We start from the raw sequence: 144,179 nt of genomic DNA, 5'->3' as shown, positions 1-144,179 counted from the left end.
GTGCTCACACCCCACATGGACTCTTCCATTTTGCAGACCAGAGCATGTATGCTCTCTGGAAGCTCCATCACATCCCCCAGCACCCATTGGACACATAGCATTTGTTGCCGGATGGACAACGGCAGAAGCTTATCATCTGCCAGGTGCTAAGCATTTTCCTGGTCTCCAACATTCCCCTGACTGTCAAGAGTCCTGGGAACTCTCAGCGTCTGACAACTGCTCAGGCGATTGCAATGAGAAACATAAAGGGGGACTGTAAAAACTTCTTTAGGGTATGAGAAAGGTGGGTTCATTACAGGTGGAGGCAGGCGATCAGAGAACAGACTCACATAATCAAACACGGAACACTTAAACACCACAGTTACTTATGGCTTACTTATGGTTCAAGAAAGCAACGCACTACTTTCTTCTTCAGGGTTATTAGGGATAGGAAATAAATGCTGGCCTAGACAGCAACAGCCACATCTCATGAATGATTAAAAGAAAAACTCAAATATTTTGTTAACCATGATGGCTCTTAAATCTAAATTGCCTGCCCTCCTTCCACATAATAAATCGAGAACACTGTAAAGTTGGGAGGAAAAGGCAGTTTGTTAGAAAAATAAGAAATTCTGTGTTTGTTTTCTTAAGAAAAGTTGTCTGACTCTCATATGACCACATCGTAAACTCACCAAACAATATATTTGCTTCATCCGAGCAATTCCATAGTGCCATTTGTTTGTTGGGAAGACACTAAATCCGAGACGTGGGAGAAGATGAGAAGGAGGAAGCAAAAGAAGACAAGATGAGGTAGGAACTGAGCGACACCACGATGGGCAACAATGAAATCATTAACTTTAATTGTAACGCTGTCTGATACTTCGGCAGTGTCAGTGACCTTGGGAAATGACTAACTATACCCGGGGGGCAGATTTTGGTAGGGCATCATTAATTTCCTCCATTCTGTTACCAAGGTACTATTCTTTTCCATGATTGCGAAAATCAAACTTAAGCGATGCCATCTGTCTGACTTCCCCAAGGGAAATGCAATGGCTAATCTGGCACAAACCCTGCGGTTATATTAAATAAAGATACTGTACCATATTTTGATGGTACAGTACCTCAATTTAATATAACCACAGGGTGCATGCCAGGCAATGCAGTGCATTCCTACTTTGTTCATGCCAATCCTCTTTCAAAGACACCACTTCTTTCATGCTGAAGTCTTGGATTGCAGTCTCAACCTCCTCCCAAAGCTTCAAAGAGTGATCATTGAATCTGGATTACTTGGGTTCTGCAAGCCAGAAGCAACAAAATGGGACATTTTCCTCCTCTGGAGGCATATCGAGATTGCATTGATTACATCAAAAAGGGCCACTGATGTGTTTTAGTACTTTTAAACAGAGGTCAGCAGCAACAAGATATAGCAAAGCGTCATGCAACACTGCAACCACAGTAAAATACAACATTAACAGGACAGGGCAGTGTGATACAAAATTACACAGCACACAATACTGGTGTATAGTGCTGTGCAGCACTGCAGTTGTTTTTGTCTGATTGCACGACTATTTAATTGAGACATTTTGCTCTGTTAAAAAGGCCACATTGTCATTATTGTTGCTGAACTGCTGGTTTTTATAATAAGGTTGCTGAGTTAGATTTTTATTCTGTGTGATGCTGTGTCAGAACAAATTGGCCAGCATGTTTTATATCTCTCCCGATTTCAACTTCAACAGAGATAAAAATCGGGGGAGTTGTAAAACAGACTGTTAAGTTTGTTACTGAGCTCTTTTACACTATTACACAAGGGCAAAATTGAACTCCACTCTGCTATTAATGCAATGAGGTATCAATCTGATTCTATCATTATGGACCTCCTCAGTAGAGTCATAGATACATTATGGCAGAGAGGAAACCACTCAGCCCATTGAGTTAATGCCAGCTCTCTGGAGAGCAATCCAATCAGATTTGATTTGATTTGATTTGATTTTGATTTGATATATTATTGTCACATGTATTTGTATGCAGTGAAAAGTATTGTTTCTAGCGTGCTATACAGACAAAGCATACCATTATAGAGAAGGAAAGAAGAGAGTGCAGAATGTTGTGTTACAATTATAGCTAAGAACATAGAACATAGAACATAGAAAGCCACAGCACAAACAGGCCCTTCGGCCCACAAGTTGCGCCGATCACATCCCCACCTCTAGGCCTATCTATAGCCCTCAATCCCATTAAATCCCATGTACTCATCCAGAAGTCTCTTAAAAGACCCCAACGAGTTTGCCTCCACCACCACCGACGTCAGCCGATTCCACTCACCCACCACCCTCTGAGTGAAAAACTTACCCCTGACATCTCCTCTGTACCTACCCCCCAGCACCTTAAACCTGTGTCCTCTCGTAGCAACCATTTCAGCCCTTGGAAATAGCCTCTGAGAGTCTACCCTATCCAGACCTCTCAACATCTTGTAAACCTCTATCAGGTCACCTCTCATCCTTCGTCTCTCCAGGGAGAAGAGACCAAGCTCTCTCAACCTATCCTCATAAGGCATGCCCCCCAATCCAGGCAACATCCTTGTAAATCTCCTCTGCACCCTTTCAATGGCTTCAACATCTTTCCTGTAATGAGGTGACCAGAACTGCGCGCAGTACTCCAAGTGGGGTCTAACCAGGGTCCTATAAAGCTGCAGCATTATCTCCCGACTCCTAAACTCAATCCCTCGATTAATGAAGGCCAGTACGCCGTACGCCTTCTTGACCGCATCCTCCACCTGCGAGGCCGATTTAAGAGTCCTATGGACCCGGACCCCAAGGTCCTTCTGATCCTCTACACTGCTAAGAATGGTACCCTTCATATTATACTGCTGCTTCATCCCATTGGATCTGCCAAAATGGATCACCACACACTTATCCGGGTTGAAGTCCATCTGCCACTTCTCCGCCCAGTCTTGCATTCTATCTATGTCTCGCTGCAACTTCTGACATCCCTCCAAACTATCCACAACACCACCTACCTTGGTGTCGTCAGCAAACTTACCAACCCATCCCTCCACTTCCTCATCCAGGTCATTTATGAAAATGACAAACAGCAAGGGTCCCAGAACAGATCCCTGGGGCACTCCACTGGTCACTGACCTCCATGCAGAGAAAGACCCCTCCACAGCCACTCTCTGCCTTCTGCAGGCAAGCCAGTTCTGGATCCACAAGGCAACAGCCCCTTGGATCCCATGCCCTCTCACTTTCTCAAGAAGTCTTGCATGGGGGACCTTATCGAACGCCTTGCTGAAGTCCATATAGACCACATCCACCGCTCTTCCTTCGTCAATGTGTTTGGTCACATTTTCAAAGAACTCAACCAGGCTCGTAAGGCACGACCTGCCCTTGACAAAGCCGTGCTGACTACTTTTGATCGTACTAAACTTCTCTAGATGATCATAAATCCTGTCTCTCAGGATCCTCTCCATCAACTTACCAACCACTGAGGTTAGACTCACCGGTCGGTAATTTCCCGGGCTGTCCCTGTTCCCTTTCTTGAATATAGGGACCACATCTGCAATCCTCCAATCCTCCGGAACCTCTCCCGTCTCCATCGACGATGCAAAGATCATCACCAAAGGCTCCGCAATCTCCTCCCTCGCCTCCCACAGTAACCTGGGGTACATCCCATCCGGTCCCGGCGACTTACCAACCTTGATGCCATTCAATAGTTCCAACACATCCTCTTTCTTTATGTCCACATGCTCGATCCTTTCTGTCCACCGCAAACCAGCAGTACAACCACCCAGATCCCTTTCCACCGTGAATACCGAGGTAAAGTATTCATTAAGCAGCTCCGCCATTTCTAACGGTTCCGCACAAACTTTTCTCCCTTCACCTTTTAAGGGTCCTATGCCTTCACATCTCATCCTTTTACTCTTGACATATTTGTAGAAAGCCTTGGGATTCTCCTTAATCTTACCCGCCAAGGCCTTCTCATGACCCCTTCTCGCTCTCCTAATTTCCTTCTTAAGCTCCTTCCTACATCCCGTATACTCCTCTAAATCCTTAACACCTCCTAGCTCTCTGAACCTTCTGTACGCCTCTCTTTTCTTATTCACCAGGTTCATCACAACCTTCGTGCACCACGGTTCCCGTACCCTACCAACACCCCCCTGTCTCATCGGAACGTTGTCATGCAGAGCTCCAGACAAACATTCCTTGAAAATCCTCCACTTTCCTTCGGTACTTTTCCCCAAGAATGCCTCCTTCCAATTTACCCGTCTAATTTCCTCCCTGATGACACTGTATTTCCCTTTACTCCAGAGAAACACTTTCCTAGCCTGCCTGATCCTATCTCTTTCCAATGCTATCGTGAAGGAGATAGAATTATGATCGCTATCCCCAAGATGCTCACCCACCGAGAGATCCTCCACCTGTCCAGGTTCATTAGCCAGCACCAGATCAAGTACAGCCTCTCCTCTAGTAGGCTTATCCACATACTGTGTCAGGAAACTCTCCTGGACACACCTAACAAACTCCTCTCCATCCAAACCCCTAGCCCTAGGGATATTCCAATCTATGTTTGGGAAATTAAAATCTCCCATCATGACAACTCTGTTATTCCTACATCTCTCCAGGATCTGTTTCCCCATCTGCTCCTCAACATCTCTGTTACTATTGGGCGGCCTATAGAAAACACCCAGCAACGTTACCGACCCCTTCCTGTTCCTAATCTCCACCCACAGAGACTCCGTAGTCAATCCCTCCACGGCGTCCACCTTCTCTACAGCCGTGACACTATCTCTGATCAACAGTGCCACTCCCCCCCCTCTCTTGCCTCCCTCCCTGTCCTTCCTGAAACATCTAAAACCTGGCACCTGAAGCACCCAGTCCTGTCCCTGAGACATCCAAGTCTCCGTAATGGCCACCACATCACAATTCGAAGCAGCAATCCACGCTCTAAGCTCATCCACTTTATTCACTACACTCCTGGCATTAAAATAGACACATCTCAGACCTTCAGCCTGAGCACTTCCCTTCTCCATCACTCGTCTAACCTCCCTCTTACCCTGTTTACATTCCTTATCTATTTGCGAGCTAACCTCCTCGCTCTCAGTCCCCTCATTTCGATTCCCTCCCCCCAACCTTTCTAGTTTAAAGTCTCTCCAGTAGCCTTAGCCAACCTTCCCGCCAGGATATTGGTCCCCCTGGGATTCAAGTGCCACCCGTCTTTTTTAAACAGGTCACACCTGCCCCTAAAGAGGTCCCAATGATCCAAGTACCCAAATCCTTGTCCCTTGCTCCAGTCCCTCAGCCACGCATTCATTCTCCACCGATTCCTGTTCTCACTCTCCCGCGGCACAGGCAGCAATCCCGAGATTACTACCTTTGCATTCCTCTTTCTCAGCTGTCTACCTAACTCCCTATATTCTCTTTTCATGACCCCTTCCCTCTTCCTACCTATGTCAGCAGTACCTATATGCATCACGACCTTCGGCTCCTCTCCCTCCCCCTTCAGGATTTCTGGGACTCGACCAGAGACATCCCGGACCCCTGCACCAGGGAGACAAACCACCATCCGAGAGTCCCGTCTGTGTCCGCAAAAACGCCTATCTGACCCCCTCACCGTAGAGTCCCCAATTAGCACTACCCTCCTTTCCTTACCCTTTTGCACTACTGGGCCAGGCTCAGCTCCAGAGACACTGCCACCGCTGCTTCCCCCAGGTGGGCTGTCCACCCCAGTAGTACTCAGACAGGAGTACTTATTATTAAGGGGCACATCCACCGGGGTGCTCACCATCAACTGAGCTTTCTCCTTCCTCACTGTTACCCAGTTACCCTCCTCCCGTGGTCCCGGTGTGACCACCTGCTGATAGCTCCTGTCAATGACCTCCTCACTATCCCTAACCCGGCGAAGGTCCTCGAGCTGCAATTCCAGTTCCCTAACATGGTCCCTTAGGAACCGCAGCTCAACACACCCAGCACAGATATGGTCGTCCGGGAGGCTAGGAGCCTCCAGGACCTCCCACATCCTACATTGGGAACAACATACTGGCCTCACACTCATAATTGCCCCTTTAAACACACAGGGAAAAAAAAAAAAGTGAATGAAAATTTTAAACTTACCTTTCCTCCTCCTGTTTTCTCCAAAGCCCTGCTCTCACTGGGTCTTTTTTTTTTAGGTTAGAGGAGGAGGGAGGGTGGGATACTCTACAAGTGTAGAGTATCGGGATTCCTCTCTGTTCCAATTTATTGGGGAAAAAAAAATCTCTCTCTCCCAGACCTCCCTGCGCGACCACTTCCGGGTTTAGATATTTTTAAAGAAAAAACCCGCGAAAAAGTAAGTTAAAAATAACAGCGCTTACCCGCAGCACTCCTCTCGCGAATCTCTCCCTCTCTGCTGCACTTCCAAGACGCAATGAGGCCGATTCACTGAGGTGAGTAACTTTTAAAAAAAAAAATCTCTCTCTCCCAGACCTCCCTGCGCGACCACTTCCGGGTTTAGATATTTTTAAAGAAAAAACCCGCGAAAAAGTAAGTTAAAAATAACAGCGCTTACCCGCAGCACTCCTCTCGCGAATCTCTCCCTCTCTGCTGCACTTCCAAGACGCAAAAGGTAGAGAGAAAGATCAACTTAATGTGAGGTAGGTCCATTCAAAAGTCTGACAGCAGCAGGGACGAAGCTGTTCTTGAGACGGTTGGTACGTGACCTCAGACTTTTGTATCTTTTTCCCAACGGAAGAAGGTGGAAGATCGAATGTCTGGGGTGCATGGGTCCTTGATTATGCTGGCTGCTTTGCCGAGGCAGCGGGAAGTGTAGACAGAATCAATGGATGGGAGGTTGGTTTGCGTGATGGATTGGGCTACATTCACAACATTTTGTAGTTTCTAGCGGTCTTGGGCAGAGCAGGAGCCATACCAAGCTGTGATACAACCAAAAAGAATGCTTTCTATGGTGCATCTGTGAAGGCTGGTGAGAGTCGTAGCTAACATGTCAAATTTCCTTAGTCTTTTAAGAAAGTAGAGGCGTAGGTGGGCTTTCTTAACTATGGTGTCAGCATGGGGGCATCAAATCAAATCATGCTCACAACCTCCTTGCATCTCTTGCCCAAACCTTTGAACCTACATTCTTTAGACATTGTTATTGGGAACAGCTTTTCTTTGTCTATCCTACCTGAATCAGCCAGAATCTTGTATACATCCATCAAATCTCTCCTCAATTTCCTTTGCTGCAAGGAGAACAGCCCCAGTCTCTCCAATCTAACCTGGGAGCTAGCATCCCTCATCCTAGGAACCATTCTGGTAAATCTCCTTCAAAGGCTCTCAAGGACCTTCATATCCTTCTTAAAGTGTACTGAATAAAAGTTCAAAAGCAATATTCTAGTTTTTTTTGTTAATTTATGGGACACGGGTGTCACTGGTTGGCCAGCATATATTGCCCATCCCTATGTGCCCAAGGACAGTTGCGAGGCAACCACATTTTGTGGCTCTGGAGTTACATGTAGGCCAGACCGGGTAAGGACGGCAGATTTCCTTCCTTAAAGGACATGAGTGAACCAGATGGATTTTTCCGACAATCAACAATGGTTTCATGGTCCTCAATAGATTCTTAATTCCAGGTATTTTTCATTGAATTTAATTTCCATCTGCCATGGTGGGATTCGAACCCGGGTCCCAGAACATGAGTTGAGTTTCTAGATTAATGTCTGTGTGGAGTTTGCATATTCTCCTCGTGTCTGCGTGGGTTTCCTCTGGGTGCTCCGGTTTCCTCCCATAGTCCAAAGATGTGCGGATTAGGTTGATTGGCCATGCTAAAATTGCCCCTTAGTGTCCGTAAATTAGAGGGATTAATGGGTGGGATATGGGGTAGGGCCTGGGTGGGATTGTGGTCGGTGCAGACTTGATGGGCCAAATGGCCTCTTTCTGCACTGTAGGGTTTCTATTTCTTCTATTTCGTTAATAGTCTAGTGATAATACCACTAGGCCATCACTTCTCCTCTTTTGGCCTGACCAAAGCTTTATGCAGATTTAGCATAACTTTCCTCTATTTATGAAGCCTAAGATCCCTTTTGTTTTTCAAATTTCTCTCTCAATATGTCCAGCCAACTTGACATAGCTATGCACATGAACTCCCAGGTCCCTCTGCCCTGTACATGGAACTGGTAAGGCTGCAAAACTATCTACAAACTGCATTTCTAACAGCAAATTGCATTTTATTTCTTATGATTATTTGTTGTCGTGATCCCTGTGATGACCATTCCGTTTTAAAAAGAAATTTGAATTTCCAGTTAATCGCTGAAGAAAATGACCTGAGAAGATATCCCAACATTTACTGTAACAAAAGACTAAAAGCTCTATTTAGTAAATACTGGGCAAGATTCTCCGGCCTTCCAGCCGTGTGTTTCCCGCTGGTGGGAGGTGGCGCGTTGTTTGCTAGTGGCTGGATTCTCTGATCCCGCTTCTGTCAGTGGGAATTCCCATTGACGTCACTCCATGCTGTTCTGGGACCCGGGTTCGAATCCCGCCACGGTAGTTCGTGGATTTTGAATTCAATGAAAAAAATCAGAAATTAAGAATCCATTGATGACCATGAAACCATTGTTGCTTGTCAGAAAAACCCACCTGGTTCGCTAATGTCCTTTGGGGAAGGAAATCTGCTGTCCTTACCTGGTCTGGCCTACAGGTGACTCCAGATCCATAGCAATGTGGTTGACTCACAGCTGTCCTTGGGCAACTAGGGATGGGTACGAAATACTGGCCAGGGCAGGAGTGCGCTGCTGCGGGACCAGAGAATCCCGCTGATGTGAACAGCCGGGGAATTCTGGCCACTATCTTCGTCGTCAACTCATACTTCAAAGCACAGAACAAAATACCTCTCTTTAATTTTAGCACAACTGGAAAAACACATTTCACTGGTATTTGTTAAACTGTCCTTTAATTAGACATCTACTTCTTCCAGAATCAGTTCAGAATGATTCTTAGCTGCTGAGGGTTTATTTCTGTTTTTTTCCTTTCTCAGTCTGATAACTTCTAATCCCAGAATTGTCCTTCATGGTGAGAGTATTACTGAAGATCTTCCCTCGAGCCCAGTTTAGACAAATCTTTCAGTTTTGTTTTTAACTCATCATGAATTTGATCTTTTCAGTCCATCATTTTAAAAAAAATTATTATTGGGATGTGGGTATCGCTGGCTGGGACTGCAGTTATTGCCCATCCCGAATTACCCTTGAACTGAGTGGCTTGCTGGGCCATTTCAAAGGGCATTTAAGAGTAAACCACATTGCTGTGAATCTGGGGTCACATGTAGGCCAGACCAGGTAAGGACGGCAGATTTCCTTCCCTAAAGGCCATTGGTGAACCAGATGGGTTTTTACAACAATCGATAATGGTTTCATCGTCATCAGTAGACTTTTAATTCCACATTATCATTGAGTTCAAATTGCACCATCTGTCATGGTGGGGTTTGAACCCTGGTCCCGAGAGCACTACCCTGGCTCTCTGAATATGTAATCCAATGATGTTCTGATGTGATGAACCAAAGAGACTTGCGGCCTCTAGCTGCTCTCTCCCCTAGACCCTGACAGATTAACCTCTCTATTATATTCACTGATGTATAGGAAAGCCTTTAATTGGCTATCACAATGGCTTCCTCAGGGACCTTCCCACCACAACATGACAAAGGGAAACACATGGGCCATGTATCCAAGTAGAGATGCTGATTAGCCATCCTTGAGACCCCCAACCTTCTTTATCTTGCAAGTAAATGGATGGTTTAAAGCACAACTGTTTACAACCAACATTTGCAACAGTGTTTTAGGACTTTGGAGACACCTAAGTCCTAAACTTAGCCTATCCACTGTCAGCACATGGGCTGATGCAATTGTCTCCAAGCGTAATCACCTTGCGCAATCTTACCAGTAAACCAACCAGGCTGCTGTCAGGCAGACTTCGGAACAGGTCACCTTTATTTTACCTTAAAGACTGAAACATAACAAACTTATAAAATTCATAATTGTAACAATGTGCAATATTATTTTGTATAGTTTTAAACGGGCATGGTGAAGGAACAATTTCTCTGCATATACTCCCTCTCTCTGACCTAGCTCTGAGCTAAGTAGTTGGACTTTGAAACTAAAAAGAATGCATTAAGTGCTTGATATGGTTTCCCCATTGAGGGAGAAGTTAACTTCAGGCTAAGTAACTTGAAGAATAATTACTTAACCTTAAAGTCTACAGTTTTCTCCTTTGGAATATTTTTTTAAATCCCCAGTTTCTATCCTTGACCATCGCTTGTCAATCAAACCTAGATTTCTTCCTGTCAGAAATGTGCCCAAATTCTACCAGGATAAAATAACCAATTGGCAGCTACTCATTTTCACATTTCCCAAGCTGATAATGAAGTCATTCATCACCAGTTTGTTTGAACAAGAGTCAGAGCCACTGTTCAATAAGAAATAAAATTACAGCTTACAATGTTATTCCTGACAAGGTGCATGGGGAACTGAATAAATTCTTCAGGTCCAGAGGGCAGCCCACTAATTAAATTTAGGTTCAAGCTGTACAAATGTTGATCAAGTAGCATTTTAAAAAGTTTATTTATTAATGTCACAGGTAGACTTACATTAACACTGCAGTGAAGTTACAGTGAGAATCCCCTAGTTGCCACACTTCGGCACCTGTTCAGATACACTGAGGGAGAACTTAGCATGGCCAATGCACCTAACCAGCACTTCTTTCAGACTGTGGGAGGAAACCGGAGTACCCGGAGGAAACCCATGCAGACATGTGGAGAACGTGCAAACTCCACACAGACACTGACCCAAGCTGGGAATCGAACCCGGGTCGCTGGCACTGAGAGGCAGCAGTGCTAACCACTGTACCACCGTGCCATTCCCTCAAAACCTCAAGGACCACATAAGAACATCTTCCATCATTCGCAGGAACTAGTCTTCAATCCAACATTTTCCTTCAAACAATGAACCATGGAGACTCCCTGGACAACATCAATTGACAAGGGCCAGTTTCAGATGGTGATCACCAAGGAGTGGATGCCTTTCATAGTCATATGGCCCTTCATTATGAAGAATGACTGAGTCATTGAAATCTGGGGATTAGAATCTACCTCCACTCCTGAAGCTCACGGTGTAAACTGAACACACGAGTTCTATGTTTTCCAGCAAAGGACTTCAGTCAGGTCACAAGTACAGCAACTTCTGTTAATAGTGGATTCGGTCAAAGCATCAATGATATTGAATTTCAATGTCGGGGCTCACTTCTGAGTTCTGTCAAGACACTGTTGCTGATGTGCAGGCAACACCCAGTGGGAGATTCAATGCCAGCTGCTTTGCCCAGTTGGAGCTGTGCCAGGCACTGTGTCTTGATGAGCATTGGTAGAGTTTCAGGCTGAGATAACCAGTGAGTGCAGAGTTGATCCTCTTTTCCCTGTTGAGCTCCCCCTTGCCAATCTTGACTTTCTGTTCTCCTGCTGTATCTTTACTCATTATTCTTCCTCTTCTCTGTTATCAGAAGGTGCCACTGGAAACAAAAGTGTCAGAATTTGACCCGTAAACTTCTCATTTTGAGCTGACATACATTGTTACTTGCAATCGTGTGAATGCCATGCAGTTGGTACATGCATCAAATCTGGTTGTGCTGCTCAAACCATTGCTTCCTAGGCATTTAGCAAGCTTCCGCAAATGCCAATAAGATAATGAGCAGATAATGGCTTGGAATTTTTAGGGAAGCAGTGGCATAGTAGTTTTGTCTCTGGACTAGTAATCCAGAGACCCAGAGCCTTTCAGGGGACCCAGGTTCAAATCCCATTATGGCAGGTGGTGACATTTAAGGGGCAGCATGGTGGCACAGTGGTTAGCACTGCTCCTCACAGCGCCAGGGAACTGGGTTCAATTCCGGCCTCGAGTCACTGTCTGTGTGGAGTTTGCACGTTCTCCCCATGTCTGCTTGGGTTTCTTCCAGGTACTCTGGTTTCCTCCCGCATTCCAAAGATGTACGGGTTAGGTTGATTGGCCATGCTAAATTAACCCTAATGTCAGGGGGATTAGCAGGGAAATATGAGGAGTTACGGGAATAGGGTCTGGGTTGGATTGTGGTTGGTGCAGGTTTGATGGGCCGAATGGCCTCCTTTTGCTATGTAGATTCTATGAAAAGATAATCTCATCCAAACACATGATTGACAACTGTGGAGTTGAGATATGTTGAAGGATCGAATTACCCAATAACATTGGAGCCAATAACATTGCCCTCCCTCAGCCATGCTGTGCCTGTACACCTGGGTGGCATGAGGTCACCAAGTTTCTAGTGCTCCTCCATCGCTAATGATCATTGAGCATGCAATCCAGGCAGGAGCAGCAAGTGAAGGGCTACTGTGTGCTGGACGCCTGTCCAGGGATGGAGGCACCGACAATACTACAAGCACTGTGATGGAAGAGACTCCAGGGAACAAAGGATATTCAATTATTTGTTCCTTGTGACTGAGTTTCAGCCTCAGCATCTGGCATTGTGAGCTTGCCATTTCCATTCCAGGCAAACCTTAAAGACAGCTGAGCACTTTGCACACTTCAGCAAGATGTCCAACATCGTAAATACTTTATAAAAAGCTGCAGCTCCCAAGAGCCAGCTGAGATTTGAGTGCTGACTGACAGTGAAGGTTAACAAATAAGTACAGAGATAAAAACAGAAAACACTGGAAACACTCAACAAATCAGGAGAAGCAGGATTCCAATCCTGATGTTGAAGCCTGGGTGAGAGTGTGCGAACATTTGTATTCTGTCCGACCTGATTAATAAGACTCTGGTAGGTGGTGGGGAAGTCCACTGAGGTGATGTGATTGCTGAGAAGCCACATTGCATGCAGGGATGGCACCATATTTATAAGGCAGCCAGCAGTTGGTTAAATGGCAGATGTACAGGCACAGCATAGCTGGTGCTGCCAACACTGAAGGAGGGCAATGTTATTGGCTCGAATGTTGTTGGGTAATTCGATGCTTCAACACACCTCAACTCTGCAGCTGTCAATCAATCTGGCCATTTCCAATGAGCTTTCAATTTAAGTGGAATCAGAACCAACATGTTCAATGTGCAAAATATGACTTTGCAGCCCAAATAATGAGAAGCGCACTTGGATTGCGAATGAAGTATCCACATTCTCCAAACATGTCTTTGGATGAGAGGATCCATTCTATGCTAAATGCCTAGGAAGCAATGACGAGAGAAACAGATTTAAGGGCAGATTTTTCTTGGAATTCCCCAGGCCCCACCATCAGGATTGGATTCCAATCCTGATGTTGGGGTCTGGGTGAGAGTGTGTGAATGTTTTGTATTCTGTCCGACCTGACTAATAAGACTCTGGCAGATGGAGGGGAAGTCCGCTGAGTTTGTGTGGGTACTGAGAAGCCACATTACACGCAGGGCTGACATCATTATTATAGGGCAACCAGCAGTTGGTTAAATGGCAGCATTCCTGATGATAACAAAGAGAAAGCCCAGGAAGCTGAGGCAAGCACTCAACATCTCAATTGGAAAGTCTATCCAGGGTGGGCCCTGGGTTTGCTGATGCTTCCCTGCTGGTTCTGCTCCAAACTGTTCTGGCATGGATGGACATCCTACTCCCTCATGGCAGGAGGAAGACACTGGCCTGACAGACTGGATGGAGATGATGAAGGAGGTCATCAGCCAGGGCATTGTCCCATCACATGGTTACAGTGCCATAAGTGGTCAAATGCCTCATATAGTTCCAGAAATGTCAATGTTAATGTCTTATATCCGGGTGACCGCTCGGCAACACCGTTGTAGTTTGGGGTCACTGTTTAAATATGATTGTAGCAGAAGTAAAGTTTATTAAATAATAAGTTAGGAAAGGCTTTTTGAAAACTTTCTCACAATCAAGTCTGCATTTTAATATTCTATCCCTGTACCCTCCTCCAGTCCTACAACAGCACGGTGGCACAGTGGTTAGCACAGCTGCCTCACAGAGCCAGGGACCTGGGTTTGATTCTCGGCTTGGGTCACTGTCTGTGTGGAGTTTGCACATTCTCCCCGTGTCTGCGTGGGTTTCCTCTGGGTGCTCCGGTTCCTTCCCACAGTCCAAAAGGTGCTCTGGTTAGGTGCATTGGCCATGCTAAATTCTCCCTCAGTGTACCCAAACAGGTGCCGGAGTGTGGCGGGATTTTCACAGTAACTTCATTGCAATGTTAATGTAAGCTGACTTGTGACACTAATAAATGAACTTTAAAAAAATCCTCTAAGATCTTTGCACTCCTCCACTTCTGGCCTTATACCCACCTCTGATTTTAATCACCATTGGTGGTTGTGTCTTCAGTTGCTTCGCTCCCAATATCCCCCCCACTAAATTTCTCTGCAGCTTGATCTCTCCCTCCTTCTTTAAGATGGTCTTTAAATCCTATCTTTCTGATGATAATTTTGGCCATTCATCCTCATGCCCCTTGTTGTTTGATGTCTAAGTTTGCTTGATAATATTCCTGTTGAAGTGACTTTGCACATTTTACCACGTTAAATAGTAAACAAAACAAAGCAGATTAACGCTTTTGAGTGCCCAATATCTGGAACTTGCACACTTGTTAACTTCTGTATAAATGCAAAATAATTGTTCTTACTGAATACCTCAGCAAAGAATGGGAAGCAGGCTTGGAGGAAAAGTGAAGATGTTCTGTTCTGGGGTAAAGTTGTAAGATCAGAGAGTGAATGTGTACAGTGTTGTGTGTAATTTCTCTATCACATATTTTAATAGCTTGCTGACTGCTCTCCTTTGAATGGATTAATGCTACTATTAAAAAACTGTAGAATGAGCTTCACGCAAATATATTAAAGGCTTGGACACGAGTCTCGCAATGTGCAGTTTCACCTCACTAGTAATTAAACAGCATGGACAAGCCCACATATGGTGTAAATAATACATGCTATGATCATTATTAATAAAAGCAATAAATACACTGATGTATGATTTTAATTTCACTTTTGATTCACCACAAAATCATTGTTAACCTTATAAATAGCTGGTAGCTCTAAGAAGGTGGTGGTCTTGGTGAATTTCAGCACACACACAAAAGAAGAGGAACACACAATTCTAGTGCTAAAGTGGACCTGATTTAACTGGAGTCCTCTCTCTCAGCACATAAAAGGGATATGCGTTCAACCTGCTGCCTGGGTGTGACACTGGTAGGTCAATAAACAAGCAGTAACAAAATTGCCTGGGGTTCAGTGAATCCAATGAAAATGAAATTGTGGCTATTTTCAAGAATACTACCCAGAGTCATAGGGCGGAATTTTACCGGCACGTCCGCCCGAAGTTCGTACAATCCCGCCCAAGGCCAACGGAGAATGTCGTTCTCTGAGCCTCACCCGCCCCCGGAATCGGGGCGGGCGTGTCGGTAAAATTCCAGCCATAGGGTCATAGAGGTTTACAGCATGGAAACAGGCCCTGAGGCCCAACGTATCCATGCCGCCCTTTTTTTAAAATCCCCAAGCTAGTCCCAGTTGCCCGCATTTGGCCCATATCCCTCTATATCCATCTTACCCGTGTAACTGTCTAAATGCTTTTTAAAAGACAAAATTGTACCCACTTCTATTACTAGCTCATTCCAGACACTCACCACTCTGTCTATGAAAAAATTGCCCCTCTGGACCCTTTTGTATCTCTCCCCTCTCACCTTGAATCTATGCCACCTGGTTTTAGACTCCCCTATCTTTGGGAAAAGATGATGCCCATCTCGCTGATTTATGCCCCTCATTATTTTATTGACCTCTATCAGATTACCCTTTGATCAACCTATAGAACCATAAAAAGTTACAGTGCATTAAGAGGCCATTCAGCCAATCATAAAGTCATAAAATCATAGAATCATGCAGCACGGAGGAGGCCCTTTGACCCATCGACACATTAGAAACACTTGAACTCCCACCTAATCCCATCTGTCAGCACTTGGCCCATAGCCCTGAGACTATCAAGGCTACGCCAGCCACAAAAGAGGAAAAAAAACTAGCCGCTCATTTTAATCCCACTTTCCTACACCTGGTCCGTAGCCTTCCAAGTTACAGAACTTCAGAGACAGATCCAGGTACTTTTTAAATGAGTTGAGTGTTTCAGTCTGAACCACAAACTTAGGCAGATTCCAGATTCCTACCACCCTCTGGATAAAGAGATTTTTCTTCATGTCCCCTCTAATCCTTCTACCAATCACCTTAAGTCTATGCCCCCTGGTAATTGACCCCTCAGCTAGGGGAATCAAGACTTTACTGTTTATCCTATCTAGCCCCCTCATAATTTTGTACACCTTATTTAGGTCACCCCTGAGCCTCTACTGTTCCAAGAAAAACAACCCTAGTCTCCCCAATCTCTCCTCACAACTGCAATTTGCATTCCCTGGCTACATTCTTGTAAATCTCCTCTGCACTCTCTCCAGAGTATGTCCTTTCTGGAATGTGGTGACCAGAACTGTACACATAATTCCTAACCAGTGTTTTATACAGTTCCATCATTATATCTCTTCTTTTGTATTCAATACCTCATTGAATAAGGGAAAACATTCCATATGCTTTCTTGACCACCTCATCCATCTGTCCTGCTACATTCAAGGACTTGTAAACATGCACTCCAAGGCCTCTTACTTTCTCAACCTCTCTCAATATCTTCCCGTTTATTGTGTAGGTACACACCAGATACAACATTTTTAAAAAGGGAGTGGAGTGGATTTTAAGTGTCTGCGTATTTCCGTTGGGAAAACTTTGGTTTCGGTTAAATTCCCATGAGGTAAAAAGCGATCATGACTTCAAACATCAGGTTTCCATGTAATAGCCTGGAAACAGCAGGAAGCAGCAGCTGGCCTGCAGAATTCTGAGCTATTGGACACATCCTAGTACTCAGGTAAGTGTGGGGACTGGGAGGCTCGATAGTGGGGTGGGGCGGAGATAGTCTCATGATATATAATGGGGGACCGGGGAGTCCAGACCAACTCAGGTCTAAATTTTCCCCCTGGAACTACAGGATTCTGCTGCTCCCCTTAACCACACATAGGCAAACAAAGCAACCTACTTGAATGGTCTTCTGTTTCCAATTCATTTCTTGTTGACCTCCACTTGACATTAACACTGGTGGGAAAGGCATGTTTCCCTGCCCAGGCCAGAGTCAAAATTGAGATTTGGTCCCAAAACTGGACCACTCTCTGTGAATCAAACGATGGACCTCATCGGCTTCAAGTGGGTGCCTTCATTTCCTGCTTGGAACAGTTTAAAATTGAAGACATTGGGAAGCAGAGATTCTGGATTAATAGTCCAATGATGATACCATTAGGCCATCGCCTCCCTATGTTTATATGTATGTGCCTATATAGCTGGGCAGCTATGTTATTGGTCAATTTCTGGTGGTGGGCAGCACGGTGGCACAGTGGTTAGCACGGCTGCCTCACAGCACCAGAGACCCGGGTTCGATTCCTGGCTTGGGTCACTGTCTCTATGGAGTTTGCACATTCTCCCTGTGTCTGCGTGGGTTTCCTCCGGGTGCTCCGGTTTCCTCCCACAGTCTGAAAGACATGCTTTGACCCGAACAGATGCTGGAGTGTGGCGACTAGGGGAATTTCACAGTAACTTCATTGCAGTGTTAATGTAAGTCTAACTCGTGATTAATAAATAAACTTTAACTTCGTGAGTGATGTATGGCCTAAACATTTAAACATCTTATGCTGGAATCTTTTATATCACTCCCAGGATGTGATCTAACCACCTGTTCATGTCCCGCTGCTGCCGCAAGAGAGGATGGAGAATTTGGCGCTCAGCCAAACCTCCGTTCACTGCGGCGGGACCAGAAAATCCCATTGGCGTAAACGGCCAGAAGATGCCGGATTCCACCTGCAATCTATATATGAGATAACAGATGATATGAATTACTGCCAATGTTGTATCAGAAAATCCGTGGCATTTTGATGCTGATTCAAGTAACAAACAAAAGGGTAAAATTTCAGGGTTATTAAGGTCGCATCGAAATATAGCTCGAGGAAGTTTTTTTGTTTTCTGAAGAACATGTGCTGTCTCGGTGGAAAGTTTTCACACAACATACCTTGGAGCTATTGCTAGGTTAAATACAATAAAGCAATATCTCATTATTGCAAACTCCATTATTGCAGATAATATGACAAATCTTCTGCCCTGATCTCAGAAGGGTCTCAAACTGTGATTTTAAAGAACCTGCACAATGTTACCATCCAAACTGTAACATGGAACATTGTCTGAGAATGATTGCCCTTGACATAAAGGTAGTGTTTAACCCAATGCAGTATTTACAGCCCTGCCAAAAACTAAGTAAGAGAGCAAATGCTCCAGAAGTTGTTTTGAAAGTTGGTGCCCAGATAGGTAGGTAGCCAATTTCCATGAAGGACCATAAGCATCTCTCGCCATTAGAGGGAGATAACTGGCTGATAGCTTGAGGAGCACCACTGCACACCAAGCATGGGGCAAGCCCCCATGAACTTCCATTGCCGCAACAGGGATTGAACCCATACTTTTGGCATAATTCTTCACCATACTCTAGCTATCTAGCCAACTGATTTCACCAGCTCCCCACACAGTGCCAAGAGAATCATAGAACCACACAGTGCAGAAGAGGCCCTTCAGTCCATCGAGTCCACACCGTCACATTAGAAACACCAGAACTCCCACCTAATCCCATTTGCCAGCACTTGGCCCATAGCCCTGACGGCTGTAATGACTGTAAGCCGATATCTCAGTGCCATGGTATTGCTGCAACTGCAGAAGTTCCTTTGGCTTGTGTACTAGATCTGACCCGGCTGCTTTTTCAATGACCTTCCCTCTTCATCTGCAGGATGCACTGCAGCAACTCACCAAGGCTTCTTTGGCAGGATACCATAGATTACATCCTGACACGCATAGGTACAAGCACAGCCAGTGAATGAGGAGAACCAAAATTTTTAATTTCATATTTTGCCAAGACGAAGGTGAACATGCCTGGCCACATGTCCAAACTGTAGCTCGTAGACATTTGAATTGTATGCCATTAAAGCAAATTAAGCATTTCTTAATTGGTCAGCCTGTTGATTTGTTAAATGATGGTACAATATTGATGCCCTACAGTTAGAAGTCAATAACATAATATTTAGTAAACACTATCAAAAAGGGGCTGAGTGTCTCATTACTACAATTACTTCTTCAGTTAGACTTCTAGGCTGTAAAGATCTAATCGTGCCTGTCAAAATTAACAGCAGTCACAATGTCATACACTATGACTTACGATGATACATTTCAAATGTTGTCAGCCGGGTTGACCACTTTTCTTTCACTATGCGGATGTTCTCCTCAACGCAGCAGTGTCAACCGCAGCCTTGTTATGGAGCAGTGGTTGGTAATCGAGCTAACAAACTAAAACGTGCCAGACAATTTTTAAAAGCAAATGAAAAATGTTAGAAATCTGATATCCAAACAGAAAATGTTGGAAATGCAAAGCGAGTCCTCCAACTACCGAATTCTACTGAGGGACACAAACCTACTGTTTCCCTCATCCGATGCTGGCAAGACTAGTGTTCAAATTCAACAGCTGGCCTTGCGTGTACTGGCTCTAAGTCAGAGCTATACACTTTAATCCTCCACCTTTCATCACCCTCTTTAATACTTTCCTTCAACTGTATCCTTTTTTAATGTAACAATTAGATTAGTTTAATAGCCGCTTTGAAACATTTGGTCTTTGTGTGAAAGGCATTAATTGTGTCGGCTCTTGTGCTGAATTTATGGCGCGGGATTGGGGATGCGGTGGGGGGGGGGTGGGGGGAGGGGACGGTTTTCATGCTCCTAGCACTCCATTTGCATTTAACAACCTGGCAGTGTTGGCAGTGAGGGGATTGGAAGTGCTGCCCTGTCACTCTGTTCCCCGCGGATTTTCTCGCCCTCCAGATAAGATGGCTGCCTGTAGTGAACCCGTTTAATGTTGCCAGCTCACTGAACTAATTTAAATTATAGTCAACTGTGAAAATGGCACAGATCCATAAGACTACAAGGCATAGGAGCAGAAGTAGGCCATTCAGCCCATCGAGTCTACTCCACCATTCAATGGATCATGGCTAATCTGATGTGATAATCCTCAACTAAACTTTCCCACCTTATCCCCATAAGCCTTGATTCCCTTCCTGATTAATAATCTGTCTATTTCAGCTTTGAACACAGCCTTCTGCAGTAAAGAATTCCATTGATTCACTACCCTCTGAGAGAACCAATTCATCATCATCTCCATTTTAAATGGGTGAGTGCTTACTCTGAGATTATGCCCTTTGTTTCTAGACTCTCATAAATTCAAAAGTTCATAAGATATAGGAGAAGAATTAGGCCATTCGGCCCATTGAGTCTGCTCCACCATTCGATCATAGCTGATATGCTCCTCATCCCCATTTTCCTGCCTTCTCCCCATGACCCTTCAACCCATTACCAATTAAAATTCTGTCTAACTCCTCTTTAAATTTACTCACTGTCCCCGCATCCACCGTACTTTGGAATAGCGAATTCCACAGATTCACAACGCTTTGGGAGGAGTAGTTTCTCCTCAACTCTGTTTTCAATTTGCTGCCCCTGATCCTAAGACCTCGCCCGAGAATGCCCCACAAGAGGAAGCATCCACTCCACGTCTACTTTATCCGTAAATTTTATCATCTTGTATACCTCAATTTGATCTCCCCTCATTCTTCAAAATTCCAGAGAGTATAGGCCTAAACTGTTCAATCTCTCTTCATGCGACAAACCCCTCACATCTCTGGAATCAATCTAGTGAACCTCCTCTGAACTGCCTGAACTCTCCCACAAGGAGAAACAACCTCTCAGCATCTACCCTGTCCAGCTCCCTGAGAATCCTACATTTCTCAATAAGGTTACCTTTCTGTCTTCCAAACTCCCATGAGGACAGGCCCAACCTACTCAACTTCTCCTCATGAGAAAATCCCTCCATTCCTGGGATCAACCAAGTGACCCTTCTCCGGGCTGCCGCCAATATATCTTTCCTTAGATAAGGGAAACAAAACTGTTCGCAGATCCTAAGTTGACTCCTTTGATTCGATGTGCCAACACCCCATTTACACGAGATGTGCTTCATTCCATAGTCATCTCCTTTCTGTCCATGTTACCAATCCATTGGGTGGCTGAAAGAATTTTTCATGATTCAATTCTTCACTACGAATGCGCCTAAACCTTTCATTTCACTCAAAGTGGAAACTGTTTCAGCTTTAATAAGACATCATCCTCAAAAGCAGATTGGTTCAATGGCTGATGTTGTTCATTTGCTACAGTTCTGTTTAAATCATTTTCACATGGATCATTTTTGATTTGGTTTCATTTGTCTTAAATGATAGTTAACAATTGTTGGATTTAAGTAAAAAAAACAGCAAAAATTAAATATGAACCTAATCTGTAAACATCTAAGGAACTGTCATTAATTTAGTGCTCTGGATGTCCAAAGGTGCTTTACAATGAAATAAATACTTTTGAAGTATTGTAGTGTAAGGAAATAATGCAGTGAATTCATGCACAGAAATCTTCCTCAAACATCAATGAGATAAATGACCTCATAATCTGTTTTAGAGATGTTGATAGAGGATAAATACTGGCCAGGACACCAGACAGATCTCTGGGGTGGCATGATGGCACAGTGGTTAGCACTGCTGCCTTATAGCGCCAGGGACCTGGGTTCGATTCCTAGCTTGGGTCACTATCTGTGTGGAGTCTGCATGTTCTCCCTGTGCCTGTGTGGGTTTCCTCCGGGTGCTCCGATTTCCTCCCACAGTCCAAAAGACATGCTGGTTAGGTGCATTGGCCATGCTAAATTCTCCCTCAGTGTATCCGAACAGGTACTGGAATGTGGCAACTAGGGGATGTTGCAGTGTTAATGTAAGCCTTACTTGTGACGAATAAATAAACTTTACTTTACAGCTCATTGAACAAAGAACAGTACAGCACAGGAACAGACCCATCGGCCCACCAAGCCTGCGCTGATCACATTGTCCTATCTAGACCAACCACCAGTATCCCTCTATTCCCCACCTGTCCATAAGATAAGTCTTAAATGTCGCTAAAGTATCTGCCTCAAACACTTCACTTGGCAGTGCATTCAAGGCCACCACCACCCTTTGTGTAAAAAAGCGCCCCCGTACATCTCTTCTGAAGCTTTTCCCCCTTACCTTGAACTTGTGCCTGCTTGTGATTGTCATTTCTGCCCTGGGAAAAAGCTTCCAACTGTTCACCTTATCTCTGCCCCTCATAATTTTATAAACTTCTATCAGATCACCCCTCAGCCTCCATCTTTCCAGGGAGAACAATCTCAGTTTGTTCAATCTCTCATAGACTCAGAGGTTTACAGCATGGAAACAGGCCCTTCAGCCCAACTTGTCCCTGCCGCCCTTTTTTTTAAACCCCTAAGCTAATCCCAATTGCCCACATTTGGCCCATATCCCTCTATACCCATCGTACCCATGTAACTATCTAAATGCTTTTTAAAAGGCAAAATTGTACCTGCCTCTCCTACTACCTCTGGCAGCTTGTTCCAGAAACTCACCACCCTCTGTATGAAAACATTGCTCCACTGGACACTTTTATATCTCTCCCCTCTCACCTTAAACCTATGCCCTCTAGTTTTAGACTCCCCTACCTTTGGGAAAAGATATTGACTATCTAGCTGATCTGTGCCCATCATTATTTTATAAACCTCTATAAGATCACCCCTCAGGTTCCAACGCTCCTCATAGCTAATACCATCCATACCAGGCAACATCCTGGTAAACCTTTTCTGTACTCTCTCCAAAGCCTCCATGTCCTTCTGGTAGTGTGGTGACCAGAATTGGACACAGTGGGGGCGATTCTCCCAAAAAAGTTCGAAGTGCTGAATTCGCAGGAAAACTGGCGTAAATCACGATTGTTCTTTCAATGGGAGTTCAAACTCAAATCTCCCACACTCTGTGCAATGCAGAGGTCACAATTGTGAATATCATTAAAAGCTCATGGTGGGGGGCCTATTCACACCGGACTCTGACAGTTCTGGGCCTCTGCGCATGCGCAGTGGCCCCAAACTATCAGCTTGCATTTTGCTGGCCAGCTTGATCTGAAAGACGGCACCTCCAACAGTGCTGCACGGCACTGGAGCGTCAGCCTAGATTAGATGCACAAGCTGCTGAAGGGGAACTTGAAGCCATGGCCTTCAGAGGAAAAGTGCTATCACGGAGCCAAAGCAGATACTTAACAGGGAAACAATAGGTTCACGTTTTGGATGGAGATACATCTGCAGGACTCAGATGCCACCACACTTACTTCCCATTTCCAGCATTTCCTGTTTCTATATCAGATTCCCAGCATTGCAGCTTTTAATATAAACCTATGGCCTCGTGATATTCTCACTAGACTATTAATCCAGAAACTCAACTAATGTTCTGGGGACCTGGGTTCAAATCCCACCACAGCAGTTGGTGGAATTTGAATTCAATGAAAAAAATTTGGAATTAAAAATCCACTGATGACCATGAAACCATTGTCGATTGTCAGAAAAACCAATCTGGTGCCCTTTAGGGAAGGAAGTCTGCTGTCTTTATCTGGTCTGGCCGACATGTGACTCCAGAGCCACAGCAATATGGTTGACTCTCAACTGCTCTTGGGCAACTAGAGATGGGCAATAAATACTGGCCAGCCAACATTGCCCATGTCCCATGAATGAATCAAAAAAATGGCATGTTTAAGTACTATAGTTGGCTTGGCCTTTGATCTGCAAAGGTTCTATTCCACTTGAATGTTCAAGAAATGTCCTTGTAATAAATAACAAATGTGGGTACAGTGCCGGATGGTATGCAATCTAATTGTTTTAAGGAGTATCGGAAATTATTAGGAATAATTTCCTTTTATTAAACATCTCAAGTATAATGACTGAAATTAGGTTTCCTACTGAATACAAATTAGTGTACCATACGGCACTTTAAGACGTTGAATTCATAAAATGTTACTACTCCTGTAGGACTGGTAATTACTGTTATGTTTCCATAATGTGATTAGTGGAAATGAGATTTTTTTTTAACAACTTTATTCCCTTGGTTTCACTCCTGAAATACAAATATTTGGGGGTTTTGTTTTGGGGGATTTTTTTGTTATGCTTCTCGTTGAGAATTTCAAAACTCAGAAGCAACCGTGAGAATGTTGGAAATTATTCCAATGAAATGTTGGAATCTGCCCCGTTCCTTTATTTTCAGCACTTGAGATGCTTGTTCAATAGTGTGGCACTTAAAGTGCCTCTTATAAATGGAAGAGCAAGGTTTACGATGAATCCAGGCCGTAAAGTGTCTGTATGGTAGCCTTCCTTTACTTCAAAGAACATCTGTTCATTGTAGTGTTGTTGTCAAAACATGCCAGGACCATAATAGTCCAATTGAGATCTAAGCCACAGTTGGCTGGATGGGTTACAAAAAAAATTGCATCTGATTGATAATAAATGCTTAACTCTCTTAGCAGCTGTCACATCTATAATACTGCATAATGTAATTTTATCGACTGATAATTATAATTTAATTTCAATTTATTGCAGTTTACTCCATTACTGTATAGATTTGTTCCCAGTTGCAAATCAAATTTCATTATCTTGATCTGGGAAGTGGGGTTATCTTGAAGAAGCAGGGGAGAAATAGAATGCACAACCGAATATTTAAAGGACCGCCCTCCTTGGATGAAAAGCCATTTCCCCTGAAGTGGAATGGATGTTAGAATAAAACTCCTCACTGTGCAAATGCAGTGACAAACTGAAAAATGCTAATCCGCTACTGAAAATGTCTTGGTATTTGTTCAATGCAATATGGATTCACAGAGCTACAAAGAGGCCACTAACTGGAATGTAATCAAACACGTTTATAATAGACATTCAGATAAAATAATGCGTGCGCAGTAAGGTAATTTATATATCTGTATGTATTTATCGAATGCTGGTAGTGAGGATATATATAGAATTTAATAGAAGGCTAATGGGACCTGGGTTTGATTCCCGGCTTGGGTCACTGTGCGGAGTCTGCATGTTCTCCCCGAGTCTGCGTGGGTTTCCTCTGGGTGCTCTGGTTTCCTCCCAAAGTCCAAAATAGATGCTGGTTAGGTGCATTGGCCATGCTAAATTCTCCCTCGGTATCCGAACAGGCGCCGGAGTGGGGCGAGTAGGGGATTTTCACAGTAACTTCATTGCAGTGTTAATGTAAGCCTACTTGTGACATTAATAATAAATAAACTTAAACTTAAACTTGTCTTACCACCAGGACTAACAAAGGCATTGCAAGCCCATGGGGAAAGACAGGAGAACGCTGGGCAGCATTTTATCAGCAGCTACCAATAGGAACATAGGAATTAGGAGCAGAAGTAGGCCAATTCAGCCCTTCGAACCTGCTCTGCCAACCAATCAGATCATGGCTGATCTCTCCCTGGTCTCAAATTCACCTCCCCACCTGTTCCCATATCCCCTTAGCCCTTTTTTTACTAGAAGTATGTCTATCTCCTTCTTGAGACCATTCAATGAATCAAACTCCACCACGCTATGGGGCAGCAAGTTCCACAAATTCACCACCCCTCTGCGAGAAGAAGTTCCTCCTGATTTATTTATTTATTTATTTATATTTATTAGTCACAAGTAAACTTACATTAACACTGCAATGAAGTTACTGTGAAAATCCCTTAGTCACCACACTCTGGCGCCTGATCGGGTACACTGAGGGAGAATTTAGCATGGCCAATGCACCTAACCAGCACGTCTTTCGAACTATGGAAGGAAACCGGAGCACCCGGAGGAAACCCACGCAGACACGGGGAGAACGTGCAAACTACTCACAGACAGTGACCCAAGCTGGGAATTGAACCCAGGTCCCTGGCGCTGTGAGGCAGCAGTGCTAACCACTGTGCCACCATGCCGCCCGCTCCTCAGTTTTAAATCTATCGCTCTCAACCTACACCTGTGACCTCTTGTTCTGGATTGCCCCACAAGAGGAAACATTTGGTCCACATCTACTTTATCAATCCTTTTTACAATTTTATCTACTTCGATTAGATCCCCTCTCATCCTTCTCAACTCTATCAGGAGGCTGCCACAGTGACCGCCACTCAATAGCGACCCACCTCCCAGAGCTGATGGTCCAATCAGAGGCTAAGGCTGCAGGAAGAAGATGGTGTCTCCATGTTGAGGCACTCTTGAAGGCCATGTGAGTCTTTTAAATTTGATGTACCAGAGCCAGGAAGGCCATTTGGAGGGGCGAACCTTCCAGTGGTGCCAATGGAGCTGCAGGTGTGACCATTGCCATCAGAAGGCCTCGCTGTGGGACATGGAGCTGTGATAAAGGAACCCATTGGGATACATACCACCACAATCTGCCTGGCAGTCTCCCCACACTGAGGCAGTCATTTCCTAAAGCTGGCAAAATGCTGACGGGGGCACAAAGCAGCAGATAATTGGCCAATTAATTGGTTTAATTGGCTGCCCGCCCGCCCGCCTCCAGGCAGCAGATGGCAACCTTTCGTTAGGCCTCCCGCCTCTCTGTCCATCTCCAGAGGGGCTGAGGGAATCCAGCCCAAGGTATGCATTGATGGAGGGCCAGCAGTGAGACAATATATACTTTAACAGAAGGTTTATAACAAGCTTGTGAAATACAAAGCTATAATTCAATCAAGTGATTCTAATTACCTCACAAACCACAAGAATAATGCTTGAGAAGTTTATAATCTCCTGCAGAACTGCCAGATTGAATTCCTACTTTAAACCCCATATGGCATCTATGTGTTATTGTTGATAATGTATGAGGTGATATTATATCTGTGTAAAATTAGTTGCTATTTAGTTTTCTTATGATTTTTCAGTGATCCCTTTTATAAAGTAAACAGGGAAAACTATGTGCGTTGGTTAGCTTCCAAATTTTAATAATGCATTCCTGGTGAAAAGTAATGGTTAGTTGGATCGAGTCTTCACAGATGACTGTAATATAATTGCAGCAAAAGTGGATGCACTTCACTGCCAATATCTTCAGGAATCCACATGGAATATTAACTCTAAATGACTTTTCTAGACCGAGTGGTCACATGACTACTTACAGGATCATGTGACAGAAGCACAGGAGTTCTCACTGGAGCGCGAGCAGAGTAGAAGCATGTAAGAAGCGCTCAGAGTACTGAACAGATTATTGTTGCTATAAGTCCTTGGTTACCAGTGGCTGAAACCCAGCATCATTACATGGCGGCAGGAGTTGGCAGTACGGCACAAGGACTTCACTGCATCAACCTGCCCATGTTCAATGAAAGCATTGCGGACATCTGGGCCAAGTTTGAAGAGAAGTGGTGCACCTGTTGTGGTGTCAGATTATCAGACAAATCAAAAAAATACAATCTTACACCTTATTAAATATAATGGGGTCCGAAGCCATCGAGAAGTTTGAATCATTTGTCTTTCGAATGGAACAGGAGAAAGAGGAACCTGAAGTAACTCTAAAAAAGTTTGAGAACATTTGCCTGCCAGTGAAGAACATAATACTCAACAGGCAAGTGTTCAACTCAACAAATCAAAGATCTGATGAATTGATATTATTAAACTAGAAAGAGTGCAGAAAAGATTTATGAGGATGCTACCAGGACTTGATGGTTTGAGTTATAAGGAGAGGTTAGATAGACTAGGACTTTTTTCTCTGGAGCGTAGAAGGCTGAGGGGTGATCTTATAGAGGTCTGTAAAATAATGAGGGGCATAGATCAGCTCGATAGTCAATATCTTTTCCCAAAGGTAGGGGAGTCTAAAACCAGAGGGCATAGGTTTAAGGTGAGAGGGGAGAGGGTCTAGAGGGGCATTTTTTCACACAGAGAGTGGTGAGTGTCTGGAACAAGCTGCCAGAGATAGTAACAGAGGCAGGTACAATTTTGTCTTTTAAAAAACATTTAGACTGTTACATGGATAAGGTGGGTATTGAGGGATGTGGGCCAAATGCGGGCAATTGGGACTAGCTTAGGGGTTTAAAAAAAAGGGGCAGCATGGACAAGTTGAGCCAAAGGGCCTGTTTCCATGCTGTAAACCTCTATGACTCTATGACAATCATAAAAAGCAAACTTGAAAATCTTAGCTAAGAAATGTGCGTTCGGTGCCCTTATTGATGAGTTGTTCATGGATCGAATAGTTTGTGGGGTCCACAATGATCTAGATGGCAAATGTTTGCTATCTAGAAAGATTTAACATTGCAAACAGCCAATGGCATCTGCACGTTCAATGAACAGTCTGAAAAAAGCAGCAAGGAGTTCAGGCAGGAAACAGAACTCTTCACATTATAGGACATGCCCTGCCCCAACTTCGGTGGCCATCACCTCCAGAACAGAACTGCATGTTTGGCATTTGGTAAATGCTGCAACAAATGTGGAAAGTTGAACCATTTTGCAACGTGCTGCAGATCAAAACCACAGCAGTTCTCTTTCGATACCTGCCAAGTTGCAGCTGGTCAGTCCTCCAAGGCTAGGAGCATCAGTAAGGTGAACTGGAACTTAGCCAGAGAAGCCCCACTGAGCCCCCAATATTCTATCCTCACATTCTATTGTGAGAATGTCGACACCATCACAGTAAAGGTTAGATCTTCACCATCCTGAACATGAAGGTTAAGATCGACACTGGAGAAAAGTGTAACGGCACGGTGGCACAGTGATTAGCACCACTGCCTCACAGCGCCAGGGACCCAGGTTCAATTCCAACCTCAGGTGACTGTTTGTGCGGATGATGTGGAGTTGCCGGCGTTGGACTGGGGTGGTGGGCGCAGTAAGTAGTCTCACAACACCAGGTTAAAATCCAACAGGTTTATTTGGTGGCACGAGCTTTCGGAATGCTGCTCCTTCATCAGGTGAAGGATGAAGGAGCGGGGACAGGGTCTGCGTGGGATTGTTGTCAGTGCAGACTTGATGGGCCAAATGGCCTCCTTCCATACTGTAGGGAAGCTATGATTGCCCAGAGAGGTGCTATGGGAACTAGACCTATATGCAGCACCGGGCCCCAATACCAACGTGGACCTTGTGGCCTATAGCGGACCATCCATCCGCTTTGAAGATTGGCCACTCTTCATTGCACATAGAGTGACTTCAGGTTTCACATAGTGGATGAGAACTTCAGGCCACTGTGAGGTCTTCAGGCCAGCATCACACTGAGACTCATTCAACTTGGTCCAGCGATACATGCTCTGTGAACACCAGACGCCAGAAATGAGAGAGTAAAATACCTCTGCAATTACGGTGTCATTGGTAAACTACCAGCATTATTCCACATGAGACTAGATGACTCGGTGCCATTAACAGCTGGTGCTCCGAGAAGAATAGAAATAGCTATGAAGCAGAAAATAGTCAATGAGCTGCATCAGATGACAGCACTAGGTATCATAAGTACTACTGACGAGACCACAGAATGGGTTTCAGCTATGATGGCAGCAGTAAGGATGTGCATTGACCCAGTGCACTTGAATAAGGCACTGTTCAGACCTGATCATCTTTATAGAACAGGGGACCAGGTGTTGGTAGGCATGTCCAATGCTAAGCTTTCCAGCATTCCCAATGTGAAATGCTGGTTCTGCCAGATCCCACTAGATGAAGAATCCTCAAAACTAACCACATTCATGTCTCCAATAGCCAGATATCATCTTTTCATATTTCCTATGGGATCTCCACTGCCCCCACCATTGAGAATGGGGGCATCTGTGAAGCCTCCTCCTCCAGTGACTTATTTTTTTGCTTAGTTCTGTCTATTACTTGATGCTTATGCTGTTTGGCATGTAAGCAGTCCTGTGTTGTAGCTTCACTAGATTGACACCTCATTTTTTAGGTCTGCCTGGTGTTGCTGCTGGCACGTACTCCTGCACTCTTCAATGAGTCAGGGTTGATCCTCTGGCTTGATGGTAGTGGTAGAGTGGAGGATAGGCTGGGCCATGAGGTTACAGATTGTGGTTGAATACAGTTCTGCTGCTGCTGATGCCTCATGGATGCCCAGTCTGTTTGAGGTTTATCTCATTCAGCACGGTGGTAGTGCCTCATAACACAATGGAGAAGATGGGACTTTGTCTGATACTGTCATGGACAGATGCGTCTGTGGCAAGCAGGTTGGTGAGGATGAAGTCAAGTATGTTTTCCCCTCTTTTTGGTTCCCTCACCACCTACCACAGTCCCAGTCGAGAAGCTGTGTCCTTTAGGACCCGACCAATTTGGCCTGTGGTGGTACTACCGGTCCGCTCTAGGCGATGGACATTGAAGCCCCCACACCCAGAGTATATTTTGCATCTTTGCTCCTCTCAGTGCTCCCTCCAAGTGGTGTTCAACATACCGTAGCGTTGGTTCATCAGCTGGGTAGGAGGGTGGGGGGTGCGATATGGTAATCATCAGTTTTCCTTGCCCATGTTTGACCTGCTGCCATTGGACTTCATGGGGTCTAGAGTCACTGTTCAGAACTCCCAAGAGAACACCCTCCTGACTGTAAACCAGGGTGATGCCACCTCTTGTGGTGATACCAGACATACCCAGGAATGGTGATGATGGTGTCTGGGATGTAATATGTAAGGTATGATTCCATGAGTATGATTATGTTGGTTGACCAGTCTGTGAGGCAATTCTCTCAGTTTTGGCACAAACCTCCAGATGTTAGTAAAGGAGGACTTTGCAGGGTCAATGGAGCTGGGTCTTCTTTTCCAGTGCCTAGATTGATGCCAGTTGGTCCATCCATTTTCATTTCTTTTTTTCATCGCGATTGAATACAACTCAGTGACTTGCTGGGTCATTTCAGATGGCATTTAAGAGTCAACCACATTGCTGCAGGTTTGGAATCACGTGTAGGCCAGACCAAGTAAGGATGACGGATTTCCTTTGCTAAAGGGCATTGGTGAACCAGATGGGTTTTTCCGACAATCGGCAATGGTTTCATGTTCAACATCAGACTTTTAATTCCAAATGTTTTCGCTGTTTTCATTTGCCTTGGTGGGATTTGAACCTGGGTCTCAGACTATTACCCTGGGTCTTTGCTTTATTAGTGCAGTGACAATATCACTGTGCCACCACCTCCCCACTGATATTTTTTAAACAGCTTATATTAAGCTGTTAAAGTAAATGGTTTAAGATTCCACAAACGTAACTGAGGAAATCATTTCAGATGAAGGATTAGTGTGTTAGAAAGCCATTGCATTGCATGGCTCCAAGCATTCAGAAAATACTATTTTTATTTGTAATTGTTATCCCCAGTATGCTGCATATAGGGGGCCTTTATACAGGCAAGCATATTGGAAATAAAAACAAATTGTGCATGTTAAAAATATCAAAGGATACGGGGATAGTGCCAGCTGAAGAAGGTCAGTTATGATTTAGTTGATTTGATTTGATTTTGATTTGATTTATTATTGTCACATGTATTAGTATACAGTGAAAAGTATTGTTTCTAGCGTGCTATACAGACAAAGCATACCGTTCATAGAGAAGGTATATAAGATGATAAAATGTATGGATAAGGTAGACATGGAGTGGATGCTTCCTCTCATGGGGCATTCGAGGATGAGAGGTCATAGTCTTGGGTAGCAAATTTAAAACAGAGTTGAGGGGAAACTACTTCTCCCAAAGGGTTGTGAATCTGTGGAATTTGCTATCCCAAAGTATGGTGGATGTTGGGACAGTGAGTAAATTTAAGGAGGAGTTAGACAGATTTTTAATTGGTAATGGGTTGAAAGGTTATGGGGAGAAGGCAGAAAAATGGGGATGAGGAGCATATCAGCCAGGAGCGAATGGCGGAGCAGACTCGATGGGCTGAATGGCCTAAATCTGCTCCTATATCTTATGAACTTATGAAGGAAAGGAGAGGGTGCAGAATTTAGTGTTACTTTCATAGCTAGGATATAGAGAAAGATCAACTGAATATATGGTAGGTCCATTCAAAAGTCTGACAGCAGCAGGGAAGAAGCTGTTCTTGAATCAGTTGGTACATGGCCTCAGACTTTTGTATCGTTTTCCCGACGGAAGAAGGTGGAAGAGACTATGTCTGGGGTGCATGGGGTCCTTGATTATGCTGGCTGCTTTTCCGAGTCAGCCGGAAGTGTAGACAGAGTTGTTGGATGGGACGCTGGTTTACGTGATGGATTGGGCTTTGTTCACAACCCTTTGTAGTTTCTTGCGGTCTTGGACAGAGCAGGAGCCATACCAAGCTGTGATACAACCGGAAAGAATGCTTTCTATGGTGCATCTATAAAAGTTGGCGAGAGTTGTAGCGGACATGCCAAATTTCCTTAGCCTCCTGAGAAATTAGAGGGCGTTGGTGGACTTTCTTAATTGTAACTTTGTTGTGGAGGGACTAGGACATGTTGTTGGTGATCTGGACACCTAAAAACTTGGTGTTCTCGACCATTTCCACTTCATCCCTAGTGATATAGACAGGGGCATGTTCTCCACTGCGCTTCCTGAAGTCGATGACTATTTCCTTCGTTTTGCTGATGTTGAGGGAGAGATTATTGTTGTCGCACCAGTTCACCGGATTCTCTATCTCGTTCCTATACTCTGTGTCATCATTGTTTGAGATCCAACCCACTACAATGGTGTCTTCAGCAAACTTGAAAATCGAGTTGGAGGGGAATTTGGCCAGACAATCATAGGTGAATAAGGAATATAATAAGGGACACAGCCTTGGGGGGATCACCGGTGTTGAGGATAATCATGGAGAAGGTGTTGTTGCCTATCCTTACTGATTGCAGTCTGTGGGTTAGGAATTCTAGGATCCAGTCGCAGAGGGAGGAGCCAAGCCCTCGGCCATGGAGTTTGGAGATGAGTTTCTTAGGAATAATGGTGCAGAAGGCTGAGCTGCAGTGTCTTTGTTATCTAGATGTCTTTGTTATCTAGATGTTCCAGGGTTGAGTGTAGGGCCAGGGAGATGACATCTGCTGTGGACCTGTTGCAGCGATAGGCAAACTGTAGTGAGTCCAGGCAACCTGGGAGGCCAGAATTGATCCGTGCCATGATGAACCTTCCGAAGCACTTCATGATGTTGGATGTCAGAGCCACCAGGCGATAGTCATTAAGGCACGCCACCTGGCTTTTTTTTGTTTCAGGTATAATGGTCATCTTCTTGAAGTAGGTAGGGTCCTCAGATCCGTATAAGGAGAGTTTAAAAATGTCTGCAAATATCCCCACCAGCTGGTCCATGCAAGATCTGAGTGCTCATCTGGGTACCCCATCTGGGCCAGTTGCTTTCTTAGAATCTTAGAATCTTAGAAACCCTACAGCACAGAAAGAGGCCATTCGGCCCATCGAGTCTGCACCGACCACAATCCCACCCAGGCCCTACCCCCATATCCCTACATATTTTACCCACTAATCCCTCTAACCTACGCATCCCAGGACACTAAGGGCAATTTTAGCATGGCCAATCAACCTAACCCGCACATCTTTGGACTGTGGGAGGAAACCGGAGCACCCGGAGGAAACCCACGCAGACACGAGGAGAATGTGCAAACTCCACACAGACAGTGACCCAAGCCGGGAATCGAACCCAGGTCCCTGAGAAGGCTGCCCTGATGTCAGCAGTGGTGGCCTCAGATATAGATTTGGCCAAGGTTTCCGGGTCTCACTGACCTTTTGTTCAAAACAGGCATAGAATGCATTGAACTCATCGGGGACGGGTGTATTGGTGCCAGTGATTCTACATGTCTTCATCTTGTAGCCTGTTATGACTTACAGGCCTTGACATAGTCAATGGAAGTCCGTGTGGCTAGCATGGGACTCGAGCTTGGTTCATTACTATCTCTTGGCATCTTTGATGGTTCTCCAGGTAGATCATGTTCTGGATTTCTTGTGTAGGTCAGGGTCGCCTGACTTGAACACCTCAGAACTGGACTTCAGCAAGCAGTGGATTGTTAGAATGTAACCAGTGACAACTTTGTATTGGATGTAATGTAACCAATGGGAACAAGATGTAAGGGTCAGCTGAAACAGTAAACCATGGAACCAATTACAGAATGATGTAATAGTCAGCTGACCAGCTGATTCACTATAAATAAAGAACTATGTAGAATTGTGGGGAGCTGAATGGACAACTGCTGCTCCTACTTCTGATGTTCCAATATTCTATCTAACTGTCTGCTCAACATGAAACACACATGAGTTCAGATATGGTAATTTCAACTTAACTCTCTGGACTGAAAGTCCACAGGATTGGGTATACATGATTCCAAATATTACTCTCAACCGACTTTGATGGAGAGTAACATTGACAAGAGTGTAGAACTAATATTGTACCTGATCCTGACAGTTCCCTGATGTATGGGTTATGTTACAATTGGCCCACCGAGGCTTAATTAATATCCTACACACCATTTGATCCCCATCTTGGACCCATGCAACTTAATTGACATGTTAAAAATACACTTAGAGAAAGGAATTTCACATAATCATGTGAGCCAAAGCCACATTAGTTAAATTAAAGAAAAAATCTAATCTCCACAATATGGGTGGCACGGTGGCACAGTGGTTAGCACTGCTACCTCACAGTGCCAGGCAGCCAGGTTCAGCTGGCCTCGAATCACTGTCTGTGTGGAGTTTGCATGTTCTCGCCGTGTCTGCGTGGGTTTCCTCCGGGTGCTCTGGTTTCCTCCCACAGTGTAATGATGTGTGGGTTAGGTTGATTGGCCATGATAAATTGATCGTAGCATTAGGGGGATTAGCAGGGTAAATCTCTGGGGTTACAGGAATAAGACCAGGGTGGGATTGTGGTTGGTGCAGACTCAACGGGCCAAATGGCCTCCTTTTGCACTGTCGGGATTCTATGATTCAATGATATTTTAATTCTTTTGTGAACTAACAGGTGGAACAAGCTGGAGTTGCATAAATTCCTCTTGTATAAAGAGCCACTGAAACACTTCCCTTCATTTTCATGTCATTATACACTAATGCTGAGGAACTGTTCATATCTACCAGGAATAAACACTTACCCTTGTGTATGTGCCAAGGCAGCAGTGACGACTGGGAGTATGAATTAATATGGAAGTTTCAAGGAATCCAGAGACATTAGACATTTACTGATCAGTACATTTATTTTCTAATGCTGTGCAGTTTTTAAGAGACTGGCCACAGCGAAGCAACTGTTATAAAAGTGACAGTCAACAATAAATTTATTGGTTTCAAAGGGAGCACGCACAATAATACTGTCTTATATAGGTGAACTGTTGATAGAAAACCTGTATTAAAGAGGGACTGGTTAATATGCATAGCTGTTGTAAAGTCTGCTGTTATAATGGTTCTGTCCAATGGTTCTATCCATTATGTTTCCTTCAATCATATATAGCAAATAAAGGGTGGGATAAAGAACTTTGGTGGCAATGTAAGCTTGTCAGATTTCCCAATCAACAGTGTTTATTTGTTTATTCATTCATGGGATATGGGCATTGCTGGCTGGCCAGCATTTATTGCCAATCCCTAGTTGCCCTTGGGCTGTTCAGAGTCAACCGCATTGCTGTGGCTCTGGAGTCACATGTAGGCCAGACCAGGTAAGGATGGCAGATTTCCTTCCCTAAAGGACATCAGTGAACCAGATGGATTTTTCCGACAATCGACAATGGTTTCATGGTCATCAGTAGATTCTTAATTCCAGATATAGTAATAATAAGAATATGTGGTTGGAAAATAACATATGAATTAAGGCCTAACCAAGAAACTGATACATTTGTCATTTCATGTGCATGTTGTGTGGCTTACTTATCATCCCAGGCAACTGAATCATAATCATAGAATCCCCACAGTGCTGAAGGAGGCCACTTGGCCCATCGGTTCTGCACTGACAACAATCCCACCCAGGCCACATCCGCGTAACCCCACATATTTACCCTGCTAGTCCCCCTGACATTAAGGAACAATTTAACATGGTCAATCAACCTAACCCAAACATCTGTGGACTGTGGGAGGAAACTGGAGCACCTGGAAGAAACTCACGTGGACACGGGGAGAACATGCAAACTCCGCACACAGAGAGACCCAAGGCCAGAATTGAACCCAGGTCCCTGGCGCTATGAGGCAGCAGTGCTAACCATTATGTCACTGTGTCTTAGATTACTATGATGTGGAGATGCCGGCGTTGGACTGGGGTAAACACAGTAAGAAGTTTAACAACACCAGGTTAAAGTCCAACAGGTTTATTTGGTAGCAAAAGCCACACAAGCTTTCGGAGCTCTAAGCCCCTTCTTCAGGTGAGTAGGAATTCTGTTCACAAACAGAGCAAACAGAGCATGCTCTGTTTGTGAACAGAATTCCTACTCACCTGAAGAAGGGGCTTAGAGCTCCGAAAGCTTGTGTGGCTTTTGCTACCAAATAAACCTGTTGGACTTTAACCTGGTGTTGTTAAACTTCTTAGATTACTATAGCAAGCCTAAAACCAGTTGTGGATAAACAGTATTTCAGTTGTGAATTAATATGAGCATGACTATGCATTTTCATCTTCTCAAAGAAGACATTAAAACTCTCCTGTTTGTTCAATTGGTAAAAATAGCACCAAGTGTGGATTTGAGGCAGACTGAGCAGGGAAGTGTTATATTAACTGATTCACTGTGAGTATGGCAATGACTTCTACCAATCCTGAGTTAGAAAGGGAAATAATATCTGTCAAGGCTCCTGCTGCTGATCCATAGCCAGTAACCCTGCTGGGAGCATAAAGATACCAAGTGAGGACAACATCACAGTCAACTATGAGATCCAATCTGTTGAATATTCTGCCAACATTCTTTGCCTAAGTTTACACTTATAGAATGGTCACAGAGATGAGGTGCCAGTGTGTGCTTAATCTAATTGGAATGACATGACAGCCCTGCACAGTTGAAGGTCAGAGGTCATTCTTGCCTCTGTGCCATGCAGTTGTGGGTTCAAGTCCCAGGTGAGAGTGCAAAATCTAGATTGACACTGTTGTACTACTGAGAGTGTGCTGCACTGTCAGATGGGTTGCCTTTAGGATGAGATATTAAAATGTGGTCTAGTTTGCACTCTCAGGTGGATGAAAAAAAGCCTGTGGCACTAATCTGAAGAAAATGGGAGTTCTGCCTGCTGTCCTTCCCAATATTTACCCCTCATCCAATAATACAGTAACAAGTCATTGACATTCTTTCAACGTAGCCATCTGTATTGGTTGCTCATGGCTTCTCCACTGGGGAGACCAAAGGCATTTTAATTATTGTTTCACAGAATACCCCTGATCAGTCCACAATTTACAATTCCAAGCTCTCTGTCATCTCTCATTTTATTTCTCTGCCCACTCTCAATCTGACCTCTATCCGCAATCTCATGGACTGTGTTAATGAAGTTCAATTTAAGCTCAAGGAACACCACAGCATCATTCAAGTCTCCATTAGCAGGGGAGACTAGGACGCGGGGGCACAGCCTTAGAATAAAAGGGAGTCACTTTAGAACAGAGATGAGGAGAAATTTCTTCAGCCAGAGAGTGGTAGGTCTGTGGAATTCATTGCCACAGAGGGCTGTGGAGGCCGAGACGTTGAGCGTCTTCAAGACAGAAATTGATAAATTCTTGATTTCTCGAGGAATTAAGGGCTATGGGGAGAGAGCGGGTAAATGGAGTTGAAATCAACCATGATTGAATGGTGGAGTGGACTCGATGGGCCGAATGGCCTTACTTCCGCTCCTATGTCTTATGGTCTTAAGTCAGCCTTTTACAGCCTTTCAGAATCAGCATTGAGTCAACCATTTGTAACATGCCCCTATATTCCTCCACCCACCTCCTATGTCCCTTCATGCCCTCATGCCCAGCTCTGCCCTCCCACCTACCTTCTGTGTCTCCTCATAGCTGACAGCCCTGTCAGCTATTAGAATATTGGAACAGTTGCTCCCCATTTGAAATGTAGTTTGATTGACAGCTCAGACTCTGATCCCTGCAGTCAATTTCACAATGTTTGTTGACACAAGTTAAGTGGTTCCCCCTACTCGCCCATATCTCCATCACCACGGGTGATGCTTAACCTACTGAATATGTACAGCATTTTCTGTTATTTCATGATCACATTGCTGTTTGTAGGACCTTTCTGTGGGTAATTTGGCTACTTCCCCTCCTGCATTATAGCTGTGCCAAATATCCAACGTGCCTCATTGACTGCAATGCGCTTTGAGATGTCCCGAGGTTGTAAAATACACTTGATAAATGCAAGGGGCGGCACAGTGGCACAGTGATTAGCACTGCAGTCCCACAGCACCAGGAACTCGAGTTCAATTCCGGTCTTGGGTCACTGTCTGTGTGGAGTCTGCACGTTTCCCCTTGTCTGCTGGGTTTCCTCTGGGTGCTCCAGTTTCCTCCCACAGTCCAAAGATGTGCAGGTTAGGTGGATTGGCCATGCTAAATTGCTTAGTGTCCCAAGGTGTGCAGGTTAGGGGGATTAGCGGACAAATATGTGGGGTTACGGGGATAGGGCCTGGGTGGGATACTCTGTCGGGCAGTCAGTGCAGATTTGATAGGCCTGTTGAGCCTGTATATCGTTTGCTTCATTTATGCAAAGACTTCATTTGAAGATATTTCTGCCTATGCAATTACATTTAAATGCTAAGCTTGAAAAGTTAACTAACTCAACTTTAACTTGACCACATTTTAACACTCAGAAGGCATGCTGGGTTAGTTAGGAAAATTTGACTGCGTTTTTGAAAGTACAATGCAAGCAAAAACAAGCTTTCTCATGAGCCAAACAAAGTTTTTCATGAACAACATCTGGAAGTTTCTCCAAGTTAGAGACAGCATGTGCCTAACAATTTCAATAACACAGTTAGCAAATCACATATATTGTAGTTTTAGCCCGATGTTTTCAGTTTGGGTCAAGTATGTTTTCAAGACCTGTTCAGTCTGTTTTGAGTTCTGCTTTGAGCAGTACAGGACTGGCAGAAAAAGCCAGTATCTCTCTCGCTCTCTCTCTCTCCAGTTTTTCACTTTCTACAATGATTTAATTTTAAGTTCTGTTCAATCAAAGAAATTCAACTACACACCATCGCTGCCTTCATCTAGTCAAAGGAATGAATGGACCCAACAGGCCGAATGGCCTCATTCTCCACTGTAGGGATTCTACAAAGTCCTTCTTTCTTTTGGAAAAGGAGTAAAACTGAGGGAGAAGGAAACATTCACAAGTTTACTACAAATTAGTGTTGCAAGCTAAATTTCTTCAGCCTTGTTTAAGGGCAACATTTTGCCAATGGAAAATCACAACTTTTTGCTTGTTTCGGAGGCCCTATAGTCTTTGTGCCTGGCATTTGCAAAGTAGTCAATTATACTATGAACTCTTTAAGGAGCACTGCCCCAAAGCAGCTGCAAAGACAGATCAGCGAAGCTAAGGTATTATTTGATTAGTTCACAGATGAAATGAATTCTCCAGCAGAGTTCTGGCGAACAGTGCATCAAGGCTCCACATCAATATTATCCAACATATTGCTGCAGGTTAAGTGAACCATATTATTAATGTTGCTCAAGACACACGGCCACAGTGCTAAGCTGACCCGATCCTCATTTTTCCCATACTTAATCCTCATATCATGTGTTTGAATTCCTCAGCATTTTGTTTTGCAGCTGGCTATGAAGCTATATTTACAGTGTTTTATATGAAGGATTACCTGTCACTGATACGCCTGTAGCTTTTCTTTCCATTTTGAAAGAACCTTCATTGCCCGTATAATATCCAAGCACATGGAGTATGCCAACATGATGGGTTGCAAGTGTATCCAATGATAGATGGAGCAATAGTTTGAGAGAGTCGTTCACTGAGAAATCACCCTTTAACAGATTTTTCTATTTACCTTCTCCGTAAGGATTGGTAAGTAATTTTCGATAATGAGAAAAAGTTTGCTCTTTGATTTGAATTAGAAGTTATATTATGTACGTGGGAGAGGGGGTTGGTGCCGTTTGCTGTGCAATGGACGGGAAGACAGTAGGTTTGTAGCTTTGATGAATGTCATTTAGTCGTTCCTCAATCCTTGCCATATGATTAGGAAGGTACAGAAAGGCTGTGGCTCTTCCTCTGCACTTTCAATCAACCCACCGGTAAAATGACTTCTCCAGGAGTGTCCTGCCGAACAGCGCATCGATACGGTTCATCATGGGCAATATAATTGAAAGTGAATTACCTTACCACATTACTACCTGAGGGATACAAACAGGCCACGGGCTTGGGAACACATCAACTATCTCCTCTTCTGTCCAAAATGAGTGTCATAAATGCTGACAGCCAGATGTCCTCCCTCCCCCTCCTATCAACAGAGATGGATCTATTTCTAATTTAAAAAAAGGATATAGGGAACAGGTGGGGAGGTGGATTTGAGACCAGGGAGAGATCAGCGATGATCTGATTGAATGGCGGAGCAGGCTCAAAGGGCTGAATTTGCCTATTTCTGCTCCTAATTCTTATGTTCCAATGTAACATGACTCAGATTAAGGAACCCAGCCTTATTTGCTCTGTACTGATGGAAGCTTCAGTTCTGAACTGCTTTGCCGATGGGATTGGAAGTCGGAGTGATTTCCGCAGGACAGCTGGACAGGTGCAATCTGGTTCAGCTCAGCACCTGTGTGTAGGACGTGGGTGAAATTTCAAATCTATTTTACAAGTTTCCGAGGTCACGGGAGAACAGAGTGATGCCCAGCTTCTGATACGCATGTTTAGTGCCAGGGCTCTGCATATCAGCAAAGTTTGCTGCATGCAAAGGTGACGTCCCAGGTGGAGAAGGTGGTGAAGAAGGCATATGGCATGCTTGCCTTTATAGGACGGGGCATAGAGTATAAGAGTTGGGGTCTGATGTTGCAGATGTATAGAACGTTGGTTCGGCCGCATTTGGAATACTGCGTCCAGTTCTGGTCGCCACACTACCAGAAGGACGTGGAGGCTTTGGAGAGAGTACAGAGGAGGTTTACCAGGATGTTGCCTGGTATGGAGGGGCTTAGTTATGAGGAGAGATTGGGGAAACTGGGGTTGTTCTCCTTGGAAAGACGGAGGATGAGGGGAGACTTAATAGAGGTGTATAAAATTATGAAAGGCATAGATAGGGTGAACGGTGGGAAGCTTTTCCCCGGGTCGGTGGTGACGTTCACGAGGGGTCATAGGTTCAAGGTGAAGGGAGGGAGGTTTAACACAGATATCAGAAGGACATATTTCACACAGAGGGTCGTGGGGGCCTAGAATGTGTTGCCGGGCAAGGTGGTGGAGGCGGACACACTGGGAACGTTTAAGACTTATCTAGACAGCTATATGAACGGAGTGGGAATGGAGGGATACAAAAGAGTGGTCTAGTTTGGACCAGGGAGCGGCGCGGGCTAATTGTTCCTTGTTTCTCGTTTCAAGGCTTCATTCTATGATCATCTTGCTGGTGCCAGTACAGAGCGAGACTGCGGATAGTTGGGAACCTGTCTCGGGGGCAGGGAATTCAGATGGTGTTCGTGGAAGTGGAAATGACTAGGGTTGGGAAGCATTTTCCGATCAGTGCCATTGTGATCTCCTGGACTCGTTTCGATCGCCTCAGGGGGTCGGAGAGGAATTTCCCAGATTTTTTTCCCCCATATTGGCCCTGGGGTTTTTCACTCTGGGTTTTTGCCTCTCCCTGGAGATCACATGGTCTGGAATGGGGGGGGTGGGGGTGAGTTAATAGGTTGTAATGAACAAAGCATCGTAGCTGTGAGGGACAGCTCGGTGGATAGGATATTGGTATGTAGATAGGCTGGAAAATTGGGCGGGGATCCTGGATTCAGGATTCAATCCTGGACCGGTGAGTGGCGCGGGCTTGGAGGGCCGAAGGGCCTGTTCCTGTGCTATATTGTTCTTTGTTCTTTGTTTGTTCTTTGTTCAAACCACAAGCAGGGTAGATGTTAATTAGTGCAATTTAATTCAAAAATTAATCAAAGTAGATTAGAGCGAAGTATAATGTCTGTAATCCAAAAGAGGCTGGGCCTTCCGGTCAGCAGAGGATAGACAATGTGTTGGGAACAAAGTCGCTGCTTTTTGAGATTCACCACAGAGAGGAGAACATGGCAAAGCATGATTGCCACCCAGTTGCCTTGTGATTATTAGTGTGTCCCTTTATTCGGCCTATTATGTTAACCTTGAACTCCACCCACCTGGAACGATCTCTTCCTCCTTCTCAACCACTAACTAACTGCGTGTTCAATGTCAGATTAACAAAATAGTGCGTGCTACTTTTCAAACTCGCTCTAGAACTTTCTGCCCTCCCCCAATTACTACACAAACTTTCCCCTTGACCCATCTACTATCTCCATTCCTTTTCCCTGTGTCACCTTGTAACTCTCCCTCCCCCACCCCCACCCCACCGTTACCCTGGACCCTATTATCATCCACCTTCACATGGCCTCCCTCAACTCAGACGACACCTGTTACCATCCCCATGCTCACCCTGAGCCTGCCTCCTTCTGTTATCCAGGCTTCCTTTGTCGTCTGGCTCCGTGACCCTCGCCTCTCACAACCCCCCCACCCATGAAACTTTAACACATCGGACTATCACCCTGGACCTGATAACCTACCACACCCCACTCACGCCTCTGACGGTGACTAGTTTTACCTCTGCCCAGCACCCTCAATTCACAGTGTGTGGCACAGTGGTTGGCACAGCTGCCTCACAGCGCCAGGGACCCGGTTTGATTCTCGGCTCGGGTCACTGTCTGTGTGTAGTTTGCATGTTCTCCCCATGTCTGCGCGGGTTTCCTCCGGGTGCTCTGGTTTCCTCCCACAGTCTGAAAGACGTGCTGGTTAGGTGCATTGACCCGAACAGGCGCCGGAGTGTGGCGACTCGGGGAATTTTACAGTAACTTGATAGCAGCGTTAATGTAAGCCTTACTTGTGACTAATAAACCAACTTTTCAACCTCCAGCTCCACACTATTGACAGCACCGATCCCGCCATATAGGACCTGCTCTCTTCAGCCATCCGTGCCTGTAAACCCCACTCACCCAGTCAGCCACAGACCCAACAAGAAATGTCTTTCCTTCCATCCAACATCACTGCACCCTCGGATTCCATCGCTGCCTCTCCCTCTTCGCTGGAGACTGCCCCTCCGTCTCCCCCTCTCTGCCCACCCGCCCCACCCCACACTTCCCGACAGTCTCACCTCCCTGTTCCCTGAATACTGCCCAGCTTCCCTGAGCAGTCTCCACCCCCCCCCCCCCCCACCGCCACCACCCCCACAGTCCCCCTCAGACAGTTTCACCACCCCATCCCCCAGATACTCCCCAATTTCAACTTCCCTGAACTGTCTCTCCCCCGCCACTTACCTGGACACTTTGCCCCCATCTCCCACTCCACTCTGCCCTCTTTTTCTGTCAGGCCCACTCCCCTTCTCCGGGCTGTTTCCTCCCACTCCACCCTTTGCCTGCTTCCCATGTCCAGCCTCCACTCCACCCTTCCCCCTACTTCCACACTTGGCCTGCCTCCCGCTCCACTTTTGCTGTCCCACCCGTATCGAATCCAGTTGCGAGTGGTCCCCGAGGAGGCAAAGGCAGCATTGACTGACATCAACACTTTGGAAGAAGGGAAGCTCACCAAGTGCAAGCCACTTATGTGAAGCTGTAAGAGTGAACGTTCTAAGTTTTAACTGATGGAGAACTTAATTTGATGGGTGGGAGGAAACATACTTTTGACAAGGTAGTCTTTTAAGTAGAGTAAGAAGTCTCACAACACCAGGTTAAAGTCCAACAGGTTTATTTGGAATCACGAGCTTTTGGAGCACTGCCCCTTCATCAGGTGAGTGAAACTGATGAAGGAGCAGCGCTCCAAAAGCTCGTGATTCCAAATAAACCTGTTGGACTTTAAACTTGATGTGGAGATGCTGGCGTTGGACTGGAGTGGGCATTGTAAGAAGTCTCACGATACCAGGTTAAAGTCCAACAGGTTTATTTGGAATCACCGAACTTTCCGAGAGCTGCATCTTCCTCAGGTGAGTCACACCTTAAGCTGGTGTTGTGAGACTTCTTACTGTGCCCACCCAAGTCCAACACCGGCATCGCCACCTCATGTCTTTTAAGTAGTGCTCATGACATGCTAAAGCATGCAAAAAGGGATGCCAACATTGTCCATCGGGAATCCCGAGCCACCCTTAAAGTCCTGAGAACAGAATTCCTACAGTCTATCCCGATGTCGGGATTCTGCCTGCCATGCTGCTCTCTGCTGAATGATTCTGTCTTACATTCCCGTTGTTTCTCAGGCGATATAAAATGGATTGGCACACCGGCTTTACATCCGCAGAAAGAAATGCCTCACATGTGCAACTCAAGTTGTGCAAATGTTAACCGCAAACAAGCTGGTGTCGTATTTTGTTGCACGTGAGTTATGTTGCGTTTTGCCCCTTTGTATCTCATTCCTCTGCTCTGCTCACCGTTTTGATGCGTGGGAACTGTCTGCTGTTCATTTCCTGTCCGGTTGCTGGAGGAGTGGGGGAAAGGATTGGGGGTGGGGTCGGGGGGGGGGGGGGGGTGGAATCTTCAGAAGCCTGTGGCTGAGTTTGCAGCTGCATACCTTGAACTGTGTGTGACATGAGCTTTGAACAGGATTGAAATCCAGAAGACTCTTTCCTTTTCTCACAGACTGGTACATATGACACTCCCAGCAAAAAACAGTTGAGGCTGGGTGGATTAGTTCCTTCAACAAAGCAGCTGGATAAAGATCTGGTTGGAAATGAAATTGATGGTTATAACGAGAGGCATAAATTGAGTTGTCAATTATTGCGTGAGGCACAGTGCTTCCTGTACTCTGAGCGGAGCAAGAATGTTGCAAAGAAATGAGAAAATCAGGGTCGGAAGGTGGAAAACTGAGGATAGATGAAAACTCTGGAGGTTTTCCTCATTGGGAAGTCCATCCCTGAATCCCTAAAATCAGATTTCTCTTCCTGTCATGGTTCTGATCAGAGTCACAAATTGCACCCCATGCGACTGTGTGGTGGCACAGTGGTTAGCACTGCTGCCTCACAGGGACCCGGGTTCAATTCTGGCTTCCGGTGACTGTCCATGTGGAGTTTGCACACTCTTCCCATGGCTGCCTTGGTTTCTGATCTTCGGGTAAGCGTTCTCCAAGGCGGCCTTCACGACACACGACAACGCAGAGTCGCTGAGCAGAGACTGATAGCCAAGTTCCGCACACATGAGGACGGCCTCAACCGGGATCTTGGATTCATGTCACACTATCTGTAACCCTCACGAATTGCCTGGGCTTGCAAAATCTCACAAACTGTCCTGGCTGGAGACAATCCACATCTCTTTAAACTGTGCATAACCCTCTCTCCACTCACATTGTCTGTACCTTTGAGACTTGATTACCTGTAAAGACTCGCATTCCAACCATTATTTTGTAAATTGAGTCTGTGTCTTTATATGCCCTGTTTGTGAACAGAACTCCCACTCACCTGATGAAGGGGCAGCGCTCCGAAAGCTAATGGCTTGTGCTACCAAATAAACCTGTTGGACTTTAACCTGGTGTTGTGAGACTTCTTACTGTGTTTACCCCAGTCCAATGCCGGCATCCCCACATCACATCTGATCATAGCCAGAATGTCAGTCACAACAGTTTCTCATCCTGCCCTTGCATTGTTATCTCTGGTGTCTCTGAAGGTTCTATCCTCCACCCCCCACCTCTGTTTCTCATCTGGATGCTTCGCTCATGACATTATCAGAAGACACCCCATTTTCCACATGTGCTCTGATGAAACCCAGCTCAACCTCACGACCACCTCTCTCAACTCCTCCACTGCTTCTCACTTGCCAGGCTGCTTGTTCAATATTGCAGTATCTTGGAAAGCGTGGCGATCAACAAATGGAGTGACTGAAGAACTATTTATTAACAGGAATAACTATATACAGAGAGTGAGAAAGCTGTGACCAATTACTTCGACTCCAGTCTTCAGACAGCCAGGGATTCTTGCATTTTGGCCTAACTGGCCAAACAGGTCACATGATCCTCTGAAAACTCACCCCCTTAAAGGGGCTCGCTGCTAGATATCCTCCTTTATACTGCCTCTGCTCATTCTTCCAATTACACTGTGATTTCTCTGCATTGAATTTCAACATGCCTCCCATATCACTAGCCTGCCTCTATATCCTCTTGAAATCTATCACTATCCATCTCATGTTAACTATCCATCCAATGTTTATATTATCTGCAAATTTTGTAATTGTGTCCTCTGGACACCCAAGTCAAAGTCATCAATAAATATCCAGAAAAGCAGTGGTCCTGGAACCAAACCCTGGAGAACACCAATATACCTTTGATTTGGTTTGATTTGATTTAATTTAGTATTGTCACATGCATTGGTGAAAAATATTGTTTCTTGCACGCCAATCAGACAAAGCATACCGTACATAGGGAAGGAAAGGAGAGGGTGCAAAATGTAGTGTTACAGTCATAGCTAGGGTGTAGAGAAAGATCAACTTAATGTGAGGTAGGTCCATTCAAAAGTCTGATGGCAGCATGCTTGAACACCTTACTCTACGCTGAAAAATAAATATTCACCACTGCTCCACTTCCTGTCACTTAGTCAAATTTATATCCGTGCTGTCAATGTCCCATTTATTTCAGGGGTTTCAACTATGCTGGCAAGACTATTATCTAGTACTTTTTCAAACACCTCTTAGAGGTCCACATACACCACATTAACCACAGCGCCCTCATCAACCCTTTATTTTACCTTATCAAAGACCGCAAACAAGTTTGTTAAACGCAATTTGCCTTTAACGATATCATGCTTTCTTTCTTTCCTTAACTAATCCAAGGGACTTTTTAATTTTGCCCTGGATTATCATTTTAAAAGTTTTCCCACTGCTGCAGTTGACCTGACGAGCCTACCCTGAGCTTATCCTGACACCCGTTTTTGAACAAGGGTGTAAGGTTGGTAATTCTCCTATCCTCTGGTTTCACCTCCATATCTAGGGAGGATTGGAAGATTCTGGCCAAAGCCCCTGCAATTTCCACCCATACTTCCCTCGGCAACCTGGGGCACACCCCATCTAGTCCTTGGGACTTATCAACTTTAAGTACAGCCATCAGTTTTAGGACATCCACTCTATTAATTTTTAGCCCATTTTGTCTCTCAGATAGCTTCTCTTTCACCATGACCTAATCAGCAGCACCCTTCTTAGTAAAAGCAGGCATAAAGAATGCATTTAGTACAGATATACGGACACACATATAAATATATGAATTAGGAGTAGGAGTAGGCCCCTCAAGCCTGCCCCTCCATTTAATAAGAACATGCTTGGTCTGATTGTAACCTTAACCTTACATTCCTGCCTACTCCCGATAACTTTTCACACCCCTTGTTATTCAAGATTCAATCTAGCTCTGCCTTAAAGATATTCAAAGACTCTGTTTCCACTGCCTTTTGAGGAAAAGAGCTCCAAAGATTCACAAACCTTTGAGAGAAAAAAATTCTCCTCGTCTTAAACGAGAGAACACTTATTTTTAAACAGTGACTGCTGGTTCTGGATTCTCCCACAAGAGGAAACATCCTCTCCACATCCATCTTATCAAGAGCTCTCAAGATCTGAAATAGTTCGATCAATCATCTCTTACTCATCTAAACTTTAGTGAATACAAACCTAACGTTTCCTCATAAGACAACCTGTCCCTTCCAGTTATTGGTAAATCTTCTCTCAACTGCTTCTAATGTACTGACATAGAAACATAGAATCATACAGTGCAGAAGGAGGCCACTTGACCCATCAAATCCCACCTGGCCCTATCCCCATAACCCCATGCATTTACCCTAGCTAGTCCGCCTGACACCAAGTGGCAATTTAGCATGGCCAATCCACCTAACCCGCACATCTTTGGAGTGTGGGAGGAAACCAGAGCACCCGGAGGAAACCCAGGCAGACATGGAGAGAATGTGCAAACTCCACTTAGGCAGTGACCCAAGGCCAGAATTGAACCCGGGTCCCTTGCACTTTACATCTTTCCTTAAAGAGGGAGACCAATACTGTACTGTACCTCAGTCATGACCTCTTCCCCCATGAGTTAATCTCAATTTCGGTCCTTAACTGGTCCCACACTCTTGTCATATTACTTTCTCACTATTAATATGCCTATATAAGATCTTTGAATTCCATTTTTTGTCAGCTGTTAGTCTCTTTTCATACTCGCTTAGCCTCTCATTTCCTTTTGTACATCCCCTCTGAACTCTCGATATTCAGCCTGGTTCTCACTTGTATTATCACTGTGAAATCTGCCATTTGTTCCCCTTTTCTGCTTCATCCTAATCTTTCTTTTTCATAATCCTGGGACCTCTGTCTTTGTTCTTACTATCTTTCCCTCTCTTGGGAATCTACCTCAACTGTACCCTATGCATTTCATTGTTCAATTATAGTTTTGCTTACCCATGAATGGTTCCAATTTACCTGGGGCACATCTATTTTTAACCCACTGAAATCGTCCCTCCTCCAGGTAAGTATTGTTACTCATTATTTCTTCAGGTCGTACAGAGGAGGTTTACTAGGTTGATCTTGAGTATGGAGTGACTGCCATATGGAGGAAGTTTGAACAAGTTGGACCTTGCAGTTCAGAAGATTGAGAGGTAATACGATTGAAATATATAAGATTCCTAGGAGTTAGACGGTAAATTTTGGGAGGGTGTTTCCACTCATGGGAGAGTATAGAACCAGAGGGCACAGTCACAGAACAAAGGGTTGCTCAATTAAGACAAATTTAAGGAAGAATTTCTTCTCTCAAAGCGTGGCGAATCTTTGGAATTCTTTACCCCAGGAAGCTGTGGAGTTGAGTCATTGAACATATTCAAGGCTGAGATTGGTAGGTTTTTAATCAGTCGGGGAATTAAGGGTTATGGAGCGAAGGCAGGAAAGTGGACTTTGTGAATGTTAGATCAGCCATGATCTTATTAATGGTGTGAAGGGATGAACGGCCTATTCCTGTTACCATTTCTTATGGTTTTATGTTATTTTGCATAGCTAATCTAAATCTTATGATACAATGATCACTCTTTCCTAAATCTTCCACTACGAACATTGATCCACTACACCTACTTTGTCATTTGTTCATAGGATGTCAGCATCACTGGCAGGGCCAGTATCCATTTCATATCCTGAACTGTCCTTGGGAAAACAACCACACTTATATTTACATTGCATCTTTGATATAATGAAACACCCCAAAGCACTTCACAGCGGTATTATAAAACAAAGCAGGGCAACATGTCAAGTAAGGTGATATTTGGTCAGATGACCAAAAGGTTGGTTAAGAGGATAGGTTTTAAGGGGTGCCTTAAAGGAAGAAAGCAAGGTAGAGAGGCAGAGTGGCACAGGGAGGGAATTCCAGAGTTTAGGACCCAGGCTACTGAAGGCACAGTCACTGATGTTGGAGGGCTAATAATTTGGAATGCACAAGAGGCCAGAATTAGAGGAGTGCAGATATCTCAAATGGCTGTGGAGCTGGAGGAGAGCAGTAGTGAGGAACAAGGTCATGAAGGGAATTGAATACTAGGATGAGAATTTTAAAGTTGGGAACTGATGTAAGTTGACAAGCACAGGGATAAAAGGGGAACGCGACTTGCTGTGAGTTAAATGACTGGCGTACTGTCTCAGATTACCTCATACAAACGTAATCTTTTCATGTTCACAGATGGCACAAATGGGAATGTGTATTTTGAGGGAGATGTAAAGTAGCTTCAAGAGGATTTGGACAGACTTAGTGAGTGGGTATGAACAGACGGAACATAATGTGGCAAAATGTGAGGTTATCCTGCCTTCTGGTACAAAACATCCAAGTAACTTTCACCCTCTCTGATTGTGTTGCCTTGTCTGCAACTTGACCTCCAGGTCAATGATTCTGTGTCAAATCTCCCAAACCCACGAACATTTATTGCAGACCCGTTGGACTGGGGTGGGCACAGTAAGAAGTCTCACAACATCAGGTTAAAGTCCAACAGTTTTATTTGGAATCATGAGCTTTCAGAGCGCTGCTCCTTCATAGCAGTTGGATTTTAACCTGGCGTCGTGAAACTTCTTACTATGCTGCAACCGTGACATATCATTTGTCGTACCATCCTTAACATGTTTTGGTTAAATGCTTAATTATATTATTCAATTATTTATTTTCCATCTTTTTATATATTTTATTAAACTTAGCACAAGTTCCTGTACTATGTTAAACCATAGGAATAGAATTGACCTCAAGGTTATAGAGGGTAGAGTGAGGCTGGAGTGCTGGAGAAAGTGGTAGTGAGTATCTTCTTGCATCACTGCAGTTCCAAGATTTTTTTTATTTGCTCATATGATGTGGACTTCACTGGCTAGGCCAGCATTTATTGTCCATCCCTCATTGCAGTTGAGAAGATAGTGGTGAGCTGCCTCCTTGAACTACTGAAGTCTAGTTGTTGTCCACTCGTGTGCTGATAGGGAGGGAGTTCCATGATTTTGATTCAGCAACAGAGAAGATATAGTTCAAAGTCAGGATGGTGTGTGACTAGGAGGAGAATTTGCAGATGGAGGCATTCCCATGCGTTTGCTGCCCTTGTCAAAGAACAAAGAAACTTACAGCACAGGAACAGGCCCTTCAGCCCTCCAAGCCTGCACCGACCATGCTGCCTGTATGAACTAAAACCCCCTACCCTTCCGGGGACCATATCGCTCGATTCCCATCCTATTCATGTATTTGTCCCTTAAAAGTCACTATTGTATCTGCTTCCACCACCTCCCCAGCAGCGAATTCCAGGCACCCACCACCCTCTGCCTTGTACATCTCCTTTAAATCTGGCCCCTCGCACCTTAAACCTTTTCCCCCTCATAATTGACTCTTCCAAGGACTCTGTCCTTTTAGAAAGCAGTGGTCCTGAGTTTGGGAATCGCATGTGTGAATTTTGAATCTATGACAGTAACCTAATTCCCCATAATCAGATACATAAGAACATAAGAAATAGGAGCAGGAGTAGGCCATCTGGCCCTTCGAGCCTGCCCCGCCATTCAACAAGATCATGGCTGATCTGAAGCGAATCAGTTCCACTTACCCGCCTGCTCCCCATAACCCCTAATTCCCTTATCGATCAGAAAACTATCTACCCGTGATTTAAACATATTCAACGAGGAAGCCTCCACCACTTCAATGGGCAGAGAATTCCAGAGATTCACTACCCTCTGAGAGAAGAAGTTCCCCCTCAACTCTGTTCTGAACCGGCCCCCCCTTATTTTGAGGCTGTGCCCTCTAGTTCTGGTTTCCCTTCTAAGTGGAAAGAATCTCTCCACCTCTACCCTATCCAGCCCCTTCATTATCTTATATGTCTCTATAAGATCACCCCTCATCCTTCTAAACTCCAACGAGTACAGACCCAATCTGTTTAATCTCTCCTCATAAGCCACACCCCTCATCTCCGGTATCAACCTGGTGAACCTTCTCTGCACTCCCTCCAAGGCCAATATATCCTTTCGCAAATAAGGGGACCAAAGCTGCACACAGTACTCCAGTTGCGGCCTCACCAGTGCCTTGTACAGTTGCAGCAAGACCTCCCTGCTTTTATATTCTATCCCCCTCGCGATAAAGGCCAACATTCCATTCGCCTTCTTGATCACCTGCTGCACCTGCAGACTGAGTTTTTTTACAGCAATCTCTTTCCTCATTGGACTAGAAACATACTGACCAAGAAAATTATCCTGAACACACTTCAGAAACACTTTCCTTTTCTGCCCTTTACACTATCCCAGTCCATATTAGATTAATTGAAGTTGTGAAGATTAATTGAAGCAATGTGAAGTTTATAAGTTTATTTATTAGTGTCACAAGTCAGCTACATTAACACCGCAACGAAGTTACTGTGAAAATCCCCTGGCTGCCACACTCCGGCGCCTGTTTGGGTACAGTGAGGGAAAATTTAGCATGGCCAATGCATCTAACCAGCACGTCTTTCGGATTGTGGGAGGAAACCGGAGCACCTGGAGGAAACCCATGTAGACACAGGGAGAGCATGCAGACTCCACACAGACAAGTGACCCAACCAGGAATAGAACCCAGGTGCCTGGCACTGTGAGGCAGCAGTGCTAACCACTGTGTTATCGTGCTGCCTGTGTGCTGGATGAAGAGTTGTTACATGGGGGCTGTTGAGAATGTGGACCTCAGTGCCACATGGCAGTTTTGATAAATATATGAGGAGGTTTCGTGCACACCGAAGGGAGCAAGAAATAGAGGAAAATGAAGGGAAGTTACAAAGGTGCACCATAGAAAGCATTCTTTCTGGTTGCATCACAGCTTGGTATGGCTCCTGCTCTGCCCAAGACTGCAAGGAACTCCAAAAGGTTGTGAACGTAGCCCAGTCCATCACGCAAACCAGCCTCCCATCCATTGACTCTGTTTACACTTCCCGCTGCCTCGGCAAAGCAGCCAGTATAATTAAGGGCCCCATACACCCCGGACATTCTCTCTTCCACCTTCTTCCATCGGGAGAAAGATACAAAAATCTGAGGTCACGCGCCAGCCGACTCAAGAACAGCTTCTTCCCTGCTGCTGTCAGACTTTTGAATGAACTTGCCTTGCATTAAGTTGATCTTTCTCTCCACCTTAGCTATGACTGTAACACTACATTCTGCACTCTCTCGTTTCCTTCTCTATGAACAGTATGCTTTGTCTGTGGCACGCAAGAAACAATACTTTTGACTGTATGTTAATACATGTGACAATAATAAATCAAATCAAATCAAAGTGATCATTAGAGTGGGAGAAGGCTGGTATGAAATATCAACATTGCCATAGACCTGTTGGACAAAATAACCTGTCTCTGAGCTGGTGGATCTGTGGAGGAGTGAGAGCAAAATTCCACTCGTTTACGACCAGTGCAGTTGTGCAGAATGTCAATATTCACCATGAGGTACAAACATGAGGAGAGGGCAGCCAGCACTCATGGACCGCACACCCCGACATAAGTGACCATTTTCAGGAATGGGAGCGGATAAAATTAAAGGAGCCCCAATAATGGATCTAAGGAAATAATAGGCACATCAAACAATGTCACGAAGATCTAAACTATGATGGGGATTTTTTTTTTTTAGCCACACACTCGAAAATAAAGGGGAAAATGTGAGAATTCAAACTGATCATTAATGTTGGATCCCGGTAATAATATGTACAGTGTGAAAAATGAATCTGCTTTTGTCTCTAGATTAAAGAAAATGAAATAGTTTGAAATAAAAGATAACTAGAAATGAACAGAGGCGGGCTTTTTTTTTGTAGTTTTCCACATAAAAGGAAGACGTCACACTGTTTTTCGAAGGGCTTTTTAAAGTACTGGTAGCAGTTTGAAATTTGTACTTTTAAATAACATGTACACTCCATCTGCACTTTAACAAATCTAAATTATATATGTTAAAAGTGTAATGATTTTCAGTTTAAAAAAAAATTACTGCAAAGAAATATTTTCATTGATGAGTAATGGGGGATGTATAATGACATCTGAAACCTACAAAGTCGGCTAGTAAAATTTTCATAAGGGAAAGTGTCTTGAGTTTTTAATCTTTCAGTGGAAACATATTTGCTCAAAGATGAAAATGTTCCTTTGTTGCTTACATCAAAAGACTGTCTGATGTCATCAAAGATATCAAGCCACAGAACATGCCAGTGCAGAGATCTGCTGCTCTTGCATGATTTACCCTTTTAATCGCTTTGTACGGTATGGCCTCAAATACTTCTTCGATTCACTTTATCTGCATAGAGTGGAGAAATTGTTTTGAGGCATGCAGCACTACAAGAATGGCAAGCTGGCATATGTGTTTCCTGCACACACACACACACACGCACAGAAGCTGGTACACACACAGCAGCAGCATAGAATCTCCATCAAACAGAAATGTTAAAAGACCAGACTGAGATTGATTTTTCTTCCTAAGGCAGGCCAAAAATATAATCAGATAGGAAAATGTTGATTTGTTTACTTATTTATTGAAGAGATAAAAGTTACCAAGTAGGCACAATATCAGATAGCGCACTATGAAAGGTAAAGTGGATATAACAAGAGCTCCACACACTGCAGGAGATATATAGGGGTGGATTTTACCATCTCGCCCACCATGGGAATCGGAGCGGTGGACCATGGGAAGGTCTGTTGACCTCGGGTGGGATTTTCCATTTCAGGGCAACCGAGACCAGAAAGTCCCGCCCATAGACGGACTGAGTAAAAATGGACAGATGTGGTACAAAGTGTATGGTGAAGAACAAATGGTACAATTGCATTGCAGCATGCCCATAACCAGCGTCCAAGTATTGCTAAGGCAGTCTTCTCCCCCCTTAAGCACTTGCTCATATTGCCCCCACTCCCAATCCAGATTCCAAGATTGAAGATGTAACACAGTGCTCATACACACTCTGATCTGTGTCATTGCCAAGCATCTGTCTCCAATTTGGGTGGCACAGTGGCTAGCTCACTGCGTCAAAGTGTCAGGGTCCTAGGTTCAATTCCAACCGTCTATGTGGTGTTTGCACATTCTCCCCGTGTCTGTGTGGGTTTCTTCCTGGTCCTTCAGTTTCTTTCCACAGTGTGCAGGTTAGATGGATTGGCCAGGGTAAATGTGCGGAGTTATGGGGGTAGGGCAGGGGGATGGGCCTGGGTAAGATGCTCTTTTAGAGAGTCAGTGCAGACTCGATGGGTCGAATGGCCTTCTTCTGCACTGTAGGGATTCTATGGATTCCTTGCCCATCTCTGAGCTTCACCTCCATTCTATATCAGCTTGATGCTGCAGTTTGACAATGCTTTCTCTCCCTTTTGCTTTCTGGTGATCAAAGGGGAATGTGGAGTCAACTTCATCAAGTCAGTGCAGGTTGAAAGCATTTGTTGGAATTCTCCTAATAGTTAACAGAGCCCTTTGACTTGCAACATGGAAATTAGATTAACTGATCTTGTTCTCTAGCATAAGTTCTTAAGATATAGAGGCCCATCGAGTCCGCTCCGCCATTCGATCATGGCTGATATGCTCCTCATTCCCATTTTCCTGCCTTCTCCCTATAACTCTTCAACACATCACTAATTAAAAATCTGTCTAACTCCTCCTTAAATTTATTCACTGTCCCAACATCCACTGCACTTTTGGGGTCGTAAATTCCACAGATTCACAACCCTTTGGGAGAAGTAGTTTCTCCTCAACTCTGTTTTAAATTTGCTGCCTCTTATCCTAAGACTATGACCTCTCGTCCTCGAATGCCCCACCAGCGGAAGCATCCGCTCCACGTCTACTTTATCCATAACTTTTATCATCTTCTACACCTCAATTTGGTCTCCCTCATTCTTTTAAATTCTAGAGAGTATAGGCCTAAACTGTTCAATCTCTCTTCATACGACAACCCCTTATCTCTGGAATCAATCTCGTGAACTGCCTCCAATGCCACTACGCCTTTCCTCAAATAAGGGGACCAAAACTGTGCAAAATACTCCAGGTGCAGTCTCACCAATGCCTTGTGTAGTTGCAACAATACTTCCTTACCTTTATATTCTATTCCTTTAGCTATAAATACCAACATTCAATTTACACTGAAAGTGTTAATGTAAGCTTATTTGTGACACTAATAAAGAAACTTTAAAACTACCCTTTGCTTCTTTGCGATGAACCAATTTCGGGTCCAACTTTTCTGACCAGTTTGCCATGTGGAACATTCCCAAAAACCTTCCTACAGTCAATGTAGACCTGCATTAAACATATCCCCATCATTGATCCCTCCTTGTTACTGCCTCAGAAAATATAATCAAATTAGTTAGGCATAGCACCTGATGATGGAGCAGTCCTCCGAAAGCTCATGATTCCAAATAAACCTGTTGGACTTTAACCTGGTGTTGTGAGACTTCTTACTTACCTCTTCATGACAAATTAGCTTTCTACTGTGGATTTGGGAGGAGATGGCCTCGTGGTATTATCACTAAACTACGAATCCAGAAACTCAGATAATGTTCTGGGGAACCGGGTTCGAATCCCGCCATGGCAGATGGTGGAATTTGAATTCAATAAATAATCTGGAATTAAGAATCTACTGATGATCATGAAACCATTGTCAATTGTTGGAAAAAAACCCTGGTTCACTAAAATCCTTTAGGGAAGGAAATCTGCTGTCCTTACACAGTCTGACCTACATGTGACTCCGGATAAACAGCAATGTAGTTGACTCTCAGCTGCCCTCCAAGGGCAACTAGGGATGGGTAATAAATGCTAGCCAGCCAGAGATGCCCATTGTCCTATGAATGAATTGAAAAAAAATCTACCCTGGTGCACTCATTTCGCTTCAACAGCCAACAGGGATAGCAGGCTTCCAAACTGTCAGTCTGGGATGGAGTAAAACCTAAGTCCTGCTGATAAAATGATAACTTTTCACATCACTGTGCCAATTAGCCCCAGGCATCACATTGCCATAAATAAATTTGAGTAAATAAAATAAGTTTCCAGAATTAGTGTTCCTAAGGGATCTCAAGTTGTTCTTGCTGTTAGATATCAGCAATTACATGACCAGTGTAAATGAAATATGCCTATTCTATCACAAAAATCTATTTTTAAAGATCAAAGTAAATATATTCCATTCTTCATATATGAAAAGCTTCCTTATATTTGAATGATATTGCTCTCTCGATCTTTCATTTCAACCTTGTAGCTCTTGGATATGATACTGATGGATTTTTCATGTTTTCCTTGTGTCCATTTGAGAGAGCCCGTTCAGTGAGCTGATAGCTTTCTGTCAGTGACTGACAATGTATAGGTGGAGGTCAGTCTGGACAAATATTCTCCCACACCCACACCTTTATTTCTAAAGGCTTCTGGTTTGGGAAATGAGATTCTGGGTGGGATCTTCCAGCCCGTGCTCGCCCCGAGACTGGAAAATCCCGCCCAAGGTCAATGGACCTTTGCATGATCATTGTCCCGCCTCCTATGCTTCCTGTGGTGGGTGGGACAGGAAAATTCCGCCACCGATGTAAATATAATGTGTTGCTGACCATGACAACTGTCATTCATCGTGGTTTAACACTCAATGCCCTAATTCACTAGAATCCTAGAATCCTAGAATCCCTGCAGTGCAGAAGGAGGCAATTCGGCCCATCGAGCCTGCACCGACAACAATCCCACCCAGGTTCTATCCCTGTAACCCCCCGTATTTACCTTGCTAAGCCCCCTGATACTAAGGAGCAATTTAGCATGGCCAATAAACCTAATCCACACATCTTTGGAGTGTGGGAGGAAACCGGAGCAACCGGCGGAAACCCACACGGACACGGGGAGAACGTCCAAACTCCACACAGACAGCAACCTGAGGCCGGAATTGAACATGGGTCCCTGGCGCTGAGAGGCAGCAGTGCTAACCACTGTGCCATCATGCTGCCCGCTAAAGAACTAATCTGCCATCCTTGCTCAGTCTGGCATACGTGTGGCTTCTGACCCATAGCAACATGGTTGAGTCTTAACTACCCTCTGAAGTGGCCAGTTGAAGGGTAACCAGGAGTGGGCAACCAATGCTGGCCTCGCCACCGCTGCCCACATCCCATGAGAGAATGACGAAAAGAAATGTTCCACAAGTTTAAGATCCTGGGATAGAACATGTATTGAATCAGCAACAGGTGATATTTGCTCAACGTCACCCATTCAAAGACAAGTGCTTTTATTCTTTCCAAAATATGTAATCTGATGCATTGAGATATTACTGAGCTCCAGAGTGTTTGAGAAGATTAAAATGAGTAGAATACATCCCATTCCTATTGCATGTGCTTACTAAACCCATTTTATTGATGTGCGCCGCTTGCTTCCTCCTGCGTTGCCTGATGAAATGGCCAAAGAAAATTGACCCACCGCGTGTCACTTCTGTCAAATTAAAATGGAAATTACACTCAAAAAATCTGTGCTATTGTTAAACAGTTAAAAATGACATGGTGTTGACTGCTTAAACCTTCTACTTTAAATTTAATTTCACCTCTGATCTCTCAAACGACCTTGGTGCTTTCAGTCATAGTTTATGTGTGGATCTGTCGCATGTTGCGTAGCTGGATACATATGGTAAATAACAGTAACGTTGTTCGGACAACGAATTGAGTCTTTCATCCACAGGATTGTCATGGCAGATATATCTAAATCTGTGCCCTTCCACACATTTTGGAAAGGAAAGCAAAAGTCACACAGCTGCGGCGAGCTTGACAAAGTTTGCCTGCATTTCCCCGTTTTGATTTTGTAACATAAAACTCTTCACAACTGGCAAGGATCTGAAGGCAAACGATTGCATTTATCCAGTCACACAAACGGATTTACCTTTGATGACATTAGTCACGATGAACTTAGAAAAATTCCCACTTCTTAACAGCTGCAGTGTGTAATGTGCTTTGTTCATCATTAAACAAGCTAAATGGAGTTGACTTACTTTAACTACATGAATCAATAGTTGGAGTAGATACACTAAGTCAAGGTCATGAGCATCAACTACAAAGAGTGATCTTACGCTACATTAAAAACAAAATTCTCTGTGTTATGAAAGGAAGGTTCAAATCCTGAAAATATCACTGTATCCCATGTCTCATTGTCAGGAAAATATCACGAGTGAAACAAAATGAAGGCCTGAATCTATACAGCACCTTTGACAACCTCCATAAGATTTCACAAACAGCCATGAGGTAATATTCAGATTGTCTCTTTTGATATTGGCACTGGAAGGAGAAATATTGGTCAAGAAAACCTGCTCCTTTTTTGAATTAGTGCCATAGAACGTATTTACGGAATTTTACTGCCTTGGCCACCCGAGGCCTGTAAGATCCCACTCGAGGCCAATGGAGAATGCCGTTCTGCGAGCCTCGCCCGCCCCGATTACGGGTCAGGTGTGCCAGTAAAATTCCAAAGATTGTGCGAGATTCTCTGACCTCCCAGCCATCTGTTTCCCACTGGCAGGAGGTGCTGCGTTGTTTGCTGTGGCAGGATTCTTTGGTCCCCCTGCTGTCAATGGGAATTCCCATTGACGTCACTTGACGCCGGCGGGAAACCCGCAGGCAGGGATGGGCTGCCAACGGGACCGGCTGGAGAATTCCAGCCATTATGTCCACCTGAGAGGGAAGGAAGAGGCTCAGCATGGCATCTCAATGGAAAGACATCCCTGACAGTGCATTTTGTACTGGGCTGAAGTGTCAGACTAAACTTTGCATTCAACTTTCTGAATGGGGATTTGAACCTGCAATCTTCTGGTTCACATGCAAAAGTGCCACCTTCAAGCCACCTTACATACCTCTGCACCAACCTTTTCTGGATATACTCCTTTCTTCAATTTATTGATACAATCAACATCCACTGTCTCCCTTGGCAAGTCATTCTTTATATCACTGCTCTCTATGTGTAGGAGGGAGATCATGAGTATGGCTTATTAAGCTTTCTTTATAAGGGTTAAATGTCTCATCAAAAGTGATTAGAGCATCTGTGTAACTCACTAGAGGGAGTTTTATGGGATTTGTTAGAAAGGTTAGGTAAAATCCCACAATCATGGTATAAGAACATATTGATGTGACAAGGACTGCTTATGTGGCTAAGCAGCCAATTAGAATCAGTAGCTTGAATGCCTGATGACCTCTGTACTGCCTCAAAGCTGGCAGTGGAAGGCAAGGCCAAGTTTGGTAGCAACAAGAGGTTAGGAAGACAGATAATTCTTGGAGCAATAGACACCCTGTCTTATGGTGTTGGTAAATTGTTTAATGTGAATCTAAAACAGGCACTGTTGGAATTTAAAACAAAATGCTTCTTGCGTGATTTTCACTGTATAAATGTCTAATAGTTATTCAGTGGAATAGAGTCTGCTTCAGAGGCCTTTCTCTGAGGTGGTGTTCTCCCAACACGTTGGCTGATAGATAATCATTCTGTACCTCAATGTCCTGAGATGCAATAATCTGCTCCACAACACTATGTAAACTAGGTAAGCCGAAACAGTATTTTCAACTTTTCCCCTTCTTTATAATGTCCATGGATTTTGTGATTGATAGGCTTAGAATTTCCTGAATATTTGCACCCTGAGATACAGGTAGTCATGCATAAATCAAATACTGGGAGTATGAAATCAAGGAAACATATGTGTAACAGTGCTGTACATGCAATACTCTTTGCCCTAAGTTCATTATTTCTTTCTGCCCATTTATTGATTCAGAAATACATCTGGACTTGTTAAAGTAGCTCCACCTCCATACTAAAGTGACAATTTCCTGCAAATTTGCTGGTTTGAGCGAAGTGTAAAATTAAAGCATGAATATCAGGTGCAGCACAAAAAAGCCTCTGGTGTCACAGTGATTTTTGTTTTGAGTGATTTCTATTTATTTATCCTTATGAGTACCTGCCCTGTATTTCCTCTTTTATTGAGTGTATTTTGATAAGTCCCATTAAACTGTGAAAAGCATCCACAATTGCATGTTCTTAACCATGCTGTGCCTAATGTGCATGAATGATGGGTAGATGGCTTGAAACATTAATTTTCAGAAGTAAAGAGTGAATATATGCTGGGAGTTTAGTGAGTTGGTAGACATTTACTTACGTTGATCTCAACTTGTTTCCACCCATTTTTATCTCCCAGCATATTGTAAGAGATAGTTGTCTTGAATACAGTATATTATAGACTCCCAAGACTAAAATCTTGCAATATGTTGATGAGAAAGGCATAAATTTACCCGGCTGATTCCGGCAATGGCGGGACTGATGTATGAGGAGAGACTAACTAGGTTAGGATTATTTTCACTGGAGTTCAGACGAATGAGGGGGGTCTCATAGAGATTTATAAAATTCTAACAGGACTGGACAGGGTAGATGCAGGGAGGATATTCCTGATGGTGGGGGAGTCCAGAACCAGGGGTCACAGTCTGAGGATTCGGGGTAGACCATTTAGGATGGAGATGAGGAGACATTTCTTCACCCAAAGAGTGGTGAGTCTGTGGAATTCATTACCGCAACAAGTAGTTGATGCCAAATCATTGAATGTATTCAAGAGGCAGCTAGATGTAGCACTTGGGGTGAATGGAATCAAAAGTTATAGGGAGAAAGCAGGATTAGGCTATTGAGTTGGATGATCAGCCATGATTGTGATGGATGGCGGAGCAGGCTTGAAGGGCAAATGGCCTCCTACTGCTCCTATCTTCTATAATGAATGCAATATTGGCTGTGAATGTTGGTTGCTCTCAATTTCCTGAGAATTTGCAGCCAAAGACTGCGCAGTGCATACAAACAACCTCCACTGTAAAAGATCAAGGATATTTGGGCCTTCTCATGTTGTTGCAGTACACTTGAGTTTCCTCGATGTCTTTACACTTGTTCATTAGCGATCTGCACTCAGATAGACATTCATAATTTTGTCACATTTTCAATCCTAAATAATGAATGAACTTCCTTCCCAAAACTTCCCCTTCTACTTAAGGCCTGAACTGAGCTTAGATTCTGGAAATGTCCCGGTGGATTGAAATAAGGCAAAATATAAAACTTCTATTCAAGAAAGGAGGGAGCCAGAAAGTGAGAAACAATAGGCCATTTGGCCTAATAGGTTTTTGGGAAAATGCTGGAATCCACCATTAAGGAAGTCATAGCAGGACATTTGGAAAATCATAATATAATCAAGCAAAGTCAACATGGACTTATGAAAGGGATATTGTGTTTGACAAATTTCATAGAGACTTTTGAGAATGTAACAAACAGGGTGAATCAAGGGGAACCAGTGGATGTAGTGTATTTGGATTAGCAAAAGACATTCAATATGGAGCCAAATAAAGTATGAAATATGAACTCATTGTGCTGGGGATAATATATTAGCATGGATAGAGAATTTTTTTAAATTCCTGCGGATGCTGGAATCTGAAACCAAAAGAGAAATTGCTGGAAAATCTCAGCAGGTCTGGCAGCATCTGTAAGGAGAGAAAAGAGCTGATGTTTTGAGTCCAGATGACCCTTTGTCAAGGTGGATAGAGGATTGGCTAACTAACAGGAAACAGGGATTTGGGACAAATGGGTCATTTTTAGGTTGGCAAACTGTTATAGAGTGGTGTCACTGGGATCAGTACTGGGATACAAAGAATACAAAGGATGGAATTCTACAACCCTTTCCAATGGCAAGATCTTCAGGTCCTGAAGTCAGCCCCCACGGTGGGTTCCCAGATGGCGACGTGGGCAAGGAATGTCAAATACCATCAACTTCGGCAGGACCAGAAGATCCATGGGAAAGGCTGAGGGAGCTCGGTCTTTTCTCCTTGGAGAGACGAAGGATGAGAGGAGACCTGATAGAGGTATATAAGATGTTGAGAGGCATAGATCGGGTGGACTCTCAGAGGCTTTTTCCCAGGGTGGAAATGTCTGCTACGAGAGGACACAGGTTTAAGGTGCTGGGGGGTAGGTACAGGGGAGATGTTAGGGGTAAGTTTTTCATACAGAGGGTGGTGGGCGAGTGGAATCGGCTGCCGTCAGTGGTGGTGGAGGCGAACTCAATAGGGTCTTTTAAGAGACTCCTGGATGAGTACATGGAGCTTAATAGGATGGAGGGTTATAGGTAGGTCTAGAAGGTAGGGATGTGTTCGGCACAACTTGTGGGCCGAAGTGCCTGTTTGTGCTGTAGTTTTTCTATGTTTCTTTGTTTCTAAAACCTGGAAAGGGGGTGCTGGTGAATTCCTCCCAAAGAGTCTGCAAAGAGACACAGATAGGTTAAATGAATGTGCAAAAGAAAATGGCAGATGGAGTATCATGTGGAAAAGGCTGAGATTGTCTACGTTGTGGGAAGTATAGAAAAGCAATACAGAGGGGTCCTTGGGACAGGTGTAGGTTTATAAGGAGGTTTGTTGTATTGGAACAGTGCATTTAGTATTAAGGTTTATACAATATCATGGTTGTGTTTCTTTTCTTGTTTGGAATTGGTAAAAGCTATTGTTAGTTTTCTTTCTATGTGTTAACTGTATCCTTAAATAAACTTCATTTGATAAAAGCTCCCTCGTGGGTCATTTGAGTCACATCTGAAGATAGATATCTCATGCTTGCCACAGCCAAATTCAAAGTGCAAAACTTATGGTCCAGGTTGACTTCATGAAATACCTTGGAGTTTCTGACCTGGATTATAGCATTGCAGAGTAGACCATAGAAACCCTACAGTGCAGAAGGAGGCCATTCGGCCCAACAACAATCCCACCCAGGCCTTGTCCCTGTAACCCTACATATTTACCCCACTAATCCCTCTAACCTACACATCCCAAGACACTAAGGGACAATTTAGCATGGCCAATGCACCTAACCCGCACATCTTTGGAGTGTGGGAGGAAACCGGAGCACCCGGATGAAACCCAAGCAGATGCAGAGAGAACGTGCAAACTCCACACAGCAGTGACCCAGACCGGGAATCGAACCCGGGTCCCTGGGTTGTAAGGCAGCAGTGCTAACCACTGTGCCACCATGCCAGCTAAGAACACAAGAACTAGGAGCAGGAGTAGGCCATCTTGCCCCTCAAGCCTGCTCCGCCATTCAATAAAATCATGGCTGATCTTTTTGTAGACTCAGCTCCATTTACCCGCCCGCTCACCATAGCCCTTAATTCCTTTACTGTTCAAAAATTTATCTATTCTTGCCTTAAAAACATTCAATGAGGTAGCCTCAACTGCTTCACTGGGCAGGGAATTCCACAGATTCACAACCCTTTGTGTGAAGAAGTTCCTCCTCAACTCAGTCCTAAAGTCCAAAGATGTGCGGGTTAGGTTGATTGGCCAGGTTAAAAATTGCCCCTTAGAGTCCTGAGATGCATAGATTAGCGGGTAAATATGTGGGGGTAGGGCCTGGGTGGGATTGTGGTCGGTGCAGACTCGATGGGCTGAATGGCCTCCTTCTGCACTGTAGGGTTTCTATGTTTCTATGATTCTATGATAAATCTGCTTCCCCTTATTTTGAGGCTATGCCCCCTAGTTCTAGTTTCACCCGCCAGTTGAAACAACTTCCCTGCTTCTATCTTATCTATTCCCTAAGTAGTAGATCACTAGCATACAGTTTTGGACCTGCTGAGATTTTCCAGAATGTTCTGTTTTTGTTTCAGATTCCAGTTTCTGCTGTATTTTAACAACTGTGTTGTACCCATCACGGTTGAAAAGCCATCATCCAGGGACAGTGATGAAGTAGGGCTTCTTGGGTAAAAGGATCAGAAATCCCAACTCACATTCCTGCCATATTTAACATGTTTAATGGTGAGGCGAGATGAGAACTTGAAGGTTGGTGGGAAAAGGATAATGAAAAAGAATTCTCTTTTTCCTATAGGTGATAGAAGATGATGATACAGCTGTCAACATGAGAAATTGAAAAAAATCAACAGAAATCCACGATAAATTGAAAACAGTTCTCAAGAGTATCAGGTCAAGAGCATTTCTGTCTTTATTATACTGTCACATATAATTTTCCAAACTTCGCTTTCCAACAATATAAGAACAATATTGTCTAAAGACAGCTGCTAGCACCAGCAAGCAGCTCAAATGAGCATTAGTTCAAAAGGTCTTCCATAAATTGAACATGTAGCAACTCAAATGAAAACAGAAAGTGTGAGTTGCCTGATAGTTTTGCTGACTAGCTGAATCATTGTGCTGGGAATCATAGTGTTGTGTTACACCAATTTCCACCATTAAATTGGGAGGAGGATTAGGTTGAAGCTGGCTCTCTGGTAGTTCTTCAAAAGAAAGACCCTAAAAGTTTTCTTGGCCTTCTTGCAGAAGGTCAGGTCATGAGGAGGTATGTGCATTCCATTTGTGGCCTCGTGTACAGCATACATTGTGAGTTGAATTCTATGTTCACGCACCTCAGGACCAGATTTTCAGCATCAAATTCTTTCAACTGAAAACTGCCCTGAAGAGCGTTTCTGACTTCAGGGTAACACAGTTGGGGGAGTTGGATTTGTCCTCTGTGTGATGCTCTGCCATTAATAATTAATCTGCGCTAAAAGTGAATAAAAATTTAAAGATTAAAAAAGTGATGACTCTTTCATGACAGTGTAATTCTATTTATTAATGTTATTCCGCCATCTCATTAGATCTTCTGAGAATTCCTTACTTGTCCACTGTAATTTGCACTTAAATGTCTCACACAAATATTTGAAAGGAGGAAAAAAGGAGGTTTGGAATGTATCTGCATTTCATTTAAGTAGCTAAAATGTGTTAACAATTGCATTTTGTATTTTCCTTTGTACAATAATAAATTAGAAGCCTTGTAACAACTTGGGTCTGAAAATCCACAATGGGCACAAGATAGAGGAAATTGTCCCAGAAACCTCTTAAATTTAGAGGCAGAACCTCAAAATGCTTGTCTTCCACCCAAAATCTTTGTGGCATCCAATGTGCATGCTGGCTAAGACATCTGGAACTCCCAACCCAAATCTGTCCCCTAACGTCAGAGGGAGTGGGACAAAGAATAGGCATTTCTTCCTTTCCTTGCCCTAAAATTGGTATGTCTCCTGCTCTGATCAAGACTGCTGGGAACCAGAAAGGGCTGTGAATGTAGCCCAGTCCAACACGCAAAACAGTATCCCATCCATCAACTCCGTCTACGCTTCCCGCTGCCTTGGAAAAGCAGCCAGCATAATCAAGCACCCCATGCACCCCGGACATTCTCTCTTCCACCTTCTTCGATCGAGAAAAAGATACAAAAATCTGAGAACACGTATCAACCTGCTCCATCAGATTTTTGAATGGAACTACCTTATATTATGTTGATCTTTCTCTACATCCTAGTTATGACTGTAACACTACATTCTGCACCCTCTCCTTCTCCCCTTTGTACTCTATGACCGGTATGCTTTGTCGGTATAGTGCACAAGAAACAGTACTTTTCACTGTATACTAATATATGTAACAATAATAAATCAAATCAAATCAAGTTCCTTGTCCCCAACTTCCATTCTTCCTAATAGTCTGCACATGTGTGCGGCATTGAAGAACATTGCCTAAGGTTTGGAAAGAATAGAGGAGAAGATCAATCAAACAGGAAGAATCAGTGAATCTGGTTCAGTGTGGCTAAACAAGAGTTATCTCTGCATTAATTTATCTGACAGTTTTATGAATCCTACCTTTTGCGAGCACTGTTGATCAATATAGAACCACTTTTTAACTCATAGCTCGCAATTAATTATCAACAAATATTTGGATTACTGTCAATAACTGCTCATTTTCTTCACAAGATGTCATTAACCTAGTTACTGCCCATCAATTATGAGGGATTAAGGTTTCTCTTATCAATTAGTGAAAATAATGTTAAATACAATAATGTACTGATTAATCATTCTATGAAACACATTCCAGAGTGGTCGCAGTTATTAACTCAATTTGCAAAGCTGAAATAAAATCTTTATGTGACTCTAATGATATTTCACTTTATAATACTGTAGCTTAAACACTAACTCAACTTTTAATGAACTCACACTGCAGACTAGAGCTTGAATGTGCCAATTCTATGTGGCTTACTCACTTTACATATTCACCTTAATGAAGGAAGTATTAACTTTTGCCACTATTTGTAAAATATCACTAAGTTTCAAGTTTATTTATTAGTGTCACAAGTAGGCTTACATTAATACTGCAACGAAGTTATTATGAAAATCCCCTAGTCACCACACTCCCGCACCTGTTCGGGCACACTGAGGGAGAATTTAGCATGGCCAATGCACCTAACAGCACGTCTTTCGGACTGTGGGAGGAAACCGAAGCACCCGGAGGAAACCCACGCAGACACAGAGAGAACGCAACAAACCCGCACAGACAGTGACCCAAGCCTGGAATTGAACCTGGCTCCCTGGCACTGTGAGGCAGCAGTGCTAACCACTGTGCCACCATGCTGCCACTATTATGGCAGGTTGCCATTATATTACTGTGCTGCAGCATATTCTGTCAAAGCATCAGCTTTGTATTGAGAATGATTATAGACTCGGGATCAAGAGGACTTCTGATATATACTACATCCCTATTGAGATGCCAGGCTTTTCCATACAATATATTTAAATTGAAATGATGCTGAAGTTGGAAATATTTTATTTTTGATTCCTGGGAAATCATGGGGCCTGTTTTTGAATCATAGGGTTTGAGAAGAAACTAATCCTATTAAATTTCATGACTCCTTTCCAGTTATTGATTGCCTATGCTTTATATGTGTGCTGCACACATATTACAGCCAGTATTAAAGTTTGAAGGGCTGAGGTAGATATATAAATCAGATTAAGTTTATTTATTAGGCTTACATTAACACTGCAGTGAAGTTACTGTGAAAATCCCCTCCTTGCCACACTCTGTGTGCCTGTTCGGGTACACTGAATGAGCATTTAGCATGGCCAATCACCTAACCAGCACTTCTTTTGATCTGTGGGAGAAAACCGGAGCATGCAGAGGAAACCCACGCAGACATGGGGAGAACGTGCAGACTCCGCACAGACATTGACCCAAGCTGGGAATTGAACCTAGGGCCCTGGCTGTGAGGCAGCAGTGCTAACCACTGTGCCACCGTGGCACTGGCCCTTTTCTCTCCTTTGTCCGAATTCACCAATGAGGGAGTAGTTTTTTTATACAATTTTCCTGGCCTGTGAAGGTGAGGAAAATAGTGGGAGAGCCTCGCACTTATTTGATGACTTTCATGACCTTAAGATTCTTCAAAGTATTTGACAGACAATGAAGTGTCTTGAAGTGAACTGAATGTCGTCATTGTCAGAGAATTTGACGGCCAATTTGTAAGTAGCCAAGTCCCACGAACAGTCATGAGGTAAATGACTAATGTATTTTTTTTGGCGTTATTGTAAATGGATAAATATTGGCTAGGCCACAAGATATAACTCCTCTGCTTGTTTTCAAAATAGTAAAATCCTTAATATCCACCTAAGAGGGCAAGTAGTGCCTTAATTTAATTTCTTGGGCTAAATGACTGAAATTCTGACTTCCAGCACTCCACAGTAAGGCACAGTAAGCAATAAAATAGATTTTGTGTGTGAGCATGTCTGGAGTGGGGCTTGTACCCACATTCTTCTTGGAGCAAGGGCTGATTCATGCTTGAAGAATCACATTTATGTGCACAAATCGGCCGAATGGCCTCCTTCGGCACTGTTTTATCGTTCCATGAAGTGCGGACATCAAATGTAACTGGGGTGGAGGCTTCAAGCGATGTGGAATGAGGACTCTGCGAGTTGTGCCTTGGAGGTGATCTGAGAAAGGGTGACACTCAATGCATACTGTCAAAGCCGAGACACTCAGCTGAAGGATTTGGTGACAAAACCATTTTAGTAGTTTTGCACAGGAAATGTTCTGCATCCTTTATTCATTGAAGTTGCTTCATTGACATGAAATTAATATTTAACAGGAAGATTCTTGGGGACATCAGTTGTAAAGTGACAGTGTGGAGGTATTAAACACTGTTTCATCTGTAAGTGGGAGAGTGCTGGTTTGCTGCACCCATAATATCCAGAAAAGACCAATCAGGCTTTGCTTCCAGTCAGATACAACCCACCCTCCAAAGAAAGAAATGATTTAATTGGTGTTTTGGTCAATGTGCAGAATCTCAGCAGCTGACTTCAGAGCATGTAGAACATTCAGAGTAGCTGTAATTATTGTAAGTGTTCCTTTGCCGTCAGTGTTAACCTACTGCAATCTGATAAACATATGGCAGCATTGCCACACACAGGACAATCCAAGCAAGGGACGGCTGCATTGGGAAAATATGTCCCTCGCATCAAATTCACATAGATCATAGAATCATAGAATCTACCGTGCAGAAGGAAGCCATTTGGCCCATCCAGCCAAAATCCCACCCAGCCCCTATCCCCATAACCCCACGTATTTACCCTGCTAATCCCCCTGACACTAAGGGGAAATTTAGCATAGATAATCCACCTAACCCATACATCTTTGGACTGTGGGAAGAAACCGGAGCATCCGGAGGAAACCCACGCAGACACGGGGAGAACATGCAAACTCCACACAGACAGTGACCCAAGCCAGAAATCAAATCTGGGTCTCTGATGCTGTGAGGCAGAAGTGCTAACCACTGTGCCACTGTGTCACCCATCTTTAGATGAAAGCACCCTGTGAAAAATGTTTGATCAGTGAGTGGGAAAATACAATACTAATATCCCATTAACTTAATTTGTGATTAATTTTTGGATGTATGTAACATGGTGTGGCACAGTGGCACAGTGGTTAGCACTGCTGCCTCACAGCGCCAGGGACCCAGGTTCATATTCCTGGCTTGGGTCACTGTCTGTGCAGAGTCTGCACAGTGTCTGCGTGGATGTCCTCTGGGTGTTCCAGTTTCCTCGCACAGTCTGAAAGATGTGCTGGTTAGATGCACTGGCCATGCTAAATTCTCCCTCAGTGTACCCGAACAGGGGCCGGAGTGTGGCGACTCGGGGATTTTTACAGTAAACTTCATAGCAGTGTTAATGTCAGCCTACTTGTGACACTAATAAATAATACTTAAATGGATAGCTGAACATAGTGGAACTGACTAAATAACAAACACTTTAATTCCTCACTGGAGCACAACCACAATTATGATTTGGCTATTGTGTTACTTTTAAAAAAATTTATTTTGCAGAAAATGTTAACAAGCGGAATTGAATTTTGAGAAATTTGATGCTTCCTATTTGGGCCCAGCATCAACTCTCCCTGCCAGGAAATCTCAGCTCGATTACAATTGCATACTGCACTGAAATTGAAAAAGACACGATGGCATGTGAATCATTAGATAGGTTATCATTGTATGATTGAAATAATGATTGAATTCAATTTCACATTGTACATGGATTACAAATAGGCTTGATGTTCATGATAGCCTGGGAATAAAAATAAAACCCAGCTCATCTGTGCAGGACACCCATTTATTGTATTGCTGACAAGAAATTATCTCCCATCTCATAAGACCATAAATCCAAGCAGCAGAACTAGGCCATTCAGCCCCTTGAGTCTGTTCTATTATTCAGTGAGATTATGATTGATCCGAGGGGCGGGATTTTCCAGTCTTGCATGCCCCAAAACTGGAAAATCCCGCCCGAGGTCAGTGGACGTTTCCATGGTCCACCCCTCACCCGCTCCGATTCCCGTGGCGGGCAAGACGGTAAGATTCACCCCGATATGTGAATCCTCAAATCCATTTCCCTGTCTTGTGCCCTTGGTTCATCACTGATTAAAAATCATAGAAAGAATCATAGAATCCCTACAGTGGAGAAGGAGGCCATTCGGCCCATCAAGCCTGTACTGGTAACAATCCCACCCAGGCCTTATCCCCGTCATCCCATGTATTTACCCCACTATTCTCCCTGACACTAATGGTCAATTTAGCATGGCCAATCAACCTAACCAGCACACCTTTGGACAGTGGGAAGAAACTGGAGCACCCGGAGGAAACCCACGCAGACACGGGGAGAATGTGCAAATTCCACACAGACAGTGACCTGAGGCCGGAATTGAACCTGGGTCCCCGGCGCTGTGAGGTAGCAGCGCTAACCATATCCCATCTGCCAAGTTTTGACCCACTCACTAAACCTGTCTATACCCCTATACACCACTTGCCTTCCCGCTTATTTTTGTGTCATCTGCAAACTTGGCATAGTCACAGTCACTTACCTCATCCAAGTCAGGAATATATATTGTAAATAGTTGTGGCCCCAGCACTGAATCTGTGGCACTCCATTAGTTAGAGGTTGCCCAACCTGAAAGTGTCGCTCTTATCCCAACTCTCTGTCTTCCATCAGTTAGAAGTTTAACAACACCAGGTTAAAGTCCAACAGGTTTATTTGGTAGCAAAAGCCACACAAGCTTTCGAAGCTCTAAGCCCCTTCTTCAGGTGAGTGGGAATTCTGTTCACAAACAGAGCTTATACACATCTTTTTAGCCTGTCTTGATGCTCTCTCCACTCCCATTGTTTTGTTTCTTAAAGACCTGATTAGTTGTAAGTATTCGCAGTCCAACCATTATTCATGTAAATTGAGTCTGTGTCTTTATAAGCTCTGTTTGTGAACAGAATTCCCACTCACCTGAAGAAGGGGCTTAGAGCTTCGAAAGCTTGTGTGGCTTTTGCTACCAAATAAACCTGTTGGACTTTAACCTGGTGTTGTTAAACTTCTTACTGTGTTTACCCCAGTCCAACGCCGGCATCTCCACATCATGACTTCCATCAGTTAGCCAACCCTCTATTCATGCTAATATACCACCCCCAAAACCAGGGGCTCTTATCTTATTAAGTAGCCTTTTATGCGGTACCTTATTGAATGCTTTTTCAAAAGCCAAGTACATCTGCCGGTTCCCCTTTATTTATATTGCTTATTACCACCTCAAAGAATCCCAGCTAAACACCCCAGTCTACAGCTTTCATGTAGACACCTCAAGTTTAGCATGAGTCAGTCCTTGAGAAGCCAACACGCTTCTGATTGCAGCATTCTAGTCTGATGCTCTTTTCAATTCAGCTTCACTGTGAGAGTTGGCACATCCTTTTGGAGAACAATGTCAATTTTTTTTGGAGAGAGTCAGTTATCTCACAAAAGTAACTTGTTTCCAGTGAGAGAGAAAAGGCTATCCACAGTGTGATGCAATTAGATTAATTGCTGCCATTCCGTGTTGGATAATAAAGGCAAAATAATTTGCATTTACATCTTTCATCTCCAAAGGACGTCATAAATTGCTTCAAGATCAGTTTGTTTGAAGTGTGGTCACTGCTGTTCTGTGGCAGCAAATTTATGTCTCTCTGGCAGTGAAATGATTAACCAATTCATCTAATTGCCAATGTTGGTGTTTGGATAAATGTTGATCGAGGTACTTGCGGAAAATACAAAATTATTGGGCAAGCCAAACCTATGATGGCCCATAATATCTGTCCCACACCATGAGGCCCTGCTGGCACAACTGTATATCTCTCATTCTCCCCCCTCCCCCAGTAGCTGTATAACATGAGATGGGAGGCAAACTAAAGAGAAAAATCTCGGTATCAATTAAAAAGATGCTGAAAATTGATCTCCGACAGCCTCAGATAATTAAAACCAGTCTAGGAGACCACATGGGTAATTATTATTTTTAAGGATACGTTTCCTCTCTGAGGCCTGGGAATTTAAAGTTGGCAATCGGGGCCTTGCCCATTGTTTGGGGAGCTGGTGGGCAAGCTTGAGTCTGAAGTTCCACGTCACTTTTTCCTGCGAGGTCCAATGCTCTCCCTGGGCATCATCAGGCCTCCAGTCGGATTAACGCCCCAGTAGGCTGGATCTCCCAACCCAAAGCTCTACAGGCCAAATAGAGGCCAGCAGCTCTCCAGTGCCTGCACCAGGAGTGGTGGCCACTGTCGATACTACAGTGGGGCCGACCATGAGTTTTGCCAGTGGACTTCCAGATGGAGGTGAGTGGAGGGTGTGAGGGGGATCATGGGCAGGGGGTTGCCAGGGCAGATGGTTGGAAGTAAGGGCAGGAAGGTGGTTTCCAGTGGGGCAAACCCCCTTGACGCAGGGCCTCCTCAATCAGGCACAGAGTGCCAGTGAATGACAATGCTTCCTGAGGTCAGCCTCTGGCAAACATAATGGTGCTTGATGGGTGGCCTCCCCAGATGATGAAAATCTGTGTGCCAACGGCAGAAGAGTGTGGCCCTTAAATGGACACCTGTTTTACTCAATTGGCCTCCAGTCAGGAGAGCATCCCACAAGCCTTCCCGCTCTGCACTTGGAAGGTGAAAGGGCAGTTCTAATCCACACCCACCCACTCAGTTATACTCCCACCCCACCTCTGATGGTTGGGGGGCAATAAACTTGCCCATGATCTCTGTCCCAGTGCTAGTTTTTAAATGGAATGTCATTCGACCTTTTATACCCTCTTGAACAGCAAGACAGGATAATCAGTTTTGAGATGCCAATGCTTGGTGGACACATCTCAGAGGTTTGATTCTGTGGCAGTTGATCGTATGACACTGGCCTGCAGTTTGCAAATATTCACGAAAAAGTTTGGGTCCCCTATAGTTAAATGTTTTTGCATCGAAAGTCATTGCGTTTCTGGCAGCCATCGCGTGAAAGGTTCTGAGAACTACTAGTGTGTCCATGTGCAGGTACAAGTGCAGTCCAATGGTATGAAATTCCAATGCTTTGAGCTGTTGGGAAAAAAATTGAGAGTGTGGAAGATTCAGAGACCAGTCTTGTTTAAAGCACAGGCAAAATGCAAACAGTGGGAAGAGATTTATAGGTATCTGGCAATCAGAAAGAACAAGAAAGTTGATGTGACAATGACATTGCATCATAGAATCCCTACAGTGCAGAAGAGACCATTCAGCCCATTGAGTCTACACCGACTCTCTGACAGAGTATCTTGCCCAGGCCCACTCCCTCGCCCTATAATCCCACACATTTCCCATGGAAAATCCACCTAACCGGCACATCCTTGAGTTATGGGAGGAAACCGGAGCACCCAGAGGTCACCCACGCAGACATGGGGAGAACATACAAACTCCACACAGACAGTCACCCAAGGCCAGAATTGAACCCAGGTCCCTGGCGCTGTGAGGCAGCAGTGCTAACCGCTGTGCCACCATGACGGCAGTAATATCATCAAAAAAAATAGGAAAAGCTGTAATGGAGTGACTTGGAGTGGGAGATTCTGGTCAGGCCTTCACCTGTATCCCATTAGCTGGGTGCAAATCAATTTATCTCTGGCCCCTGATTCGCCAAGGTAGCACCAGCAGAAAATCCAGTGGGAATTCACTCTGGTGTAAAAATAATTTTTGGATTCCCACCAAATTCTCCCAACCTCCCCACTCCCACCGCCCTGCATTGAACCTGCAATTGAGATCATGGGAGTCTTCCACCCTCAGGCTTTCATTGTAGCTCATAAATCCACATCTTTCCAGCTTAATAACCAGTATGCTGGGGGAGGTGATGGCCTAGTGGTATTATCACTGGGGTATTAATCCATTAATCTGGGGACCTGGGTTCAAATCCCGCCACAGCAGATGGTGGAATTTGAATTCAATTTTTTAAAATTTGGAATTAAAAATCTACTGATACCCATGAAACCATTGTCGGTTGTCAGATAAACCCATCTGGTTCACTTAATGCCCTTTAGGGAAAGAAAGCTGTCGACCTTAACTGGTCTAGCCTACATATGACTCCAGAGCCACAACAATGTGGTTGACTCTCAACTGCCCTCAGGCAACTAGGGACGGGCAATAAATATTGGCCAACCAGCGACGCCCGTGTCACATGACTGAATTTTTAAAAATGCGACCAAGCTGACATGTACACTTAGGCCCAAGTTTTTGCAGAGCCAAAGTAACACTGGAGCCCTGAATCCGGACGTCACATCCTCGAAATCCAGCACCCATCGTCTGTTGCCATGGTGAGGTATGGGTACAGGACTTATTCCACACATGTGCGCTTCGCAGAGTCAACGGCATATTTCAAAGTGGAGCTGCCCTCCCTCAGCAATGATTTCCCTCCATTTTCATCATCTCAGGTTTCTGAAACACAACTCATGGGCTTTACGAATTTGAGGAAAAGGCCTGAACATTCCAGAGTTTTCTGGAGAGATCAGATACCCTTTTGCAGAGGAATAAAAGCTTTCACCAAGTGCCACAGAACTTTTACAAATGTAATCCTTGGTGTGTGCCTGGCAGCTAAGGGAGTGAGTGGGGCCTGTGACCTTGGAAGGGCAGACATCTTCTGCCTTGAGTGACTTGGCCACCCAGATGGGAAGAAGGGGAGAGTGCGCATTGTGGCAAAGAAGCTGGCAAACAGGGATTGGACCTTCATACATTCACGCACATGAGTGGGAGCAACATGAGGCAGAGGGAGAGGACAAGGCCAAAAGTTGGAAGCAGTGCGGAACACCCTAAGCAGAAGGAGAAGAAGGACAACTAGATTTTACCCCACGTTAAGGACATGCTGATTTCATGTTAATCCATCAGAAGGAACTCTTCAGTTGTCAGCAATAAACTAAAACAAGACTTACTCCAAATTATAAATCAAAGAAAAAGGTTTAATAAAGAAACTTCATTGCTCCAACACTTGAGGCCTCACCCTGGGCCATTCCAAACTCCCACAAACCCCAGCAGCTTCTTATTTATACTGAGTCAGCTGACCACCATGTCATTTTGTCATTGGTTACAGTTTACTGGGTCAGCTGACCCTTACAGCATGTTACCATTGGTCACACTACAACAGATCCAATGTTATCATTGGTTACATTCTAACATTGCAGAGGTCATATCTGGATATTACAAAGAACTGATGCAGGAGAAGGCTCAGATTAATCTGGGAATTGGTCACTGACATGTGCCACGGCCCACCAAGATCTGGCACCACAGTCTGCTGTGAATTTTTATGCTCTTGACTCATTTCCAAGGGTGGGCCGTAGACTTCGACAGGATCTCACAGTCAGCTGCAGATAGCTGCATCAAGGCAGTCAATGATGCACTCCTTGCTAGGTGGGAAAGGACATTAACATCCAAATGGATGTAACATCTCTGACGCAGAGGAACTTGTCGAATTAGCAAAGTTCCCTCATGTACAGAGGACTATTGACTGCATCCATATGACCAGAAGGGCATAAGGTCATCAACCTGACACCTTGGTGAAGAGGAAATCCTTCTCCTCCCTGAACATGCAGGAGTTGTACCACATCACGGTTTTCCTGGATGGTTGTGCGTGGTACCCTGAAAGCTGCTGTGACTCATTTATCCTGAGGAATTCACACCAGCCGAAGCTTTTTCAAACACACAAGCCTCCATGCAATAGGAGATGACTGTGCCAAGTCTGTCACCTTTACTGCAACATCAAATGTGAACCATCACTTGGAGCTCTGTGTGCAGGGGTCAAATTAGCTTAAAATTCTTCCAGGTACTGTCATATGGAAACTCCCTTCCCAGCTCCACTCCGAGACACTTAGAAACATAGAAACCCTACAGTGCAGAAGGAGGCCATTCGGCCCATCGAGTCTGCACCGACCACAATCCCACCCAGGCCCTACCCCCACATATTTACCCGCTAATCCCTCTAACCTTCGCATCTCAGGACTCTAAGGGGCAATTTTTAACCTGGCCAATCAACCTAACCTGCACATCTTTGGACTGTGGGAGGAAACCGGAGCACCCAGAGGAAACCCACGCAGACACGAGGAGAATGTGCAAACTCCACACAGACAGTGACCCGAGCCGGGAATCGAACCCAGGACCCTGGAGCTGTGAAGCAGCAGTGCTAACCACTGTGCTACCGTGCCGCCCCTTACTTCATGGATCCCTCTAAAATAAAACTTTAAGGTTGCAATAAAAGCCTGAACTATCCTGATAGAAACTCCCAAATTAGCCCATACAACTGATATCGCTGCTCTCCCAGTTCTCATCCTGTCGAGGGATGAATTTCTAAAATACTAAATACAGTTTATGAACTGAATTTACCCTATAAAATCAAAACAGAAACATAGAAACTAGAAGCAGGAGTAGGCCATTCGGCCCTTCGAGCCTGCTCCGGCATTCATTGTGATCATGGCTGATCATCGAATTCAATATCCTGATCCCCCTTCCTCCCATATCCCTCGATTCCTTAAGCCCCAAGAGCTATATCTAATTTCTTCCTGAAATCAGACAACGTTTTGGCCTCAACTACATTTTTGTGGTAGTGAATTCCACACATTCACCACCCTCTGGGTGATGAGATTTCTCCTCACCTCAGATCTAAAAGATCTTATCCGCAAACTATGACCCCTAGTTCTGGACTCCCCCACCATCGGGAACATTCTTTCTGAATCTACTCTGTCTAACCCAAATACAATCTAGTCGTTTTAAATCCTTATAATGCAACAACATCCAAACTAATTTCCCATTTTAAAATTTGGAAATACAAATTATGACATGGAATATTCTTTTCCCATTCATCAAATTTTCAATACAATTGAATTTTTACTTTAAATTCCATTAATTTATTACTAACCATCTGGTTAAACAATATGAACTATTTTTAGTCTCTGCTCTTGTTTATCTCCCTCGCTTTCAGATATTTCTCTGAATTATTTAAGTTTTAATTCGAGCTACAGCTGTCTTATTTCTTTCAGCTCCGATTACTCATTTCTGGACCTCAAAGGTTTCAGTTAATTTTCTCCCTCTCACAAATGTTAAGTGTCGCCACCCAGCCTCACTCCTCCCTCTGCCGCCTGCAGCCTTCACCTTTCTGCCAATCCTCCAATAATGCTGCCTCTGTCTTTAGCACTGGTCCCCCTTCCTGAAGGATGATTCGAACCTCCAGCTCTCCACTTCTCCATGAATTAGAGACTCATAGAATCAGAGGTTTCATAGAATCATACAGCGCAGAAGAGGCCCTTCGGCCAATCGAACCTGCATTGACACGTGAGAAACACCTGGACTCTCACTAAATCCCATCGACCAGCACGTGGCCCATAGTCTTGAATGTTATGACATGCCAAGTGCTCATCCAGGTACTTTTTAAATGATGTGAGGCAACCCACCTCCACCACCCTCCCAGGCAGCGCATTCCAGACCGTCACCACCCTCTGGGTAAAAATGTTTTTCCTCACATCCCCCCCTAAACCTCCTGCCCCTCAACTTGAACCTATGTCTCCTTATGACTGATCCTTCAACTAAGGGGAACAGCTGCTCCTTATCCACTCTGTTCATGCCCCTCATGATCTTGTACACCTCAATCGGGTCACCCCTCGGTCTTCTCTGTTCCAACGATAACAACCCAAGCCTACGCAACCTCTTTTCATAACTTAAGTGTTCCATCCCAGGCAGCATCCTGGTGACTCTCCTCTGCACCCCCTCCAGTGCAACCACATCCTTCTAATAATGTGACAACCAGAACTGCACGCAGTACTCCAGCTGTGGCCTCACCAAAGTTCCATACAACTCCAACATGACTTCCTTGCTTTTGTAATCTATGGATTTTAACCTGGCGTTGTGAGATTTCTTACTGTGCTTACCCCAGTCCAACGCCGGCATCTCCACATCTTTGTAATCTATGCCTCAATTGATAAAGGCAAGTGTCTCATATGACCTCTTCACCACCCTACTAACATGCCTTTCAGTCTTCAAAGATCTATGGACAAATACACCAAGGTTCCTTTGTTCCACAGAACTTCCTAATGTCCTACCATTCATTGAGTACTTCTCTGTCAAATTGCTCCTTCCAAAGTGCATCACCTCACACTTTGTAGGGTTAAATTCCATCTGCCACATATCTGCCCATTTGACTTTTCCATCTATATCTTCTTGTAGCCCAAGACACTCAGCCTCACTGTTAACCACTTGGCCCATCCCACTCCTTCCTCACTTTCCCTTCTTTGAGACACTCTGACAAAAGAAAAGGCAGGTATTGCTTCAAGCTTCGAATTGGACTCACATGCACATGTATATTTATACACACACACACACACACACACATGTTCCCGATCAAATCAATGCTGATATTGGGGAGAAGGTTGCCATGGGGACGTGGACAATGGATCCGCATGAATGCAGGTAACCAGGATTTTGTTCCTTTCACTCTCAGATAGCATGTTGGGTCCGGCTGTTGCCTGTGCCCTTTCTTCTCAGTGCTATGCCAGTGCCGTACACAGCTCTGAGAGTCCTATTCAAGGCTCAATTGCATGGCCGCACCCGAGATGTTGGTGGAAAGATGGTAGCTGAAAGGGTAAAGGATCGTGGCACATGTCACACTTATCAGTCAACCCCTAAGGTCTTACCATAACCTGAGACAGTACAGGGTATGATAAGCAACTGGTGGTGACAAGATGCTGTCCTCTGCATGGCTGTGTCTTGTGAAGCCTTCCAACCTGAACCTGGTAGAGTGCTCCTTCATTACAATGTGAGCAGGCATCAGCAATTAATATATTTTCTCATGAAAAGCCCATGATAGGCCATCACTGTCAGCGACCAGTTGGACAACGCTTACAATTAGTGCTCTCCTGCCTATTGCTTGACGTCTTCTTTGATCAACAGCAACATTTGTATCTACTCCCTGCTGCATAGCAGGAACTCCTTACAACACACCACCACGACATTCCCCACCCGACTTTAGCCCATGCTGGCTTGCCTCCGCATCTGCATTAATTCTGGCTTCAGCGTGCCGCACACCAGGGAGTCCATTCTGGGAAGTTTCTGCCGAGGCGGGTTTCGGAAATTGGCAATTTTCCCACCTCTGTGTGCCTGACCTCGGAGCCAAAAAAGGGGCCTAAAATTCCAAACAGTTCTTTGTGGGCAATTGAAAATGGAAACCAGAGTGTTTTTTAATCGGGATAAGGGGACCACCTAAGAGAATACTAATCTATGTTCTGGCGTGGCTTTGGAAGCAGATCACATCAATTGAAGGTGGGGGTTATAGATCACTCAGAGTCGCTCTGGCAGTCTACACTATTACATGCATGCTGTAATCTGAAGATATGGAAAGTGATGTTGGAGGCTCCAACTTCCTTTTCATCACATTGGCTGGCCAGGCATCTCTCCTGTTCTTTGTCTACAAGATTATGAGAGGCCTGGACAGAGTGGATAGTCAGAAGCTTTTTCCCAGGGTGGAAGAGTCAATTACTAGGGGGTATAGGTTTAAGGTGCGAGGGGCAAGGTGTAAAGGAGATGTACGAGACAGGTTTTTTTACACAGAGGGTGGTGGGTGCCTGGAACTCGTTGCCGGGGGAGATACTGGAAGCTGATACGGTAGTGACTTTTAAGGGGTGTCTGGACAAATACATGAATCGGATGGGAATAGAGGGATATGGTCCCCGGTAGGATAAGTGGTTTTAGTTAAGTCGGACAGCATGGTCGGTGCAGGCTTGGAGGGCCGAAGGGCCTGTTCCTGTGCTGTAATTTTCTTTGTTCCTTCCACTGCCATCGGCGTGTTGGAAGTCACTGCAGGTTGTTTGACCACGTTACGAACGCACCTTCCTTGGGCCATCAAGTTCTGTGATGGGACTTGAACCCGGAACGTCTGGCTCAGAAGCAGGAACGCTACCCACTGCGCCACAAGATCTTCCAACATGTGGATTAGCGATGTAAAAAAAAGAGAAAAAGTGCTAAATAGAAGGCTAAACCTCGACACAATTTCTGTAATCCATCCACTTTACAGCCGTCACAACACACCGGTGTCTATGGTTGATTTTCTAACAGAGAGCCACCACAGGAGAGTAAACATTCAGTTTTATCTACCTAAGAATGCACTAAAACTGCAATTTCTTTCCATTTCTATCCATGATATTATGGTCTTCCTTGAATAATACTTCTGAGTCCAGCCCCCTGCTGAGATCCATTTACAGTCCCAGGAATGAAATGCGGTCAGTGGATTGCCATAGTAATGGTCACCAAATTGAGGCCCTTGTCAGAAAATCGTCCCCAAGGATTGAACTTAAAATGCTATCCATTTCCTAATACAGTGCAGCAGTCGGTGGAAGAAAATACATATCTGATCTAAGCCAGTGCAATATTTATCCTGCTACCCATCTTTAGATTCAGCGACGACTCACTCAGCTATTTTGGATCGGCAAAGGTTGTGTTTTCCATCAATTCAGGGCGCCCTTTCAGTTAAAGCTTTCTCCAAAAGCTCCGAGGTCCGTGTTAATCACAAACTGTGTTGTTATTTACACCGGAATGAGAGCAACAGTCCAACAAATGAACCCACCTTATTAACTGGAAATCTGTGAGGGGGAAATAGGGAAGCTGTCTCTTTAAGAAGAAGGGCTACTCAGTAAAGAGCGCTGTTTTGTTTTAAATGTGAGTAATCATGTTCAGCCTTCTTCAGAAGGAGAGGACAACCTAAATAATAATACATGTTCCCCAGCATCTGAGATCAATTGCAATTTATATCAGAACACCCACTGCTTGTTTGTTTTCACTCAGAACTGTAGCCTGCAGCATTCAAATAATTAAGATACAATAATAACGGAACAGAATGAAGATCAGACAAATTAATGTGGAATGGAAATGCATTTACTTCAGCTGGCAGCTGGCAAATAAAAACCCTTCACTTGGTTTCTCAAACGTACAAAACATTCTCATTGTGACAGCAGACAATGAGACTCATCATACCCAGGATACATTTCAGTGCTCAAGAGGCAAGGTGTGTCAGTGACACATCAATACTGCTAACAAATCTGTTTCACTTAAATAGCTTTGATTATGTTTGTCTCTGTAATTCTGGACATCTGCTTCATCTGCCATCCCCCAGAATAATATACCTCTGAGAAGGTGTCACGGCGACGAGTTGCAATTCTGCACAACTAAAAATTGCACAAGCTAATTATTTTGTCGCCTGTACCTCACTCATTTAAATGGGTGACATCTTGTTGGTGTCTTTTTGTGTATTTAATTATCAATATCTGAGTCCGTATTTTTTGCATTTTCATTCCTTGTCATGTTTTGAAAAAAGTATCAAATGGTTTGTATTTCCAGTTTAATTAATGAGACATAGGTGTACAGGTAACGTTCTGATAATTTTAATTTCTGAAATCTTTCACTGACATCACTTTGTTTGGTTTTACAATTGAATTTGAATTTGATTGCTACTAAAACACAGTAGTTAGCACTGCTGCCGCACAGCGCCAGGGACCTGGGTTCGATTCCTGGCTTGAGTCACTGTCTGAGCGGAGTCTGCGCATTCTCCCCGTCTCTGCGTGGGTTTCCTCCGGGTGCTCTGGTTTCCTCCCACAGTCCGAAAGGAGTGCTGGTTAGGTGCATTGGCCATGCTAAATTCCCTCTCAGTGTACCCGAACAGGTGCCAGAGTGTGGCGACGAGGGGATTTTCACAGTAACTTCATTGCAGTGTTAATGTAAGTCTACATCTGACACAAATAAATAAACTAAACTAAACTAACTACTATGGGTCTGTTTTGTCAGCCAGTTAGCATATCCACAGATTAACAAAACCCTGTCCTGATGTTCGGGCTGTGAATGTTTGGTTTGAAATGTTTGGGAATGTAATGTTTACAGGATTTTTTTTAATGAACCAAGTGTTAAAGGTAAATTTTATGAATCTCCCAATGGAATTGAAAAAGTGAAGGGCTGCTGTGGATCAGAATACACACTCAAGAGCAAAAAATTACATGTGACATACCAGGCTTGATTTTCGTTAAGAAAATAGGAAGTGTCAATCAGGAAAGTTCGGCAAATCTGTATCTGTTATGGAAGCCTATGCTTCTGTTCCAGGAAAGTGAGGGCAGGATGGAGTCGGAGACCCATCTCCATTTACCGGATCATTGGCCCAATTATAATCACGACCATCAAGCTCTAAAGCTCCCACCACTCATCTCCCTAATCCCACCACCCAACCCCATAACCCACATGCCCCCTCATATCTCCCGTGCCCCTCCATGGCCCCATGCACTCCTCTTGCCCCCTCATATCCCTATGACACCTATATGCCTCGGGGCAACACGGTAGCACAGTGGTTATCACTGCTGCCTCACAGGGACCCAGGTTCAATTCCCAGCTTGGGTCACTGTCTGTGTGGAGTTTGCACATCTTCCCCGTGTCTGCGTGGATTTCCTCCGGGTGCTCCGGTTCCCTCCCGCATTCCAAAGATGTGCAGGTTAGGTGGATTGGCCGTGCTAAATTACCCCTTAGTGTCAGGGAACTAACAATACATGGGGTTACAGGGATAGAACATGGGTGAGATTACTGTCAGTGCAGGGTATTGAATTTGATGATCAGCCACAATCAAAATGAATGGCGGAGCAGGCTCGAAGGGCCGAATGGCTACTCCTGCTTCTAGTTTCTATGGTTCTATAAGCAGAGCGCTCCAATGGGGGCGGAAAGGGGTGGCACTGTAGCACAGTGGTTAGCACTGCTGCCTCACAGTGCCAGAGACCCAGGTTCGATTCCTGGCTTGGGTCACAGTCTGTGTGGAGTTTGTGTGTTCTCCCTGTGTCTGCATGGGTTTCCTCCAGTTTGCTCCAGTTTCTTCCCACAGTCCGAAAGACGTCCATGCTGGTTAGATGCATTGGCCGTGCCAAATTCTCCCTCAGTGTACCCGAACAGGCGCCGGAGTGTGGCGACTGGGGGATTTTCACAGTAACTTCATTGCAGTGTTTACGTAAGCCTAATAAGTAAACTTGAACTTTAATGTCGTGGCACAAGGTCCAAAGGCATTTCAAATACTCCAGTGCTGTAAATGGGTCTTCAACAGCGAATTTGCAGTAAGTAGTTCAGTCTATCTGGTTTTTGTGGTGTAATTTTCCGAATTTATGCTGTCAGCAGGAAGCATCCCTCATCGGGAGTGCAAATCAACGACTCGTTTCCATCATTCATTTAGAGCGGGTTCAGCATTGTGCGCAGCATGGACCTCACTGTTTGAGGCAAGCTATCAATGGGACGAGTTCCTTACCAAAGAGGGAACATTTTGTCCTTTCAGTCAGGAAAAGCCTGGAGACTAAGAGCAAAGATTTCCATTCCATTTGAGATACTGTGTACACATACTTGTACAGTTCTGGTCACCCTATTATAGAAAGGATATTATTAAACTAGAAAGAGTGTAGAAAAGATTTACTGGGATGCTACCGGGACTTGATGGTTTGAGTTACAAGGAGGGGCTGGATAGCCTGGGACTTTTTTCTCTGGAGCGTAGGAGGCTGAGGGGTGATCTTATAGAGGTCTATAAAATAATGAGGGGCATAGATCAGCTAGAAAGTCAATATCTTTCCCCAAAGGTGGGGGAGTCTAAAACTAGAGGGCATAGGTTTAAGGTGAGAGGGGAGAGATACAAAAGGGTCCAGGGGGGCAATTTTTTCACGCAGAGGATGGTGAGTGTCTGGAACAAGCTACCAGAGGTAGTAGTAGAGGCAGGTACAATTTTGTCTTTTAAAAAGCATTTAGATAGTTAAATGGGTAAGATGGGTATAGAGGGATATGGGCCAAATGCGGGTAATTGGGACTAGCTTTCGGGGTTTAAAATTAAGGGCGGCATGGACAAGTTGGGCCGAAGGGCCTGTTTCCATCCTGTAAACCTCTATGACTCTATGAGATGTAAAGTGGATGGTATCAGATCGGTTGTCCATTACAAACCCTGCCCAATTTCCATTTCCAGCATGATCAATAAGAAGAATACTTATTTCTTGGATGAACAGTTAATGTTCATGGGCCAATCTCCATCTCAGGTGGACGTAAGAGCCTGGGATGGAATTTTCCCGTCCCGCCCACCATCGGAATCGTAGCGGGCGGGACACGGACCATCCAAAGGTCCGCTGACCTCGGGCGGGATTTTCCATTCTTGGGGTGAGCGTGGCCGGAAAATCCTGCCCTGTGTTTCTTTTGAAGAAGAAAGAGGCATCCTGGCCAATATTAATGTTGTGGAGATGCCGGCATTGGACTGGGGTAGGCACAGTAAGAAGTCTCACAACACCAGGTTAAAGTCCAGCAGGTTTAGTTGGCAGCACAAGCTTTCGGAGTCTCAAGCTCCTTCATCAGGTGAGTGAGGGGCATATAGCGGGAGCAATTGTGCCCCCTAGGACCACTGCCACCTGAGACTGCCAGCAGAAAAATGGGTGGTATGTTGGACTAGTGTAAGTCTTCATGACGTGGCAGAACTTGCTTAGCTGTGGTTATCTTGGCGTTCTAAACCACAGTGAGTCGTGCCTGACCGGTGGTTCCGCAGGGTATCAGGCAGCCACAACACTGGCAGATGTGGTACGTGCTGGAAGACGACTGGCCGAGAACTGCCAAACACACTGCCTATAAAACCATTAATTCAAAGAAAATATTCTACGTGAAAAGTGTATCCGACTTGTCCCGGGGATAGTTGGTGATCTGCAATCGACCATCGAAAGGATGGTCCATACTCACTCACTAATGAAGGAGCTTGAGACTCCAAAAGCTAGTGCTGCCAAATAAATCTGTTGGACTTTAACCTGGTGTTGTGAGACTTCTTACAATATTAATGTCACAATCAACACCACAAAGCAATATTCCTCACCATTAGCACATTACTGTTTGTGGACAGGAGGTCGTATGTCATGGTGATAGCACTCTGAACCGGAAGCTCTGGGTTCTAGTCCAGCGCCAGGACTTGTTGGCCATGGGAGGAGCATTCATGACGCGGTTCACTCGGCTAATAATCAGCTCACAAATCCTCCCACCACTATCCTCCAATGGGAAAAATCAGTGTATGCTAATGTGCTTAAAAAAACTGTTTGGGTGAGTCTGCAGTGCACAAATTGGCTGTTGCATTTCCTGCATTTGAATAGTGACTACTTTTCAACTACCCCTTATTGGTTACAAAGTGCCTGGGAACATCCTGAAACCATGAAAAGCATGACATGAATACCAGTATTTCCTTCTCTTACCACTTGGCCAGCATTACCTCAACTGAAAATCCATGAAAAACAGTGGGTATGCCATTTGTATGAAGATTCTGCCCATCACCCTTTGCCAAGAGACCTGGACAGAAATTCAGGAACAAATGGGCGGCACGGTGGCACAGTGGTTAGCACTGCTGCCTTACAGCGCCAGGGACCCGGGTTCAATACCACCATTGGGTGATTGTCTGTGTGGAGTTTGCACATTGTCCCCGTGGGTTTCCTCTGGGCGTTTCGGTTTCCTCCTACATTCCAAAGATGTGCAGGTTGGCTGGATTGGCCAGATTAAATTGCCCTTTAGTGTCCACAGATATGTAGGTTAGTTGGATTAGCTGTGGTAAATGTGTGGGGTTACAGGGAGAGGGCCTGGGTAAGGTACTCGGTCAGAGGGTCGGTGCGGACTTGATGGGCCTAAACGGCCTCCTCCTACACTGTAGGGATTCTATGAAATTTGTCTGGATGTATCTTTCTTCCACCACAATATATTGCCCTGAATGCACTCTCTAGGAATACCTGAGGTACAAGCAAATCCCAGCGGGGAGCATCCCAAAGCATCAGTGGAATGATCTATTACGGATACTCTGTTCCTGAAGTGAAGAGTCACAATACAATAGGGCATGAGGCGACACACTTCAGGTTCTGCCTCAAACTTTGATTTTCTTATTAACTGTCTCCTTGCCTTTACTCTCCTGAAGATATTCTTTGTTCGGGGTAGGTACAACTTGTCAGCACTCCCGATGTTCTCTAATGGTTTTGTCAATTGGCTATTATTCACCAGAACAGATTTCAGTGACTGTAATATATGAGTCAGCCTTGATTCAGTTGGCATCTCTCATTTTCTGAGTCAGATTCAAACTTCCTCCCAGTGACTCGAGAATAAAATTCAGTGCTAACAGTCCAGTGGCATTGTGAGGGAGCCACGCCGTTTGATGTCTGTCCATTGGCTGAGATGCTGAACTGAGGCCCTGTCTGCTCTTTCAGGGGAAAAACAATGGATGCCACCGCACAGTTTCAAAGCGGTAGGGCGGGATTTTCCAGTTGTTCCTATCGGCAGGATTCAGGATTGTCCAGTCCCGCCAATGTCCCGCTCCCGCCATGGATTCCCCAGCGGCAGTGGATGTCAACAATGGGAAACTCCATTAATAGTGACGGGAAAAAAAAGACCCCACCACCAGCCAATGGTGGGCTGCCTCAGCAAAACACGTCACATGGGGAAGGGGGGAGGAGGGGCAGTGGCAGGTGGGGTGGGGTGGGGGTGCAGTGCGGGGTTTGGGGCGTTGGGTGGAAAATCTTGCCGGTAGTATTTCAAAAGAAGCTTTTATCCAGTGTCCTGGATGACATTTATCTCTCAATCAACATCATCAAAACTGTTTATTATCAAATTACTGTTTATGGAATCCTGTTGTGTACAAATGGTCTGCCACAGTTCCTGCATTACACCAGTGACTGCACTTCAAGAACATTTCATTGCTGTAAAGTGCTTTGGAATAGTCTAGGGTTGGTACACAAATGCAAGTTTCCTTCTTTTTTACAGGGGTATTATACCAGAGTGCAGTTATGACATTATCTAGTAATATTATACTTGCACACTAAAGCACACACATTATTCAATAGCAATCAGGAGCAGGATGCATTTTGGAACTAAAAACGAAAGAACAAAATACTTTCTGAATGGTGAAAAACTAGCAACAGTGGAGATCAAACATAAAGGGCCCAATTTTACCATCGCGTTGCACCCATCTTTGGGCTGAAAACTTGGTAAAGTCGGGCGTGAGGCGAGTAGAGCGATCCGTGCCCACCTCCACGTTGGTTCCCCCGTTACCAAGGCCCAAAAGTGGCTGCGATCAGGATTGCGCGTGAAACGGGCACGATGGTCATTTGAATGCATTTGCTTTACCGGCACTTCCCCGTTTACCACCACGTTTGCCCATCCAGAATCGGCGCAAAACATGCTCCATAGAAGTCCGATTTAGGCACTCGTTCGTATGGAGGTACGTTCCTAGTGTCCGACGGCTCTCTGCTTGAGATCGGTCGAGGGTGGGGTGGAGGGCTTGGGGGGGAGGTCGCTGCCACTCTGCTTGAGATCAGCGGAGGAAAAGGAGAATCCGCTGCCACTCTGCCTGAGATCGGTGGGTGTGAACGGGGGGTGGGAAGGGCCTGTGATCAGTCTGGATGATGGGGGGAGGGGGGGGTGAGGCGGGTGGTGGTATAAGGCGGTCAGTAATGTTGTGGGGGGTGGGGCAATGTCTGTGGGAGCCAGGGGGAGACATTAGCCGGCCCGGGAGGGATGTGGCATGCACAGTTGTGGTCTCCGATCAGAGCTGCAGGGTTTTGGGCGCATTAAGCTCCACCCACAGGCTTGTGCAACGCGGTTCAGACTCGCTGATATTTTTGCAGGCAGCGTGTGTATGGGGGCGCCTGAGAACGGGTCTTAAAGTCGAATCTGAAACACTCCCAGTTTCAAGTCTGTCCAGCACTTAGAATGAAAATGGTAAAATAGGGCCCAAAGAGTTCATTTTATTCTCATTTGGGAAAGTATTTTTAATGGGGAGAGGGACCTACAAGAAATGTAAACAAAACAGGGGAAAAGAGAACACAGAATAAAATAAAGTATTAGAGGACACTAATAGCAAGTGAGTAAATAGAGTTATGGAACAGGAGTTCAAAGAGATGGTTAAATGTAACGTGAGAGGGAATTCTGTTAAAAGTTATTAAACTGTCTTTATAACAATGCAGTCAGTGCCTGTAATAAAATGGGGAAACTAGAGGCAATCGTGCATTGGGAACAACAGGGAGTCCTGCGACATGGGCTGGAATTCTGCGGCAGTTCGAGCCCTGTCACCGCTGCCAGCGAGGATGGAGAATTTGGCACTCAGCCAAACCTTCGTTCACTGCAACGGGGCGGTGGAATCCCGGCTGTGAGCGAGGTCGGAGAATCCGGCCCACGGTTTCAGAACTGCAAATTAAACATTTCAGGATAAAACATATTTAGAAAATAGTGGACAGGGAAATGGGCAGCTGTACTTATTAGGGATAATGTAACAACAGCCAATAAAAGGGACACAGCTATCACCAAGACAAAAATAGAATGCTTATGAGTGGTAGACGGGATTTTATGGCCCGTCCCACTGGCAGGATTTTCCAGTCCCACCCCCACTGCAGCTGGGCTGTAAGATTCCACCCAGTGTGAGGATCTAAGACCTCACCCTGTATATCTTTTTATAAAATATACAGAGATATACTCATTACTATTTCATCAAAATTTAGAACCAACAAAGATCTTTAAAATGGCTGAATATGTCCGTGACCTCCCCTGCAAAAAAGAAGTTATGCCTGGCAGTACTTGGGAAACTCACACATATCTCCGGGGAGCCACTCATGACCCCACGTGGGCTGCAGGAGCCAAATTCAAATAGAGCGACACAAAGGCCATGTGCATTTCATAGCCCAGGCTGGCCAGTAGAGTCTGCTCATCTGCTAAGACAAATCAATTTCAATTCTTCATAGTTGAGACATTTAACAATCTCGGTGACCCAGATAGGGATACACATCTCTTGTCAAAGACAATGTGGAGTGCTGGGAGTCATGCGACATGGGCCTCTGGCTGGTGGAACCAGCAATATTGCCTTGCTGAACTGAAAAGCTCTTCTGCTGTTTAATGTTTGAATAATAGACTTTACTAAAGAAGTTCTGGCCCAGGTTGGACACCTGGCCCCATAAGAACATAAGAACTAGGAGCAGGAGTAGGCCATCTGGCCCCTTGAGCCTGCTCTGCCATTCAATAAGATCATGGCAGATATTTTTGTGGACTCAGCTCCACTTACCCACCCGCTCACCATCACCCTTATTCCTTTACTGTTCAAATATTTATCTAGCCTTGCCTTAAAATCTTTCAATGAGGGAGCCTCAGCTGCTTAACTGGGCAGAGAATTCCACAGATTCTCAATCCTTTGGGTGAAGAAGTTCCTCCTGATCTGCATTGTTTCTGCTGGAAATCTGCACCATCGCCGATAAGAGCGATTCATCCCTGCATGCCTATCTCACCAGAAAAGTGAATTATCCAACACCCCGGCTTTCAACCCACTGAGCTCTGTGAATGAATAACTCATTGGACGTTGATTGGGACTCTGGAACACACGCGAAGACATTCTTTCTTTTCCCTGTGTTCTCTGCACTGTAAGTTTTTTTTTCTCTATCCCTCTCTTTACTATCTGAATACGTGGTGGGGACGGGGGTGGAGTTGCGAACCCTCTTTCACGTTTTGAGTGCGTGCAAATAAACTAACCCTTTCAATGCATCCTATCTCGAGTTTGCTGCGGGGTTATTAATAAAAAAATTGGATCGCACCATAACGGAGGGGTTGGGAAATATGTCACAACTTTTAAGAGGAATATAAACCAAACACCTTTAAGTTTATAGACAGGTGGTGGGATGAGAGGAGAAATTAGAGCTGTTTAAATTAACATAGGAACAGGAGTAGGCCCCTCGAGCCTGCTCTGCCATTCAATAAGATCATGGCTGATCTGCGGCCTAACTCCATGTATCTGCCCTCGGCTCATATCCCTTGATACCCCTGTTCAATAAAAATTTGTCTATCTCAGACTTAAACCGAACAAGTGAAGCCGCATCCACTGCTGTTTGAGGAAGAGATTTCCAAATGTCCCCCACTCTCTGCATGTAGAAGTATTTTCTAACATCTCTCTTGAATGGTTTGGCCCTAATTTTTGTATTATGGTCCCTGGTTCTAGAGCCTTCAACGAGTGGAAACAATTTATCCTTATCCACGCTGGCCTTCCCTGTAAATACTTTGTAGACTTCTATCAAATAGCCATCATCCTTCTGAATTCAAGAGAATAAAGGCCTAATGTGTCTAATCTCTCCTCATAGTCCAGGTATCGTTTTTGTGAATTCTGACTGAATCAACACCCATTCTGTCCATAATAAAAGAGATTAAAGACAATAAACGGTCAATCAAGGGATCAATAAAGGGGCAACACGGTTAGGTGTTGCTTATAGGCAATAAATACTGAAAGGAAGTGGAAGAATAAATATGCATACAAATTAGGGAATTGAGTCAAAAGGATACAATCGTCATGGAGGAAGTCAACTATTCAATATTATTTGGACAGAAGAGGTAGGTAAAGAAGGTTAACGAATAGAATTCCAACATGACTCCTTCCTAATTGCTTCCCAACAGGCAGCATAGTTGTTAGCATTGCTGCCTCACAGCGCCAGGGACCTGGGTTCAATTCCCGGCTTGGGTCACTGTGCAGAGTCTGCACGTTCTCCCCGTATCTGTGTGGGTTTCCTCCGGGTGCTCCGGTTTCCTCCCCACAGTCCGAAAGAAGTGCTGGTTAGGAGCATTGGCCAGGTTAAATTCTCCACCCGGTGCACCTGAACAGGTGGCAGAATGTGGCCACTAGGGGATTTTCACAGTAACTTCATTGCAGTGTTAATGTAAGCCTACTTGTGACACTAATAAATAAACCTTAAACCTTAACTCAATGGGTGGGATTTTACGACCTCACTTGTCCCGAGATCGGAAAATCCAGCCTGAGCTCAACGGACCTTCCCATTGTCTGCCCTAGCCCACGACAATTCCCGTGGCTGGTGGGGCAGTAGATTCCCGGCGAATATGTAAAAACTCCAACAAGGGAATTTTTACCATTGGAACTAGTAACAGAGTGTGAACCAAAGCAAATAGAAGAAGTAAAAGTGAGGAAACATCTAGGCAACAAATACCATAATATATTACATTTTAAGATGATAACACAAAAGGTCAATGTTTATGAGAGCAGGGTTAATAGGCTGGAGAAAAGATTTTTTTAAATTCATTTGGGTGTCGCTGGCTGGCCAGCATTTATTGCCCATCCCTAGTTGCCCGAGGGCAGTTGAGAGTCAACCACATTGCTGTGGCTCTGGAGTCACAGGTAGGCCAGACCAGGTAAGGACAGCAGATTTCCTTCCCTAAAGGATATTAGTGAACCAGATGGGGTTTTCCGACAATCGACAATGGTTTAATGGTCTTCAGTAGATTCTTAATTCCAGATATTTGTTTTTTATTGAATTCAAATTTCACCATCTGCCGTGGTGGGATTCGAACCCGGGTCCCCAGAACATTAGCTGAGTTTCTGGATTAATTGTCTACTGATAATGCCACTAAGCTATCACCCACCCCTAAATTGATTTTATGGGGCTGAGAATAGAATGTGGGATAATAAAATCGGAAATGACATTGACAAACAACGATGCAGAACAGCAATGGGAAACATTCAAAACAATATTCAACAGAGTGCCAGAAAATATTTTCTGCTCGAATGAAAGAACATTGAGTACACTGACAACAGAGGAGTGAATGATAACAGGCAACTTGAAGAGAGGCAGAGAGAAGTAAAAAAAAGGAAGGCAAAGAGGAACTACGAAATTAAGTTATGGAGCACAAAACAATGTGTAGGCAAGGTGGTGGAGGCTGACACACTGGGAACGTTTAAGACTTATCTAGATAGCCATATGAACGGAGTGGGAATGGAGGGATACAAAAGAATGGTCTAGTTTGGACCAGGGAGCGGCGCGGGCTTGGAGAGCCGAAGGGCCTGTTCCTGTGCTGTATTGTTCTTTGTTCTTTGTAGTAAAATGGGTTACGAACACTTCAGTAAAAAGAAGGCTGGGATGGGAGTAAGGTTCTTAGGGGATAGGCAGAATAATTCCAGAGTCAATGATAGATAGTGGAACTATTAAATAATTAGTTTTTAAAATTTCATTTACGGGATGTGGGTATTGCTGGCTAGACCAGCATTTGTTACTCATCCCTAGTTGTCCTTGAGAAGGTGGTGGTGAGCTGCCTTCTTAAACTCCTGCAGCCCCTGAAGTGTAGGTACACCCACAGTGCTGTTAGAGAAAGAGTTGCAGGATGGTGAGGAGGGGAACCTCCAGCTGGTGGTATTCCCAGGTATCTGTTGCCTTTGTCCTTCTAGATGCTAGTGGTCATGGGTTTGGAAGGTGCTGCCTTAGGAACCTTGGTGAGTTCCTGCAGTGCATCTTGCAGATGGTACACATTGTTGCCACTGTGCATTGGAGGGAGGGAATGTTTGCGGACAAGCAAGCTGCTTAATTGTTCAGTATGTATCAGGGAGATGGAAAAGATGGATGATTGAATGATGAGATGAGCTATGGGACAAATGGAGGTTGAAATCAGGTAGTGCAGGCTAGCTTAAATTCATGCTAACCTCTCAGGATTTTGTACCCCCTGCTGAAGAGTGCAACTGCTCTACAATATGCCTAGCCCCACCAGCACACTACAAACATGTAAATGACCACAAAACACAAAGTTTGAGTGCTTCTGCATTGAAAGATGCAGGTGCAAGTTAATCTCGCATTGAGAACCTCTTGTCCATTTTTTGGGCTATCCAAATTTTCCCATAATCATACAAGGGTCCTCAGTGGATCTGATTACTGTGTGTCTACAGGTTAATTTTTACAGACGGAAATCATTTGGGAAATTTCCTTGAAAAGCACCAACTCTGCAAGTTTTTTGATTTGATTTACTATTGTCACATGTATTAATATAGTGAAAAGTATTGTTTCTTGCATTCTCTACAGACAAAGCATACCGTTCATAGAGAAGGAAAGAAGAGGGTGCAGAATGTAGTGTTACAGTAATAGCTGGGGTGCAGAGAAAGATCAACTTAATGTAGGTTCATTCAAAAGTCTGATGGCAGCAGGGAAGAAGCTGTTTTTGAGTCGGTTGATACGTGATCGCAGACTTTTGTATCTTTTTCCTGACAGAAGAAGGTGGAAGAGAGTATGTATTGGGGTCCTTGATTATGCTGGCTGCTTTTCCGAGGAAGTGTAGAGAGTGTCAATGAATGGGAGACTTGTTTGAGTGATGGACTGGGCTTCATTCATGATCCTTTGTAATTTCGTGCGGTCTTGGACAGAGCAGAGCCATACCAAGCTGTGATACAACCAGAAGAAAGTTCCAGTGATGCAAATGATGATTTGTGTCAAATATATTGCTTCACCTGCACTCGGTAGTGAGAAATATTGAAAAAACAGGAGCAGGGCTGGTTTGCAAAGAGGCACTGCGGCAGAATTAAGAATTATGTCTTTCTCTTCCATTTCTTGAATTAAACAAAACTGAACTCATTACTTTGGGACATAAACCTGCTTTCATGCTGGTGTTGCTTAGTTGCTGTCCAGGCAATAGACATCCATCAGGCAGTTGCCTATGTTTACACTGCTAAATTTGGAAGCAAACTCATACATCTCTGTGAATCTGGAGCTGGGTGTTTCCGCTTCATTGCCATATGCCAGGAGCATAAAGTGTGAAATTATACCCAAGTCAATGATTTTCCAACAATTGAACTTAATGTTGGGATAATCAAAGGCTGAGGTATGGAATTTCCTGATAAGTACTCACAGGGTGCACTGTAAATCTGCCACCAGTATTCGAATTCCAGCTCCTCCCAATGATTCTTTCACTTGTGTTCAACTCAAAAGGTTCTGCAGTAAGCCTGCAATTTGTAAGAACTGAACTACACAGAGGTGAAGGCTAGCTTGCCTGTTTGCCAAGGTTTGAGGTGACACTTAAATGATGTGTATAATATATTGCTGGCCTGGCACTGGTTTTGGGCATAGCCCTTACAAACTATACTGCATAAACTGCCAAAAATATCACCCTGGAAACCTGCTAAACAACAACCGCAAAAAAAGGAAGATTGATCCCTTAACCATGAAACCACCTGCTACTTATTAAAACTCCTGAAAAAGAAATAAAATAGTTCTTGGTTTAATAGACTGGTTTTCCTCTCCCTGATCTAGTTTATCCTTTCTGTTAGCTAATTGACTGGTTAAAGAATCAAGCTTTTTATTTCTTTTTGTTTAGTAGTTTTCCTGGCTGATAACTCTTGCAACTGTACATAGTGCACTGATTGCTGCCTTTTCAACATACTGACAATCTAGTTGCAGGTCACTATTCCCCCATTGGTTGAAAAAAAAGGCTTGGTGTTTTTTTATTTACCTGAACTAAACGGCAGCAAGCACTCTATCCAATAGCTTAGGTCTCAGTGTAGTTACTTGCAACCTGGTAATGGTTGGTTCATTATTTCACAATCGTAGTGGAGAACTAGCATATATTTATCAGCTTCACAACATCTTGTCCACTTATAGCACCTATAAGATGTCAACACCTTCAAAAGTGTTTTAAAGAGTGTTGTGACGCCAAGTAGGACTTGGAAAAAGTGTTTTAGGATCAGGCACATCAGACAAAATCATGATCAAATGGTTCGCCAACGCCATAGTTAAGTAAGCCCACCAACGCCTCTACTTCCTCAGGAGGGAATTTGGCATGTCCGCTACGACTCTCACCAATTTTTACAGATGCAGCATAAAAAGCATCCTTTCTTGCAGCTTGGTATGGCTCCTCCTCTGCTCAAGACCGCAAGAAACTACAAAGGGTTATGAATGAAGCCCAGTCCATCAGGCAAACCAGCCTCCCATCCATTGACTCCCTCTATACTTCCTGCTGCCTCAGAAAAATAGCCAGTATAATCAAAGACCCCATGCACCCTGGACATACTCTTTTCCACCTTCTTCTGTTGGGAAAAAGATACAAAATCTGAAGTCACATACCAACCGACTCAAGAACAGCTTCTTCCCTGCTGCCATCAGACTTTTGAATGGACCTACCTCACATTAAGTTGATCTTTCTCTGCATCCTAGCTATGACTGCAACACTATATTCTGCACCCTCTTCTTTCCTTCTCTATGAACAGTATACCTTGTCTGTGTAGTGCGCAAGAAACAATACTTTTCACTGTATACAAATACACGTGACAATAATAAATCAAATTAAACCAAAAGAATCATGATCAAATGGTTCAGTGCCTGAGTCAGGTCACACCATGAATACTGAGGAGCAAAAGAGGCATGAGGGCACAGGGCACAATGCCAGGAAGAGGCACAAGGCTGATCCAGATAGCAGAGACCGAGTTCATAAGTAAAGACTGGAAAAGCTTGGGCAGGAGAAATTGAGAGATGACCTGATGGAAATGTACAAAATAACTAAGGACATTTGATATAGGAGCAGAAGTAGGCCATTTGGCCCCGTATCTGCCATTCAATAAGATCATGGCTGATTCCCTTCCCTTTCCCGACAGAAGAAGGTGGAAGAGAGTATGTCCAGGGTGCATGGGGTCTTTGCTCAACAAGAATCGATCTACCTTTGCCTCGAAAATATTCAGTAAGCCTTCTTCCACCACCTTCTCAGGCAAAGAGTTTCAAAGTTGTACAGCTCTCTGATGGAAAAGAAAGTCCAATCTCTGTCCCATAAGAGCGACTCCTAATTTTAAAACAGTGCCCTGTTGTTGGATTCACGCAAAAGAGGGAACATTATCTCCCTGTCTACCTTGTCAAGACATTTCGGGATCTTATATGCTTCAATTAAGTCCCCTCACCCTTCTAAACTCCAATGGAATCAAACCCAGCTTTTCCAACCTATCCTCATGAGACAACCTGCTCATTCCAGGTCGCAATCTACTAAACCTGCTCTGAACCAGCTCCAACTCATTTACATCTTTCCTTAAATAAGGAGACAAAAACTGCCCATTGTATTCAAAATGCAGTTTCAGCAATTCCTTGTATAAGTGAAGAATAACATCCTCATTTTGAGTAGCAAAATATTGCAGATGCTGGAATCTGAAACAAAAGCAAAGATTATGGGAACAAACAACTTTAGACTGTGACCTTTCTCCTCCATCTTAACCCCTCTTTCTTATATCCCATACATATTTTCCTCAATGCAAGATCCTTCCTTTGCCCCCGCTCCCACACCAGGCTGTCTGCCTTTTGTTCTTCAGTTGCTACATCATTGTTGCAATTTCTCCCAGCCTCAGTATAATATCTAATTCTCCCTCTCTTGGTCTGATCAAGTCAAAAGGACTCTAAACGCTAACTCTGTTTTCTCTCCTTACAGATGCTGCCAGACCTATTGAGTTTTTCCAGAATTCTGTATTTTTGATTCTCACTTTTATCGTACAATCCTACAGTGCAGAAGGAGGCCATCCAGCCCATCGAGTCTGCACCGACACTATCCCACCTAGGCCCTATTCCCATAACTCCATGCATTTACCCTAGCTAGTCCCCCTGACACTAAGGGACAATTTGGCATGGCCAATCCACCTAACCAGCACATCTTTGGACTTGACGTTCAATTCCTCTCATAATAAAGGATAGCATTCCATTAACATTCTGCACCTGCAGACAAACTTATTCTGATTCATGCACGAGAAAGCTTAAATCCCTCTACACATTTGCATTCTGCAGTCATTCTCCATTGAAGTAATACTCTGCTTTTCTATTCTTCCTGCCAAAGTCAACAATCTCATGTTTTCCCACATTACACTCGATCTGCCAGATTAATGCCCACTCTCCCAAACTATCTATGGCCATTTGCGAACTCCTTACATCTTCTTCACAACACACTTTCTTACATTAGGTTAGGTTGATTGCCCTTGCTAAATTGACCCTAGTGTCAGGGGGATTAAGCAGAGTAAATATATGGGGTTACAGGAATAGGGCCTGGGTGGGATTGTAGTCGGTGCAAACTCGATGGGCTGAATGGCCTCATTCTGCACTGTAGGGATTCTATGATTCGACCTTTGTGATGTCTACCCCCTATGGAAGAGGGCATCCCTCTGGCAGTGCCCACCTCCGTGTTCCCGTGGCACTGCCCCTTGGGCATGGGGCTGGATGCGAAGGCATAAAGCGATACAGTTGCATTCAAATGAATTAAAATTCATGATTATGTCGCCGGCGGGGCTGTGTGTGTGTGTGTGTGTGTGTGTGTGTGGGCGGGGGGAAGGGGGGGATGATCTGAAACCAAAATCTCGCTGGCATAAATCCCGTTACGGCTCTCTCGTGCGATTTAGCATCCATAGCGGGATTTGTGCCCACGGCCAATGGACCTGCTAAATCCCGGCCTGTAACTTTGCTTCTTTCTCCACATGAGGCAGTCAGACCTGCTGAGTATTTCCAGCATTTTCTGTTCCTTTTTATTTCAGATTTCACACATCTGCAGTGTTTTGCATTTGCCTCAGAGTTAAGATGATATTTAGAAATCACTGGAGCTATGCTGTCAGGGTTCGTGATGTAATCTAAACCCCTTGATTAATTACAGCACTGTAGCTCACTCCCAGGTATTAATTATTCTATATATAGTCTGTTAAGCATTTACCACATTAACATTATGGCACCATGGAGATGAAACGATTCTGGGCCCTATTTTCAAAAGCACTGTTTTAATTTAATGAATGTATTTATCAAACGCTGCATCACATAACTTGAAGATGCATGTCTGATACTGGCAAAAATCACAATCATTCCAGAGAGTTGACATCCATGGCTGTGGCATCACACAGAGTTGGTTATTAGCAGCATCCTGCAGGATCAGTAACTTAGATTTTATATCACACTTTTAACATCGGAAAATCTATCAAGGTGTTTCACAGGAGCATGTGAAAACAGAATATGAGACCAAGTCACATGAGAAGATTCTATAGTCATAGAGTTTTAAGGCATGGAAACAGGCCCTTCGGCCCAACTTGTCCATGCCGCCCTTTTTTATTAACCCCTAAGCCAGTCCCAATTGCCCACATTTGGCCCATATCCCTCTTTACCCATCTTAAGGCAACATTCTACCCGCCTCTACTACTGCCTCTGGCAGCTTGTTCCAGACACTCACCACTCTCTGTCTGAAAACTAGATCAGGTGACCAAAAGCTTGGTCCAAAAGGTAAGTTTTAAAAACTGTTCTTCAATATGGAACGTGAGGGAGTGGGATGAAGAAGTGTAGGGAGGGATATATTGCCCCTTAGTGTCCCAAGATTAGGGGGATGAGCCATGGTAAATGTGCCTGGTTACATGGAAAGGGTGGGGGAGAGGGCTTGGATAACATATTCTGTCAGAATCGATGCAGACGCGATAGGTCGAATGGCCCCCTTCGGCACAGTAGGGACTCTGTATGATAAAGAGGATGAAAAATGATCAGCTGGCCCATTGAGATTGTCTCATTGAGCAGGGTTGCAGACAGATAATACATCCATCAATCCTTCCCATCCATCTGCAGCCATGTCAACTCCAGAAAGGGGCCAAACACAGAAAAAAAACAGAAATAATAATTGGGGAAATTTCTCTTGAAGACTCAAAAGGTGATCGAAAATGAGTTTCATAGAATCCCTACAGTGCAGAAAGAGGCCATTCGGCCCATTGACAACAATCTTACCCTGGCCCTATCCCTGTATATTTACCCCACTAACATTTTTGATTTGATTATTATTGTCACATGTATTAACATACAGTGAAAAGTATTGTTTCTTGTGCGCTACGCAGACAAAGCATACCATTCATAGAGAAAGCAACGAGAGAGTGCAGAATGTAGTGTTACAGTCATAGCTAGGGTGCAGAGGAAGATCAACTTAATGCAAGGTCAGTCCATTCAAAAGTCTGACAGCAGCAGGGAAGAAGCTGTTCTTGAGTCGGTTGGTACGTGACTTCAGACTCTTGTATCCTTTTCTCAACGGAAGAAGGTTGAAGAGAGAATGTCCGAGGTCCCTGGGGTCTTTGATTATGCTGGCTGCTTTGCCGAGGCAGCGGGAAATGTAGACAGAGTCAATGGATGGGATGCGTATCCTGTGACATCAATGGATGCATCCCGAGATACTAAGGGGCAATTTAGCACGGCCAATCCACCTAACCCACACATCTTTGGACTGTGGGAGGAAACCGAAGCACCCGGAGGAAACACACACAGACAGGTGGAGAACGTGCAAACTCCACACAGACAGTGACCCAAGCCGGGAATCCAACCACTGTGCCACCGTGCCTAGCTTCAGGAGTTACATTTCCCAGAAGGTGCATATTGCCTCACGTCTCACTTAGTTTTTATGCCCAGCAATATCAGCCGCGTCTATATACTTGTGCACGTCCCTTTCTGAAAACTTGAATCCCCGTTTACTGCACAAGAAAACAACTTATTCCAAAGGTTAATGACTCTCTGTGAAAAGAATTGAACCTCCCCTTGCAAGTACAAATTGGACAGAAAGTAAAATACTTCTGTAGATTAAAAGAAAATAACAAAGTAGAACAGGATTCAGGGCTCAGTTTACAGCACGAAATGCGGCCATTAGAACAACTAAAAGGTCTGTTGTAAATAAGATTGCTGATTCGCCGAACAGCAATAGTAAAACATTTTTTAACCTGTTTTAGCACTCAAAGGCAGTGAAAGTCTTCAAAGATCCATTATAGGAAGCTGTAGAGAAGACCCTAGCCTGTTCTGAGGACATGGCAGAGGTTTTATGTTGTCCTGTTTCTATAAATACAATTTACAATATACAAGATCAGAGTTAATCATATAAAATTCAGGAGAGAACAGGTTTCAAATCCAGCCAAGCTGCTTTCACCCCAGAGTGCTCCACCAAATATGGAGGTGTTAATTGAACTCCTTGATTATATATTTAACAACCTTGGTTTTATAATAACACACCCCCTCATTCTACTGATCTATCAAATTCAAATAACCTGTCTGCATGTATCCAGTATCGAGTCCAAATACAACAGCCTCGGGGGGCATGGCACAGTGGTTCGCACTGCTGCCTCGCACCGCCAGAGCCATTGGTTCAATTCCGGCCTTGGTCACTGTCAGTGTGGAGTTTGCTCCGTGTCCATGCGGGTTTCCTCCAGGTGCTCCAGCTTCCTCCCAGAGTCCAAAGATGTGCAGGTTAGGTTGATTGGCCATGCTGAATTGTCCCTTAGTGCCAACGGGATTGGCAGGGTAAATACATGGGATTATGGGGCTAGGGCCTGGGTGGTGCGATTGTTGCTGGTGCAGGCTCGATGGGCCAAATGGCCTCGTTATGCAATGTAGGGATTCTACATTGAGCCTGCTCTGCCATTCAATAGACCATGACTCATCTGATTGTAACCTCAACTCAATATTTCTGCCTACTCCTGATAACCTTTCACTCCCTTGTTAGTCAAGAATCTATCTAGCTCTGCCTTAAAAATATTCAAAGACTCTGTTTCACTGCCTTTTAAGGAACAGAGTTCCAAACTTATCACTCTCTGGGAGAAAAAGATCTTCCCCATCTCATTCCTAAATGAACAACCCCTTACTTTTAAACAATGGCCCCAAGTTTTATATCCTCCCGCATGAGAAGACATCCTCTCCACATCCACCCTACCAAGATCCCTCAGGATCTTTTATGTTTCAATAAGTTTCCTCTCAACTCCAGTGGATACAAACCTAACTTGTCCAACCTTTCCTCATTGGGACAATCCACCCACCGCGGCACAGTGGTTAGCACTGTTGCCTTATAGCGTCAGGGACGCAGGTTCAATTCCGACCTTGGGTGACCGTCTGTGTGGAGTTTACATGTCCCGTGTCTGTGTGGGTTTCCTTCAGGTGCTCCGGTTTTTCCCACAGTCCGAAGATGTACTGCTTAGGTGCATTGACCATGCTAAATTGTCCCTTAGTGTCAGGGGGTCAGCAGGTTACAGGAATAGGGCCTAGGTGGAGTTGATGTCGATGCAGGCTCAATGAACCTAAAGGCCTCCTTCTGCACTGTAGGGAGTCTATGATTCTTGGTATTAGCCGAGTAAACCTTCTCTGAACTGCTTCTAATGCACTTGCATCCTTCCTTGAATAAGGAGACCGATACTGTACACATTTTAAATACGTCAACACACCTCCCTGAAATCTATACTTTTCTGGAGAATAAAGACCGAGGACCCCGAGCCTTTCAGGATAACCAAATAACTATAATTCCCACAAATCCTTCCCAGGGCGCTTAGCTCAAAAGACGTGCTGGTTAGGTGCACTGTTCATGCTAAATTCTCCCTCAGTGTACCCGAACATGCACTGGAGTGTGGTGACTCGGGGATTTTCACAGTAACTTCATTGCAGTGTTAATGTAAGCCTACTTGTGACACTAATAAATAAACTTTAAACTTTATATCTCTCACCTTCCTGAGAAGACCAGATTTACCATTTTCCAGATGCAGTCTAACCAAGATCTTGTACAAGGACAATATGATATTTTTCATTTTATGTTGGATCATCCCGGATATACATCCTAATGCTGCTGGCATTGATTGTGGGCCTTTACAGACATATGCACATAACATTTCAATGTCGTCTCTTCTCACAGTGATCTGTAATTCAGAACCCAGCATGTGCTAGTCACATACTTGACATTAGCGCCTCCTCAAGTGCCCCACATATATCCTATTATATTTACATTAAATATAAATGGGACCATTTCCCTACTGCATCTAAATCAGGCTGATGTGGAGATGCCGGTGTTGGACTGGGGTGGGCACAGTAAGGAGTCTCACAACACCAGGTTAAAGTCCAACAGGTTTATTTGGTATCACGAGTTTTCGGAACGCTGCCCTCATCCTCAAGGTTCTGACACTAGCATGGATGTTGGAATCATCCATAAACTAGTGGACTGTGTCCTTCAAAGACCAAAGAAAGATCAAAGAAAATTACAGCGCAGGAACAGGCTCTTTGGCCCTTCAAGCCTGTACCGACCAGGCTGTTCATCAAATGCAGGTCATTGACATAGATTGTAAAGGGCAACTCCAAATCACTTCATTACAAATGGAAATTGCACCAGATTTATTTTAAAATGTTCTTTGAGTTCTGGTGACCCACCAACACTTAACATACAGGAAAGGCTGGCTGCAAACTTGCCTGTCCACTTTATGAAGCATTTTTTTGTTTGTTACTTATGTTGCCTAATTGTAACTATTCTATAAGGCCAGATTTTTTGAGCACAACATTTTTTCACTATCAAGTGTGGATTATTGTTAGATTCAAAAGGGATCTGAAGGGAAACTTTTTCATGCAGAGGTTGGTGTGTGTATGGAAGGAGCCACCAGAGGAGGTTGTTATAATTCAGGTCAGAAACCCCAAAGCGTTTTATGAAGTCCGCCGGAATCATATGTTTTGTACTTTGCATTTGGCTAGGGCAAGCATGAGATATTTCACTTCAGGTATGATTCAAATGGCCCACTAGGGAGCTTTTATCAAAAAAGTTTATTTAAATATACAGTTAATATTTATAGAAGGAAAATTAGCAGTAGCTTTTACCAATTACAAACAAAACAAAATCAAGGTGCTGTATAACCTTTAAAAGATAAATGCCGTTCCAACCAAACAAATCCTTGAAACAAAACCCTTGCCACAGGTTTAGCACAGAAAATACAAATGCTCACACAATGCTGGAACTTAGTCCTTTGGGTGGAGAATTGAAACTCTGAATTCCCAGCCTCGTAACTTCTAGCAGCCCGCTTAATATACACAGACCAGCTTGAAGTTAGAACAGCTTTCCAAAACACCAGGGAGAGAGAGAGAGACTCTAGGAAAGCAGATTTTCCATTCTAGGAAGGCCAAAAAGCCTTGCTTCCAGCTAGCCAGCAGAATTTCCAATACCAGGGGAAGAGAGAGAAAAACACTGCTTTTCAGTCTGCTGTCCACCCCCTTCTCAGCTAAAACAGCAGCTCAAATCTGAAAATGAAAGAACTCCTGTCACCCGACCTGTCAACTAGTCTTCCCCCTAACAATGCAGGCTCATAAAACAAACCACAGAAAGTACCTGAAGCCCAGAGTAAAAATAAGCAAAACCCCATTGAAGCAGCAATAAAAGGACTTCAAACAGACAGCCCGGCAACAATGAAAAAAGCCCAAGCTGTTATAGCTGCAGAGAACATGATTTAAAAAAAAACATTTCTTAAAGGAACACTAACATCACAAGGCGGTAGAGGCGCGTATAATTGAAACATCAGATCAGCCATGAAACATCAGATCAGCCATGATCTTATTGAATGGTGGGGCAGGCTCGAGGGGCTAGATGGTCTACTCCTGCTCCTATTTCTTATGTTCTTATGTTCTTGTGTTCTTATTTAGAAGACATTTGGACAGGTACATGGATAAGAAAGGTTTAGAAGGATATGGGCCAAACACAGGCAAATGGGGTTCGTTCAATTTAGGAAACCTGGTCAGCATGGAAGAGTTGGGCCAAGGGGCCTGTTTCAGCAGCTTTGTTCTTCCCCTTTCTTGTATGATTACCCCCTTGCTTTCCAGAAAGAGAAATATTCCACTTTGTCTTTGCTGGAGTGTCACAGCCATATATAAAATAAAAGACAAAACATTCAAATTCATGTTTATCCTCCTAATCATTGTCATAGAGTCATAGAGATATACAGCATGGAAACAGGCCCTTCGGCCCAACTCGTTTATTCCGACCAGGTTTCCTAAACTGAACGATTCCTTTTTTCCTGCATTTCGCCCATATCCTTCTAAACCTTTCCTATCCATGTACCTGTCCAAATGTATTTTAAATGATGTACTTTTATCTGCCTCTACCACCTCCTCTAGCAGCTCATCCAATGCACCCACCACCCTCTGTGTGAAAAAGTTGTCCCTCAGGTCCCTTTTAAATCTTTCCCCACTCACCTTAAACTTATGCCCTCGAAACATAGAAACTAGAATTAGGAGTAGGCCATTCGGCCTTTTGAGCCTGCTCCGCCATTCATTTTGATCGTGGCTGATCATCGAATTCAATATCCTGATTCCCCCTTCCCCCCATATCTCTAGATTCTTTTAGTTCTAAGAGCTACATCTAATTTCTTCTTGAAATCAGACAACGCTTTGGCCTCAATTACATTCTGTGATAGTGAATTCCACACATTTATCACCTTCTGGGTGAAGAAATTTCTCTTCACCTCAGTTCTAAACGGTTTGCCCCTTATCCTCAAGCAATGACCCCTAGTTCTGGACTCCCCCACCATCGGGAACATTCTTTCTGAATCTACCCTGTCTAACCCTGTTAGAATTTTATAATTTTCTATGGGATCCCCTCTCACTCTTCTAATCTCTAGTTAATATAATCCTAACCGACTTAGTCTCTCCTCATATGACAGACCTGCCATCCCAGGAATCAGCCTAGTAAATCTACAGTGTACTCCCTCTATAGCAAGGACATCCTTCCTCAGCTAAGGACACCAAAACTGCACATGATACTCCAGATGTGGCCTCACCAATAACCTATGCAATTGCAGCAAAACATCCCTATCGCTATACTCAAATCCTCTTGCTATGAAGGTCAACATACCATTTACCTTCTTTACTGCCTGATGTACCTGCATGTTTACTTTCAGTGACTGATGCACGAGAACGCCAAGGTTTAATTGAGTATCCATCTCTCTCAATTTACACCCATTCAAAGTAATAGTCTGTCTTCTTATTATTGCTACCAAAGTGGATAACCTCACATTTATGCACATTATACTGCATCTGCCATGTCCTGTCCAAATCACGCTGAAGCATCTCTGTATCCTTCTCACAGCTCACCCCACCTCACCCAACTTTGTATCATCTGCAAATTTGGAGATAATACATTCAGTTCCCTCTTCCAAATCATTAATATATAATGTGAACAGTTAGGACCAATCAGAAAAAGACCCATTTATGCCAAATCTTTGCTTCCTACCTGCTAACCAGCTTTCTATCCATCTCAAGACATTACCTGCAATCCCATATGCTTTAACTTTACATCATAGTCTGTTATGCGAGACCTTGTCGAAAGCCTTCTAAAGTCTAAATAAATCACACCCTCTGGTTCTCCTCGGTCTCCTCAAGGATTAGTTACATCTTTTGTCTGATTATACCACTGCCTTCGAAATGCTGAATTATGAAATCCTTGGTAATTGATTTTAACAACTTCCCTAGTACGAATGTTAGGCTCATGAGTCTATAGTTCCCTGTATTCTCTCTACCTCTCTTTTTGAATAGCAGGCTTACATGGGCTAACCTCCAATCTGTAGGAACCATTCCAGAGTCCAAAGAATTTTGGAAAATAACCACCAATGGATCTACTATTTCCAGGGCCACTTAAGTACTCTGGGATGAAGATTATCAGGACTTGGAGATTTATCCACCTTCAATCCCATCAATTTCCCCAAAAACCATTTCTCTACTAATGCTGATTTCCTTCAGCTCTTCTGGTACATTATTCATGTTTTCCTTTGTGAAGACGGAAGCAAAGTACGAATTTAACTCCTCAGCCATTTCTTTATTCCCCGTTATGAATTCTCCTGTTTCTGACTGTAAGGAGCCTGCATTCGTTTCAATCAATCTTTTCCTCTTTATATATCTGTAGAAACTTTTACAGTCAGTTTTTATGCTCCCTGCTAGCTTACTTTCGTACTCTATTTTTCCCTTCTTAATCAATCCCTTGGTCTTCCTTTGCTGAATTTTAAACTGCTCCCAATCCTCGGGTCTATTGCTTTTTCTTGCCAATTTGTATGCTTCTTCCTTGAACCTAATATTATCTCTAATTTCCCTTGTAAGCCATGGTTTGGCCACAATTCCTTACAACTCTTGCACCAAACAGGAATAAACAACTTCTGGAGTTCACCTATTCATTCTTTAAATGCCTGCCATTGCCTGTCCACTGTCTTTCCTTTCAGTAATGTTTCCCAGTCCATCATGGCCAATTCATGCCTCATATCATCATAGTTACCTTTATTGAGATTCAGGACCCTGGTCTCAGAATCAACTACATCATTATTCACCCTGACAAAGAATTCTACCATATTATGTTCACTCGTCCCCAAGGGTTCTCTCACAACTAGATTGCCAACTAATCCTTTCTCATTGCACAACACCCAATCCAAGATGGCCTGCTCCCTCGTTGGTTCCTCAATGTATTGCTCCAGAAAACCATCCCGTATGCACTCCAGATATTCCTCCTCTATTGTACTGTGACTAATTTGACTCTCCCAATCTATATGCAGATTAAAGTTGCCCATATTCACAGATGTTCCTTTAACACATGCATCTCTGATTTCCCGTCTAATGCTTTTTCCAACATTGCCACAGTTTGGTGGTCTGTACATCACCCCCACCAATGTTTTTTGCCTCTTGTTGTTTCTTAGATCGACCCATACAGATTCCACATCATCTATGCTAATATCTTTCCTCAGTATTGTATCAATATCATCTTTAACCAACAATGCAACTCTACCATGTTTTCCTTTCCGTCTGTCCTTCCTAAACACTGAATATCCCACAATGTTTATTTCCCATCCTTGCTTACCTTGGAGCCATGTCTCCGTAATGCCAACTACATCACACCCCTTTACACCTATCTGTGTTCTGGACTTCCCTACCCTGAGGAAAAGACCTTGGCTATTCACCTTATCTCGGCCCCTCATGGTTTTATTAACCTCTATAAGATCACCCCTCGTCCTCTTATGGTCCAGGGATAAAATTCCCAGCCTATCCAGCCTCTTCTTATAATTCAAACCCTTCAGTCCCGGTAACATCCTTGTAAATTAGTTTTGCACCTTCTTCAGTTTACTGTATCAGGGCTAATATATTGTCACTAATATATTCAAAGAAAATTAGAAAATGTAAACAAATTGCCACATTTATATAGTCAGTCTTGCATTGTCTGCACAATTGTGTCAATCATTGCCTCAAGAAAATCTTCCAAAGCTCCTGCCTCTGTTTCTGCCCTAGCTTGTGATCAGCATCACAAATTAATATCCGTTTTCCACCAGCATTGATGTGGGTAGAGCCAACTAAACAAGGCATGGCCTGCTGAGGTGGTAGTTCTAATGATGAAACCTTTGAGATGAAAATAATCAAAGGATAGGTCTGGGTTACTTTAAATGATGGCACTATGACTATTTCCTTTGGCAGCTTGATCCATCGGGGAATTGTCCCTGGAAGAAAGATTGTTGATACACTGTCTTGGAAGCAAATGGTCTTTATACTTTATGTGGATGACTACCTCATGTTTTGTCATTGCCAGAGGGCCCTTGTTTCAGTCAATTCCCATCAGTCCATTCCATATTTTATTGAGCATGGACAGTCTATTTTTTCCCTCCTTTGCTGTAGTGATTCCCATTTCAAACCTTTGATCAAGAATATGATACTGGTGTGTTTCCCACACTGATACATGCTGAATAACTTCAACCTTATTTATACAAGGATCCCACACACAACTTGCATGCTCCAGGATTGGACGAACAAATGTTTGATAAGATAAAACTCTTAATACTTTTATTGCAATACTGAAGACAAGGATGTCGCTGACGAGCCAGCATTTATTGCCCATTCTTAGTTGTCTGAGGGCAATTGAGAGTCAACAACATTGCTGTGGCTCTAGAGACACATGACCAGGTAAGGACGGCAGGTTTCCTTCCCTAAAGGACATCAGTGAACCAGATGGGTTTTTCCAACAATTGACAATGGTTTCATGGTCATCCGTAAATTCTTAATTCCGGATCTGTTTTTATTCAATTCAAATTCCACCATGTACCGTGGCGAGATTTGAACATGGGTCCCCAGAACATTAGTTGAGTTTCTGATTTAGCAATAATGCCACTAGGCCATCACCTCCCCTATTCTCCTCAGAAGTCTAAAAACCTTGTTTGCTTTGGATTTATTCTGCTGAATATGGAATCCCCATTGAAGATTGTTTTTAAGATAAATGTTTGTGCTTCTATCTGTTGGAGAATTTAATCTCAGAATTGAAAGCTATCTGTTGGCAGATCCTTTTTGTCGGTGATACCCATGACAAAGCATGTTTTGGCATTGAATATCATCACCCACTGCTCCTTCCACTTTTACAATTCCTGTGGGTCATTTTGTGAATAGATCTTGAGTTCTTCCCAGTGTGATAATTTGCAAATAGTTGCCCGTTGTTTTTTATCACTTGGGAAATTTGTTTTTGTACATCAAGAAGAGTAAAGGTCCCCTCACTGTTCCCTGGGGCAATCCGGAAAGGACATCTCCAAGAGAGGATGAATCCTCATCTTGATAGAGATGTATAGATTAAGAGGGGAAGAGATAGAGTGGACAGGATAAAATTGTTTCCCTTGGTGGAGAATTCTAGAACCATGGAACATTGATTCAAGATAAGTAACAGGAGGTGTAGGGGGGACAGGAGAAAGAACTTTTTACGCAGAGGGTAGTGGTGTCTGGAATTCGCTGCCCAAGTTGGTGGTGGAGGCAGAGACCGTTAACACTTTTAAAAAGTACCTGGATCTGCATTTAAGTGCTGGAAGCTACAGGGCTATGTGCCGGGTACAGAAATGTGGGATTAGAAGGGGTGCCAGGGTGTCCTCATACTAGCATGGACAAGATGAGACAAATGGCCTCCTTCTGCGCTGTAACTTTTCTGTGGTTCTCCATTGTCTTCTGTGCGTAAGGAAGTGCCGGATCCAATTTAATAAATGTCCCACGGTCATGAAGTTTGGACAAGGGCTTTTCAAGAGGAATTTTGTCAAAGGCAATCTAGTATTGCCATGTGGATAAGTTAATCTCCTTCGAGACTTGCTTCATGACATGAGAATGAAGAATTTGTTCAAGCAATTTGCAAATGACACTCGTAACAGTCTGTAGCTGACTTTTATCTCCCTTCTCAAAAAAATGCTCACTTTTGTTCGTTTGTCTCCTCAGGTCTATTAAGTAGCTGGTGGTGGGTGACTCTTGAAAGAGATTGGTCAACAGTGGAGCCAGTTCGTTAGCTGTTAACTTGAAATTCCAGGAAGGTATTTCACCTGGACCTGCAGATTTACTGAGCCTTATTTCTTTCAAAACACTCTCTTCCTTATAATGAGGTTTAACATGTTTGCTAAGAGGCCACCATCTAAGCTGGGTATGTGTATTAAATCCTGTCCGGAAAATCCTCCAGCAAGTTGACCATTTAGTGCTTCCTCTTTATCCTCAGACCACAAATATATCTCCATTGTTTATTTTGGTATCTGAAACATGCATTCAGAATCCCTACAGTGCAGAAGGAGGCCATTCAGCCCATCGAGTCTGCACTGACTCAGAAACTTACCCAGGCCCCCCCCCCCCCCCCCCCCATGCCTGCCCGATCCCCATAACCCCTAATCCCTCTAACCTACATACCTTGGGACATAAAGGGGCAATTTAGTATGGCCAATCCACCTAAACTGCACATCTTTTGACCTCTTCCTTTGAATTTCTTATTGAATGACCAGAAGGACTTAGGATTCTCCTTAATGGAGATTATAGGCTACTCAGAAATACGATCACTCCTTGCTTTTCTGAGAACTTTCTTCGCTTTCCTCTGGCGGACTTTGAATTGTTTCTAGTCCTCCTCATTTGTTTTAATTTCAGGAATGGCAGCACTAAGCAGGCCATGATAGTTCCAGGGTGGTTTCCAATTATTCACAAAGTTTTGCACCAGAGAGCATCACTCTAGCGTTTAATTCCTGTTGATATTTCAAGCATGAAACTGATGTAGGCATAGCAGCTCAAAGATGTGCAGGTTAGGTGAATTGACCATGCTAAATTCTACCTGAACAGGCACCAGAATGTGGCGACGAGGGGATTTTTTGCAGTAACTTCATTGCTGTGTGAATGTAAGCTTACTTGTGACTAATAAATAAACTTTACTTTAGCCATGATCCAACTGAATTGAGGATCTGAATAGCCTGTGATCTCTCTCTTGGAAAGGAGTGGGGGTGATTTGGAAGTGTTGTGAGAAACATTGGTTGTGATCTGCATGGGTCCTTACCTGGAAATGTGGACAAGGAGAAAATCAATCACAAAAGACCATCTCCATTTTGATGTACGCTTCAGATGTGTACGTGGAAGTTTGCTATCTCTGTCATTTGTGAGTACGAGTGAAAGAAATTTGGGCATGAAATACTACAAGACCATAGTAAAAACCTCGCCATGATTTGGCACTAATTAGCACTCTCGCCCAGAGATGTGACACAGGCGACAAGGAAATGATAATGTCACACTGATGCATTAAACAACGGCCTTCTCTCTGCTTACGGACGAGCATCATTAGTGGGGTGGAATAAAAAGAGCTTTAATCTGCATCTGGCGATTTCCACCACTCCTTGGATGGTGAAGTGTCTAAAGATAAATGAGCTTAGTTCTCAAATGTTACAGGATTAAGGGACTAGGCCCACATGTGAAGGGACAGCATTCTGTCGGAATAAGCAGGCATCAAGTTCCATAAACTAAGAAGACACTGACAAAGGGTAATATCCCCGTTGAGAGTGGATACTCCTGTTCAAGTTAATCTTTTTTCACTCTTAACTAAATTTTGCACCTCCAAAAATATTTTGCGCAGTTGTTTTTTTGTCCATTCCTATCTGCGATCTTTGGAAATACAAAAACAACACAAAACTTATTATAGAATTCCTGCAGAAGGAGGCCATCGAGTCTGCACCGACTACAATCCCACCCAGGCCCTATTCCCGTAACCCCACATATTTACCCTGCCAATCCCCCTGATGCTAGGGTCAATTTAGTGTGACCAATCCACCTAACCCGCACATCTTTTGACTGTGGGAGGAAACCGGAGCACCCAGAGGAAACCCACACAGACACGGGGAGAATGTGCAAACACCACACAGATAGCCACCTGAGGCCAGAATTGAACCTGGGTCCCTGGCGCTGTGAGGCAGCAGTGCTAACCACTGTGCCACCGTGCCGCCCCATTTAGTTCGTGGAATGTGCTGTCTTTGTAATGTTTTCATATTTGAAGTAACATAATGGCCGGAATTTTCTGACCATTCACACCAGCGGGAATTCCCCGTCCCCCTGCAGTGAATGGAGACCTGGCTTGTCGCCAAAATGCTGCAGGAGGGTGGCGTGAGTGGGTGATAAGATCGCGCCCTGTATCTCTATCGTAAAATACCAAGAATTAGCTGCACCCAGTGTATTATGAGAGCCCAATTATTTAAAATTTCATCCGACAGCGCAGATTTCATAGTTTTATTTCAGCCATTCATGAGAGATGGACATCATTGGCAAGGCCAGTGTTTGTTGCGCATCCCTAATTGCCCTGGAGATGGTAGCCTTCTTAAGCTGCAGCAATCCACATGGTGTAGATTGACCCAAAGTACTCTTAGGAAAGGAGTTGCAGGTTTTTGACCAGGTGACATTGAAGCAATGACAATACAGCTCCAGGTCAGGATTGTGCCTGAATTGGAGGGGAACTTGCAGGTGATGGTCTTTATCAATAATCCTCCGTCCATCATAAGTTCAGAAGTAGGGATGTTCGCTGATGATTGCACAATGCTCATCACCATTTGCGATTCCTTAGATGTTGTCCATATTTCCATAAGATCTGGACAATATTCAGAGTTGGGCTGAAAAATGGCAAGTAGCGTTTGTGCCACACAATTGTCAGGCAATGACCAACTCCAACAGGAGAAGATCTAACCTCTACCTCTTGATATTCAATGGCATTGAGACCATTGAATACACCACAATCAACATCCTGAGGGTTATTAGCAACCAGAAACTGAACTGGACCAGCCATATAAATACTGTGGCTACAAGAGCAGATCAGAAGCTGGAAATTCTGTGACAAACAACTCATCTCCTAATGCCCCATATCCTGTCCATCATCTACAAGGCACAAGTCAAGAGTGTGATGGAATACTGTCCACTTACCTGGACAAGTGCAGCTCCAATAATATTCAAGAATCACAACATCCTTACAGTGCAGAAGGAGGCCATTCAGCCCATCAAGGTTGCTTCAACTCTTTTACAGAGTATCTTATCCAGACCCTCTTCCCATTACCCTCACATTTACCATGGTCAATTCATCTAACCTGGGTATCTTTGGACATTAAGAGGTAATCTACCATGGCCAATCCACCTAATCTGCACATCTTTGGAGTGTGGGAAGAAACCAGAGCACCCGGAGGAAACCCAGGCAGACATGTGGAGAACATGCAAACTCCACTCAGTCAACAATATCCAGGATAAAACAGCCCTCTTAAAAGATGCACGGTGGCACCAGTGTGTACCATCTACAAGATGCACTGCAGCAATTTACAAAGGCTCCTTTAACAACATCTTCCAAACACAGGACCTGTGCCACCTTGAAGGAAAGGCCAGAAAATGCATGTGAATGCCACCACATGCAAGCTCTCCTCCAAGCCACACACAATCCTGAGTTGAAACCATATTGCCATTCCTTCACTGTTATTGGGTCACAACCCTGGCATTCCCTCCCCAAAAGCACTTTGGATGCAGCTACACCACATGGACTACAACAGTGCAAGACAACAGCTCACCACCACATTCTCAAGGGCAAATAGGGATGGGCCTAACCAGCGATGCCCACATCCCATGAACTAATAAATTAAATCAAAAGCAGAATTGTCCATCCAGCTTTATCTGCGTCATTCCAGACATTCCCACCAAACTTTGTGTGAGAATCTCAATGGAATAGCTGGGGAAATACAGCCCCAGAAATTTGACAACAATTTTGTTCATTTTTCTACATGCTCCCTGTAGCAATTTCACTCTTGGCGGAATCAAAGTATTACTGAGGAAAACTATGGTGTCTACAAATAAACTTCAGTCATTATCATCAGGGGAGGCAATGGCCTAGTGGTATTATCGCTAGACTATTAATCCAGAAACTCAGCTAATGCTCTGGGGCCCAGGTTCGAATCCTGCCATGGCAGATGGTGGAATTTGAATTCAATAAAAAAAATTCTGGAATTAAGAATCTACTGATGACCATGAAACCATTGTTGATTGTTGGAAAAACCCATCTGGTTCACTAATTTCCTTGAGGGAAGGAAATATGCTATCCTTACCTGGTCTGGCCGACATGTGACTCCAGAGTCACAGCAATGTGGTTGACTCTAAACTGCCCATGGGCAACTAGGGATGGGCAATAAATGCTGGCCAGCCAGCAACGCCCATGTCCCACAAATGAATAAAAAATATATAATACATGCAGATTGGTCAAATATGTAGGTCATTATCTGATTCGTCCTGATACCGAAAATATACTTTCAAAATGTCCAATATTCTTGGTGCCTGTAGACTGAGTAGAACCAGGAAGATATCGAGCCTGATGCATTGACCTGTGAAAAAAAAATATTGTATGTATAATATATCACTTACAATATATTAAAATATCCAAGGCACTTCACACTGAGCTACTTAATATAGTATCATAGAATCCCTATAGTGCCTTTCGGTCCATCATGTCTGCACCGACAATAATCCCACCCAGGCCCTATCCCCGTAACCCCACATATTTACCCTGCTAATCTCCCTGACACTAAAGGGTAAATTAACACGGCCAATCGACCTAACCCGCACACCTTTGGCAGATGACCAAAGAGGTAGCCTTTCTGGGGAGCTTTACAAGAGTAAACAGATAGAGAGGCAGGAAGATTTATGGTGGGAATTCCAAACATTTAAGCCCAAGGTACTTAAGGTTTAACAATTAGTGGTGAAAATCGGGATGCTCAATGGGCTAGCACTGGAACAGCACAGAGATTTCAGTGGGTTTTGGGATGAAGGAGGTTATAGGGATAGGAAGGGGATTTAAAAATGAGATGGGAATTGTAAAATTGAGGCAATGCCTTAACAGAGGCAATGAAGGTCAGAAAGCACAGGGGTTGTGTATGAATGGGACTTGGAGCAAATTGGAGCATGATTATTAAAGCCTTGGATGACCTCAAGTTTTCGTAATGTCAGAAATTAGTGAGCATCCAGGGATGCATTGGAATAATCAAGTCTAAGTGTCAAAGCCCTGGATGAGGATTTCAGTGGCTGATGAGCTGAGGCAGAGAAATATCTTAGGAAAGTGGTGATAGGTCTTACTGATGGCAGAGATATGTGGCCACAGGCTCATCGCAGAATCATAACACCGTGAGACGTTTGAAACCAGTCCAGTCTGAATTGATGAATGTTCCCTCTTACTGTCAACTGTAAGGAGCCTAAATGAAATGAGTTGTAACAACCTTAACTGGTGCAAAAAGCAATACCATAAAATGTAGGAGCAGAAATAGGCTATGCAGCCCATTGAGTTTGCTCCGCCATTCAATAAGGTCATGACTGATCTGAAATGATAATCCTCAACTTGCCTGACTGGTGCACTGTAAGATGTCAATGCTGGTGCGCCATACAATAGTATTATAAAGTTTGAATTGAAGATCCATCATTGGTGCAGTGAAGAGATGTTCAGTCTGCATCTGCCCTTTTCTGATGAGACTTGTAATTGCCTCATGTCAACGGAGCTGGTGCCAAAAGGGGTACAAACTGGGCGCAATCTTGCCGGCCATTCACTCTATGCTCCCGCCGAGGCGAGTTCGGAGAATTTGACGCCCAGCCAAATCTCCATTCACTGCAGCAGGATGGGAAAAAAGCCGTAACATTCCAGCCAATGCATTTCCAGCATCGACATTGCTCAACCTTGATGGGCAGAAATGTTCATTCAGAAAAGCATTTAAAATTCTAACGAATCGCCACTTTGAACATATTAGAAAGGGCAATTACTTCCAAAGCACCTCCAGTCATTTCTTTAAATTCTCACATTGTCCTGGCAACCAATAAGATATGAGTCACAACAAAAGCCTGGAAATCTGGCAGACCGGCATCATAATCTTACACTTGTATCACACACCACCTGCATATTCATCTAATTAAACCATTTCCAATTCCAGAAAACAGTTTCTTTCTCAGAAGGTGCCCACAGGGATATATCTGCGCACGCAATTGTTCCCAAGATATGTGAAATCTCTGCAACTGAATGAGATTCATCTGTGACTCATCTGACTTTTGAGAGTCACAGGTAATGCATCGCTCCTGGCTTTATGCCTCGCCAAATCTACGTTTAAGAACTCACAGAAGTCTCTTATCCAGACAGTAATAATGCAAAGCCTGTGCCATTGTTATGACAAGAAATTCCAACCTAGGGCAATACACTTAATCCTCGGTGAGTTTCGCTTCCATTGGGGGCATTGAAAAAAACCTCTTAAAAGCCAGCCTCAGTGATGTTTCTGCGTGCTGAAATTGCCTTTACGGGCTTATGGGATAGTGGATGCCAAGATGAAACAGTTCAGGAATTGAAGCAAGTCATTTAGAACACAGCACACGTAGCAGTGTGTGCCAGGAATGCCTCCTGATAACGATGAGAAAAAAAACCAGCGGAATTTTCTTTGAAGGGTCCGTTTGTGTGAACTGATGTTTTGAAAATGTCACGGAGCCAAAACTTCTGCCATAGTACGAACAATGGGAAGGCAATCCTTCGGCAGTCTTATGTGGGAATAAAGTTTTTTTTTTAAAGGGACAGTTGTTGTAATTCATTGCTTTTTCCTTTGGTTTCCTTGGGCAAATTCTCATAAAACTGAAGTGGGGAAAAAATATAATCAATAAACATTGTTCTGCCCATCCCATCACACAGGGTACTTTGCCAGAATACAACTTGGAGATGTAACATAATGGGTGAGTTTCTCCAGCCTCCCAGCCACATGTTTCCCACTGGCAGGAGGCGGCACATTGTTGGCTCACGGCACTGTCACCGCTGTCAATGGGATTTGCCATTGACGTCACTCAACGCCAGTGGGAAACCCACCGGCAGGGGTGGAACCGGAGAATCCCACCAGCATGAATGGCCAAAATGGTAACACCAATGAAGCGGATTTCTAAAATGCGTACCCAACACCAAGACATACAGAAGTCGCTCATGACTGGCTTCAGTTGTGCAGCCAACTGGGGATGATTCTAATGTCAATTTAAGGTGTTGCCATCAAACCCGCTTCTGAAAATTACCATTAATTGCGCATGTTAAGCTGTTGAAGAACCTGTCCTTGTTACAGGGCAATTAACATGTTTCAAAGCAAACAACTTCTATAAACACAGGGTAATCTAACTTGGGGTTTCAGAAGGTGACCAAGAAATATATTGCAAGTACAATGGGGAGGCGATGGCCTTGTGGTGTTATTGCTGGACTATTAATCCAGAAATTAATGTTCTGGGGACCTGGGTTCGAATCCCATCACAGCAGATGGTAGAATTTGAATTCAATGATAAAAAGAATCTGGAATCAAGAATCTACTGATGTCCATGAAACCATTGTCGATTGTAGGAAGTACCCATCTGGTTCACTAATGTCCTGTAGGTAAGATAATCTGTCATCTTTACTGGTCTGGCCTACATGCGACTCCAAAGCCACAGCAATGTGGTTGACTCTCAACTGCCCTCCAAGGGCAACTAAGGATGGGCAATAAATGCTGGCCACCCAGCAATGCCCACAACGCACAAATCAATAAATGGAATAGAGATCTTGGGAGAAAAATTGGATTAGACTCAATAATGGACATGGGATTACAATGCTGTGATTCCTTCTAATGCCACCCCACAAAGTTAACTTGGTGCCTGTTCATTTTCATAATAGCTCCATGTAATCAATACTAAATGCACTGCTGAGTGGTTGCATGACTTATCAGGGGGATCCAGGTTCATACAAGGCCAGCTTGATGGCCTGTACGACTGAAAGACATCCCATACTCCTTAAAGACAGAGTTGCAGTAGTCAGTGGAAGTGGCTGGAAAAGAGACACTAACCTGAAAGAAGATTGACTAATGGCGCAACAAGTAGAGAGCATGCACTTAGGTTCTGTGTTAATGGGATCCAAGCCAGTTGGTGAAGTCTAAAACCAAGGGACTAGGCTTTTCTTCATTGAGCACGTTTATTGAATTATTCAGTCATACAACACTCAACCCAGATATCCCTTATTTATACATGCTCTAAGATAATTAATACCCATCACCTATTTCTCTTAACCTTAACAGCGTAATTAACATGATATTAACTAATCTTAACAATGTAATTGATGTGACATTAACACTCAGCTACAACAGTGGAGGCCTTGGTCCACACCCAGTTTGGAGGGGTGCAGGGAAAGGGGAAGACGTCCTCATGACCCTGTTCCGGGACCAGGCCAAACTTGCCATCAATAGAAATCATAGAAACCCTACAGTGCAGAAGGAGGCCATTCGGCCCATCGAGTCTGCACCGACCACAATCCCACCCAGGCCCTATCCCCACATATTTTGCTCACTAATCCCTCTAACCTATGCATCTCAGGACTCTAAGGGGCAATTTTTAACCTGGCCAATCAACCTAACCCGCACATCTTTGGACTGTGGGAGGAAACCGGAGCACCCGGAGGAAACCCACGCAGACACGAGGAGAATGTGCAAACTCCACACAGACAGTGACCCGAGCCGGGAATCGAACCCGGGACCCTGGAGCTGTGAAGCAGCAGTGCTAACCACTGTGCTACCGTGCCGCCCCTAGTTCTAGGGCAGTGGGCAACCGAGGGGGTCGTATGGCCTGAGTGACTGCCCTTCTATCGTGGCAACATATGTAGCCAGGTGTCTCTGTAGAGGAGGCACATGGTGTCTCAAGGCCTTCAGTGCCCAATGGGCACCAGGGGGACTCGAGTGTCATTTTGACCCTCCCAATCTTATAGAGATCTTACAGAGGTCTATAAAATAATGAGGGGCATAGATCAGCTAGATAGTCAATATATTTTCCCAAAGGTAGGGGAGTCTAAAACTAGAGGGCATAGGTTTAAGGTGAGAGGGGAGAAATACGAAAGGGTCCAGAGGAGCAATTTTTTCATACAGAGGGTGGTGAGTGTCTGGAACAAGCTGCCAGAGGTAGTAGTAGAGGCGGGTACAATTTTGTCTTTTAAAAAGCATTTAGTCAGTTACATGGTATGATGGGTATAGAGGGATATGGGCCAAATGCGGGCAATTGGGACTAGTTTAGGGGTTTAAAAAAAAAGCGGCATGGACAATTTGGGCCGAAGGGCCTGTTTCCATGCAGTAAACCTCAATGACTTTAATCACATTTTGATTTGATGCTTGTGACTTGTTTTTTGTTTACGGCATTATCCCTTTATAGGGATTGCCCCTCAGTTTACCTGAATTAGTTTAATTGGCTAACTGCTTTAATCAAAAAATAGGAGTAGAAACCTTGGCCCACATTCCTGATCTACGGGCACCTGTTGCATACTTGCTGTACGTGGCACTTATGAGCTCGTGTGCTTGTGTTACAGGTTGGAGGCGTGAGCCAGGTGGTCAGCAGAGAGCCTTGTCCCCCTGAAACCACTATCTGATTGATGTGATAGCTCAAATTTTGATAGCACAGCAGACTGAGGTCTAATAAAGGCATCATTTGGCGCTGCCAAGATACCAGATATGATGGGCTGAGCATGAATGTGCATCAATTGCTTATTGAGGGAGTGGAACACTTTGCAACTCTGATCCCTCTTTGCATTCAGATGGAGCATCACAAAGCCATGTTTGTGTACCAGTAACTGATCAAAGAACAAAGAACAAAGAACAGTACAGCACAGGAAACAGGCCCTTCGGCCCTCCAAGCCTGTGCTGCTCCTTGGTCCAACTAGACCAATCGCTTGTATCCCTCCATTCCCAGGCTGCTCATGTGACTATCCAGGTAAGTCTTAAACGATGTCAGCGTGCCTGCCTCCACCACCCTACTTGGCAGCGCATTCCAGGCCCCCACCACCCTCTGTGTAAAAAACATCCCTCTAATATCTGAGTTATACTTCGCCCCTCTCACCTTGAGCCCGTGACCTCTCGTGAACGTCACTTCTGATCTGGGAAAAAGCTTCCCACCGTTCACCCTATCTATCCCCTTCATAATCTTGTACACCTCTATTAGATCTCCCCTCATTCTCCGTCTTTCCAGGGAGAACAACCCCAATTTACCCAATCTCTCCTCATAGCTAAGACCGTCCATACCAGGCAACATCCTGGTAAACCTTCTCTGCACTCTCTCTAACGCCTCCATGTCCTTCTGGTAGTGCGGCGACCAGAACTGGACGCAGTACTCCAAATGTGGCCTAACCAGTGTTCTATACAGCTGCATCATCAGACTCCAGCTTTTATACTCTATACCACGTCCTATAAAGGCAAGCATACCATATGCCTTCTTCACCACCTTCTCCACCTGTGTTGCCACCTTCAAGGATTTGTGGACTTGCACACCTAGGTCCCTCTGTGTTTCTATACTCCTGATGACTCTGCCATTTATTGCATAACTCCTCCCTACATTATTTCTTCCAAAATGCATCACTTCGCATTTATCCGGATTAAACTCCATCTGCCAACTCTCCGCCCAATTTTCCAGCCTATCTATATCCTGCTGTATTGCCCGACAATGCTCTTCGCTATCCGCAAGTCCAGCCATCTTCGTGTCATCCGCAAACTTGCTGATTACACCAGTTACACCTTCTTCCAAATCATTTATATATATCACAAATAGCAGAGGTCCCAGTACAGAGCCCTGCGGAACACCACTGGTCACAGACCTCCAGCCGGAAAAAGACCCTTCGACCACTACCCTCTGTCTCCTATGGCCAAGCCAGTTCTCCACCCATCTAGCCACTTCTCCTTGTATCCCATGAGCCTTAACCTTCTTAACCAACCTGCCATGTGGGACTTTGTCAAATGCCTGACTGAAATCCATATAGACGACATCCACGGCCCTTCCTTCATCAACTGTTTTTGTCACTTCCTCAAAAAACTCCACCAAATTTGTAAGGCACGACCTCCCTCTTACAAAACCATGCTGTCTGTCACTAATGAGATTGTTCCGTTCTAAATGCACATACATCCTGTCTCTAAGAATCCTCTCCAACAACTTCCCTACCACGGACATCAAGCTCACCGGCCTATAATTTCCTGGGTTATCCCTGCTACCCTTCTTAAACAACGGGACCACATTCGCTATCCTCCAATCCTCAGGGACCTCACCCGTGTCCAAAGAAGCGACAAAGATTTCCGTCAGAGGCCCAGCAATTTCATCTCTCGTCTCCCTGAGCAGTCGAGGATAGATGCCATCAGGTCCTGGGGCTTTGTCAGTTTTAATGTTCCCTAAAAAACCTAACACTTCCTCTCTTGTAATGGAGATTTTCTCTAACGGGTCAACACCTCCCTCCGAGACACTCCCGGTTAACACGCCCCTCTCCTTCGTGAATACCGATGCAAAGTATTCATTTAGGATCTTCCCTATTCACTTGGGTTCTAAGCATAATTCCCCTCCTTTGTCCCTGAGAAGTCCGATTTTCTCCCTGACAACTCTTTTGTTCCTAACGTATGAATAGAATGCCTTAGGATTCTCCTTAATCCTGCCTGCCAAGAACATCTCGTGACCTCTGTTTGCCCTTCCAACTGCCCGTTTGAGTTATTTCCTACTCTCTCTGTATTCCTCCAGAGCTCCATCTGTTTTCTGTTGCCTGGACTTAACGTACGCCTCCCTTTTCAATTTAATTAGATCCTCAATTTCCCTGGTTATCCACGGCTCTCGAATCCTACCTTTCCTATCTTTCCTTTTTACAGGCACATGCCTATCCTGCAGCCTCATCAATAGTTCCTTAAAAAACTCCCACATGCCAGACGCGGACTTACCCTCGAACATCCTCTCCCAATCAACATCCACCAATTCCTGCCTAATCTGGCTATAGTTAACCTTCCCCCAATTTAGCACCCTGCCCGTAGGACAGCACTCATCCTTGTCCATTACTATCCTAAAGTTAACAGAGTTGTGGTCACTATTTGCCACATGTTCCCCTACCGAAACTTTGACGACCTGACCGGGCTCATTTCCCAGAACTAGGTCCAGTATAGCCCCCTCTCTAGTCGGGCTATCTACATACTGTTCCAAAGAACCTTCCAGTACGCATTTTACAAATTCCTCCCCGTCCGGACCCCCAGCTCGAAGCACTTTCCAGTCTGTGCCAGGGAAATTAAAGTCCCCCACTACAACAACCCTATTTTTTCTGCACCTATCCAGAATCTCCTTTCCTCCACTTCCCATGGGCTGTTGGGTGATCCCTGCACTAAGGGGCAACCTGTCCAAGCCATATGAATGTTCCGAGAGACTGTCTGCTGCCTTGCTAAACCTACAGTGGACAGCAAACTGGCAGATTTTACAGGTGCTGTCATTCCAACTTCATAAGTTCCAATTCCAAAGACAGTTATACCCACAGTCATCTTCATAACCTGTTTCTAATTGACAAAGCTAGCCCAGAAAATGAATTTGTAGATGGTATATGGGGTAATTTCTGAGAACAATACCTTCCAGACTCCAAAATGTATTGCTCTACTATCTAGAGCCAACCAAGGAGCAGGTTATTCTAGAACAGTTAATGAACAATGAGACAGGAAATGTCGACTTCAGGAAATGTCAGAAATGCCGACACTAATTAAGAAAGCCCACCAATGCCTCTACTTTCTCTAGAGGCGAGGGAAATTCAGCATGTCCACTACGACTCTCATCAATTTCTACAGAAAGCATTCTTTCTGGATATATCACTGCTTGGTATGACTTCTGCTCTGACTAAGACCACAAGAAACTATAAAAGGTTGTGACTGTAGCTCAATCCATCACGCAAACCAGCCTCCCATCCATTGACTCTGTCTACACTTCCCACTGCCTTGGCAAAGCAGCCAACATAATCGAGGACCCCACACACCCCGGACATACTCTCCTTCTTCCTTCGGGAAAAAGATACAACAGTCTGAGAACATGTGCCAACTGACTCAAGAACAGCTTCTTCCCTGCTGCCATCAGACTTTTGAATGGACGAACCATATATTCAGCTCTACACCCTATCTGTAACTGCAACACTGTATTCTGCACCCTCCCCTTCTCCGCGATGTACTCTATGAATGGTATGCTTTGTCTGTATAACATGCAAGAAACAATACTTTTCATTGCATCTCAATACATGTGATAATAATAAATCAAATCAAATCAAAAAGGATTAACCAATAACCTTGTGGTAAAGGAGCCTCGAGGTGACAATGATCATAACACAATAATGTTTCATGTCAGTTTGAAGGGATGAAGTGTGGGCCGAAGCTTGGTGCTTTAAATCTGAATAACAGTTACTGTAAAAGTCTGAAAGCAGAGCTAGCTAAACTGAATCCAAAATTAGATTAAAAAGTAGGGCCACAGAGATGCAGCGTAATTCTTTAAAAGAAATATTTACTCACTCACAGCAAAGGTTTATCCCAGTAATGTGGCTGAAAAAAGAAGCTGAAAATCATATAAAATTAAAAGAAACACTCTACAAACCTACAAAGATTAGTGATAAGAAAGGAGATTATTAGATTTTAAGAAAAATGACAAAACAAAATAGAGGGAAAAAGTTGAGCTTGGGAGAAAGCTAGGTAGTCATTTAACAACAGACGGAAAGAGTTTTCTACAGGTAATTAAATGGGAAAAGAATAAGAAAGCTTGTGTTGGTGCTTTAGAGAGTGAGTCTGGGGAATTGATAATGCTAATTAAGGAAATAGTGCAGGTGTTGAACATATATTTTATGTCTGTCTTTATTGTAGAAGACTTAGAAAACTTTCCAAAAATACTTGCAAATCAAAAGGTGAACAAGAAGGAGGGAATTAAAACAGTCACTAACAGTAGGGAAAAGGTGCTGGGAAAATTATTGGACCTAAAAGCTGACAAGTCTCCAGGATCAGATGGCCTACGTCTTCTGGCCTTAAAAGAAGTAAATGTGGCGATAGTAGATGAATTGGTTTTAATCTTCCACAATTCCATAGCTTCTGGAGGGGTTGCAGTGGATTGTAAAGTATCTAATGTAACAATTCTGTTCAAGAAAGGAACGAGGCAGAAAGTAGGAAACAACAGACCAGCTAGCTTAACATCTGTCATCGGAAAATTACTAGAATCCATTAATAAAGCAATTATGGTAGGTTACTCAAAAATCATAATGTGATCAAACAGTCAACAAGACTTTATGAAAGGGAAATTATGTTTAACTTATTTATTGGAGCAAGGTGGTTAAAGGGGAACCATGAAAGTAGATTTGCACAAGACAACTTCATTGCAGTGTTCATGTAAGCCTACTTGTAACACGAATAAATAAACTTTAAACTTGAACCTTAAACATTTGATAAGGTGCCACATCATTGGTTACTACACAAGATAAGAGAACATGTCGGGGGTAACATGTTGGCATGGATAAAGGATTAGTTAGTGAACAGGAAGCAGAGAGTGCATCTTGTTCGGCTTGGCAAGTTGTAATTAGTGGAATGCCACAGGGATCAGGGCTGGGGCCTCAACTATTTACAACTTACACAAATGATTTGGATGAAATGACCGAACGTGCGATGGCCCAATTTGTTAATAGGCAGGAAAGTGAGTTATATAGAGAATCTGCAAAGGGATATCCCTTTGTAAGACAGGTTAAGTGAGTGGGCAAAAAAAAATGGTAGATGAAATATAATGTGGGAAAATGTGCATCTGGACATTTTGGCACTGTAACGACTTTAATCAGGCAATTGAGGTGGGCCTGTTAGAATATGGACACCTTGATTAAGGGCCGCACGGCACTGTAGCACAGCTGTTGGCACTGCTGTCTCACAGCCTCAGAGATCTGGGTTCAATTCCCAGCCTGGGTCTCTGTGTGGAGTTTGCACGTTCTCCCCGTGTCTGCGTGGGTTTCCTCCAAATTCTATGATCCTATTCTGTGATCGACTTGACCCTGATTAAGGGCCAAATTGATCGGCCAATTATGGAGCCTCTTGCTTTGTACTTAACCAGGAGTGTCAGTTCCTCTGAGACTCCTAGTGTAGACTATAACTGAAAGCACTCTGTGTGCTGTTGTCAGACTTGTAAATAAAGGGATTTTGGTGAAGGGTCTTCTGCTTCCGAGGACTTATTGCAGGCATGAAGAATACAAAAGCAGTATACTGTTCAAATGGGGAGAGATTGCAGAACTTGATGGTACAGAGGGATCCAGGTCCCCTGGTACATGAATCACAAAAGGTTAGTACGCAAGCTGAGGTGAGTGGAAACTGGAACACCCATAACTGGGAGCAGGTGATCTGAGCAGAACCAAGGCCTTCACGACATGCGACAATTTCAAATAAAACTCACAGCACATCTCCAAACTCAGGCAAGGACAGTAAAATAAATCAATCAGCAACTAACCTAGAAGTAGTTCATCTTCAACTTTAAATAACCCTGGTATGGGGAATTCCTCCTGCTGCTGAATGTATATTCAGCTGCGCGAGATTAGGAGAAAGCTTTAACTGTAGCAATGAAACTAAAAATGGCACCATTGGAATCAGATCTGTGTTACAGGCTGACTGACATCATAATCTGCCTACTCTGAATACTTCGGGTGCACACTCATCATGTCCATGCCAACGCACTTACCAAGATTGCAACGGTGGCACAATGGTTAGCACTGCTGCCTCACAGCGCCAGAGACCCAAGTTCGATTCCCGACTTGGGTCACTGTCTGTGTGGAGTTTGCACATTCTCCCCTGCGTGTCTGCGTGGGTTTCCTCCGGGTGCTTCGGTTTCCTCCCACAGTCCAAAAATGTGCGGGTTAGGTTGATTGACCATGCTAAATTGCTTCTTAGTATTAGGGGGATGTCAGGGGGATTAGTCGGGCAAATATGTGGGATTACGGGGATAGGGCCTGGGTGGGATTGTTGTCAGTACAGGCTCGATGGGCTGAATGGCCACATTCTGTAGTATAGGGATGATATGATTCTAACTGGCAGAGGTTGCACAGGAAGTGTGCGTGGATGACACCAATTCCATTTACCCTCAAAAAGGCACACTCAGCACCAAAAGCTAGCACAATGTGGTGCCAGATTACATGGCCCCCGTGTTTTGAATATCAGGTTGTTCGGTCTCAGGAGCTGTAGGTGGACCATGAGCACAAGGACCCCCTCACATTGACCTCAGGGTAATTGATCTCCATATTAGATCTTTTGACCACAAAGGATCTCATCAAGAACCTCATGCACCCCGGACATTCTCTCTTCCAACTTTTTCCATTGGGAACAAGATACAAAAGCTTGAGATTACAGACCAACCAACTCAAGAACAGCTTCTTCCCTGCTGCCATCAGACTTTTGAATGGATCTACCTTATATTAAGTTGATCTTTCTCTGCACCCTAGCTACGACTGTAACATTACATTCTGCACCCTCTCATTTCCTTCTCCCCTACGTACTCTATGAACTGTATGTTTTGTCTGTATAACATGCAAGAAATAATACTTTTCATGGTTTCGCAATACATGTGACAATAATAAATCAAATCAATTAGACAGCAGCTCCACATTAAAGTTTATTTATTAATGCCACAAGTAAGGCTTACATTAACACTGCAATTAAGTTATTGTGAAATTTCCCTAGTTGCCACACTCCAGCGCCTGTTCGGGTCAATGCACCTAACCAGCACGTCTTTCAGGTTGTGGGAGGAAATCGGAGCACCCGGAGGAAACCCACACAGACACGGGGAGAACGTGCAAACTCCACACAGACAGTGACCCAAGCCGGGAATCGAACCCGGGTTCTTAGTGCTGTGAGGCAGTAGTGCTAACCACAGTGCCACCATGCTGATCTTTAGCAATAGAACTGTACATTACTTGGAGAATCTTGGTTTGTTCTCACTGGAATGATGGAGGTTGAGGAGCGACCTGATAGAAGTCTACAAGATTACAAGGGGCATGGACATAGTGGATAGTCAGAAGCTATTTCCCAGGGCGGAAGAGTCAATTACTAGGGGGCACAGGTTTAAGGTGCGAGGGGCAAGGCTTAAAGGAGATGTACGAGGCAAGTTTTTTTGCACAGAGGGGTGGTGGGTACCTGGAACTCGCTGCCGGGGGAGGTAGTGGAAGCAGATACGATAGTGACTTTTAAGGAGCGTCTTGGCAAATACATGAATAGGATGGGAATGGAGGGAAATGGTCCCTGGAAGGGTAAGGGGGTTTTAGTTCAGACGGGCAGCATGGTCGGCGCAGGCTTGGAGGGCCGAAGGGGCTGATCCTATGCTGCAATTTTCTTTGTTCTTTGATCTATTACGCATTATATAGTGCAATGCACCTGACTTCGTAAACCTGAGAGGCGGCAATTTGTTTCGGATGTCTGTGCATACTGCGTGATGGCTGCTTGGTGTCACTGCTGGATATGACTCCAGTATTTCCTGCGATCTACCATGAGCAATGCCACAGGAGATGTGCCAGTTATGTTAAACTAGCACTCGTCAATGTGGAGAAAACAGATTTTGAATGTGTTCCGTGAGGGGGTGGCAGAGTAATTTTTTTTACATTAGCATAATTGAAAATTGAACAGTTTGTCTGAAAAAGCGTAAATGTTTGTTGAACACAAATAAAATATCTGGAGCTTTGTAGCACTGAGTAATTTAGTCTGATTATAGATTAATTGTATGAACACCTGTTAAAGTGTTCCTTTCTCGCTTTTTTTAAATCAGTGCTTTATCGCCCATGTGTCTTCAGTTGAGTTTAAAAGATGACAGAGTCAAATTTAACTGTGAAATGAATCTGAGAAGCTGCTTTTTGGGTACAAGTGAGATCAAGGACTTGATAACATGAAATGTACTTGAGATAATATGCAGCCTATGGGTTAAAGTCGATAAAGGAGCTTTTGGAAAGATCCCACGGCAGCTTTTGATTACCCTGAAGAATGTCCTTCCCATTAGTCAACGTCATTTCTACTTTATATCCCCATGTGGAGTTCATGGGCAGAATTTTCCCGTCCCGCCCGCCACGGGAATCGTAGCAGGCGGGACACGGGCCTTGCAAAGGTCCGTTGACCTCGGGTGGGATTTTCCAGTCTTGGGCGAGCATGGCCGGAAAATCCCGCCCCGTGAGTTTGAACTGGCCAACCCATGCAGCCTCTGGGTGGACAGGCCTCTATTACATTTTAGAAAATGGAGGCCGCCTTTCCTGTGAGGTAACAATCCAGGTGGTTTGGGCTGGATTTCCTCCCAACCAGTGCCAAGTAATACTGATCCTGTTATATCTTCTGGGATAAGTGACATTTTAAAATTATAGGTAAGAATCATGGAATCCCTACAGTGCAGAAGGAGGCCATTTGGCCCATCGAGTCTCCGCCGACTCTCTGAGCGAGACCCTCTCCTACGTCCTATCCCCATATCCCCGCACATTTACCGTGGCTAATCCGTCTAACCTCCACATCTTAGGTCACTGGGTCAATTTATGTTGGGTCAATTTACCATGGCCAATGCACCTAACTTGCACATCTTTGGACTCTGGGAGGAAACTGGAGCACCCGGAGGAAACTTACACGGACACGGGGAGAACATGTAAACTCCACATAGATAGCCCGAGGTATTGCTTCATTTTAAAGGGCAATTAGGGTGCTCCTGCCAGATTTAAACATTTTGAAGGGACCAGGAAGCACTACTGCCTGTACAGAGTAAAAATGCATATCTGAAAATGTCAGAATTGTATGCTTCAGGGCACTCATTCTGATGTGAAAGTGTTCACAGGTTGTGGTGATTGTCCCTTTAAGGGCAACATGGCTGAGTAAGGGTCACATGGCCTACGTGACCAATCAGACCTCAGAGCGTAGAATCACCCCATGGTGAGAGAGGTTTTTTGGCAAAGAGACATTTTGGGAGCAATGAGGCTGCTGAACAATTTTTATTAATAAATTGTTTTTGTGTTCATTAATGAAATCTGTGAAAGTGCAGCTTTACATCTGGCAGCGAGGATAAATTATCCTGATACTGCCTCTGGCCCAACACCTGTGAATATCCTGTTTTAATCGAAGTCTGAAAAATATAGTACTGACCAGAATGACTCCCTTTGGATGAATAGACCCTTTTAACTCCTCCACGGAGGGCTGGACACAATACATCGAGCGCCTTGGGTATTATTTCCAACCAAATCAAATAGGGGAGGAGGTAAAAACACAAAGAAATTCTCCAAAATGTTTGTGGAACTCATACCTATAAACTTATTCACAGTCTTACAGCTCCAAATATGCGCAACACCAAATCTTTTAGTGAGCTCATGGAAATAGTGAAGGCTCAATTGCAATACTCCAGAGATTCAAATTTAATTTGAGGATGAAATCCCCAGATAAATTGATTAAAACTTGCTTTACTAAACTGAAGCAATTTATTGGAGTATTGCGAGCTTGGAGCCACCGTAAATGACATGTTGTGGGATAGGTTAGTCTGTGGCATAGAAATCATAGAAACCCTACAGTGCAGAAGGAGGCCATTCGGCCCATCGAGTGTGCACCGACCACAATCCCACCCAGGCCCTACCCTCACATATTTACCCGCTAATCCCTCTAACCTACGCATCTCAGGACTCTAAGGGGCAATTTTTAACCTGGCCAATCAACCTAACCCACACATCTTTGGACAGTGGGAGGAAACCAGAGCACCCGGAGGAAACCCACGCAGACAATGTGCAAACTCCACACAGACAGTGACCCGAGCCGGGAATCGAACCCGGGACCCTGGAGCTGTGAAGCAGCAGTGCTAACCACTGTGCTACCGTGCCGCCCATGACCAACAATGCTATTCAATGCAGGTTGCTTATAGAGCTCAACATAAATGTTAAATGAGCAATGGAGAAACCGCTGGCCGTGGAAAGTATTGCAAAAGGTGCACAAGAGCTACAGAGCGCACCGGTTAGGGCAAGAACCTACAGCCAGCTCTGGCGCTAAAACCACCGAAACAGCCATGAAGTGGGAAACAATTTCAGCCACCAACAAAGCTAAAAGGTACCGATTAGGCAGTCAATCAGTAATGTGTAAAGTGGAATGTTACTGATGTGGAGGTAGCCACACTCCTGAATCATGTCGGTTTAAGGATGTGGAGTGTTTTTATTGTCACGAAAGAGGACATTTGATAAATTAGTGCAGAGCTAAATCAAGATTGCTGAGTAATCTACCAGCCAAGATGTTACATATATACAATGGAGAAGAGCCTAGAACTAGTGATTCTGGTATTAACTCTCTGTTTAATCTTAAAAAAAAGGGGAAGATAGACCCTGTTACTGTAATGCTCTGCGTAAATGGAAAGCCTCTTAAGATGGAAGTGCATACAGGGACATCAGCCACTGTAATGGGTCAGCATACGTTTGTGTACCTAAGACAGGGAATCCAACCATTGAACTTGAAGAGCACTTCCGCCAAGTTGAAGACTGATACAGGAGAAGCAGTAAAGATAAAAGGCATCACAATGGTCGCTGTAAGCTCTGGACAACAGTCTACCCAGCTCCCTTTAAAATAGTGACGGATGAAGGGCAAAGCCTTCTCTGCTACAATTGGCTTAAAGAAGTCAAGTTGAATTGGGTCGAGACGTTCCAAGTGCAGACTGCCTGAACTGAAATGAAAATACAATAATAGGCTACAGGCCTACAAAGGCTTGTAGCTCTTAGATTTTGCATAGATTTTAGGCAAAACTAAGGGCTACAAGCTAAGACTTATGTGGATCCAAAGGCAACAGCTCGAATCTCCAGGGCAAGACCAGTACCATTCGCGTTACGAGAGGAAGTGGGCAAAACAGGTTGAAGGAGCTAAGCATTGTCCAGTTAGTTCACTTCCCAGAATGGGCAGCACCTATCGTTCCTGTATTGAAACTAGACAAGACCATTCGCATTTGCAGTGATTATAAGCTAACAGTTAATCAGGATGCCAAGCTGGATAAATATCCAATCCCTAGAACTGAAGACTTGCATGCAAAGCTGACAAGAGGTCAATCTGGATATGAGTCACGCGTACCAGCAACTCAAGTTAAGTGACACTTTCCGGCGGAATGTCATGATAAACACGTACAAAGGTACACGTGCCTTTTTTTAGGCATGTCTTCGGCATGTACAATATTCCAAAGGACAATGGAGAGTCTGCTACAGGGGCTACCGCAGGTTGTAGTATACCTTGATGATGTCCTTATAACTGTATCATCAGAGGCCAAGCATGCAGCAAAATCAGGTGTTAAAGTGATTTCAGGAGGCTGGAGTTCGCCTCAAAAAAGAGCAGTGCACCTTTCAAGCCACTGAGGTTATCCACCTGGGGCACCTTGTCTTCCATGGGGATTATGCCCCATGGAAGACAAGGTGACAAAGGAGGTGCCTGCCCTACAAGCACAAATTAATTCAAATCATTTTTGGGGATGGTAAACTATTATGGATTTTTTTTTAACCAAACATATTGATGGTACTGGCCCCCTTGCATTCTGTTAAAGTAACACCATTGTTGGTCTTGGAAAGTTCCCCAGGGGGAAGCTTTCAACAGAGTAAAGCAATTGCTGCATTTCCCAAATCTGTCAGTACACTTCAATTCATCTAAAGAACTGATATTGACCTGTGACGCCTCCATATGGTGCCAGTGTGGTGTTGTCTCATGAGACAGACGACAACTCTATGGGCAGGATTTTACGGCCTTGCTTGAGCGAGACTGGAAATTCCCGCTCAAAGTCAACTGTCGTTTCTGTTGTCCGCCCCTCGCCCGCTCTGATTCCGCGGTGGTTGGGGCAGTAGAATTCCAGCGTATGTGTCAAGAACCCTCTCAGAGGCTGAGAAAGGCCACAAACATATTGAGAAGGAAGGACTATCAAAAGACTTTGTCATCAAGAAATTCCACTAACATACTTACCATCATTTCTGACCACAAACCGCTCGTGTCTGTTCAAAGAAGACAAGGCCATCCTGCCGATCGCCTCGGCAAGAATTCACTGATGGGCATTATTCCGTCTGCCTATGAATATACTTTCAAGCTCTTAGCTGTCTATCCTTGCAAGAAAGTATCATGATTTGATTTGATTTGATTTATTATTGTCACATGTATTAGTATACAGTGAAAAGTAATGTTTCTTGTGCGCTATACAGACAAAGTATACCGTTCATAGAGGACAAAACAAGAGCATGCAGAATGTAGTGTTACAGTCATAGCTAGGGTGTAGAGGAAGATCAACTTCATGCAAGGTAAGTCCATTCAAAAGTCTAACGGCAGTAGGGAAGAAGTTGTTCTTGAGTCGGTTGGTACGTGATCTCAGATTTTTGTCTCCTTTTCCCAAAGGAAGAAGGTCAAAAAGAGAATGTCCAGGGTGCATGGGGTCCTTAATTATGCTGGCTGCTTTGCTGAGGCAGCAGGAAGTGTAGACAGGGTCAATGGATGGGAGACTGGCTTGCGTGATGGATTGGACTATATTCACGACCTTTTGTCGTTCCTTGCAGTCTTCATTTACTTCAGTCCCACAAGAAATCATCATGGCATTAAGTTTTTTAAGCCAAATTTAAGTGTGAATTATAATGTAGATGGCAGAATCTTTAGGAACATTAACATACAGAGGGATCTGGTCGTGCAGGTCCAGAGTTTCTGAAAAGTGGCAAGGCTGTTGGCCAAGGTGATTAAGAAGGCATATGGCATGCTCGCCTTCACCGGCCGGGGCATTGAGTACAAGAGTTGGGAAATCATGTTGCAGCTATATAAAACCTCGGTTAGGCCGCATTTGGAGTTTTCTGTGCATTTCTGGTTGTCCACTACCAAAAGGACATAGAAGCCTTGGAGAGAGTGCAAAGAAAGTTCACCAGAATGTTGCCTGGTCTTGAGGGTGTTGGCTGTGAGGAGAGGTTGAATAAACTAGCATTGTTTTCACTGGAAAGAAGGAGGCTGAGAGGAGACCTGATAGAAGACTACAAAATTATGAGAGGCATAGACAGGGTGGATAGTCAGAGGTTTTTTCCCAGGGTGGAAATGTCAATTACAAGGTGAGAGAGGAAAGTTTAAGGCAGGTGTGCGGGGGAGGTTTTTCACGCAGAGAGTGATGGGTGCCTGGAATGTGCTGCCAGAGGAGGTGGTGGAAGCAGGCACATTGGCAACATTTAAGAGGCATCTGGATAGGTACATGAAAAGGGAGGGAATAGATGGATACAGACCGAGCAAGGGTAGAAGGATTTTTTTGTAGTTTAGTTCGGGCATCATGATCAGCACAGGCTTGGAGGGCTGAAAGGCCTGTTCCTGTGCTGTACTTTTCTTTGTTCTGTGTAATGCAACATGAGATGAATTATAGAGAATGTTATACTGACGGGAACAGTATACAACTCTAACTTTACTTATTTAGTATATTTTTAAAATGTATTTATTAGTGTCACAAGTAGGTTTACATTAACAGTGCAATGAAGTTACTGTGAAAATCCCTCAGTTGCCACACTCTGGCGCCTGTTCGGGTACCCTAAGGGAGAATTTAACATTGTCAATGCACCTAACCAGCATGTCTTTCGGACTGTGGGAGGAGACCGGAGCACCCGGAGGAAACCCACGCAGACCTTGAGAGAATGTGCAGATTCTGCAGTGACAGACAGTGACCCAAGCTGGGAATCGAACCCGGGTCCCTGGCGCTGTGAGGTAGCAATGCTTACCACTGTGCCACCGCACCGCCCCAAGTTTTAGTCGAAGTAGGGAAGGAGGTAGAAGAGGGGGAGGGGTAGCATTATTGGTCAGAGATTGTATCACAGTGTCAGAGAGGAGGTTTGATGAGGACTTATCTGTTGAGGTAGTATGGGCGGAGATTAGAAATAGGAGAGGAGAGGTCACCCTGTTGGGAGTCTTTTATAGACCTCCTAAAAGTTCTAGAGAGGTTGAGGAAAGGATTGCGGAGTCAATCCTGCTTAGGAGTGAAAGTAATCGGGCAATTGTTATGGGGGATTTTAACTTGACTAATATTGACTGGAATTGTTATAGCTCTAGCTCGTTAGAGGGGTCAGTTTTTGTTCAAAGCGTGCAGGAAGGTTTTTTGACTCAGTATGTAGACAGGCCAACTAGAGGTGAGGCTATATTGGATCTGGTGCTGGGAAATGAGCCAGACCAGGTGCTAGACTTGGAAGTTGGTGTGCATTTTGGTGATAGTGACCACAATTCGGTTACGTTCACCTTAGTGATGGAAAGGGATAGGCATGAACCTCGGGCCAGTGGTTTTAGCTGGGGGAAGGGTAATTATGAGGCTATTAGGAGAGAATTAGGAAACATAGGTTGGACTAGGAGATTACAGGGACTGGGAACGTCCGACATGTGGAGTTTTTTCAAGGAGCAGCTACTGCGAGTCTGTGATAGGTATGTCCCTGTCAGGCAAGGAGGAATTGGTAGGGCTAGGGAACCGTGGTACACCAAAAAAGTTTCTTTGTTGGTTAAAAAGAAAAAGGAGGCTTATGTTCGGATGAGACGTGAGCACTCGGGTAGTGCACTAGAAAGCTTTAGATTGGCTAAGAGGGAGTTGAAGAGCGAGCTTAGAAGGGCTAAAAGGGGACATGAGAAGACTTTGGCGGATAGGGTTAAAGAGAATCCTAAGGCGTTCTATAGGTATGTCAAGAACAGAAGGTTGGTTAGGGCAAGTTTAGGGCCAGTTATAGATGGCAGAGGGAAGTTATGTGTGGAACCGGAGGAGATTGGTGAAGCATTGAACCAATATTTCTCTTCGGTGTTCACGCAAGGGGACATGAATATAGCTGAGGAGGACACTGGGTTGCAAGGGAGTAGAATAGACAGTATTACAGTTGATAAGGAGGATGTGCAGGATATTCTGGAGGGTCTGAAAATAGATAAATCCCCTGGTCCGGATGGGATTTATCCAAGGATTCTCTGGGAGGCAAGAGAAGTGATTGCAGAGCCTCTGGCTCTGATCTTCAGGTCGTCGTTGGCCTCTGGTATAGTACCAGAAGATTGGAGGTTAGCGAATGTTGTCCCATTGTTTAAGAAGGGGAACAGAGACTTCCCCGGGAATTATAGACCGGTGAGTCTCACTTCTGTTGTCGGCAAGATGTTGGAAAAAATTATAAGGGATAGGATTTATAGTTATTTGGAGAGTAATGAATTGATAGGTGATAGTCAGCATGGTTTTGTGGCAGGTAGGTCGTGCCTTACTAACCTTATTGAGTTTTTTGAGAAAGTGACCAAGGAGGTGGATGGGGGCAAGGCAGTGGACGTGGTATATATGGATTTTAGTAAGGCGTTTGATAAGGTTCACCATGGTAGGCTTCTGCAGAAAATGCAGATGTATGGGATTGGGGGTGATCTAGGAAATTGGATCAGGAATTGGCTAGCGGATAGGAAACAGAGGGTGGTGGTTGATAGTAAATATTCATCATGGAGTGCGGTTACAAGTGGTGTACCTCAGGGATCTGTTTTGGGGCCACTGCTGTTTGTAATATTTATTAATGATCTGGATGAGGGTATAGTTGGGTGGATTAGCAAATTTGCTGATGACACCAAAGTCGGTGGTGTGGTAGACAGTGAGGAAGGGTGTCGTAGTTTGCAGGAAGACTTAGACAGGTTGCAAAGTTGGGCCGAGAGGTGGCGGATGGAGTTTAATGCGGAGAAGTGTGAGGTAATTCACTTTGGTAGGAATAACAGATGTGTTGAGTATAGGGCTAACGGGAGGACTTTGAATAGTGTGGAGGAGCAGAGGGATCTAGGTGTATGTGTGCATAGATCCCTGAAAGTTGGGAATCAAGTAGATAAGGTTGTTAAGAAGGCATATGGTGTCTTGGCGTTTATTGGTAGGGGGATTGAATTTAGGAGTCGTAGCGTTATGTTGCAACTGTACACAACTCTGGTGCGGCCGCACTTGGAGTACTGTGTGCAGTTCTGGTCCCCACATTACAGGAAGGATGTGGAGGCTTTGGAGAGGGTGCAGAGGAGGTTTACCAGGATGTTGCCTGGTATGGAGGGGAGATCCTATGAGGAGAGGCTGAGGGATTTGGGATTGTTTTCGCTGGAAAGGCGGCGGCTAAGAGGGGATCTTATTGAAACATATAAGATGATTAGAGGTTTAGATAGGGTGGATAGTGATAGCCTTTTTCCTCTGATGGAGAAATCCAGCACGAGGGGGCATGGCTTTAAATTGAGGGGGGGTAGTTATAGAACCGATGTCAGGGGTAGGTTCTTTACCCAGAGGGTGGTGAGGGATTGGAATGCCCTGCCAGCATCAGTAGTAAATGCGCCTAGTTTGGGGGCGTTTAAGAGATCCGTAGATAGGTTCATGGACGAAAAGAAATTGGTTTAGGTTGGAGGGTCACAGTTTTTTTTTAACTGGTCGGTGCAACATCGTGGGCCGAAGGGCCTGTTCTGCGCTGTAATGTTCTATGTTCTAAGTATGATATCTTTCACTGAGATTCCATAGCAATAAATGTCTGGCTGTACCAAGAGCAGGCTTTGCCTGAACACCCTGATCCAATCGCAAAAGCCGTCTGTAACAGCCCTGCCTCTCCCAAGTACAATGAGCTTATTCCTTGCAGGTCTTAATGTTTTCTAACCTGGAACAGCCAGTGACAAGAAAAATCTTATTGTCACAACGCTACACTATACCTCCTTGAGGAGGAAAAAGCAAACAAATGTTTATAAACAAAATAATTGCACAGGAGAATTATTGTGCTGTTATCGATGCCAAATACTGTGTTAATAGGACCATTGGTCCTCATTTTATAACACAGACGGCTTCAAACCTGTGCCCAGAGAATTTAATTTTATGCAGGAAGGGACAAAAATAAAGGTAATTTAATGCTTGCAATTAGCATTAGCTACTGGTTTGCTAATGCGTATTTTTGTATGTGTGTGAAAGTTGCCCTTTCCAGCTGTGATTCTAAGATTAGAAGATGACCCATACAGAGTAAATATTCACCTGCACTGCTACATCATTGCTAGGCCAGAATTTCAGAGCAGGCCTCCGTTTGAAGGATTATAGTGTTGTCACAAAGAACGATGCCCCAAACAGTGTTTGTTTGTCGGCTGCCGGATAGAGAAAAGCACCGGATTGAAAGCTAAGCATAAAAGCAAAAAGGCATAGTGATGCAGAAGCTGAGGAGGACCCAGTGGGGAATAGGTGTCCAGCTGATCCCTGCTAAATCCACAGCAACAGGCATAAGAATTAATCAGCAGGGGCTGCCCAGAAAAGCCTAAACAGATGAGGGTTGGAAAGGAAAGGGCTATGTACCTGAAATATGGGCATTTAATTAAACTTCAGTTGGACTTACTGCTTGAGAAACTATGATCGGTTCAGTGTGTGTGTGTGTGTGAGATTTAATTTTTCGGGCACCTTCCCCTTACTCCAGCTTACGTTGCTGGCCAAGGTTCAAAGGAATTATAAGTTCTAATGAGCAAAAACCCTCATTCACACTTTAGTTTACGTGAGAAATGTTCTTTTTCATCCTGTTCTGGGAGGGGGGGGGGAAGGGAGGGGAGGGGAGGGGGAAATCTTTTCACAAACCCTGCTCAATTCAACTTGTTTGAGAAGTTTAGGGAAGTGGGTTTTCATTGTTACTGGCTAACATAAGGGTGCAGCACAGACAGCAAAAAAATCAGCGGGGACGAGGGGTTGATTGGGGGAAAATCGTAGAATCCACCTTCTTAGAGAATATTATGCATCCTGAGGAGTTATATTAAAGAATGTTATCATGAGGAATGTGTGATTCCTAACAGCATATTTACTTAGTGTGTGAGGGAACATTAGAAAGTATTGTACATGGAAAGGAATGTGGGGTATATCTGAGAATGAAGCATGAGAAGAATTACAGAGAATGTTCGACTGAAAGGAACAGTATGCAACTCTCACTTTATTTATTTAGTGTATGCTGACTACATTGAATGAGTGTACATTTCAGGATGTTACAGGTCGCAGTAGGTATATGATGGCCGGAATTCTCCAGAGCACAACCTCAGGCTAAAGGGACGATCCTTTAAAACAGAGATGAGGAGGAATTTCTTCAGCCAGAGAGTGGTGAATCTGTGAAACTCTTTGCCGCAGAAGGCTGTGGAAGCCAGGTCATTGAGTGTCTTTAAGATAGAGATAGATAGGTTCTTGATTAATAAGGGGATCATGGGTTATGAAGAAAAGGCAGGAGAATGGGGGTGAGAAAATTATCAGCCATGATATTTCTAAATGGGGAAATGCTTAGGAAATCAGAAACACAAAGGGACTTGGGAGTCATTGTTCAAGATTCTCTTAAGGTTAATGTGCAGGTTCAGTCGACAGTTAGGAAGGCAAATGCAATGCTAGTGTTCATGTTGAGAGGGCTAGAATACAAGAGCTGGGATGTACTTCTGAGGCTGAATAAGGCTCTGGTCAGATCCCATTTGGAATATTGTGAGCAGTTTTGGGTCCCAGTTGAAACTGAAGATCGGCCTTGGTCGGATTAAATGTGGCTCACGCTCAATGGGCTACTCCTGCTTTTAATTCTTTATGGGCGGGATCTTCCAGCCGTGCTTGCCCCAATGCCAGAAAATCCCGCCCGAGGCCAACGGACCTTTGCATGATCCGCCTCCCACCCACTACAATTCCCACGGGGGGGCAGGACAGGAAAATTCCCCCCAATATCCTTATGTTCCCGGCAGGTGTGGAATCCATATTCCACATGTTCCTGACTATGATCCACCCAAGTGCATAACTCTAACCTATTTCAGAAATCAGAATCTTTTGGACAAAAGGTGAAAAAGTGGCTGAAAAAGCATTTGCTAAAAAATCAAAAGCTGCTGTCTATCTACATATATTATATATATATCTGAAAACACTGAACTGCTGTCAATGACATTGGCACAAGAAGCTAATCTTGCCAATTAGCGAATAAATGTTAATCACATTTTGTTTTACTGCCAATGGGCTATAAATTCAACATTGTTCAATGAAAGGGAAAATTGAGTAAATGCTATCACTGGATTTTGTCCTCCAATGAGGAATCGGTTGGTCATTAAAAATCAAAATTAGCTAAGGGACATAAACAGAGGAGTTCCAACATCACAGATTGGAATTGGTCCCTTATGGATAAGGCAGATCCTTCAGTCCATGTTATCTTATCAATCCAGTTTGTTCTTTTTCATTTCACTTACAGTGCTATTTACATCTAGACAGTCACCTCTCAGACACTTCAGGTTCAGATTCACAGGGGGGGATTGTGGGCCAGTGCAAGTGGGGATGGCTGGAGTATAAATTAATGGAGGATCAGACTGGCACAAAGAACAGAAAGACTGTGGCAAGGTCAATAAAGAATTAGGTGGGAAGGATTTGGAAAGCTCGTGGTCAGGAAACATGGCAACCTGGTGAAGGAAATGCCCAATTTACTCTTGTGTGCCCGAGAGAAACACAGCTGACCAACAAGGAACACTTTACAAAATGTTTTTTTTAATTCATTCGTGGGACATGGGCGTCGCTGGCTGGCCAGCATTTATTGACCATCCCTAGTTGCCCTTGGAGGGCAGTTGAGAGTCAACCACATTGCTGCGGCTCTGGAATCACATGTAGGCCAGACAAAGCAAATTTCCTTCCCTAAAGGACATTAATGAACCAGATGAGTTTTTCTGACAATCGACAATGGTTTCGTGGTCATTAGTAGATTCTAAATTCCAGATTTTTAAAAATTGAATTCAAATTCCACCATCTGCTGTGTTGGGATTCGAACCCAAGTCCCCAGAACATTAGCTGAGTTTCTGGATTAATAGTCTAGTGATAATACCACTAGGCCAAATTAATACTAATATATACCCGGACCATATGGTCAGAACCCCAGTTGCCGCCAGATGTTACTTGTAAGCTTATAGTGTCTCTATCCTTCCTCAAAAATCAAACCCCCGTCATTTGTGATCACTCTTCTCTACTTGGCCTCTAGTGCTTGCCCACCTGTCTTGTATCTTGCTGACCGTAACAAGATGGACTTGTCAATATGGTTTGACCAAAGCACTGCACAACTTGATCGTGATTTTCTTGAGGTTTTGTATTTAGCTCCCTTGGCAATGATTTTCTAACGTGGTGCAACTTATCTAATAAACACTCATTTCCTTTTGTACAGGTCTGCCTGACACAGGTTGAATGGGTTAGTCACTTCAGAAAAGTTTTAACATTTGGGTCATCCAAATGTGGTAGAGATTCCATCCGTGCAATTTGAGACAGGGAGTCAAGATCAAGGCAGAACGAAGCTGGCCCTCAGACCAGGATTGTCAAAGCGTGTATCTGGTTGGGGGCAACCTGTTTGAGTTGGACAAGGCACGGAGAAAAATCTTGCCCTTGCTAAGACCCACCAAAAAAGCTGATATGGCTGCATTGCCAGTCACTGACAGTAACAGGGTGGGTCAGTCATAGAATCCCTACAGTGCAGAAGGAGGCCATTTGGCCCATCAATCCCACTGACCACAATCCCACCCAGGCCCTCTTCCCGCAACCCACTTATTTACCCTGCTAATCCCCCCAACACCAGGGTCAATTTAGCATTGCCAATCAACCTAACCATTTATTTACCATGTTGGTTCAGCTGGCATGGAGCTGACCATGAGTTGTATGCAGTGGTTCTGGGAAAATGCAAGGAGGCAGGTTATTAACTGAAGATACCCAATTAATCACACAGAGGTCAGCACATCGCACATCATTTTCCGGGAGTAAGATTTCCATTTAAGATTCTTGAAAGCAGCTAAACCAAAAGTAAGTGCAACTAATGTTGCAATTTAACGTCACCCACTCTTAAACGTAGTTCAGAAAACATTGTACTGGGAGGCGGGTCTGCCTACTGTTAAGAAGTCAAGAAATTGTGTTATTTTTCTTCTGGAAATATTATTGTCATATTTCTGGAAGACAGGCTGTTGGGGTTGTGGTTATGGGGTTTGAAATAAGAGACAGGGTGACTGCAAAAGTTAATGAATTAAGAGGAACTTAAATCAGAATGTTAGACAAGGCAATACCTGGAGTAGTTTTTAAAGTGGGTTGTTTGGTTTCAAAGAGGGATATATATAGTTTGTAGTAAGTAAGTCAGGTAAAGATCGGTTAAGTTTACTTTTTTTAAAAGCTAAGAGCTAGAGTAAAGAAAGGAGTTTAATCAATTCTGGGAAGAAAGCACTTCTGAAGAGACTGATTGAAATAATAGTGAGATCAAATGGAAGGAACACAGTTCAGGGAACAGTGAAGCCTATGTGAGGGGAACTGCTTTGGTCTCCCAGAAAACAATAGGATAGTTGGTCTGGACTCAGGATGCCAGACCTGGGGAACCAGTTGCTGTCAGCCTCAGAGAATACCGGAAGAGAAAAAGTGCACTGTGCAGTAAGTATTTCTGGAATAAGGACATATGACAAACAAAAAAGGGGAAGGTTAGCTCTAAGTAGGATATGATGTGGAGATGCCAGAGTTGGTGGGCACAGTTAGAAGTCTCACAACACCAGGTTAAAGTCCAACAGGTTTATTTGGAATTGTTTGACTCGATGAAGAAGCAGCACTCCAAAAGCGCGTGATTCCCAATAAACCTGTTGGACTTTAACCTGGTGTTGTGAGACTTCTTACTAAGTCGGGTAGTTTAAGGTGAGATCTTTTGGAACTGTTTTACTGTACAGTTTACACAGTTTACTGTGCAAAGCCATTCTTGTCTTAAAGTGTAATTTAAAAAAAATAAACATTTACTATAGCATCGTCACACATAGTCAGAGACATTATTTACTGATTTCAGAACCAGTCCTCATGCTATACAAATAGCAACAACCATTTTGGCAGCTGATTCAAGTTTCCCTTTGGGATTTAGACAGCTCAGCATTTACTATCAGCTGTGCCACAACACCACAAAATGTGCCACATCCCTGGATCAAATTAATCATCCGCAAATAATACTCATTTGGAGACCTTCAAGAAAGTTTTAAATTTAAGCTTTTTTTTAGGTGCAAGGCTACCAAAATGCACCTATTAAAGATTTTAAATATCAAAAATATTTAATTTGCTAAGAAACTGACTACTATATTAATGAAACTAGTAAATGGTTATTTAAAATTGAGTTACTTCATGGGTTGTCAACTAAATATTGATTAAAAACTTTGAATTTTTAATTTATTTTTAGCTTGAATAATAAAACTGCACCAGTTTATCACTCTGAAATAATCTATTGGTGGTACTGGACTTGAGAGAGTTCTAAAGAGAAGAACAATTTACACACCATGAGAAGAGAGTGCTGATTGTTTGGCAAGTGGACTTTATTTAGTGGAGGCATTGCCATGGGGAATGCACCAGTTAACTGGTGACTGACAGTTAACTGCCCAGCTTCGTTTAAATTTAAACCAGGCAGGTTGATTCTGAGTGGTCAAGGGAAATGAACCAGAAAATGGTTGTCACCTATTCTGTTTAGCTGAAACAGGCACACTGCATTGATATATGTAGCTTCTAGCTGAATAAATACTCCACGTTGTGAGCCTGACTGATCATCTTAAATTGGTTGTCAGCGTAACTCTTAGCACACTTGGCATTGTTTAGCAAATGTCCAATCACATGCAACGTACAAATTGTTGTTCCCTTTGCATCTGGTATTCTTGCAAATTGCCTTGATGAGTGCAAGGTGAAAAGGTTCAACAACATGTGTCTTTTTTCAGCAATACACCAGGGATATTATTTAATGTAAGGAAGGCCAAAAAAAGTTCTAAAGTACTGTCTGATTGCATTATTTGGTTCATAGAACAAAGAACAAAGAACAGTATAGCATAGGAACAGGCCCTTCGGCCCACCAAGTCTGTGCTGACACAGATGCCTCTCTAATCTAATATTTTTTTTGCCTCTATGAAGTCCATATCCCTCTATTCCCTGCCTATTCATGTATCTATCTAGATGCCTCTTGAACGTTGTTATAGAATATGCTTCCACCACCTCCTCCGGCAGTGCGTTCCACTCATTCACCACCCTCTGTGTAAAAAACTTGTCCCTTTCAACCCTTTTAAACTTTTCCCCTCTCACTCTCAACCTATGCCCCAAAGCAATTGACCCTTCAACCCTGGGAAAAAGACTCTGACTATTCACTCTATCCAAGCCTGTCATAATCTTGTAAACCTCTATCAGGTCCACCCTCATCCTCCGATACTCCAATGAAAACAATCCAAGTTTGTTCAACCTTTCTTCATAGGCCATGTCCTCCAAACCAGGCAACATCCTGGTCAATCTTTTCTCCACTCTTTCCAATGCATCAACATCCTTCCGATAGTGTGGCAACCAGAATTGTACACAAAACTCCAAATGCGGCCTAACCAAAGTTTTATATAGCTGCAACATGATTTACAATTCCTATACTCAACACCCCAATTGATGAAGGCCAGCCTTCTTGAACACCTTGTCCACCTGAGTTGATACCTTCAGGGAACTGTGGATCTGCATGCCTGGATCCTTCTGCGTGGTAATGTTTCTAAGGGCTTTACCATTTACTATATACTTTCCTGCTGCAGTCGACCTTCCAAATCGCATCACCTCACATCTCTCTTTGTGATTATGCAAATACATTTGAGCAATAACGTGAACCATATATTCACTTTGGGACACTAGAGCAATTATGAGCACAATGTGTGTCCAGGTTAATAATTACTTCTAAAGTGGAAACGCTATCAGCATGGTCATTGATTGGATTGAGTACAACACAACTTGGGAACTGTTGACTTCTGCGATCAAATATCCGATAGATCCCATGGCACAAATTCCTGCACCAACAGGTGGTACAGTGGCACAGTGGTAAGCACTGCTGCCCCACAGCACCAGGGACCTGGGTTCGATTCCCAGCTTGGGTCACTGTCTGTGCGGAGTCTGCACGTTCTCCCTGTATCTGCATGGGTTTCCTCCGGGTGCTCCAGTTTCCTCCCACAGTCCCACAAAATGGGCTGATTAGGTGCATTGGCCATGCTAAATTCTCCCTCAGTGTACCCGAATAGGTGCCTGAGTGTGATGACTAGGGAAGTTTCACAGTAAACTTTATTGCAGTGTTTGGGGGTGGGGGAGGGGAGGGGGCCACGTGGATACTGCTGTCCGAGGGATCCCAATCAGTCAGCGTGTGTGAGTGAGAGAGAAAAAAAGAAGGGCAGCACGGTAGCACAGTGGTTAGCACTGCTTCCTCACAGCTCCAGGGACCTGCGTTCGATTCCCAGCTCGGGTCACTGTCTGTGTGGAGTTTGCACGTACTCCCCGTGTCTGCGTGGGTTTCTTCTGGGTGCTCTGGTTTCCTCCCTCATTCCAAAGATGTGCGGGTTAGGTGCGTTGACCATGCTAAATTGCCTCTTAGTGTCCCGGGAGGCGTAGGTTAGGGGGATTAGCGGGGTAAATATGTGGGCTTATAGGGATAGGGCCTGGGTGGGATTGTTGTGGGTGCGGACGCGATGGGCCGAATGGCCTCCTTCTGCATTGTAGGGTTCTATGATTCTAATGCAAGCCTATTTGTGACACTAATAAATAAACATAAGATTTACCAAACCTATTTAAAATCCAAGGAAAGAACAGGCAAGTAGTGTTCTGCATTAGATAGGATGACGTGGGCAGTAATCCTACTGTAGTAATCTGAGCATTCATGCTGCCACAGTGCATTAATGAAGAACATAATTACACCTAAATTCAACATGATGATGAGGTATGATCGTAATCTGCAGGTCATCTTGTGCAATTTGAAGGAGCATCCAGTGATTTCAGGGAGCCATGTCATCAGTCCACAGTCGGAGCATCCCACAGAGTTGACCATTCTGCAAAGACCAGCAACATCACTTTAGTAAATTAATTCTGAGTCTACGACCCTGTCAGCTTATGCCTTCGGGCCACTCAAGTCATTGGCTGAGACATTCCATTTTGGATAAAGCCAGCTGAACCATGTATGTCTGAGCCGTTATACATGGCAATGAACAACGCGTGCTGACAGATCCCAGACTCTGGCTGCAAAGTCCACCAGTCTAACGACATCAGTTTCTCCCGGTTGCAAAATATCACTGGCACGCTTAAATCCACCAATGAAAAAAATAACTGCTAATGAGGGAACAGATGTAGCACTCCATTCGGAGGGAGAAGAGAAGATTAACAGGGAAACTTTCTGGCAAGACTCAGAATAAACCGTGTGCAGCACGCATAAGAAAATAAGTTTTAAATATTTTATTTCATGAGCTGTACCCTTAATTACAGTCATGTCATTTCCAAATAGTTTTCTCATCTGTCCAAGCACAATACAACCATTGCAACTAATCTTCAATGCAAAACCTGGGTCAAAGGTCCTTATGCTCCACCAATAATAAGCACCCATCCTGAGGCTGGACATGGAGCAGTGATCGGTGTCCGTGAGGTACTGGCATTTTGAGTTCCTGTTGGTTCTCGAAGAAAACTTAAGCGAAAATTAATGATATATCAAAGGTGGTGGCTGAGTGCAGAGTGGATGTCTGAGGGCTTCATAGTCACGCACCGTTCATAACTCCTCAGAGGCTGAAAGAATCTGTGCCCATTTACAGCAAGTCCTGGGTAGGATTCAGGTCTTGGCTGATAAATGGCAATGTTGTG

The sequence above is a fragment of the Mustelus asterias genome, chromosome 3 (genome assembly GCF_964213995.1).
Source record: "Mustelus asterias chromosome 3, sMusAst1.hap1.1, whole genome shotgun sequence".
NCBI lineage: Eukaryota > Metazoa > Chordata > Chondrichthyes > Carcharhiniformes > Triakidae > Mustelus > Mustelus asterias.
Note: the sequence above shows the minus strand (reverse complement) of the source record.